The 142,953-nt window shown below is 49.7% G+C and overlaps 1 protein-coding gene and 1 pseudogene across 2 annotated transcripts; one reads left to right on the top strand and one right to left on the bottom strand.

Annotated features, from left to right (window-relative positions):
• Window positions 1-24,747: 24,747 nt before the first annotated feature.
• LOC119938588 lies at window positions 24,748-33,022 on the bottom strand (annotated as a pseudogene).
• On the top strand, window positions 28,113-141,732 carry PAX2 (paired box 2). Of its 2 annotated transcripts, none has more exons than XM_038758462.1 (11): window positions 28,113-28,175; window positions 41,691-41,801; window positions 45,670-45,838; window positions 47,545-47,742; window positions 88,176-88,261; window positions 89,921-90,040; window positions 114,519-114,694; window positions 116,820-116,946; window positions 135,056-135,157; window positions 137,889-137,975; window positions 139,267-141,732. In XM_038758462.1, the coding sequence occupies exons 1-11, from the start codon at window positions 28,151-28,153 to the stop codon at window positions 139,386-139,388; spliced, it is 1,323 nt and encodes a 440-aa protein (XP_038614390.1). In that variant the 5' UTR covers window positions 28,113-28,150; the 3' UTR covers window positions 139,389-141,732. The 2 variants fall into 2 exon arrangements, with proteins under 2 accessions (XP_038614390.1, XP_038614391.1); XM_038758463.1 differs by having other exon boundaries at window positions 139,248-141,732.
• The last annotated feature ends 1,221 nt before the right edge of the window (window positions 141,733-142,953 follow it).

Below are 142,953 nucleotides of genomic sequence, written 5' to 3'. Positions count from 1 at the left end.
AGTTGACTTCCCCAGCAACCAGAGCCCAATCTGTACCAATCAATCGATCGATCAATGGTATTTACTGAGTGCTTACCTTGTACAAAGCACTGTACTAAATGCTTGAAACCAGCTGAGGAACCAAGCAGGTTTGGACCAGTGTTGGAATAGGAACCTGTGTAGGGGCCTGGAGGTCTGGATGAGATTTGAGTGATCTTTCCAAATTCTCTCCCAGCTCCATGACATTATGAAGGTTCATTCATTCATTCATTCAATCGTATTTATTGAGCACTTACTGTGTGCAGAGCACTGTATTAAGCACTTGGGAAGTACAAGTTGGCAACATATAAAAATGGTCCCTACCCAACAACAGGCTCACAGTCTAGAATGGGGAGGCAACAACAAAACAAAACATGTAGACAGGTGTCAAATTGTCAGAACAAATAGAATTAAAGCTCTATGTACATAATTAACAAAATAAATAGAATAGTAAATATGTACAAGTAAAATAAATAGAGCAATGAATCTGTACAAATATGTACAAGTGCTGTGGGGAGGGGAAAAAGGTAGTGTCGGGGGGATGGGGAAGAGGAGAGGAGAAAGGGAGCTCAGTGTGGGAAGGCCTCCTGGAGGAAGTGAGTTCTCAGTAGGGCTTTGAAGGGAGGAAGAGAGCTAGCTTGGTGGATGTGTGGAGGGAGGGCATTCCAGGTCAGGGGAAGGACGTGGGCCGGGGGTCAATGGCGGGACAGGCGAGAATGAGCTCCTGGGCAGCCCAGGGGTAGAGGAGAAAAGCCTGGGGCAAAGGCTTTGTTTTGTTTTGTTGTCTGTCTCCCCCTTCTAGACTGTGAGCCCGTTGTTGGGTAGGGACTGCCTCTATATGTTGCCGGCTTGTACTTCCCAAGCGCTTAGTACAATGCTGTGCACACAGTAAGTGCTCAATAAATACGATTGAATGAATGAATGAATGAAAAGGCACATGGCTGCTCTTCCCAAGGCTTAGGATCCCCAGTCAACTCCCCAGGGAACAGTTTCTTGGACTTCTGAGCTTCTCCTGATCTTTTTCTGCTAGGCCCAAATGCTTCTCAGGCCTTCAGACCTCCTTCCTGAGTTCAGGGGACCATTCTTCCCTTTCTCCCTCTCTCCTTACTGGGTTCACTCCTCAGTTTTCCACTCATCTTTCCCCGGAGCCCCCACTGGTCTGGCCCAGATGTTAAAATCAATCAATCATTGGAATTTATTGAGCAACAACTGAGTGCCAAGTACTAAACAGTGGTAGAGTACAAGAGCAGCGAAGGGCACAGTCCCTACCCTCTGGGAGTTTACAATCTAAAACCAACCCAAGGCTGGTGTTCTGTGTTTGGTAATGTGAGAACAAGCTGAGGGTGTTTCCCCTGCTCTGGTCGTGTGCCCACCTGACCCACCAAACCTCCCCAGGGCTCCTGTCCAAGTAGGCTGGTTTCTGACCTGACTATTCAACTAAATTCAAAATCATCCAGCTGGGATGGGGTAGAGACTGGGGGCCAGGTCTCACCCTAGACAGAGGCTAGGGCTGAGGTGGGAGTAGGCCTGGGGTTATATGATGCAGCGTCACATTGACCAGGACACAGAAGCACAGACCTATGAGCCACTCTCACCAAAATACACAGCCATAGAAACATGCAGAAGCACAATTTCAGACATCTCAGGTATACAGAGGCATAAACAAGTGTCCCACTGACTCTCTCTCTCTCTCTCTCTCTCTGTCTCTCTCTCTGTCTCTCTGTCTCTCTTTCTGTCTCTCTCTCTGTCTCTGTCTGTCTGTCTGTCTGTCTGTCTGTCTGTCTGTCTCTCTCTCTCTCTCTCTCTCTCTCTCTCTCTCTGTCTCTCTCTAAGAGGGAAATACCCTGCTCCTCATCTTTCCCCAAACCTCTTCCCTGTGCTTTAGCTACCTTATTGGTAAAATGGAGATTAAATCCTACTCCCTCCTACTTGGGCTCCGAGCCCCATGTGGGACAGGGAACTACGTCCAACCTGATTAACTAGTATGTACCCCAGGTCTTAGAACAGAGTTTGGCACATGGTAAGTTCTTAACAAGTACCATTATTATTATCATAATTATTGTTATTATTGTTGGCAGACCCCTCCTTTCCCCACACATAAAAGCACTTGACTTCTCTCCCCAGGAATCCTATTCTTCTCCCCTGAAGTTCCTGTGGGAGGTGTATCCTGAGTTCCTGGGACTGGCAGTTTGAATTTTGATTCTGCACCTGCTCTGAGTGTCCGCCTCACCCCAGGCAGACAAGAGAGGATAGGGGTAAAGCATACAGTCCAGTGGCTGGCCAAGTTTGGGAGAATTAGCTGTTGCCACATGCTGTGGGAGAAAGCAGAGTGAGGAGTACTGACAGAGTGGGCCTTACAGACTTTAAGAGCTCCCTGGAGCTTGGGAGGGAGGGGCCAGCAGGAAAGGAGAGCAGGGGATCTCCTGAGGGCACCACCATCACTCCACATTTTGAGAACTGAGTGCTGAGTGATGATCCATCATTCTCTGTGACCCCCTTGGGAGCCATTTGTCTTTCTCTGTGCCCCTCCAGAGCCTTGTCTGTTAGCACAGGGTAGGCTGGGCCCATCTAGTTGCATAGCCTGATTTCCCAAAATGCCCCAATATGGCTCCTTCTTCTCTCATTGCACCTGCGGGTGAGGAGGAGGGGGAGCAGGGTGAGAGCGCAGGGGGCCAAGCAGGGAGGAAGGCCCGTGTGAGGGTGTACATGGGGAAGCATCTCAGGAGAGGGAATGGAAAATCTCTGATTTCTCTGGGCCTTCCCTGCACGAACCTCTGAGCCCTTTGGTGCTACCCTCATGTCTCCTACTCCCTCTCCCTTCTGTGTCATTCTTGCACTTGGACCCGTATCTTTTAAGCCCTCAATATTCACCCCACCCTCAGCCCTGCAGCATTTATGTACATATCCATAATTTATTTTAATGTTTGCCTCCCCATCTAGACCATATGCTCTTTGTGGGCAGGGAACGTGTCTACCAATTCTGTTGTATTTTACTCTCCCAAGCGCTTAAGTTCAGTGCATATGGTAAATGCCCAATAAATACAATTGGTTGATTGCCCCAGGTCAGCTACTGAGGAAGGGGCTGCTACTGCTGCTGCTCAGGCCATGCTGTCCCTCCTCATTGGAAGAGAAGCTGGCCGGGGGTGGGTCCGGGGGTGGGTGAGGAACCACAGGTTGATGGGAGCCACTGCTCCCTGTGGGCATGGGAGGGGGAGGAAAGGAGGCAAAAAGGGGTTAGGCCAGGACCTCTGCCTAGAGACAATGTGCATACGCAAACTTCCAACTACAAGCCTCGGGGCAGGCCCGGAGTCCCTTCCACAAGCATTCACCCATGCCCTGGCCCTGGCCCTAGCCCTGAGCTCCATCCAGCCCCAAGGCTGCCCCAGCTGGGTTCACCAGACAGCTCCTGAATGCCACTTCTGCTATCTCCCATGGCTCGTTTCCCAGGGAATGTGCTTAGTACAGTGCTTTGCGCACGGTAAGCATTCAGTAAAGACCATTGATTGAATGAGTGGCTCAGGCGCGGGACCCATCAGGTGGGAGGGGGCCAAGAGGAGGCCTGCTACTGGGGCTTCCCTGGGCTTTCCCAGCCCAGAGCCCAGGCCTACAGAGACACTATCTACCTGCCAGTCGGCTACCTCAGCGGCTGGCGGCTCGGCACGGGGACGGGGAAACGCTGTAAATTAATTAACATCAGACCTCTGGTGGCTGTTCATTTCTGTAAACAAACATTTTAATATGCAGTAATTAATTAAACCTGTCTCGCTGGCCCCCTCCTCCCATTGATCTTTCTTCATCTTTTCTTCCACTCTGCTTTGGCCTCCTTGTGAGGAGGATGCAGAGGGGTGAGAGGAGCAGGAGGGTCCTGGCTGGCACCTCTGGGCTTCCTGAGATAGAAACTTCTGCTCCTCTGCTGCCCTCAGGCTCCCCTCCTTCCCCATCACTCTCCACTCACCTACTCACCTCTCTGCCCACTCCCAGATCTCTCTCTCTCTCACCTCAACCTCAGCTCCACTTCTTTTCTTCTTCCTGCTATCACCACAGATCACCTCCTCACAGCTGAACAAGTCTGACCTTGTAGGCCTGCAGGGTGCTGGTTGGGGAGTGGCAAGATCCTGCCTTGGCAATGTTGGATGCTGGTGAGGGGCAGGGCCTGGATGGGATTCTGGGGTGCAGCCACCCCAGGGGTCCTGCCTGGATGGATTGCTGATCTCCAGCCCCTGAGTGGCTGTCCATATCAGTGACATAAGTTTGTCCCGCAGCCCCAAGGAGGAAGGAAGAGGAAGAGATTTTCCTTTAGGGGTCACACTGGGGACCCGGGTACCTGGGCCACCCTCCTTAGATATTGCTACCCTGGCAGACCTGGGAGGGTGGAGCAGTGGAAGCGGCTCAAGGAAACAATTACACCCTGGATGGGGCTGGAGGCCCTGGGTCCTGTGATCAGGGCCTGCCTTGGCTACCCTGGAGTCCTCTACTTGGCCATGAGCATGTTGGCGCTTTTGTTGTTGATTCCTTTTTTATTATTAATAGTAATAAGTACTTACTCTGTGCCGAGAACTATACTAAGCACTGGGGTAGATACAAGATGATCAGGTCTCACGTGGGGCTCACAGTCTAAGTAGGAGGGAGAACAAATATTGAATCCCCATTTTGCATATGAGAGAACTGAGGCACAGAGAAGTTAAGTGACTTACCCAAGGTCATATAGCAGATGAGCAGCAGAGCCGGGATTAGAACTCTGACTCCCAGGCCCGGGCTAATTCCACTAGACTTCAGTACCTCGCAAAGGTCAAGTTTCACTCACCCACAGGAAACTGGGTGGGAGAGAGTAGGGTCATTCATTCAACAGTATTTATTGAGCACTTACTCTGTGCAGAGCACTATACTAAGCACTTGGGAGAGTACAATATAACAATAAGAAGGCACTTTCTCTGCCCACAAGTTTACAGTCTAGCGGGGTGGTCCAGGAAAGAGTCCAGGTCGGGTCCCTGTGAAGGGGTAGCGACCAGATTAGCCTCAACCTGTACTGCCCCAACCCTGCCCTCACAGCCTGGCCTGGAGCGAGATTCAGAGACTCTGCCTCCTCCCCTCACTAGCTAGGGGTGGGATGGTGAGCCCAGACATGGCTGGTGTAGTGGATAGAGCATGGCTCTGGGAGTCAGAAGGTCATGGGTTCTAATCCCGGTTCTGCCACTTGTCTGCTATATGACCTTGGGCAAGTCACTTCACTTCTCTGTGCCTCAGTGACCTCCTCTGTAAAATGTGGATTGAGACTAGGAGCCCCACGTGAGACAGGGACTGTGTCCAACTCGATTTGCTTATGTCCACCTGAGTGCTTAGTACAGAGCCTGGCACATAGTAAGCACTTAACAAATACCATAATAATAATAATTTATAATATATTATATATTAATAACTGTTATTATTATTGTTATTATTATTATTATTAGCCCAGGGGGACAATCCCTGAATGGAGTTCCCATCTCCACTTCCCACCAGCACATGCCTGGCTGGGTCGCCCCTCTCTGAACCAAGCAAGGCCAGACTGAGCTGAGCCAGACCAAACCAGGCCAGACCAAACAGGGCCAGATTGAGCCAGACCAGAATGAACGGGGCCAAAGAAAGACAGAGCCGGGACAGACCAAGCCAGGACAAACGCAAAGGGACAAGTCCAGTCCAGGCCAGGCCGAACGGGACCAGACGAAGCCAGGCCAGTTCCCTCAGCCATGGTGCCAGGAAAGGAGCAGAATGAAATGCAGATGCAAAACATGCTCGTAAGAATTTCCTCTCTCTTCCCCATCTGCCAGAGCTGAGATTTTAATCTTTAATCCATGAGCAATCAGCGAGCACCAGCGAATTGCACATTACAGATGTTTTACTGTCTCGGGCGCTTGCAGCTTCTGCCTGTCGCTCCGAGCTGCCCCGCCCCACCCCCCCTCCCCACAGCTGACACCATCATCATTTGATAATTACATCCAACCCCCTTCCACGTGCAGAGGGACTGGGGGGAGATGTTGGTGGGTGGGGGGAGGAGGTCATTAACCCTTTCTGGCTGGTTTGCTCCCCACATGGCTCTGGGTGCTGCGAGAGGAGACCCAACTCACTGCTTAGCCTGAAGTGGCCATCCTGAGTCAATCCAGCTGTTCTTCTGCCCCATCCCCCTTCTCCTGTTCTCCATGGGGCTAGACCGGAGGGAGGCAGCCCCTGGACTCCCGCTCCCATGGCCAAGGGGAGCAGAAGGCATGTTGGACTGTTCTCCCATGATCCAAATCCCCTCCCCATCCCCACCTATATCCAGTCTCCACCATCACCCCCACTCTTACCCCAATCCCTACCTCCACCCCTAATTCCCACCCCAAATCTCATCCTTCCTTATCCCTCCTCACCCTCATCTCCATACCGTAGCAAACTTCTCCCTCCCATCCTCATCCCCACTTCCATCCTACTCTCTCTCCATTCCCACCACCTCCCACAAGCTCTTGGAGTTCCTGCGTATCTCTCCTCCCACAGCAAGTTGGTGGGGGTGGAGAATAGGGAAGAGGTCCCTAGGGGTAAGGTCTCTGGGAGTTTGTCCAAGCTGAGGAACAGTTTCCCAGATTTAGGCCACTGCCACTCTCCCTCTTGGGGCCTTGAACACACATCTATCCTCCCTCAACTGGAACTGTAGGGGGTCACAGGCTCTCTAACCCCCCTGAGAGTAGGGTAGGCATGCTTGGAAGCCTGGGGTTGGCAGTCAACCCAGTATGGAGTCAGCATCCCCTCCTTCACCTCTGAATGTCTACCCCACCCCTCCCCACCTCATCCACAGGCATAAGTAGAGAGGCCAGAAGGCATCAGAGACCCCCTCTGAGGCCTGATTCCTTGCAGCTCATGGCATCGAACTCCCTCCTGCCTCCCTTCCCACCTTGCCAGCCTTCCTAAAGAGTCGCCTCCTCCAGGAACCATTCCCCAAGGGACCAATTCCTCTTGTTCCTGGTCCTCCCATCAGCTCCCTTAGCTCTTCTGCTTCTGTACATCCCTTTATTGATTGGTTAGCCATTGATTTAACTGCTCCCTTTTGTCTTCATCATTGCTTTGACGCTCTTATTTTTCTACCTTTTAGTATTTGTGTTTCCCCCTGTAAAGTTCAAACTCCTTGAGGACAGAGACTATGCCTTTTCCTTCTGTTGTTATGTTTCTAGTTCCTAGGCCCTTGGCCTATGGCTTAGTGCAGGGCTCTATTCACAGACAGCCCAAATAAATACTGCTGAGGAAGAGGAGGAGGAAGGAGAGGAGGAAATGGAGGAGAAGGAAGATGAGGACAGTGAGGATGGGGAAGAATGAGGAGGATGAGGCTGCTGAGGATGATGAGGATGAGGAGGACAGTGAGGATGGGGGAGGACAAGGAGGATAAGGGTGGTGAGAAGACTGTTAGGATGAAATAGATGAGGAGGACGATGAGGACCAGGATGATTACAAGTCCATCAGGCGGATTGTCTCCTGCCCCGGGAGCTCATTAGTGAAGTTGGTCCCAGGGACTATGGGGCTGAGGCTCTGTCTTGTGAAGGTGCAGCACTGGAGCTGGAGGTGAGATTCAGCCCCTCCCCTGCAGCCCCTCCCTCCCCTTGCCACCTGCTCTGCTCCTCCCCCTCCGCTCCACCCGCCCGACCCACCCACCCCTCCCGGGCCCGGTCTGCCACTGGCTGTGGATCCAGAGGTACCTAGGCCGAGATGTAGAAGTGACCCCTGCCCACCAGGTGGGTTCCCCCCAATTGTGGGCATCAGGGTAGCCTTCTGGGCCATCCCAGCAACACCCACTTCCCAGATCCTGTCTCGGCTATGGGTGCTAGGGGGACTGAAATAGCCTCCGCACACCAGGCCAGGGAAGGGAGGCTCCAGGAAGCAAAAGAGGGGTCAGCTCTGGCTTCCTCTCCCCCAGACTCAACAGGTGTTTAACCAGGCTGAGGCTGTTGGGTCCCTTTCCCAACACCCTGGAGGGCCAGCAGCACTGGAATCAAACACAATTTTTAAGGTATTTGTTAATTAATTAATTAAATCATTTTTATTGAGCACTTACTGTGTGCAGAGCACTTGGGCTTAGTGCTTGGGAGGGTACAGTATAACAATAAACAGACACATTCCCTGCCCACAGTGAGCTTACAGTTTAGAGGACTGTTAAGCACTTACTATGTGCCAAACACTATTCTAAGCACTGGGGTAGACACAAGGTAATCAGGTTGGACACTGACCATGTCCCACAAGGGGTTCACCTTTTTAAACCCCACTTAACGGATGAGGGAACTGAGGCCCAGAAAAGTGGCAGAGCCGAGATGAGAACCCAGGTCCTCCTAACTCCCAGGCCCAAGCTCTATCCACTAGGCCATGCTGCTTCTCTAAGTCTGATCTGATTATCATATATCTACCAGTGCTTGACATACAGTAATATGCTTAAACACCATAAAAAAGTGTGTCTTTCCCATTATGGACTCCATTACCTCCCAGATCAAATACAAACTTCTGACTGTGGTCTTCAATGATCTTTGCCAATCAATCAGTGGTATTTATTGAGTGCTTACTGTGTGCTGAGCACATTACAAAGAGCTTAGAAGAGTACAACAGAGTTGGTGAACTTGTCCACTGCCCAGGAGGAGCTTACCATCCAGAGGAAACCATCCAGCACCCAGTCCTCCCACATCGTCTCAGCTACAAGCCTTCCTTCCATTCCGGTTTGACTGCTTATAGCTCCTCCAGATTTCCTCCTCCCACTGCTGTCCAACCTGATTTTACCTGCTTCCTCTTTTGACAACGCAGCTCAAGGCCACCTCTTCCAGGAGGTCTTCCATGATTAGCCCATCCTGCCAAATCTATTCAATCCTGGAAATCCCCAAATCGGTTGATGTTAACTGTCTAGGTGTCTTCCGGGTTTCCCTTTTTAGGCTAGGTGCTCTTTGTGGTCAGAGACTGGTCTAGTCTCTTCATGAGTACCAAGGGCAATCAATCAGTCAATCAGTGGTATTTATTGAGCACTTACTGTGTACACTCAATCAATCAATCATATTTATTGAGTGCTTGTTGGGTGCAGAGCACTGTACTAAGTGCTTGAGAAAGTACAGCAGAGTTGATGGACACATCCCCTACCCACAACAAGCTTAGAGTCTAGTGTGCAGGACACTATACTAAGCGCTTGGAAGAGTACAGTTCAATAGAATTGGTGGGATGGCTAAGACAACTAGCCCATCTCTAGACTGAAGCTCATTATGGGCAGAGAACACGTTTATTTAGTGCAGACACTTAGTACAGTGTTCTGCACATAGTAAAAGCCCAATAAATATAATTGATTGATTTGATTGATAGCTGACTGGCCCCTAGGCTCTGCATGCCCTGCTCCCCATCCCTCCTGACAGGGATCAAACTCTAATCTGCACTCTAAACCCAATAGTGATGACAATCCCTGCCCTCTCATGCCCTGCCTATCACAGACTCTCCTATTCAAGGTCATTTCTCTCCAGAGGAGTCTTTTAATAATAACAATTGTGGCATTTTTTGAACACTATGTGCTGAGCACTAGGCTAGACATGATACAATCAGATCAGACACAAATTCTGTCCAACAGGGCATTCACAGTCTAAGGAGGGCAGGTATCGAATCCCCATTTTACAGATGAGGAAACTGAGATGCAGAGAGGTTAAGTGTCTTGACCAAGGTCCCTCAGTAGGCAAGTGGTGGAGCTAGGATTATAATCTAGATCTCCTGACATCCAATCCTGTGCTCTTTCTACTGTCACATCACTTTCACAAGCAGCTGAGACCCTGACTCGAGTACTCTCCATTCTGCATCCAGACTCCAGCCTGTTTCCATGCATCAGACTCTTCCACTTACTACCAAAGCAGAGAAGTGAATTAGAGTAGCAGCATGGCTCAGTGGAAAGAGTACGGGCTTTGGAGTCAGAGGTCATGGGTTCAAATCCTGACTCCACCAACTGTCAGCTGTGTGACTTAGGGCAAGTCACGTCACTTCTCTGTGCCTCAGTTACCTCATCTGTAAAATGGGGATTAAGACTGTGAGCCCCCCGTGGGACAACTTGATCACCTTGTAACTTCCCCAGCACTTAGAACAGTACTTTGCACATAGTAAGTGCTTAATAAATGCCATTATTATTATTATTATTACCGGTATTTACTGAGGATCTACTGAGTGCAGGGCACTGTCCTAGGTGCTTGGGAGCATATAATAAAGATAGAACATATTGTCCCTGCCCTCAAGGAGCTTATCTTCTAATGGGGGTGGAGGGGAAGAACAGGCAGACACAAAAATAAGAGGAAATAAAGAACTCCATATTTGTAAGCTCCAGCTCTTATCTTTTTAACACTTTCCCACCCCTAGTTTGTTCACCCTGCAGCTGGGAGATATCCCCAGTGGGGCTCAGGACCTGCCCCCAAACTCCTGCTCTGTCATACTCCCTTCCTCTGCCCAAGTCCTTTCTGAGGCCTCAGGTTTTTCAAGGAAGGAGGGATGAGGTAGAGAGAGAGAGAGAGGCAGAAACAGAGGCAGAGATTGAAACCAAGACTGGCACAGAGAATCCAAGTTGAAATCAGAAACAAAGACAGGCAGGGAAATTGAGAAAGATGCAGTGATAGACACAGGACAGAGAGAGGCACAGAGAGGGAAAGAGAAGAAAGACCAGAGAGGGGGGAAGAGAGAGGAGGAGGAAGAAAGTGAGGAGTGGAAATGGAGAGAAATGAACACGCTGACCCTAGTGCAAGCTAAATCGTCTCCTACCCCTCCTCCTCCCACCTGCCATCGCCTGCCAGTTACAATCCACCCCCACGACCCCCAGCCCACTTCAGCAGGGCTGCAGGGAGGAGAGGCAGTGGCTTCTGAGAAGCTCTCGGCTTTGGAGGGGAGATGAGATGAGAGGCTGCCGGAGCCTTGTGTGTGTTTTTATTATTATTATTTCTGATTAAAGAGGAATTCATCTCGTCTCTGCCTCCTGCCAGCGGCTGAGGTGCCGCCATTGAGGTTAACGGTGCGGAAGAATACAAAAAAATTTCATTGAGGAGGATTATAAAACTTACTAGCTGGAACATTAACAGAAGAGTAACTTGTAAAAAATGCAATATTACAATATTCACAAGGACGGTAGAGCGTGGTAAAGCTATAAAATTCAGCATTAAAATCTTCCACAGCCTAGATAACCTAGTTAACAAACATGGTATTGGAACTACTTTTCTGTGGGGGGTAAGGGATTCAGGGGCCACGGACTGAGCACAGAGGCCAGAGTGGAGGGAGGCCACAGAGGAAGGGAGGGAGAGGGAAGGAGAGAGGTTGTAGGGGAGGAGGCCAGAGGCGGAGGCCCAAGGAAGAGCCTAAGAGGTGAATGGCAGAGAAGTCACAACAGATTTAAAACTCAATACTATGGGGTGGCTGACTCTGTGTGTGTGTCTGTATGAGTATCGTTGGGGATGTGTATGCACATTTGTTCAGGGTGTAGGCGTGTGTGTTGGAGGGGTGGGCGGATATGAGTGTGTGAGAACTTGAATAGTGCATGTGGACATGAAAGTAGGAATGTCTGCATGGGTAAGTATGCGCCAATGTGAGTGTGTGGGGGTGTGTGTGTGAGTAGACACATGAATGCAGGTGAGTTGTGAGTTTGTTCACGGGTGTGTGGGTTTATGCTTGTGTCTGCATGTGAGTTTGAGTGTGTGCATGTTGCTCTGTGTGTGTGAAAGAGTGGAAGTGTGTGTTCAATCTAATCCCGGCTCTGCCACTTGCCTGCTAAGTGATCTTGGACAAGTCACTTCTCTGTGCCTCAGTTACCTCATCTGTAAGATGGGGATTGAGAAAATGAGTCCCACATGGGACAGGGACTGTGTCCAACCTAATTTGCTTGTATCTATCCCAGCGCTTAGTACAGTGCCTGGCACATATTAAGCGCTTAACGAATACCATAATTATTATGATGATTACTATTATGAACAGACAGACGTATACAGGAGTGCTGTGTGGGATTGTTCCCTCCTCAAGCCACCTACATTCCTTGGGGACAAGTCTAAGGACCACGTTAACCAATCAGTAATGGTATTTATTGAGGGCCTACTGTAGCAGTGTATGTATGGAGCAACTGGAATAATTATAATAATTTATAATTATGGTATTTCTTAAGTGTTTACTATATGTCAAGCACCATTCTAAACTACAAGTTAAACAGGTTGGACAGAGTCCTTGTCCCACACGAGGCTCCCAGTCTAAGTAGGAAGAACAGGTAACGAGTACTCACTTCACAGTTGAGGAAACTGAGGCACTGAGACATGGAAGTGACTTTCCCAAGTGGAGGAACCGGGATTAGAGCTCAGGTCTTCTGATCTCCAGTCCCATTCTCTTTTCTACCTGGGCTATGGGGCTTTCCTTGAAAGAGTACAATAAAGTAGACATGATCCTTGCTTTCAAGGAGCTTGCAATCAGAAAACACCTTTAACTGGTGTATGTAGGGCACAGACCCACAGCCATAGTAGGGGAGGAGATGGAAGAGATCCTGCCCAGAGTGCTGCTTAGGGAAGAAGAGGCTTGAGGGCTCGGGTTGACTTCGCTAGATTCTCCCAACCCCTCATTCAACTCTTCTGATCTCCTGTCAGTCCCAACGCCCTGGTCTGCTCTCTCCCTGCCACCCAGGGGGAGGAGTCAGGAGCAGCCAAATAGATGTTGATTGATCAGAAATTCCTGCTGGAGTTCCTGATAACCATCTTTAATAATAATAATAATGACATTTATTAAGCGCTTACTATGTGCAAAGCCCTGTTCTAAGCACTGGAGAAGTTGCAAGGTGATCAGATTGTCCCACGGGGGGCTCACAGTCTTAATCTCCATTTTACAGATGAGGTAACTGAGGCACAGAGAAGTTAAGTGACTTGCCCAAAGTCACCCAGCTGACAATTGGCGGAGCTGGGATTTGAACCCATGACCTCTAACTCCAAAGCCCGTGCTCTTTCCACTGAGCCACACTGCTTCTCCTTAATGATAAGTGGGGCCCTTCTCTGCCTCCCTACAATGGATGGTATTAGTCAATCATCAATCAATCAATCAGCAAACATTTATCAACTGCCCCCACACTCAGTGCAGCCTACTAAGTGCTGGCCAGAACTAAGAAGGAAAAAGCTGTGGTCAGCCTGCCTCAAGGGGCTGACAATCTAATCAATAGCAGATGACACAAATGCCATAAGAAAAATCACACATTGTTTTCCAGGTGTAAAAACAGGCTGTCACTGTTTTTCTGGATTCCTACCCCCACCGCTGTGGGATTATTCCTTTCTCTAGCAATAGGAGTTTGAGGGGATGTGAAAAGGGTTGGAGATAGGGAGGAAGCAGAATAGAAAAGACTAAAGTGAGAGACCTCTCACTGCAACTGGTATCTCCTGCTTAGGAGTCAGAGAACCTGGGTTCTAATCCCGCTCTGCCACTTGCCTGCTGTGTGACCTCGAGAGAGTCACTTAACATCTCTATGCCTCAAGTCCCTCATCTACAAAATGGAGATTCGATACCTGTTCTGCCTCTTACTTAAGCTGTGAACCCTATATGGGACCTGACTATCTTGAATCTGCCCCAGCGTTTAATACAGTGCTGCCACATAGTAAGCACTCAACAAATACCACAAGTATCACTGGAGTTTGGGTGGAGGGAAGGAGACTTTGGGAAAATAGCAAGTTGCTTCCCACATCAACACAACTTAGCCTCTGGCAATCAGGTGAGGTCACTAAAAGTTGAAGTTCTCAGTCAATCAATCAATGGTATTTGTTGAGGATTTTCTGTGTGCCAAGCACTGTATTAAGAACTTGGGAAAGTACAATACAATAGAGTTTGTAGATGTGATCCCCGCTCACAAGGAATTTACAGTCTACGGGGAGAGGCAGGCAGGAAAACAAATTGGGGATAGGAGAAATGCTTACTAAGGTAGTAATAGTAACTTAGTGTGTGCTCCCTGGGTTCTATGCACTTTATGAAACACTTGGCAAAGTATAGCAGAAACACAATGAATGTTCCCTGCTCACAAGAATCTTACACTTTCATGGGAGAGACAGACTTACAATTATTTACAACTAATGGAATTGAGATAAAAACACGGAATGTACCATTGAAAGGCTGGCTACAGATACAGAGAGGCCTGGACTGAAGAAAGAAATGTGCAGAGGTGGGGAAGGTGCTCTTTGATGGGGGAGGTTTGGGGGAGTTTAAGTTGAGAGTAAGGGTCCTGGTACTTTTTCCATCCTATTCGAGCCCTAGGGAGGGAGGGCAATGCAAGATGATAGGACTCTTTCTGTAGAGAATGTCACCTTCTCATGTCATGTCACAATGCATTCTTTGTGTCACCAAACAGTGTCATTCATCCAGCATCACAAGTGCAATGTCACCCAGTGACTCCCACTCCACTTAGCATCCCAGCCTGTGTCACACACTTATATACTCCCAGCGTCATACTGCCCCCAGCATTCTCCATTAGACATCTGAAGAAGATGCCACAGCACACAGTAAGCACTCAATAAATCCCACTGATGAGAAGGATGATGATGATGCTGATGGCATTGAAATTCACCCGTGAGCAAGTGTGCACCTGAAATGGCTAATGTGGGACCCACAGTGCTAGCCACATGGTACCTGCAAAAAAGTTGTCCCTTGTTGTGTTGTCATGTTTGATGTTGGCAGTGCCTGGCATTTTCTCTTTTGCCTCCTCATCTATTATCCAGTTGATGTCATGAATAAATTGCACTGATACACTTGCAATGCCCAACACAATCAGTGTCACCAACTCCTTGTAGTGAAGAGATAGAGAGGAGGGAAATGGTTGTGGTTATGGTTACCTGCTAGCCAACAAATTCTGGGCATCCTCCCCCTTGCACTCTGACCCAAGCCCATCCTGAAGAGATGGAACCTGATGCTGTCTTGGGGAATCTAAATAAATGTGAGTGTATGCATGTGTGTGTGTGTGTGTGTGTGTGTGTGTGCCAGTATGCACATGTGTGTTTCTGAGTTCCCAAGGCCTAGGTGTCTAAGGCCTAGGAGAAGAGTGACAAGATGGAGTGAAGATGAGTGGACTGAAAGGCTGCCCATTCTTCCCTGCCTTGACAGGGAGTCAAGAGATGATTGTCCACATATTTGTGGGTGTGTGAAAACCCCATTACTGTAATATGTGGTTAGGACTGAGTATTTATCATCACACTATGCAGCTTGAAAAGTCTCTGTTTTATCATAATATCAGTGAGGTGCCTATCCATGGATGTGTCCAATATAGTTAAGAATAGGTATACAGATGTGCACATTATGTACACTCTGTTCCTCCCAGAATTCTTTTGTACCTCTGTTAGAGTTGGACTCAGTTCTGAAAGGACCACTGTTTGGGCCCAATCCAGCGTCCCTTACGTTCTTGTGCGTGGCTTTGTGCATGTATGAGTAAGCATGTACAGACTCATGACTGTAAGCTCATCATGGACAAGGAATGTGTCTATTACACTGTTGTGTTTTACCCTCCCAAGTGTTTAATACAGTGCCCTGCACACAGTAAGCACTCAATAAATACAATTGATTGATATGGTCATTTTAGCTTATTGAGAATGTTTGCTTCCATTTGCTAGCTATCAAAGCGTGTATGTGTCCATATATTCTATAGGGGAGGGCTTCTCGGGAGAATACTAAGTAATGAAAATACATTCGGATGTGATAGTAATGAAATAGATCGGTGGATTAGGCGTGTGCACGTGTGCGTGTGCTCCTTGCCCAGTGGTCCGGGAACACGGGCCAAATAGAAAGGAGCAGAAAGGCCGGTAAGCAGAAGAGGCACTGTCAGGAACTGGGACTAAATTGGGGGTGGGAGGGCACCCCCGGGCCCTCGGGGGGAGCGAAGGGGCAAGGAGGGTATGCTTGGCAGTTCTTTTGTTTTCTTTTCGAGTCCCCTCCATGCCACCTCTCCCCCTGGGGTGAGGCTCTGGGTCCCCAACTCTCTCTCGCACCATCCAGCTCTTTGCACAATAGCCGCCAGGAGCAAAGGATGCCCCGCGAGGAGACTGGGGAGACGGGCAGAGATGGCCAGAGACGAACAGAGAAGGGGACAGCGGCAGAGGCGGCGGCAGAGGCGGAGAGGCAAAGAAGGAAGAATTGCCGTGAGCCGCTCTGGAGCCTCGGAGCGGGCCCCTCTCCCCGGGGAGTTGGCAGACAGTTTGCGGAGATGCTCCTCCGGAGTTGGAGACGATGATAAATATGATAATTTGTATAAAATCTGAATGGTTCTTGTTTTCAGGGAGAGTGCCTCCGATGATGAATGGGCCTGGTTCTCAGATAGATGGCTGATAAAAAGTGTATTGGATTGTTGAGAGCGATTTTAATTTTAATTCTCTACCTGCAGATGTCTGCTAATAACGCCGTCTCCCCCATAAAGCCGGAGGTGGCGGCGGTGGCGGCGCTCGGCGCTCCGGCTCTGGCTCCGGACGCCCACGGTACCTCTCTAATTACAGAGTTATTAATTTTCAGAAAAGGGTGAGCGGGGGGTTTATGATTATTAATAGAGCCCAAGGCTCAGGCCGAAATGACTGCTGGGCCTGGGATTGGGGCGGAGGGCCGAGGACACCCCCCGGCCTCGGAGAATTTGAATTATCCCGGAATCGGGACCGGTCTCGGAGCTCCTGAATCATCCGAAAATCGGGCCCGGTTTCCGTACTCCTGAATTATCCGGGAATCGGGCCCGGCCTCTGTTCTCCTGGATTATGTGGGAATCCCTGGGAAACTGGGAAGGGGATCCCTCCCGGATCGTCCTTTCCCCCGAGTCCCTCAGCCTGGAAAGTGCCTTTTCTTCTGGTCCCACGCGTCTCGATAGAGACCCGGGTCTGGAGAAGGGAAAGCTCAACTCAGGGACTATTCCCCACTGACTCCTTACCCCCAGGGCATGGAGTATGATCTCCAGCCAGCTCCCTCTGTCCCCCTTCTTCCTCCTCTCCCCCCTCTCCCGCCTTCTCTCTCTCTCCTTGTCTTTCTGTCTCTGCCTCTCCCTCTCTGCCTCTCTGTGTCTCCTCTCGGTCTTTCCCCTCGCCCTCTCTGTCTCTCCTCTCGGTGTTTTTCTTCTCCTTCTCTGCCTGTGTGGGCTTCTCTCTCCCACATGAACTTACTGTCGCCTTGACACGCACCCTCATTAGTACACACACGGACAGACACTCCCACACTCCCTCCTCGCCACCGACACCTATTTGCCGATTTGAAAGCAAGAAATTGTATTTTTGTCAACACCGAATCCCGGTGTGAAACGCGGGGATGAGGGAAAGGACGAGGGGAAAGAATTGAGAGTGTCTGGGCAGTGTGGTCTAGTGGTTAGAGCACGGGCCCGGGAGTCAGAAGGACCTGGGTTCTCATCCCGGCTCCGCCCTTTGTCTGCTGTGTGACCTTGGACAAGTCATTTAACTTCTCTGTGCTTCAGTTCCCTCATCTACAAAATGGGGATTAAGACTGCGAGCCCCACGTGGGACAGAGACTGTGTCTAACCTGGTTAGCTTGTTTCTACCCCAGCGTTTAGTACGATGCTTGGCACATAGTAAGCATTTAACATGAGAAGCAGCATGGCCTAGTGGAAAGAGCACAGATCCGGATGTCAGGGGACCTGGGTTCTAATCCTGGATCCGCCGCTTGTCTGCTGAGTGACCTCGCTCAGGACATTTCACTTCTCTGTGCCTCAGTTCTCCTGTTCTCCCTCCTACTTAGACGGTGAGTCCCATGCGGGGCAGGGACTGTGTCCAACATAATTCACTTAAATTTACCCCAGCGCTTAGAACGTTGTTTGGCACATGGAAGCAGCGTGGCTTAGTGGAAAGAACCCAGGCTTGGGAGTCATAGGTCATGGGTTCTAATTCCGGCTCCGCCGCTGACCCGCTGTGTGACTTTGGGCAAGTCACTTAACTTCTCTGTGCCTCAGTTACCTCATCTGTAAAATGAGGATTAAGATTGTGAGCCCCACGTGGGACAACCTGATTATCTTGTATCTACCCCAGCGCTTAGAACAGTACTCGGTACATAGTAAGCGCTTAACAAATGCCATCATTATTTTTATTATTATAGTAAGCGCTTAACGAATACCATAAAAAATAGAAGTGGGGAGGGGGCTTGCGAGAGGGAAGGACCACAGAGGTGGGGCCGGCCCAGGGCGGAGGGGCAAAAAGGAGTCCCCAGAGCGGGCAGGGCTGGACGGGAGTTTCATAGACGAAGGTGCAGGGGGGTGACGAGGGGGAAAAAGGGAGAGGCTTCGGCGGACCTGCCCCTCTCCGCCACCCCCCCCCCCGAAAAAAAATCTCACCCCAGGCGGGAAAGATAGAAAAACGGAGACTAAAGACAAGATCGTCCCTTAGTAGATAGGCAGGCAAAGTTGATAACTGATGACACTGACAGGGCAGGAGTTTTTAGTGCTCTTTTTTTGCCTCCATCTTTTAGAAAAAGGTCAACTGTCATCAGATAACAGAGCGTGTGCCACTTGGGATGGAAAGGGAAAAAAATGGTTGAAGATTACTTAAAAAAGCTGGGTGTGTTCAAACCGGCAGGACCCGATGACAGGCAGATGTCACGGTCGAGCCATTAGCTGTTATTTTTGAGGACCCCGGGGTCTAGACACTAGAGAAAGGCTAATACAGTGCCCATATTTTCAAAGGGGGGAATAGCCCAATCAGCTTAACTTTGCCACTTGGGAACATACTGGAACAAATCATCAAACTATTGACTTGCAAACATCGAGAAGGACTCCAGGTACCAAGCTGGCTTTATTAGCAATCATGCCAGGCCAATTTAACTTCCTTCGGTGAAAGTGACAACGTTTGTAGAGAAAGGAGAAACGGGAGACGGTAAAACTGCATTTGGCTAAGACTATGTATTCCTTCGCATCCGACACTTTCTCAGGCAGGTAAGGGTCACTCAGTGTGAACATAGACTGACAGGTTTATTGTTTGAGTGCGCGAGAGGCGGGAGGATCTCTCCCAAATCAGGGGCTCAGCTCTACCTGTGGTGGACACGGAGTGCGTCGACCTGGTTGTGGAACACAGAGCGTGGCGTCCAATGGGTCTCCCTGGGTTTGGTGTCACTATTTCTGTCAATGATTTGGGCGGTATTTAACCAGTTTAAGGGTTGACACCCCCTCCCCCACCAACCCCCAACACAGCCCAAGTCGAGCCAACTTGCTATCCCTTTAGTTTCGAAAATAGAAACAGAGTTCAAAATCTTCTCGATGGTCTGGAGAAAACGTGCGGTAAGGAAAAGGCGAAGATGACTAAATTGAAAAAAAGCGGAAGAGGGAAAAGCGAGCGACCCGGGCATCCGGTGGGGGTAAGGATGGAGTCAGCACAAGAACGGCAGGAAAGGAAATGAGACTAATTTTTAAAGCACTTCATGCTGTTTAACACAGTGCCACATAGGATAGAGGCTTGTGTTAACAGGTGAGTGGGATCAAAAAATGGCATTAAGAAGCAGCGTGGCCCGGTAGAAAGAACACGGGACCTGGGAGTCGGAGGTCTTGGGTTCTAATCTCCAGTCTGCCTCTTGTCTGTTCTGTGATTTTACGTAAATCACTTAGCTTCTCCTTACCTCATCTGTAAAATGGGGATTAGGACTATGAGCCCTATGTGGGTCAGGGACTGTGTCCAACCTAATTATCTTGTACTTATCCCAGCGCTTAATACAGTGTTAAGTAATTGCTTAACAAAAACCATTTTAAAAATAGGTAAGAGCCTTTACAGAGGACTCTATTTTCTCCCTCGTTTAAGGGAAAAAAAATTAAAGTGTCCAGGGAAGATTAACGGAAACTCTTAAAGACATGGAAAGTGGGACTATAAGGGGAAATGAATTGGGGTTGTTTAGTCTGAAGGAAAAGACATAAACTGAGTAAATAAGTTCTGCCTTCGGGAGTATGAAAGGTCTTTTTAAAGGAGACCCTCCCTCTCCCCCCATCCCCACCCCTTGGAGGTTAGCAAGAAAGATTTAGATTAGAGATGAAGAAGAACTTCTCTGACGCTGTGAAACTCTGGAGCAGAAGTTACGGATTCTTCAATTCCGACGATCTATATAAGAGGGTTCACACCTAGAGGAGCAGAGCAAGTGAGTATTTGAGGTTTCTTCCAGAGAGGACATAAAGAGAGGATAAGTTTGGTTGTGTGTGAGGGAGGAGGAGAGTGGGAGGTCTTCCCTCTGGATTCTGCAGTTCCCAAGAACGGAAAACCGCCCACCCCACAGAAATAGGCCGGAATGTGTGGGACATGGACTGTATCCAACCTGATAACTTATATCTACCCCAGCGCTTAGAACAGTGCCTGGCACATACTAAGCGCTTAAAAAATATCATTTTAAAAAGTCCTCAGCTCCACTACCTGCGCGGTCCCGCCCAGGGATGGTGCTGGAACAGAGGTATCTCTGCCACCCTGTCTCTAACACCACTGCAGCCTCGTGGAGCTTATTTTATCAGGGGGTGACCCCAGGCAGTCTGGGTCAACCTCTGGCCGCAGAGGAGGCAGAGACTCGGCTCAAGGCACCGCTGCCGGGGGAAAGGGCATCGCTTTTTCTGAGCTGCCCGGATAGTAATAATTATAATAATTACGGTATTTGTGAAGCGTTTACCAAGTACTGTTCTAAGCGCTGGGGTAGATACAAGGTAATCGGGATGTCCCGCGTGGGGCTCAGAGTCTTAATCCCCATTTACAGATAAGGTAACTGAGGCACAGAGAAGTTAAGCGGCTTGCCCAGGGTCACATAGCGGGGAAGTGGCGGAGCGGGGATTAGAACCCACGCCCTCTGACTCCCAAGCCCGGGCTCTTTCCACTAAGGTACGCTGCTGGTGGAGTTCTCCCCTCTTCTCCCTTCTTCCCTCCTCCCTCTCTTCTTCTCCCTTCTCGATTTTCCGGCCTTCCCTTTCTTCCCTCTTCCTCCCGCCTCTAGGGGGTGTGTGGCGGGGAGAAGGGCCTGGCGCTGCGCCCCCCTCTGGTCTAGGGGAGGACCTGCCGGTGCCCGTCCGTGCCCACGTTTCCCCGACTCTGCCCAGGCTCCGAGGGTCCGGAGGGTCCCGGGCTGCCCTCGCTCTGGAAGCCAAAGGGGAGGAACCAAGGGAGGAATCGCAGAGGGGGTGTGTGTGTTTGTGTGTGTGAGTGTGTGTTGGGGGGAGGGCGGGGTTAAAAGTTCCTCATTTGTTTCTTTAGGGAGGGGGAAGGGAGGCAATTGTTCAAGTTGCCCTGCTGAGCGACCCGGTTAATGATCCCCAGACTGGAGACAAGGCCCCCGCCCAGGCCCCGCTCCCGGCCTCCCGCCCTGTCCCCGCCCCCTCCTCTCTCGGCCTCTCTGTAGCAGAGACTTAGCGCCTAGTACAGAGTGAGCGCTCAGGGAAGTGCTACTGGTAACGACGGGCGACGAGGCGCTGCCCTCCCTCGGGATCCAGTCCGACCCCGCCCCAACTTCCCACCTCCACCTTCGCTCCCTCCTCTTTGGCCAGTCCTGGGCCCAAGCAGGTCCTGGATTCCCGCTCTTCTCAGTGGCCCCCGGCTCCTTTCTCGATTCCAAAGGCCGAAGCTCGATCCCAGCCCCGGGCCCAGCCCCCGCCCAGCCCCAGCCCCAGCCCCAGCCCCAGCAAGATGAACTCGCAGTTAGTCGGACCACAGTGGGGCGCGCTTTCTCCGTCGCTCCGGGGAAGAAGAAATGACCGTACTTGGGAATCTCCCAAGCGTTTTCTTTCTCCTTCTCTCCCTTCCTTTTTGCTCTCTCTGACTCCCTGTTTCTCCTTCTTTTCTAGCGTTTTCCCTCCTCTTCCCTCCCTTCCGTTCCAGCTTTCGTTGTATTTTTTTTTTTAATTTTTTCCCTTTCTTTATCCCGGGGCTCCTCTTCTTGTCTCTCCTCCTCTTGTCTTTTGTCTCGCGGTTGGTTTTGTTGGGCCCCTCAGTTTACTTTATTCGTTCTTCTCCCTCGGTCTGGCTCTGTGCAGCGTCGTGTCTGTGATTTATTCCGTTCACTGAGCGGAGTCAGGTGCTGAGCCCGATTCCAAAACGAGGGAGCGGATTGCTTTGGGGGGCTGGCGGGGGAGATGGTCTCAATTCAGCTAATCCCCGGGCCCATTCCCCCGCAACCCCGTACCCTTGATCCCCACATTGGGCCAAGCGCCTGACCAGGACAGCGCGGGAGTGAGGCGCAAGGAAACTGAGTCCCGCGGGTCCCAGACGTTAGCCTTCCTGCTTTGCCCGGCTGTTTTTTTTTTTTTCTGGGAACTTTCCCTTCTGAGTTAACTATTAACCGCTGGCGAGAGGCAATTTTCTTCGGAATTTAAACGATTTCCTTTGCGCGGTGGAAGCAAATTAGAATGCAAATGACGAGATTCTCTGGATCTGTCCCGGCTTTTGCGGGATCTCCCAGGGTGGAAACTGGCATCTCCCAGGGTGGAAGCATTGGAAGTGTCCTCCCGCCTCTCTGCTCTTTAGCGCTTGCCCCGTGCCCGCGCCTCGGCCCACACCTCCACCCGAGATGTATGGGCGGAAGGAGCCGCGGAAATGGGGGTGCACACGGTTTTGCGGGGGGCTGCTGAAGGGGCTTAAGCCCCGACTCTGACTCCACCCGCCCGCTGGGTTTTATTTTATCAATTATTTTATTTATTTTATTAATGATGTGCATATTAGCTATAATTCTATTTATTCTAACGGTTCTGACACCTGTCTACGTGTTTTGTTTTGTTGTCTGTCTCCCCCTTCTAGACTGTGGGCCCGTTGTTGGGTAGGGACCGTCCCTATATGTTGCCGACTTGTACTTCCTAAGCGCTTAGTACAGTGCTCTGCACACAGTAAGCGCTCAATGAATGAAAGAGTGAAAGAATGCTGGCATAGACCCCTCGACGGGTAGGCAAACTCGCAGCAAACTTCACCAAACTAAAGTTATTTACCCCACCCCGCCCAAGTTTTTTTCCTCTCTTTTCTTTTTGTTTTCATCCTTCTTTGGACCCCCTCGCTGGGTAAAAACAAAGTCCCTCTCCTGACCACCGAAGAAAATGTTAAATCCCAAACACCAGGAGAAGGGATTGGGTTTGGCAAGTGTCACCGTGGGCTCCCTTTATCTCCGCCCCCTCGCCCTCCCCCCCCTTCCTAATTAAACGATCCGCGTTATCATTAAGACGAAGGAGGATTTGTTCGCTCTGCTTTGAGCAGCCGAGCGCCACCGGCTCTCCCGGACGGGCATCCGCCGTCCGTTGCGGCCTCGGGATCGCCGGTCCACCTCACTCTCGGGGCCGGAGGCTCTCGCCCGTTCTCGCCCCGGACGCCTCGGCTGCAGAGGCGGGGTGGTGGCGACCAAGACTTCAACCTCGGCTAGCTGGGCCCGAGCTGACCGCTGCTAAGTCAGGGGGGCCCTTGTCCACCCGTAGACTCTCTCCTCCTTTTGTTTCCTCTCGTTTTCCTACTTTTCGGTGCCATTCCCGGCCCCCTCTCGGCCCTCTCCCTCTCTTTTCCTCGTTTAAAAAAAAAAACAAATCTCTCCATCCCTCTCCGTCTTCTTTCCGTTTTCCGTCTCTTTGTCTCTACCGTCTCTCCGTGTCTCTCTGTGTCTCCCTCCCTCTGCCTCTTTCTCTTGTTTGTTTGTTCCGACGCCTGGACACTGATTGCGGTTTATGAAGTTCTAACTGGTTTTCTGTCAGGGAGATCTTTCTCGCTGCTGCCCAGCCTGGCGTGACGGATTAAACATCAACTAGTTAAATAAAAATTAATATCAACTGCCTCCTAACTTCTAATGTCATGTTGTTTATAACTAATGAACTGATTAGGGGATAAACACATCAGGCAGACATTTCTGCTTCCCTGCTCTTTCTCGAGATTTTTCCGATCGGAAGTAAATCCCTCAGCGGCCGCTTTACCCCAGCACGTTCCTTTGGGGGGCTTCTACGGGGGCGAGGGGCGTCTCTGAGGACGCAAGAGGAGGCTCGCTTTCCCCCCTCCCCAATTTAAATTCTTTCTCTGGGCGTGACCTGACCTCCCTTGCTTCTTCCTTCCTCTCGCCCTCCCTCCCTGCCTCCCGCGACCCGGTTTAATTATTATCACGAAGAGCTGGGAGTTTTGCCTTTTCCCAATCCTGTTTTGCTGCTTGATCCAATCCACGATTCCTTCTCTCTTTGAAACACCGCAGAGGAGGCGATTCGGAGGGAGCAGGGAGCGAGATTAAGAAGGTCAAAAGGAGGAATCCGTGCCTTCAATCTTCCCTTCTGTCCGAGTCCTGGCTAATAGAGGAAACGAAAATTGTTTTCTAAACTTTTTAATATCTTTCTCTTTCTCGCTCTGGGATAGAATTAATGTTTTAATATGATTTACGAAGAGGAGGAAAAGGAGCGAATCATTTAAAACAGTTTGAAATAAAATACTCAATCCCACCCACCCTCCTACAGAGCTGTCTGCCTCTGACGACCGCCTTCATCTCCACCTTTCCCTAAGAATTCTTTAACCAAATAACCAGCATAATAATGACAACAATAACCCACGGGTAATAATAATAACAGCAGTGCGCTGTGTGCCGATTTTAATTTTTTTATTTTTTCAGTCTCCACACCTAAACTCTGTTTGCCCAGGACCTTCGGGTCTGACAAGACAATAACAAGAGGGAAAAAAAGCTTTTAAACCAATTTAGCAACGCATAAATGTAATTTTAATGAAGAATCAATAGGATAACGGATCATTTTTCTTGGGACTCCTTGGAGAAGCTGAGAGAGACTTTCAATCAATGGGAGCGAGGGGACTAGAATGAAAAGAAAGTGTGGGGGCAAAGCATGGGGGCGACAGAGACAACTGCAGGTAGACAATGAAGAGATAAAGAGACATATAGAGACGCTGTGAGAGAGAGAAAAAAAACCTCCGGGACAGAATGTGGGGCTCTGAACGTGTGGATACTTTCCCATTTCCTCGGATTCTGTGGTCCGCCAGACGGCGGACCAGTGTGTGTGAGTTGGGTGTTGGTGGGCGTGAGTGTGAGTTTGTGGTAGTTTGGTCCGAAGGGTCACAAGCTTTGAAAACATGTGTCCCCTATCCAGGCTCTGAGCTCTCAGAAGGGATCGGCGGCGGTATTGTTCACTCCTTCAAGGGTTTGGAGCTGCGGATGTATGCAATCGTCTCATCTTTCTTGTTGAAAATGAAAAATTTAAGATTATTTCATCTCTTGATCTTACAAATATTGGCGCAATAGCAATGTTCCCCAAATATCCTAAATGTTAAAAATTTCGGTCGAAGTGTTGAAGTAAAAAATTTCAACCTGCAAAACTCAAATCAGCGATGTCTCCTTACATTCCCGGGGTCCTCTGCTCCCCGGCTCGGGGTTTCTCCCTTTTATCCCGGGTGTCCTACTGCACACTTCAGGAGTCCCTCCCCTCCAAAACCCGAAGTCTTCCCCGTTCACTTCGGTGTCTCCCCCTCCAAGCCGGGGTTCCCCAAAGCACACCCCGAGAATCTCCCCCTCCCATTTGTGGAGCTCTCCATTCTCACACTAGCCAAGATCTCTTCCCTCCGTCCCGGGAGTTTCCCCTCCCCTGGAGTCTCCCCTATCCCATCCCAGGGTTTCTTCCTTCCTAGCTGTGATTTTCCTCTTCTGACATTAACACCCCCCCGCCGCAACACACACACACACACACACACACACACGGAGTTTTCCCTCCTCTTAGCCGAGGTTTCTCCCCTCCAAGTCCTCTCACTCTCTCACTTCTTGCGCCCCCTTTCCCCCTTAAACTCCAGGGTCTTCTTCCCTCGCACACCCCCCATTGCCCCTTCTCCACCACTCCCTCCCGCTCCCAAATGGGAAGTGTCAGGCCCACAATTTTTTTCTCGTTTGTGCTATTTCCGGTAAGTCCCCCACCGCCTCCGGAGTTGTTTAGGGGGATGGAGGGACGGGAGGAGATTTTGGGAGGCGGGGTCTTGAGGAGGTGTGGGTGTGGGGGTGTGTGAGTGTGTATGCGCTTGTCTTTGCTGGGTTGTAGAGGCAGGAAGGTGAAAGGGAGAAAAGAGAGGAGTTTTTTCCCGGCGGGGTGGAGAGGGCCCTGAGGCGGTGACTGAATTTTGGTGGAAGTCACATCCGTCAGGGATTCCAGGATCCCTTCAGAAGGGAACGGCAGAAATTGGTTCTTGAATGTTCATGGATCCGTTTCCAGTTTCCCCCTGTACCCCCAGTCCCCTACCTCCATGATGAGAGGGGCAGGGTTTGTGAAGGAGTAACCGAAATTGGCCGAGTTTATAAGTGTTCGTGAACCTGAGCTGTCAGTGTATCAGAGGGTTGTTGCATTACTGAATGTGAATGAAGTGTAGGAAAGGGTGTTCATATGTGAGCTCACATGTGTGACTATCTCAGTGTATGCAGGTTTATGTGGCTGAGACTGTAGGTGGATGCAATGTGAGTGTTTCAGGACATTTGTGTTTGAAAGTGTGGCTGTATGCCTATGTATGTGTTTCAGAATGATAATCTATTTCTCTATGTGTCAAAGTGGATGTAAATTGAGTTTTTGTGTCTCTGGATATGTGGGGAAGTGTATCATTGTGCGTAGGTCTAAGACTAGTAGTTATAACATTTATTATTTTTAATAATAATAATTTTGGTGTTTGTTAAGCGCTTACTATGTGCAAAGCATTGTTCTAAGCGCTGGGAAGGATACAAGGTGATTAGGTTGTCCCATGTGGTGCTCACAATCTTAATCCCCATTTTACAGATAAGCTAACTGAGGCGCAGAGAAGTGAAGTGATTTGCCCAAAGTCACACAGCTGACAAGAGGCGGAGCCGGGATTTGAACCCATGACCTCTGACTCTAAAGCCCAGGCTCTTTCCACTGAGCCACGCTGCCGACACGGCAGGAGACCCTGTATTAAGTACTGGGGAGAGATACTGGAACAATGATTCAAACACAGCCCTGGGCACACAATATAGAGTCAGCTGTGAGTGTGCATAGCAACTGAAAATATAAGTGAATGAGAGATTTTTATCTGGTGTGTGTGTGTGTGTGTGTATGTGTGTGTATGTGTGTGTGTGTGTCTATGCAGGAGTCCAGACAAGTCTTGGCATGTTTTTGAGAGACGGATTAGTAGGGAGTAAAAATGACTAGGTTTTCATTTCAGGAGGTGAGTGTGTGGAAGTATATTTACAAGTGTGCCCTCCATTTGTCAGAGTTGGACTCTCCCATATTTTGTAGGGTGTTTAAATTCAGATCCTCGAGGTTATATGGGACCAATATATTGTAAAGTAGGCCAGAATAGTAGCTAATTGTGTTTGCTTTAGGTAGTCCCTCAGGTCCGAGTTTCTCCATCATTTAAAATATACAGTGAGATATAATATCAGTAATATTTCACTAAATGAAATTGGGCTCTGTGTTATGAATGTTGTTTGCCATATATGTTGGAAAGAGTAGGTCTCACTTTTGGTGGTGCAAGGCGGAGGAAACTGGTAGCCGGTAGTGTTTTGGGGAAGATGGGATGGTTGAGAAGGGAATTCTTATTGTTTCTTTCTCGATCAATCAGTAGTCAATCAATCAAATGAATTTATTGAACGCTTACTGTGCTCTCCTTCCCTCTTCAACCTCCTATTAAATTTTCAACCCCATTTTATAAAGGGAGTCAGGGATTTTTTTCCTCTTCTTTTTTAATTAAAAAAAACTCTAGAGAGTGTGAGCGTTTATGCGTGGATATCTGTGTGAGTGAATGCACGCATATGTGCTTACATGGATGTGATGGATGATGGGCAAAAGTGTTTATGGCGGAGAATGCTTGTATGTGTGTGCAAAGCCTCATTCTTTGGCTGAAACAGCCTTGAAGGATACAGCTATCTCTCAGGTTGTAGCCGTGCATCACGGAGTCAGTGTGACTGTATTGGTGCCTCTGTGTGTGTCCCTGTGTGTGTGTTGGGGGGGAGGGCTGTGCATCTCTATGAGTGTGTGTGTGGCTGTCTCCTTGTGGTGTTGAGAGAAAGAGAGAGAGAAAGCGTTTGCTCTGGTTATCTGAGCCGGTTAGTTTTGGGTGGTTGCTCCCAGATCTCCGCGAGCCGGCGGGGGGAGGCGAGACGCCCACTCGGGAAGGGGGGGGGGGGGGAGAGAGAGAGAGAGAGAGAGAGAGAGAGAGAGCAGAAGGCCGGATTGAGCCGCCTCGGAACCAGGACCGAGCGGCCGAGGAAGATGGCACAGGACGCTGGACGAGCAGGTAAGGAGTCGGGGCTGGGGACCGCTGGAGAGAGGATCCCGGCCCCCAGGGGGTGGAACAAGATCTGGGCCCCGCCGCTGCTCCCTAATTCTGGCCGTTTTCCCGTCTTTCCTCTCGGAGCGCCCGACGGGAGCTCTGAGAATCTCTCAGTCGGGACAAGGGGAGGGGGAGAGGGAGAGGACCCCCGGGAGGGCCTGGGGGAAGCCGAGAAGGTGGGTGGACGGCCTCTGTTCTGTGTGGAGGGGCTGCGGGGCAGAGGGCAGAGGGGAAGGATGGCCGAGGCTCCTGTCGCCGTCCCGGGGGTTGCCCGCAGCCGGAGGCTCGGTCGCGGTCCCCTTTGCCTGCTATTCGTCCCGCTTCGCGCCTCTTCCCGTGACTCCGGCAAAGCTGCCACCGCGAACTTTTCTTCGAAGCAGTGTGAGTTTCTCAAGTTCCACTGGTCCCCGGGGAACCCTGCCTTCTTTCCTCTCTCGTCTTTTCCGTGTCTCCTTCTCCTTCCATCACCCCACCCTTCCCCTTTTTATTTTTTTTGGTTTCGTTTGTCTTAACACTTTCGATAGGTTAATGGGCTCCAGCAAACTTGGGGGAACTGGGGAGTGTGTTGCGGGGGGGAGGGAAGTGGGAACGTGGCGGTGAGTTAGCGTGGCTGTGTACGTGTTTGTGTGTGAAGGCGGGGGGCGGGGGGGTGTTGTGTGGGCCTGGGGCCCCTACATGCTGAGGTGCGTTATGTGGCTGCGTGTACTGTGGGAGTGTCCGGTCTGTGTAGCTGACCACGAGTGGGCTGAGCCAGGGGCGGGGCGGGAGCGGGGCGTAGTGCTTGGGGACTCTGGGGCCAGAAAGAAGGTGAGAGAGAGAGGAGAGGTGAAAGAAGGAAGGATGGAGGGAGGGAGCTAGAGAGAGAGGAGAGAGGACGGGTATTCTGAGAGTTGTGGTTTCAGGGCAATAGAGAGACAAGTCCAGCCGTGGACGTTCGCCTAGGCCCTGCTCTCCCTCCCCGGACCCCGTTCCCCGGACCCCCCTCCCCGCCCTCGGATTTGCGCTTTGTTTGAAGTGATCTGCTGCTGAATCCTGCTGGAACTCGGCGTCCCGGGCCTAGATCTGGGAGATGACGGGGTGGGGCTTAGGGGAGCCCTGCGAAGCCGCCCGGAGTCCCGGCCAGAAATCAGGAGATCATCCTCTCCCAAGCCCTTAGTACGATGCCCCGCACACAGAAAGCGCCCCCAAATCACCTCTGATCGAATGATCGATTGATTAAGAGAGATCACAGCCTGAGTGGCTCCCCTCACCCCTTCGGCTCCTGCTTTTTTCGTCTTCGATTCTCTGTATCCTACCGCAGGGAGCTCCGAGCCTCACTTCTCCCTACAACAAAACGTCCCCCATTCGGAAATGAAGCCCCCTCCTCTCCCGCCCCCACGAGTGGCGAACGGGAGAGTTGAGACTCGACTCCCGGACTTCCGAGCTCGGGCGACTCCCTGCGCCCTCCCGGGCTTTTCGGGATCTGGGGAACCCTCTCCTGTGCGCCAGGAGTTTTAGCAGGGAGATCAATAGCAAACAGTTGTAATGATCTAATTAATTATGGCAAAATTAAAGGCGAGTAGAAAATCAATCTCTGATCGTGTTGAAGACGGAATTAAATTGATAGTCCATCTGTGTACCTCCTAGACCGTATAAATATGCAACCCAAGGACAGAGCTAATGGGTTTGGAATTCTTGGGAATGTCTCTCTCTCTCTCTCTCTCTCTCTCTCTCTCTCTCTCTCTCGCTCTCCTTCCCTACTCCCTCCTCTCCTTCCTCCCGGTCTCCGTTTCGGTCTCTCCTCCCTCTTCGTCTTCACCTCTTTCCCCCATCCTCTCCTCTCTCCGTTCCTCCTCCTTCTGTCCCGTTTCCAAGCAGTTCGGCTCCCTCATAGCCCGGGCCGCAGATCTCCTGGGTTTCTTCTTCCCTTCTCGCTGGAAACGAACCGACCCAGTCCAGACCCCCTCAAAGAGCCCCCACTCCGCCCCTTTGGGGTCAACTTTTTTCAGCAGGCTTCCCCCCACCCCGGGTCCCCACCCGTGTGGTGTGTCTGTGAGAGGGGGTCGGCGTGGGTGTGGGGAACTCAGAACTAATTCAGGGGCCGGGTCGGCCAGCTAGCGGGCCCGGGGGGCGAGTGGCTACTTCAGCTCCGTTCGGCCGGACCAGGCAGTGTCTGGGGCCCTAGGGGCCTAGGACCCCGCCGGCCAGCTACCTCCTCCCCGAGTGGTTTAGGGGCTTTGTCGTCCTTCTCCTCCTGAAGTTTCTCGGAGGCTCCGCCGGGCTCCCGGGCCGCAGAGAGCAGCAGGCCGGGTCAGCGAAGGACCGGGCGGCCGTCAACGCCCCTGCCCCCCGCCCCCGGGGTGCAGACCCCTCCCCTACGCCCCCTCCTTCTCTCCCTCCGCCCCCCGCCCGCGCCTACCTGCTCCTGCCCCCCGCTCGGCCGGCCAGCCGGCTCCCGGACCTCTGTAGACTTGGAGGAGACGGGAGCGGGGGCGGGAGGGGGAATGCGGGAGCCGGGGAAGCCCGCCCCTCCCCGCACAGCACCGCGCTCCCCGCCGCCGCCGCCCGCCCGCCCTCGGCGGTGGGGAAGGCAGAGACGGGGAGAAGGGTCGGGGTTAAAACGGAGAAGGAGCCAGCTTCCCTCCTCGGCCGGCCGGCGGGGGACGGGAGCCGGGCTAGTCCTGCGGCCGGGCGGGGGGCCGGGCGGACCCCTCGGTTGGGCCCCGCGTCCACCTTCGGCGGAGCGGGTGCGTTGCGACAAAGATACACGCAAGCCAACGCCGCTCGGCTGAGCCCCGGCGCTGCTGTCCAAGAAGGGTTTCCGAAAGACGCGGGATTCATTTTGCGTCTCCCTGAGCTCGGCGCAAACCTCAGTGAAAGGAGGGAGAGACGAGGTGGGGTGTCGTGGGGGAGTGGGGGAGATCCTGCTTCGCCAATCGCAGGCTCCGGCCCCCTCTGCTCTCTCTCCCATAATCATCGAAGATTGTAATATTTATTATTCGGTATTTATTCTACTCCCCTCCCTCTCCTCTCTTCCCCTCCCTTTCCGTTCTCTCCCTTTCTTTCCCCCCTCCCCTTCGTCCCTTGTCCCTCGCCCTGTTTTTCGGTCCCTTCTTCTTCTCCCTCTTCCTTTCTCTCCCCTCCCCGCTTTGCTCCCCCTTCTTCTGTCCCCTCCCTTCCCCTCCCGCTCTCCCTCCCCCTCCTTCTCCCCTCCTGTTCCGTCTCTCTTTCTTCCTCTTCTCCTCAAACCTGACTAGGAGCTGCCGTGGCTGGGTTCCTTGGACTCTGAAAGGAGAGAAGGAGAAGGAGGAAAAGTAGGAGAGGCGAGGAGAAGGAAGAGGAGGAGGACGAGGCATAGGCCCCCTAGCCCCGTGGCCCTTGCCCCGCCTCCCCCCTCCCCAGGCCTGTGGCCTCACCTTTGGCCTGGTTATTAATTGATTTATGGACCAAAAGGAGTAGTGACCGCCGCCGCCTATGTAAATGGCAGCTTTTCTGCTCCCTCTTACTTTCCAGGGAGAGAAGAGAGATGTGCCTTCTCTTAGTCCCCACCCCGGGTCGCCTCGCGTTTCTTAACCCACTCCCACCTCCGCACAGAGACCCGGACGGACACAGACACGCCGCATTCAGCCCTAATTTAATTAGAAATGGAAAAGCGCTTCGGCTCCGCTTCCGTCCGTTTCTGCCATGGGTCTTAGCCCTGGGGATAGATCTTTCCGCCGCGCCTCCCGAAAACTTGCCTGGGGTCCCGGGGGCCGAGGCGGCCGGCTGCTCCGAGATACGATCCGCATCTTTCCTCTTCTAGGCAAAACCGAGAGTTGGGAATCAGGCCGGTGAGGGGGGTTGCGGAAGAACCTTCATTTTTTGGCCAAGAATGAGTCGGCCAAAGAGCGGTCCCTACCTGGCCCGGGCGGAATTCGTTTTTGATCTTTTTGTTTCAACTGTGCGTCTGGGGCAAGATTCGAATTTAGAAGAGCGCAGGGCAGGGCCGGCACGCAGGGGGGCTCAGCCTCCCCCCGCCCCCTCCCCTCACCCCTACCCCCACTTCTTCGGGCAGTATCCCAAAGACACCACCCCGCCACTTCCAACACAACACCACACTCGGGGCTCCAACGCCAACGAGCGCACGCCACCAACCAGAAACCCCACGACAAAACAGGAGCACACGCACGCAAAACAACGCACACCCAGCATCACTGATAGACATCACACAAAGCAACCGCCCAGGCTAACAACAGCCACACGCGCGCATACAGTCACACACTCGAGCTGTGACGTTCGATGGCAACCTCAGGAGATAGGCAAAGAGGTAAAAGGAGGGGCAAATGGCTAAAGGCGCCAGGGGTTTCCCCCTTCTCTTCAGCGTTCATTCGTTCTCTCTTTTTCTTTCCTTGTGTCTCTGTGCCTTTGTCTACGTCCTTCTCTTTCTTTGGCTCGGTTTCTCTCTGTCCTTCTTCCTCCGCCCTCCCACCCTTCTCCCTCCTTTATTCCAACTTCTTCGGGAGGCAGAGCTGCTGGGAAAGAGGAGGGGTCGGGGAAGGAGAAGGAAGACGTGGTACCTGCTCTCCCAGCTCACGGAGAAAACTCTTGTCCAGCTGACTTCCTCTTATCAACTACCTCGCTCTCTCCCCCTCGCTCCTTCTCTCCCCGTGTTCACCTTCTTGCTTTTGTTCTTCCCCTTCCTCTTCTTCCCCTTTGAACCTGTCCACATGACTCTTTTCTCGCCTTCTGTTGTTCAAACTCCCTTTCCAGCTCTCTCGCTCTCCTTCTCCCTCCTCTTCGGGCCAGTGGGCTTCGGTCCGAGTCCGCGACGTCCCCGCTCTCCCCTCCCCCGCTTCCCCACGTGGAGCTCCGGGCCGAAGGCTGGGGTGGACAGAGGGGACAGTTAATCATTACATCTCCACAAACATCCCCAGTCGTCGCGACTCCCTGAGCCCCTGTCTCTCCCGACAGGAAAAGTTTCCAGGGTGGACTGAGAGCTGGGCCCAGATTGGGAGACTCTCCCAATCCTTTCTCCCGTTCCTCCCTATCCCCTTTCTCCTCTTCGTGTCCCGCTCCGTCCACCCCCCTCCTCCCGGCCTTTTCGCGGCCGCTCCCGGCGCCGCCTCACCTGAACTCACCTGAGCCGCCATCCTTGAGGCGGATTGGGCTGTCGGCCCTTTGGGAGAGCCCCTTCTTTTGTTTGGAGGTATCCCAGAACGAGGTGGGGCTGGACAGAAACGGAAGGGCCGGAGGGCTGGGATCCTCTCCCCAACCCTCCTCATCCTCCCCCCGCCCGCCCTCCTTCCCACCCCCGCCCCCACCAAATGACCATCACCAGACGCGAACACTGGGCTGAATGACCCTGGAAGGGTCCAACGCCAAGGGCCACAATTAACCCGGCTTCTGAGAGGGCGGGGGGCGGGGGAGGACGGCGGGAGGGGAGAGGAGATGGGAGACGGGAGGGTGGAGAAGGGGGGGGGGCGGCGTGATTGAATAATTCCCGGGCACCTGCGCTCTATGGGGGAGGGGGCAGACCTAGAGAGAATCCAGAACAAGAAATCGGAAGAGAGGACGAGGATAGGAGGAAAGAGAGAAAAGAAAATCGGGACTGGGGAAATGAGACGAGAGGGTGGGAAGAAGGAAGTTGCTGGGAAATATATGAGGATCCCGGTTAACTCCTCCTTACCGCCCGGGAGCATTCCAGGAACTTCCCCCATCCTCCCCGAGGCATCCCCCCCGCTCCCGTCCATGTCCAAGATTGCGGGCCCAAAAAATCCTGACGGTCAGAAAATTCTGGTCGTTGCGTGACCTCGGGCCTGCTCTGGCCTGCCCCACCTCCGGAGCGGTATAGTGACCGCGACCGTCCAGCTCCAGGCAGCAGCTCCCTGGCTGGGCCTACCACCTCCCAACTGTCCGAGAGCTGCCCGGGAGCTGCCCGAGAGCTCAGAGCACGGGGTACACGGCCACAGGGTGCTCGGTCTGCTACTTCATCTGCCCAGGAGCAAAGCCCTGTGGCCCCGGTGGGAGTGCAAGAATCAGCCCGTGGGTGGGTCTATGAGGGAGTAGGTGGGATCTAGGTGTGTGTGTGTGTGTGTGTGTGTGTTTGTAGAGGAGGCCCATGCGCGCACACGGGTGGGAGTGAATGGGTGTGCGTGAGTTTGGACAGGGCACGCGTGACAGTGGGGCTACTTCTTGCCTCTCAGGTCCCGGAGGGCTCACTTGTCCCCTCGTCTAGCGAAGGACGGGGGGATCCCGGTGGGCTTTGGCTGCTACCGACCCACGCCAGCCCCAGAGCCGCCCCCCGCGCCCTCGGTTCGCGGCCCCGCGCAAGGTGCCAGCTGCACAGGCCGCCCTCTAGCTCCGTGCCCGCCGTCCTTGAGCGCGCTCGGGGCCTGGGCCCAGTTCGGCCCGGCCCAGACCGGCACGAGGGCCGCAGCCCGCCCGGGCCCGTGCCGCTGAGAGGCCGCTTTGTTGGCCAAGTGGCTCCCATTGTGGCCGTTCCTCAAGGAGGGCCCGGCGGGTGGCGCCGCGGGGCCGAGGCCTCTTGTGAAGGGGAGCGCGGGGTTAAAGGCGGGGGTAGGATAAAGGGCCGCGCACGTGCGCCGCCAGGCCCGGCCCGGGCCCACAGCAGCGAGCGAGGGCGAGCGAGGGGCGAGCCAGGGGCGAGCGAGGGCGAGCCAGGGGCGAGGAGGGCGGAGGGCAGGGGAGGGGGGCGGGCGGGCGGGCGGGCAGAAGGACGGGCCTCCCCCGGCCTCGCGCCGGGAACTCAAATATTGGGCACAAAAGGAGGAAGAGGCTAGAGGGAGCGCGAGGGAGGGAGCGAGGGAAGCAGAAATTAGGGGGTCTTAGATGAAAAAAAAACCAACCCACAAAGTCGCTTTAGGGGGAATGTGCTGTGGAGTGTGAAATTGCAGCCCATGGTGCTCCATATTGTACCAGAAGCTCTTCCAAAAAACCCATCCTCCAACGTGACCAGAGGGCTGGGGAGGGGGAGAGGTGGGGGGAGAGAAGAGCAGGCAGAGAAGGGCGGGGGGGGGGGGGGGAGACGGAATAGGAGAGGGAAAGCGGCCCTGGGCTGACACGGGGAGGGTCGGGAGGGTGGGCAGCGAGTGTTTGGGTGTGTGTAAAGCAGTGTCTTTCCAATAGCACACGCGCGTGCTAGGCAGCCTGTGTGTAGCCCGGTGTGTGTGCCTGTGTCTGCGCTGGTGTGCTTGTGTGGTGGTCAGTTGTGTGAGGCCGTACCCTGTTTGTGGGTGTGCCTGCATATTTCTTTATGTATATGTATGTATGTATGTGTATGTTTGCGCGTGCGCGCGTACCCGAGGGGCTGTCTCTAAGTGGGCGCTCTTATCTTTTTCTCAACTAACTTTTTTTATATTTTCGGAATCCTTCCCCTTTTGCGAGCTAGGTAGAGAAGAGACCCGCGCGCTAGGTCCCCGGCTCTTTCTCTGTCGCGACCTCCGTCCCTATTTCCCTTCTCTTCTCTTTCCCTTTCTCCTCCTTTCTCTCTCTCCTTTTTTTCCCCCTTGGACGAGGATTTTTTTTCCCTCCCCTTGGATCTAAACAGCTTTTTCTGAACTTTAATGCGTTTAATTTGGTCCGCGCTGTGGGGAGCATTTCCTGGGGAGATACATTTAATTTCGGATTCTCTAATCCCCTCCCCCCCAGATCCCCAGCCCTGGTTCCCCTTGCGGCTCTCCGGGAGGCGGAAAGAAAGAGGAGGGGGCGGTGCGGATGGGGCGGGGGGCAGGGAGGACGGGGGAGAGATTCGCTTACATTGTGTAGGGGACTTAGTTGCGCGATCAGGCCAGATTCCCCCACCGACCCGAACACTTTCAGCCTCCAGAGGGATGCATCTCCCACGACCCCTCCATGGACCCGAGGCGCTGGGACTGTATTTGAGAAAGTCGGAGTAACCTTCCAATACCCACTCCCCCGCCCCAACGACCTGGTCCTCTCCAGAGTTTGCTGTGCTCCCCTCCACACACACATTTTTCTCCTTCCTCTCCCCCCACAAACTCTCTCGTCCTTAAGGCTCGGAAAAATGGTCAGAGCAGTGGGCTAGAAGTCCAGGCGCGTTCGGGCCAGCCAAGGGGCTCTGGACCAGACTGGACGAGAGGAGAGAAGGGCAGGGGTCGATGCTCCTGGCCTCACACAAGCATCCGGATCCGTGGGCTAAGGTGCCGGGATCCTTTTCCACGAGAGCTCTCAGGCAGCGCGCAAACACGAGGGCGAAGGTGAGGGGAGGCGACAAGGCGGCTGTATTGTATGTGAGTTCGCACAAACCGGCACCGCTGGATTTGGCTCAAGTGGACAAACATCAAATGGATCAGGTATCCTTGCACAAACGCATAGGTTGAACACACCTGCGTTCGTCCTTGTTCAGTACATTTCATGCACCCTCATCGAAACCCACACGCTCGCACACTCAAGCGCACAAGCACGTACATGCTCACACAGAGTTGGTACTTGGGCCAAGCTGAGAGAGCCCAACCAGGTTGAGGGGTTACGGGGTGGGATGCTCCGGGGGAGAGAAGGGGGACGAGGTGCAAAGGAGATGAAGGGGACCCCATCCACCAAAAGCACGACCTGAGAGGACGGGGCGAGGGGAAGGAGAAAGAGCCGAGATCCACAAGGAAGATTTATTGGGCAGATCAGATGCAGAGAGGCGGATAATGAACCAAATCCCGAGATCGGTATCAGCGCAACTCCCCAAAAGTTTATTTTCCTTTAAATTTCCGCAGGGAGGCCGGCGCCCTTTTTGAAGTGTAAATGGCCCTAGGTTGGGGGGTGGAGGGCTCGCTTTGAAAACACCAGAGAGAAAAGGTTCATTTAGAGGCGGTCGGGAAAAGCAACCAACCCTGACAGGTCGGAGCCCAGGCTGTGTTTGGGGTTGGGCTGTTCTCCCCCCCTTTTTTCCCCCTTTGCCTTTTCTTCCCCTACAACTAGGCTGAAAAGAGAAAGAAGAAAGAAGGCAGGAGAGGAGAGGAGAGAGGAGGAGAGGGCTGCTACCCGGGAGGGGTCCTTTCTGCTTGGGAAGGGCAGAGCCAATCCAAACTGGGTCCAGAATCATTATGGGTATTTTCCTGTTTGATTTTCTAGACTAGTGGAATCAGTCCAGGGCCCGGGAGTTTCGGAGAAAGCAGCATTGTCCAGAAAGCTGACTGATTTGGTTGGGAATGGGGGGGGGGGGGGGACGTGGGAGGAGGAGGGGAGGTGCAATACAGGTTAGGGAGAGGGAAGGAGGAAGCAATGAGGAGAGACCCAGACAGGGAGTGTGTGTTTGTGTCAAGTATGTCTGGTTGGCGGGATACGAGCATTCTATAGTTGTGTGTGAGACTGGTGTGTTTCAGTAGATGTCTGGGGTATGGGGGTGGAGTGTGAATAGGAGAGTGTGTGTGTGTTTCTGTGTGTGTGTGTTTGCGTGGGTCCACATATGCGTGCCTAGATGAGTATTATGTGTTGTATTTATACCTGCATGTGTATGATTGATGTGTGTACAAATCACGTGAGCATATATTGTCACTTGTGCCTCTGATAATATATTCGCGAATCTGTCTAGTGGTGTACCCATGGGTAAGTCTCTGAATGCGAGTTGGTTTTCTCCGGGGGCCGGGCTATTTTTCATTCGTTCATTCGAACGTATTTATTGAGCGCTTACTCTGTGCAGACCACTGGACTAAGCGCTTGGAAAGTACAATGCAGCAATGAAGAGAGACAGTCCCTGCCCACGACGGGCTTACAATCTAGCGGGGCGGCCTTCGGCGGAGTTGTCCGGAGAGCGGGTGGCCCAGAGAACGAGAGAGAGAGACACAGAGCTCCCTCACTGCCCGGGTTAGAGCGGGGAGAGAAGGGACAGGGATGTCAAAGGGAGGAGAAGAGGGCCAGGATTCGCCCTTCTCTCCAGTGGAAAGCTCCAGCCAAAGCCATCCCGGCTCCCCTCCTCCCTCGCCCTGCCCTACCACGAGAAGCAGCGTGGCTCAGTGGAAAGAGCCTGGGCTTTGGAGTCAGAGGTCATGGGTTCAAATCCCGACTCCGCCACTTGTCAGCTGTGTGACTTTGGGCAAGTCACTTCACTCCTCCGGGCCTCAGTTACCTTTTTTTAAAATAGTATTTGTTAAGCGCTTACTATGTGCAAAGCACTGTTCTAAGCGCTGGGGAGGTTACAAGGTGATCAGGTTGTCCCATGTGGGGCTCACAGTTTCAAACCCCATTTTACAGATGAGGCGACTGAGGCCCAGAGAACTCATCTGTAAAATGGGGATTGAGACTGTGAGCCCCACGTGGGACAACCTGATCACCTTGTATTCTCCCCAGCGCTTAGAACAGTGCTTTGCACACAGTAAGCGCTTAATAAATGCCATTACTATTATTATTATTATCCTGAGCCGAGGGGCTCCGAGCCCCTTCGCCTCCCGCAGGCCGAGATGGGGGTTGGGGTGGGGGGCGGGCAGCTCCCCTCGGTGACTCGAAAACTTGGACTCCGTTTGCCCGGGACCCGGTGGCCACTCGGATCCGAGCCCCAAAGCAAACCGTGGGGCGCCATCTGCAGGCGGTCCTGGGAAAGGGATGGACCCCCAGCCGGCCCCCGAGGGATCGCGGTGGGCCAGGGGGGAAAGTTCCCCTTCCCCTCCGCTCCCGAGCCCGCGGAGACGGAGGCCGGAGGCGGGGGACACCCAAGGGAGGCCTTCCTTTTTTCCCCCCACCTGGACGGAGGGTGGAAGAGGGGGCAGCCCTCTGGGGGAGGGGAGATGAAAGACCGGCTGGGCCCTCCTTCGTGCGCATCGTTCGGCTTGAGAAGGCCGAGACCCACTCCCTCCTCCCCATCACCACCGTGGGGGGAGGAAGCCAGGCCAGTCCGGCCGGGCCTGTTGGGTACAGCGTGGCTTAGTGGAAAGAGCCCGGGCTTGGGAGTCTAATCCCGGCTCCGCCACTTGTCTGCTGCGTGAACTTGAACAAGCCACTTAACTTCTCTGCGCCTCTTTTACCTCATCTGTAGAATGGGGATTAAAACTGTGAGTCCTACATGGGACAACCTGATTACCTTGTAACTACCGCCGCGCTTTGAACAGTGCTGGGCACATAGTAAGCGCTTAACAAATACCACAATTATTATTATTATTGGGAAGGGCTACCTGTCGGCTCGGAGCCGAGCCCGGACAAAAAGGCTGAGAGCGGGGTTCAGGCCTCAGCGTCCCACAGGGTGACAGAGAGCGACCCCTGGGTCACTCGGGGCCTGGAGAAGGGGTGTGTGTGTGTGTGTGTGTGTGTGTGTGTGTGTGTGTGTGTGTGTGTGTAATAGGGGGTGGGGGGCGTCTCTTGGCAGGTTCCAGGGCCGAGAGCAAGGCGGTCCCGGCCCGGCCCCGAATTCCGGCCCCGGCTCCGCATCCCGTCGACGAGACGAGGTGGAAAGAGCCCCGCGCAGCCCCCGCCAGACGCTGCCCTTTCGGAGACCCAGGGAAGGAGGTGGGGGGGGAGGGGGGAGGGAGAGAGAGAGAGTTAAAACATCAGCTGAAGTGCCAAGATGATTTATGAGACGGGGGAAAATATTTCATAAAGATATCCGGGATATTCTGTACTTAACCAGTTCGGAGACAAAGGGGCCGCTCCAGCCTCGAACGAGCGTGGCGGATGCGGGGATGGGGCGGGCCGGCGAGATCGGGAGAGCCGGTGGAGCCTGAGGTCGATCCGATTTTCTCCTCCCGGCTCCCGACAGGCAGGACCCCGGGAGAGGAGAGGCGCCAAGGCCCGCTTTTGCAGGATAGTTCTCTCCAGCCGGAGAGAAATTTTAGTTCCCCGGGTCAAAGCCGCTCCCTGGGCCTCTCTGGTGCTCCCGGACCCCGAAATTTCCAAGGATAAGAGGGAAACGCACCGCCTCATCCCTTCTTTTGACTCTAGCTTTGGTCGGCAGCGGGGCCAGGTCTTCCCCCTCCGAAGGCAGTGGCTCCTGGGCGGATCTGCGCGGAGCGCTCCGGCCCCGCCAGTTGAGCGCTCCCAGAGCAGGATCATCAATAACGATAACAACGCTCCCCGCACGGGCGAGAGGAGGGGGCCCAAGCCCGGCGTCAGCCTGAAACGGGCCTTCGAGGAAAGGGAGGGCGAGGGAATGCCCGGCCAAGAGCCCGCTGGCTTTTCCCCGCGGGGCTCCGATTCGATGCTTGTGAAGCCCCTTCCGTGGGGCAAGGATGGGGGAGAGGGGAGGGAGAGAAAGGGAAAGAGAGATAGAGAGACACCCCCAGAGAGAGAGAGGCGCAGAGTGAGAGACAGGGAGAGACAGAGACGCTGAAAGTGAAAAGAAAGGAACGAAGAGGGTGGAAATGGGGAAGAGGGGCTCTGCCAGTCGAGGCAGGGGGCTGCGGAGGCGGGAAGGGCGAGGGGGAAGGGGGCCGAAACGGCCCACTTTCGGGGAACTGCCCTTCGGGACGTTCGGAATCTGGAGAGGGAAGAATCCAGTGCCAGGGAGAGGAGCGGACGGCGCTCGGCGGCCCCTCCGCCGCTCGCCTGAATATTCATTAGCCCCTTCCTCTCTTTATCCTTATCTAACGTTTATCTTATCGGTGAGTTTCGTCTCTGTAGTTTTAATCCCGGGTCCCCCCTGTCCTCCTCCCTCCCCCGCCCCTGTCTCTCTGTGTCTCTCTGTGTCTCTCTGTGTCTGTCTCTGTATGTGTGTGTCTCTGTGGCTATCTCGCTCCCCTCCCCGCCGTCGGAGTGACAGGCGCGGGGCCCTCCTCGCCCAGGCTCCCGGCTCCGGCGCTGGCGAATCACAGAGTGGTGGAATCTATTGCCTTTGTCTGACAAGTCATCCATCTCCCGGCGCGGGGAGGGGGAGGGGGAGGGGGGTCTGGAGGGGGCTTTGCAGCTTTTAGAGAGACACACACGGAGAGCGGAGGCTCCAGTCTCCGGCCGAGCCTCTTCGCAGCCGCACCCCACCCGGTGACAGCGCTCCCACTCCCGCTCCCGCACCCGAGCCTCCACTGCAGGAGCCCGCTTTGATTCCGGGGGGCGGGGGGCCGGGGTCTCCCTCCCTCCCTCCTTCCCTCCCTCCCTGTCTCTCCCCGCCGGCGCTCGGACACCCCGGGGATTGCTACTTCTCTGCCAACTTCGCCAACTCGCTGGGACTTGAAGCGGCCGCGCTCTGTCTCTCCGGCCGCCGCCGCCGCCTCCTCCGCCTGGATGACCGGGGTCCCGGGGATCTGAGCGTGCGCCCCCCCCCCGCCCCCTCCCCACCCCTCGCCCCCTTCCCCAGCCGCCGCCGCGCCCGCCATGCACCCCCTCTGTCCCCCGGCCGTCCCCCAGACCCGGCGGGGGATCCGCTGACCGGATCCGTCCCGCCCCCGCGACGGCCGGCTCTGCCCTCCGGAAAGTTGCTGCTCCCGCCGGGCTCGGACCGAGGGCAGCTCCCCAGACCCTCCCCCGCCAGAGAGACGCCTCCCCGGCCGTAGCCGTCCCCCCAAAGTCCGGCTCTTCTCCCCACTCCGATCCTCTCCCCTCCCACCCCATCCCCCCCTTTTTTTTCTCAAGTCCTGAAGTTGAGTTTGCGAGGCGACACGGCGGCGGCGGCCGCGCTGCTCCCTCTCCTCTGCCTCCCCATGGATATGCACTGCAAAGCAGACCCTTTCTCCGCGATGCACCGTGAGTACCGGCCCGGCTTCTCAGCCCAGCAATCCCCCGCCCCGACCCTCTTCCATGTCCTCTCTCATCTCTGACGCTTTCCAATCTTCCTTCTTCCCTTTCAGTTTTTCTTCATTTTTTTCTCCTCTTTTCTCTCTCCCCTGTCCCTCCCCCCAGCATATTCTCCCCTATCCTCTATTCCCTCTTCTTCATTTTTCTCTCCTCTCATCTCTCTCCGGCCGTCGTCTTCCTCTTTCTCTCTCAAACCGTCCCTTTCCCCTTTCTGTCCCCCTCCTGTCTCTGTCCCCGCTTTCCGACCCTCATTTCCCTTTCGGCGATGCCCTCCCTGTCAGACCTCTTTCCACCTGCTCGCTCCCGCGGCGGGTCGGTAGACCTCAGCTCCTTTTGCTTCAGCCCGGCTCCCGTTCTCTGAGCCCGGACTGTTGCCCGGTCCCTTCTTCCTCACCCGGCCCCGTCCCCTTTTGCTTTTGCGGCCGATTTAGCGGGTCTCCTTCCTCTCTTCCTCCCGCTGGGGAGTTCCGGACACTAGGGAGAATCTCCTAGAGACCAGGGGCAGCAATGGCAGGGACGGCCGAACCCAAGGAGAAATCGGTCTGCGCGTATCTCGACAGGTCCTTCTCCTACCCGTGCTCCGGCTCTGGGATCCCCCTCTTCCAGCCCGAACCTTCGAGATACATTGCTTTTGATAATCCTCCCTTTTCCTTCATTTTCCATCCCATCTCTCCCCGAGGTGTGTATGTGTGTGGGGGGGTTCTCTTCCCTTCTCATCCTTCACCTTCCCTTCTCTTCACTTCCTTTCCTCTCCTCTCCGTTCCCTGCTCTTGCTTTCCCTTGCCATTCCTCCCCATTCCCCTCTCTTTTTTCCCCTTTCCTTTCCGTTTCCTTATCTTACTTTCCCTTGCCATTTCTTTCCTTCCCTTCTCGCCATTCCTTCCCTTCCCATTCATCCCCTTCCATTTCTTCCCTTCCCTTTCCATTTCTTCCCTTCCCTTGCCATTCTTTCCCTTCTTTCCCTTCCCTCCCCTTCCCTTCCCTCCACTTTCCCTTGATTTCTTTTCTTTTCCTTTCCCTCGTCTTCCCTTCTTTCTCCCGTTCCCGGAGGTGGGAATGGCGTACTAAATCCCCCGCAGGGAGCAGCTCTAAAAACAAAAGGAGTTTCTAAAGGGAACTCCGGGCCGGTATTGAAAAGAGTGGGGGTCCCCTGCCTCTCAACGGGACCGCTTTAGCCGAGTTCCCCTCTCCGACGTCTCCGAGAGACCCCAGACCGGAAAGAGAGAGGCAAAGTCAGGGGCCCGAGAAGGGATGGAAAACGAGAGAGAAAAACAAGCGTGGAAAATGAAAAGGAGAGAAATAAAGACGTAAAAACTGGACCTGAAGGAAACGAAAGAAAATGGAAAGCTAGAGACAAGAGAGAGAAGGAAAATGAAGGAAAAAAACAGGAGAAAAATCACGAAAATTATTGTAAGGAAATTCTCATTTATGTAAACCCGTTTCTGCCCGGTAAACTGCTGAGATTTTCCTTGTGATGCTGTTATCGTTTTTTTTTAATTTTCATTTTTTAAAAGGAAATAGTGTTCCACTAGGAAAACACACCTCGTCAGGAGGCAAATAAATAAGGACGAATTGTAACTTCTCACGGGGGAACTTTTTAGACTCTCTCGGTCCTAATTCTCCGGACCCGAGGACCCGAGGACATGGCAGGCAGGGGTTGCACATTAGCTGTAGAACGTTTTGAAAATTATTATTTACATCTACATGAATATGTACATGAATATGTACGGCAGAGACGGAGAGAGAGAGAGGAGGAGGAAGAATCTTTTTTAGAGGCGAGAAAATAAAATGCCTTTTCCCTCCAAGCAACCCCAGATCCCTTTCGGCAGCGAGAACCAGAGACCAGCCGTTCGGAGAAGCCCTCCCCGCCGGGAGGCTCGCATTTCGGGTTATCCCGAATCCCGGCCCGCAGCCCGCAACCGGCAACCCGCAACCGGCAGCCGGGGCTCGGGTTTCGCCCTTGTCGCTCTCGCCGCGGGCGCAAGCGGGATCGAGGGGACTGCGCCAACCCCAGGAAGGGAATACGGAGAAACGGGCAGAGGTAGGAGAAAAACCGCAGGCGGAGTGCGCGGCCCGGAATCTCTCGGCCCCCCACGCGGTGTTTCCCCGCGCCGAGGCCCGGGCGAGGATCGTTTTGAACCCGGGGCGCCCCATTTCGGACCTTTCCCTCTCCCCCCCGCTCCGCCTCCCGGGGAAGAAGGGCCGGGCCGGGAGCCCAGAGAAGCTGAATTATTCATCTCTAATCTGCCCGCAGATGCCGCCTTTTCATACGCGTAACGCGAGTTCTTTCAGGGCCTGAATTATTGATGGCCGGGGTGCGGTCGGCCTAGGCGAGGTGTGGGGGCCGCTCAGGTAGGATGAGAGGGGTCTCCCCCTTCCAGGGTCCATAGATGGGGAGTTCCCCCCTCTCCCCAAAAGCCCCTGCCCTGGTTTACCTGGACACAGGTAGCCCGACGCGGCAAGACCCGAGGTAGTATAAGGCTGCCCGTGGGACTCGGGCTGCTTTACTGCGAGCGGTCGGGTTGTTCTCCCCGAAAGACTTTTGTCGATCGAAGGCAGCGAGATCTCCCAAATCCCAAATCGATCAACCAGGGTCCGAGATGCCAGGGAAATCTTAGCTCCGGGACAGCCTTGATCCGGGGTGTAGGTGTGATTTTATTTTTCCTCTTCCCAGTAGAAAAATGCAGAGAAAAGCTCAAAGCTCCCCTCATACCCCCAAAATCCCACATATCTGCCCAGCCTCCGCGAGAAAAGACATCGAGGCACCCGGGATCCGAATCCCTCCGAGGAGGGGAAAGTCCTTTTTAACGTTCCCCGCATCCTTCCATCGGGCCCCGCCGGCAGGCCATCTCTATCTATCCCTACCGGGCTTCCCCTGGCGCGGGCTTTTCAGCGGGTCATGTCCGGGCTTCCTCCTGCCAGGAGCTCCGAGAGCGGAGCAGGTGGCTGGGGCCTGCCTGCCTCATCCCTTTTCTACCACCGTTTTTGCTCTGGGTATCCCTCAGTTTTATCTCCCCGGGAGCAAATGGGAAAAGGAAGCAGGACTGATAAAGGGAAGAAAAAACGCAGTAGAAAAAGCAGGGACCCACGGGCGAGGGTTGGAGCAGCCGCTGAGGAAAGGGTTCGACTGAAACAAGCGCCTGGGCTCAATTCCTCTTACTATCGCCCACTGCCCACGGCTGGTGCCGTGCCCTGCCTGCCGCCTTGGGCCCGCTACCTTGCCAGGCCCCGCTCTCGGCCAGGGAGGGGAATTTAGCCCCTTCCGCCCTTTTCGGTGGGGTCTTTCAGCTCATTTCCTCCTCCCGCCTTCCCCCCGTGTCTCCTGCTCCCTTTTCCGGTTCCCTTCACCTCTTTCCTTTGTCATTTCTGCATTTCTCTGGGCTTCCCCCTGTCTTTCTCTTGTGCTCCTTCTTTCCCTACCTTTCCTCTCGCCTCTCCGTTCCACTTCACCTCCGTCTTTCTCTTACATTTTTCTTTCTCTCCATTCGTCCCCTCCCCGTGTTTCCTTCTTTCTCTTTTCTTCTCTTCATACGGCTTCTCCCTCCTTTGGCCCTTTTTTCCTCTCCCTGTTTCTACTCCTTCCCTCTGTCTCCCTCCCATTGCCCCCCTTCCCTCCTCCTTTCGCAGACACCCCCCCCCCCCGGCCCACCGTTCCCGTGAAGAAGTCGTTCCCATCCCCTTCCCTAGCGGGTGCCCGCGCCGCTGACTGCCCCCGACTAACCGCCCGCCTCTGCTCTGTGTGTGTGTGTGTGCGTGTTTGTGTGTGTGTATGTGTGTGTGCGTGTGGGCTGTTGTGTTTTCTCTTCTCTCTCCCCAGCAGGGCACGGGGGGGTGAACCAGCTCGGGGGGGTATTTGTGAACGGGCGGCCTTTGCCCGACGTGGTGAGGCAGCGCATCGTTGAGCTGGCCCACCAGGGCGTCCGTCCCTGCGACATCTCCCGGCAGCTGCGGGTCAGCCACGGCTGCGTCAGCAAGATCCTGGGAAGGTAAGGGGCGAGCCGGGCTGGGGTGGGCCTCCCCCGCTCCCTGACCCCCAGAGCCATCTCTCGGGGGCTTCCCCTCCTCCCTTGAAGTGCAAGTTTCCTGGAGCCCGGGCGAGGTGGTCGTGAGACTCCACGAAACGCGCCCAGGGGCGCGGGGGAGGAAGGGGGCCAAGAGACCTCCTCCAACCCCACAGGAAAAGCCTATTCGATCAGGCCGGGCAAGGAGGGCAGAGCGGGAGGGGGCTCGTGGCAGAGCTCACGCTCCAGGGAACACTCCCGGCCCAGCTTTCGAGAGCCTCTTCCTCGGACGGGAGAACCGCGGCCGAGCAGGGCATTGGAGGATGGAACGGAGGAAAGGAAAGCGGGTCCCCCAGAGAAGAGCGGCGGGGGTCTCCCAGAGGAGAGTGGCAGGTTATTTGGATCCCCGAAAGGAGACTGACAGGGTCCCCCAGAGGAGAGCGTCAGAGATACCCTGATTCCCCGGGTCCTCCAGAGGAGAGCATCAGAGATACCCTGATCCCCCAGTGACGAGCGGCAGGGCACTTGGGTCCCCGAGAGGTCAGGGGCAGGCTACTCGGATCCCCGAGAGGAGAGTGGCAGTGATATCTGGATCCCCCAGAGAAGAGTGGCAGGACACCCTGCTCCTCCGGAGGAGAGAGGTAGGGCTATCCGGAGCTCCCCAGAGGAGATCGGTGGGGATATAGTAGTAATAATAATAATAATGGCATTTATTAAGCGCTTACTATGTGCAAAGCACTGTTCTAAGCGCCGGGGAGGTTACAAGGTGATCAGGTTGTCCCACGTGGGGCTCACAGTCTTAATCCCTATTTTGCAGATGAGGTAACTGAGGCACAGAGAAGTGAAGTGACTTGCCCGAGGTCACAAAGCAAACAGCTGGTGGAGGCTGGATTAGAGCCCATGATCTTCTTACTCCCAAGCCCAGGCTCTATCCACTACACCGTGGGCTATCCGGAGCTCCCCAGAGGAGAGTGGCAGGATATTCGGATCTACCAGAGAAGAGCAACAGGGCTATCCGAAGCACCTCAGAAGAAAGTGGCAGGGTCCCTGGGTCCCCCAGAGGGTAGTGGCAGGGAGGAAGAAAGTTCGGTCAAGGCGTTCCGGCTTTGCCAGCCCTCGGTCACTTCCGAGGGAGGTGGGACAGGGGATTGAAAGGGAGATTATAGGCAGCACCCGGGTTCCACAGTAGCCGCGTCCTAAATCCCCCGGGGAGTCGAATATTGAGCTCCCGACCCGAGAATAGTGGCCTCGGACCCAGGGGAAATCGAGGCCAGCGCTTCTGAGCCCGGACGTCCTGAAACGCGGGACTTCCGAGGCCGGTCCTGTCCGTTGAGGTTGGGGTTGCGTCCTCTGTGTCCCCCCCGTCCCCGCCAAAGCAGATCTCTCTCCCCGAGCCTTCTTGGGCCAACTCCGGGGCCCGAGGAGGTTGGGTCCCAGCATCTAAGTGGTGCGGACACCTCGAATCTGTTTTGTTCTTCGCGCCTCCTCCACCCCCAGCCAATTCGTAGAGCCAGGGGGGAGAAAATTGACTGTGTGTGTGTGCGTGTGAGAGAGAGTTTGTGTGTGTTTATGGTGGGGAGGGTCGCGGGTGAGACCTCACACCCCCAGAGCTGGAGGAGGCGGGAGCGGCCCCCGGGGTTCTCCCTGCGCCCTCAGCCCGAGCTGACCGATGCGGGGGCTCCCATCGGCAGATACTACGAGACGGGCAGCATCAAGCCCGGGGTGATCGGCGGCTCCAAGCCCAAGGTGGCCACTCCGAAAGTGGTGGACAAGATCGCTGAGTACAAACGGCAAAACCCCACCATGTTCGCCTGGGAAATTCGGGATCGACTCTTGGCGGAGGGGATCTGCGACAACGACACGGTGCCCAGCGTCTCCTCCATTAACAGGTGAGGGTCTTCCGCGCCCCTTCCTCCCGAGTACGGCCCTGGCCCTCGGGCTTCCCGTCCTGCGCCTCCGGGATCGGTGACCGTCGGCGGGGAGCGGCCGGGGAGGGGGACGGGGGTCTCCCCGCCCCCGGTTTCACCGCCCCGGGCCCGGCCGGTCTCTCGAGCCGCCGTCTAGGAAACGAATCCAAGTGTTTGCGGTAATTAAGGCTTCCGAGATTACGCGCCTCCGTATCTAGAGACAATCATCGCCCGCGCCCCGGAGCCTTTAAAACGGCCAGTGTCTATTGAGCGTTTCCTTCCAAATAGACTTCCCTTTCTAAGGGAGCGGTGTCTCTCCCAGGGGAAGTCCCCCGCTGCTCCCTGCCCTTTCCTCCCCTCCCCTCGCCCAACAAAGCGCTACAAAGCCCGACTCCCGAGCTGCTTTGCATCTCCCAGCTCCGGCCAAACTTTCGGCTCTTAGCGGCTGAGAAAAACAAACAACAAACCAACCGGCCAGCCGGCCCACCGGCCGCCCCCCGCCCCCAGCCTTAAAGCACTTAACCGACGGTGCCCGAGGGGACGTGAGGGGCGGGGTGGGGTTGGGAGAACCACTGTCTGGAGCGGGTGATGACCAAATCTCGAAAATTGCTCCTTATTTCAACCCACCGAAAATCAACCCCTCCACCCTACTTCAAACCCCTTGCCCAATTCAGGCCCGATGAAATAACCAAAAGAATGTCGGTAGGCAACGCTCGAATCTGTCCGACTGAGCACGGAAACCGCCTTGAACCAAAGCGCTTCGTTCCGTCCTCCCCTTCCCGGTACTATTAGGCGTAAATACTGTAGCAGGAACCGGGTAATTTCAGATCCCCGTCCCCACCAGACAAACAAGGAATCCCCCTTTGGGTGGAAGTACTTTCCTTCCATGTACAGACAACATTCACTCCCCTCACCTCCCCGCCCAAAATTGAGACAAACACCCAAATTGCCCAAGCCCCGCTTGGTAAGATCTCCGCAAACGTTAAACGGGCCCCAGAAACAGGGCTTTAGCGCCGTTACACAAATGTAGGCGGGTGAGCATTTACACCCCACGCACACTGGGCACAAGAACAAACGCACATCTTTTCCTAGCTCTACCGAAGCTGTCAACAGTGCTAGCCAACATTTGGAAAAATCTCCCATCCCAGCAGAAAACGAAACAAAATATAAAAAGAGTTCGGGGGGAGGGGGTGGGGTGGAGGCTGGGTGCTCTTCACAGAAAATTGATCGAAATCCTTCTAATAATTCAGACGGTGCTTATTCCTGTAACTGGCACCGCATATAAATGGTTTTTAATATTTTGCAAATGATATGGAATTATCCCAAATCATCCTGAAAACAGCAGGTAGAATTAACTGGTCGAATGTACCTTGGCTAAAGAAGATTCCCTGAGACACACTCTCTCTGTAATATACTGCTGGGCTACCCCAGGAAATTATCCCTGTGTGTGCCATCTGTATTAAAATGGTTATTAAGTTATGAACAGGGTAACATAATACTGATCAGCTAATTATACACCCTCCTAAAAACCTCCAGGTCCCTGCTCCTGTCTCAGTCAGGTACTGAAATAATAACAGTTTGACATTCAGGCACCTTAGGAAGGAGCCGGGGAAGGGCAACGGAGAATTCCTGAGAGGAATGAGTCCAGCCAGTGCCTCCGAAGTCTTAGGGAAGGATGACTGGGCTGGGCTCGGGAGGTGGAGTGGAGTTTTTAGGGAAAGAGCTAGACTCAGTCCCCTTGCCTTTCTCCCCCTCTCTGACTGCGGTCCCTCATGAACTCCTGAGGGGGATTGGGGTGGGGGGAGAGGACTGTGCCAAGCGCTTAGTACAGTGCTCTGCCCACAGTAAGCGCTCAATAAATACGATTGAATGAATTAATGAATGTGCCGGAGGTGAAATGGGGGGAGTGGGCTGTGGCCTTTCCAATGGGGAGAGACGCTGGCAGGGCTTGCCGGCTGCTGGTGTCTGTGTGAACTCTTGGGAGGATCTGCATATCCCAGGATGTGATCGTGTACCAAGTCAAGGCTTCTAGCGGGTCGAGGAGGAACCTTACAAAAACTGTTTAAGCAGCTTGGCTTCTAGCCGGGGTCCGAGGTGGCTAAGGGAGGGCGGACCGGAGGAGGGTCTTCCTTCCTCATATGGGATATGGGTCCTCCAACTAATGGGACTATTTAAAAACTGAGGTTCTAATGGTCCCCCCTTTTCAGATACCAGGATCCTGGAGGGGCGGGGGGCCCTAATCTTTTGGGAAAAACAATACCCTGAAAGGTCACGGGCAGCGGTGGGGGAAAGAATGTTTCCAGTCCAGTTTCGGGAACAGGCCTGGGAACTGCTGGGGAGCTGTAGAGGTAGAGAGAAGCCTGGAAGGGTGAAGAGGGAACTGAGGGGGAAAAAAAGTAACTGTGCCTAAGCAGAAGGGAAAGTCAGGGACCATACACAGGTATAAAACCTGTAGAGGTGGAGCCTTTTTTCATCGTGTAAAAAATGCCCATAATGTGACAGTAAGCAGGTTGTTTGATAGCAGCATCAAGTAAACAAGGCTGGCTATGGAATGTTACTGGGAACACAACTGCAGGATAGTGGCTTGAGCCCTTTGAGTCCCAATTGAGTATCAGTGACCTGCCTTTACCTGTCGAGTTCTGCAGGGACAGTTGGGGAGTAGAAAAGTCCCGTCTGAATGTACATTTTTAGGAGGCAGTGGGGAGATGGACTGGATGATGGGAGGGGAAAAGATCGTCCATTTTCCCATTCCCATTTGCTTCTGTTTCATAGTCCAGAAAAAAAACAAAACACCCTGACGGGTATCCCAGGCAGTCAAGGCTGATGCCACCACCAGGTTGTTTCCTAAAACTCAGGTCTGTGCCTCGCCTTGTGTTCCCTTGATAAAAATGGAGCCTCACTGCCGCTGATACATTTTGGGCAAAGACGAGTTATGACTAAAGCCTCCCGAAGGCAGGAGTCTTCAGGCTCCCTGTGGTTGCCTGAGAAGGCAGTTAGACTCTGGGTTGGGCTGAGGAAATTTCCACTCATGGTTTTTAGGTCTCACTGAGGGTGACAAGCCGGAAGATTTCTTATCGGAAGTGTGGAATTAGGGACCAGACGGTCATGAGTCTAGTGTTTACTCTTTGTGCTGTAAGAGTTTTGTAACTTGTATGGGGCTGTGTGGGATGTGGCGGGGGAACAGATATGTTAAAAGCATTTTCAAAGAACGGAGTTATACAAATGTTCACCTACTGTAGATGATTCTCAAGGTTTCCGTCCCCTCCACAAATGACACTGTCATTTGCACTTCTTGAAATATGCTGTTGTGTTTGCAAAATGAAAGGCCTCACGGGCCCTAAAATTGTCTTACGAGTCTTAGAGATTCACTCATTTAATTGTATTTACTGAGCGCTTATTGTGTGCAAAGCACTGTACTAAGCTCTTGGAAAGTACAATTCGGCAATAGATAGAGACAATACCTACCCAACAACGGGCTCACAGTCTAAAGGACTTTTGCCACTCTGAGTGGCAAAAATTCCCGTTAGAATTCCCTTTTTCGTAAATGTGTTTGGACAGCTTATTGAAGGGAAATAAGCATCACATATGGCCTGTAGGAAGAAATCACTTTTCATGCAAGTCAATCATTGTTTTATTTTTTACAGTACACATGGATTTCATTGGAATTGTTTTGAAAATTGGGCATATGAGATGCCGAAAGAGCGTTTGTAGTATTTACAGCTTACACATACACTTGGATAGATAGCTTTTTGAGATGGGCATTTTTAGATCAAAATCTGCAGGGCGAATCTCAGAACTAAATGTGGAGTGGGGAGAGGGGAAAATTTATATTATTATTATTATTACTACTACTACAACTATTATATTTGCTAAGCACTTACTGTGTGTCAAGCATTGTTCTATGTGCCGGGAAAGATACGCGTTAATCAGGCCAGACACAGTCCCTGTCTCTCATGGGGCTCACAGTTTAAGAAGGAGAAAGGACAGGCTTTGAATTCCCATTTTAGAGATGGTGAAACTGAGGCACAGAGACGCTAACTGACTTGTTCAAGGTCACACAGCTAGCAACGGACAGAGCTGGGATTAGAACCCAGATCCTTTGATTCCCTGGCCTATGTTCTTTCCACTAGGTCAAACTTTCCTATCTAAATCACCAAAATATTGAGTAGAAAGGGAAATCTTTTTTTTAAAATTAGACCAGAACGTTTTTGGTTATGCAATTATTTTGGTCAGGGTGCCCAAGTTGAGAGAAATATGTTCCTTTTGACTGGTGCCTCGTTAAAAACCTGAGGCCAGTTTCAGGAACATGGGATTCACCTTCCTATAAAGTGGAAGCTGGCTGTGAGTGTCTTTCGCCACATTCTGCAACAGGGGCTGCTTTCAGAGGAACCTGGTCTCTGGGCCTGCTAAAGGGACCCCGGCTCAGTCACTTCCCCTTACAAGATGTGTCCCAAATCTCTTTTTACACCTGACTCAATCTGAGTTGTCTCACTTTTATGACTGGGAATGATTTGCACTGGAAAGGTCGGCCTGACTGTGATTTCATTAAGGAAATAAATCTCGCCTCATGAATACTTCCCAAACCACCAGGTGTCTTGCCTCTTGTGCAGAGGGTCTGACAGGTGGGGGTCTGGGTGAGGGCTAGCTGCCCAGGAGGCCTGTGGCCTGGGGGAGGAGGAGGCTATTCAGAGAAGTGTAGGGGAAGGAGGGAGGGGAAATTGCGGGGGGGAGCTGGGTAGGTCTTGGAGTTGTGAAGCTGGCACAGGGTACACTGAGTTCTTATCAGTTTTTGCCACGTAAAGCAACTTGACTTTTGGCTATACCCGGAGATGATTCTGCAGTTTAGGCACCGCCATTTAGTGACCTTGTGTTCATTTGATGAGCAGAGGGTTGATTTTAGACCTCCAAGTTGCACCCTGAAGCAGGATTCGCTTTGGCTTTGTGAGAGGAGGGAGTGAATTTTCCAGAAGGGAAAGTTAACCCCCCAGGAACTTGATGACACACCTCTAGGGAGGGAATAGCTTTGACTTGGACACTGGCTTTGAGAAGCAGCGTGGCTTAGTGGAAAGAGCTCGGGTTTGGCAGCCAGAGGATGTGGGTTCTAATCCTAGCTCCGCCATTTGTCTGCTGTGTGACCTCGGGCAAGTCATTTAACTTCTCTGTGCCTCAGTTACCTCATCTGCAAAATGGGGATTAAAAGTGTGAGCCCCACGTGAGACAACCTGATTACCTTGTATCTACTCCAGTCCTTAGAACAGTGATTGGCACATAGGAAGTTGGCACATATATGTTGCCAACTTGTACTTCCCAAGCACTTAGTACAGTGCTCTGCACACAGTAAGCACTCAATAAATACGATTGAATGAATGAATGAATAAGTGCTTAACAAATACCATAATTATTGTTATTATTATTATTACTTCAAGGGTGGTGGGCTGAGCAGAGACAATGTCAATCTATAAATAGTCTCAGAATAATAATAGTAATTATAATAACAATAATTGTATGATGATAGAATTGTTAATGTATTTCACAAGTGCTTACAATCTGCTAAGCATTGCACTAAGCACTAGAGTAGACACAAGATAATCAGGACCAATACAGCCCTTGCCCCAAATGGCACTCACAGTCTAACGGGGAGGGAGAATGAGTACTGAATCCCCATTTTTCAGATGAGGAAACTGAGGCACAGAGCAGTTAAGTGATTTGCTCAAGGTCACATAGCAGGCCTCCAAAAAGAAAAAACCAGACAGGAACAGATTGAGTCCGGATGCCCTCCTGTCCAAGTTTAGACAGGCCTGGAAGGTGTCTGCAAATCCTGTCATCTCTCTCTTTCTCTGAGCTCCAGTCTTTCCATTTGTAAAGTGGTGATATGGCAGAGTGGAGGCAGTGTGCTAGTTAGGGCTAGTAGGAGGATCAATGGGGATTGTTATTAATAAGGATTTTGGTTTCCTTAGTTGTTTGAGAAACAGCTTCCTGACCTCCTGGCCCTCCAATCTCCCTTTGGACCATACACTTCATACCAATCAGACATAAATATCCTCCTGCCTTTATTTGGCCTGCCATCAGGGCTGAACCAAAACTGAGTTATCTCAGCCCTGGAGAGAGATGGGGGTTGGCTTACTGGGCCAGCAGCCAGCTGGAGAGCAGGACAGGGCAAGAAGGAGGCCCCTCTGGTCCCTTTCCCCAAAGTGGGCCTCTGAGAAAGCATCAGGAGAGTTCTAGAGAGTGACCCACCCCCCGAAAAAGGAGAGAAAAAAATCATAAATAAATAAATAAATTGTGTCCCAACTGCTCTGAGAACTCAATAAAACAATCACATCAAATATGAGGAGGTATAAATCTCTCGTCTGCACAGGTAACCCACTCGATTGCTTTTAATACCACTCAGGCTGGCTCCATTTATTACCGTCCAGAGCTTGGGTGAAGGATACCGCGAGGAGGGTGGTCCCTGGTGCAATCCTACACTCGGAGCTGCAACAATCAGCTCATACAGAAGGGGATCTCGATGGGAGCCCAGGATGGACCCATCTGTCTGCGGGAAAACCAATCAATAACTCTGTAACCAGACTCCTTGTCACCGGGAAATGGACAACACAACAGTTCAATATTGGGGCCATGGGGGGAATTAACTATGCGGAGACAGGGGAAAGAGAGGAGATGGCACACAGAAGGAGGAAGGTGTGATTAGTGTGTGAGTGTGCGTATGGTGGGGCATTGGGGAGGACGTGTATCTGGGTGAGTGTGTGTGCACAAAGGAGAAAGAGTATGTGTGTGCTTGTGTGTATAAATGTGTTGTAATAGAATTTGGCTGAGATAAAGAGTTAGGGAGGTGAATGTATGGGAAGGTGAGGGAAGAGGACTTGTGCGTGTTTGGAGAGCAGATGGAGAAGGTCTAATTGTCTAAAATATGTGTATTTGCCTATGGGCAATTCATTCATATGTGCTTATGCTAAGGAAGAGTGGATGTAGGATGAAGGGGAACAACCTTCCTCTTTCTTGTTAAACCTTATTAAACTGCCAACCATATAACTATGGTAAATCACAGGGATCTGAAGGTAAGAGGCTTGGGCTTTCTTCACTAGCTGGTCAATCACATTGGATCCTGGAATTATGGAACTGTCCCCAAATCGAGGTAACTATTCCCATGCCCTTTTTCCTTCCCTCAGCCAATGTTCACTTGCTGCTGCCCATAAAGCCTCTCTAAAACTTGGCCCAAATCCTCAGTATTGTTCCCAATCCCTAGAAGGGAAATGGTCTTTTCTTCCTGGGCCAAAGTCCCCTGATCCACTAAGAGCAAAACAAATAGCTCCTTGTGGACAGGGATTGCATCTGTCAACTCTATTATATTGTACTTTCCCAAGTGCTTAGTTCAGTGCTCTGCACACAGAAGACACTCAATAAATAAGATTGATTGATTGATTGAATTAAGCCACCAAACACCATTTGCTGGAAATAAGCTCTTTTCTCAGGTTTTTGTCCTTTAAAAGAATTCCGTGACCCATCCTGTCCACTTGATAATGCAGTGAATACTCCTTGCCTTGCCCACCCTGGCTCCAGGCTCCCACTGCTCCAGATATGAGAGGCTCAGTATTGGGTGATCTCTGTGTGGACAGAAAAATAGCAGGCTCGCCTATATGTGTGTGTTCTCATAGGGGCCGGAGTGCAAGTGAGAAGTCCTGAGATTGCTTCTCTCAGGATTCATTCATTCTTATAACTCTGCTGAACTCTCCTGGGTGTTTAGTACATTGCTCTGCCCAGAGTAAGTGCTTAATAAGTACTACTGATTGATTGATTGATTGATTGGAGGAAAAGAAATACCCATTTTAAGAGAAATAGCCAATATGGGATGTATTGGTGAGGGGATCAGAAGGCTGTGGATAGGTGCGACTGCATATGGATTTTTGTGTCTACCAGGTGAGGGTCAGATGTTTCTTTGGTGGAGGGATGACAGAGCCCAGGTGGGAGGAGAAGGTCAGACACAAAACCTAAGGTATTTTTGTCTCTCTGGGGGTCACTGAGGCAAATAGTCCCTGTCACCAGTCCCACCCCCTGCTTAAAGCACTGGGGTGGGCCGGACATCCTGTGGCAGTTGGGAACAGGAGGTTGTAGAGCTGGAAGGAGGGAGTCTCAGGGGAGGAGGAGAAATGCTAGAGCAGCACAGAGAGGGGAAGTACTGGGAAGTAGGTGGAGACCCTCAGCTGGGACTTAGAAGCAGCTAGTGGTGACCCCTGAACAGTCACTATCTTGCTACCAGAGTGAAGAATTTATAGCCCTTACATGGAAAATAATTGAGTCCACCACAAGATAATCAGATTTCTAATTCTAATCCACACATCTTGCAAACTAAACACATTTTAAGGGAGTCTGGATCAAATGTCATCACATTAAAACCAAAAACTGAGACCCTCCCAAAACAAATTTGTGATGTAGCCAAAAGAAAAAAAAATCTAAAAAGCTGCACTGTAGTATAGTGTACATTCCCCAATTTTTTTCCAAATAGAATAGCACTCACACAACTAGCAACTCTGGTCAGAGATAAACCGCATGAGCAGCAGAGGAGAAGCTCTGTTTGGCTTCTCTCCCTTTTGTCTCCTCATGCCCAATAGCGACGCAATGCGGAGGCCTGCCCAACCATCAGGGCCATGCTGGAAGCTGGAGAACCGATGTATTCTCATTGGTGGAGAGTTCACTCAAGGCGCTCCCATCTGTGCCCAACAAATTCATCATTTTTGTGGGCGTCAAAGCCATCACTGAAAATAGGAAGGTTAGAGGGGGATAAGAAATTGGGGAAGGCTTAGGCAGGCAGAGAACGGTGGAATGATTTGGGAAGGGAAACAGGTGAAGAGAGAAACAATTAGGAAGGAATGAGGCATGGAGAGGCCAATGGTGTCATGGGACTCTATAGTGAGAGAAGAGAAATGAAGTCAAATGAGAGGAAAAAGAGGTAGGTAAAATGGCAGGAGCCCAAGAGAGATTACAGAGCTCTTGCCACAAGGGAGTGAGAGGGAAGGAAAGGGGGAATTAGTGAAATTGACCATCCCAGCAATAGATCCCTCTCTATTAAATAACAATGATAATATCCGTGGCATCACTGGACCAATATTTTGGAGCTATTCTCTGTGTATCAGTATGTATCTCATGCACATGTATTAGTGAGTGTGTAAGTGAATTGGAGAGGGAAAAGTTTACTGAGCTTGTGAGTTTTAGGAATTTGGAGTCACAGGGTTTGAAGAGGAGGGCATTTGGAAGGTGTTGGGGAGGAAATATGTGTGGAGCAATGAAGGACAATCAGTACTGAGTAGAGAACAAAAATGTCTGCTTCATTTTCCTTCAGGGTGAGATTTAGGAGGAGATGAGAGAAGGAGAGATCTGGAGAAGGGTTGGGGGCATAAAGAGTTGTGAAATGGCTTTACAAAGATGTCTTGAGTGGAAAATGAAAAGAAAGAAACAACAGGGCAGAGGTAAGATCCTGAGGTGATCTATTGGGAGAAATGCAGGGAGCTCTAGGAACCCAAAAGTGTTTAGCTCTGAAGGAAAAGTGGCATATGTGGTGGGAGCAGTATGTTAAGGGAGTGTTTATGTACTTGTAATTTTGAAGTAAGCATGAAAATGGACAGCTAGTAGTCTGCTGACCAGATCTGAGGTCCTCCCAGTACCCCCAGTTTTTGAAAGATTGCGTGTGAGAGCCCCCTGAAGCAACAAAAATGAGGCAGTGGAAAGTGAGCCTGAGAGATGCCTTGGGATCAAATGGAGGAACAAAAGGCAGAGGAAAAGGGGAAAAAAAGAAAGCTGTGAGAGGAAAATAATTTATCCAAAGAAGGAAAATGAATGCAGAGGAACTCTCAGAAGCGAAATGAGAATGAGGCTGAGAAGATGGAAATACATCATGGCTGGTGAAGCTTGGTGAAATTCTGGGAAGGGAGCCAGGAGAGCAGGGCAGTGTCAGGACTGGGTTCTAGCTCAGCCTGCCTAGCTCACAGGGAAGTCCAACCTGTCAAACACACCCGCACTGGGAAAGGGGCAGCAGAAGGGTCAATTTTCCAAGCAACTGCAGCCACCCATGGTTTTAGTTTTCCCCAGAGCAGCCATGCACCACCCCAGCTGGTAGCTCTTCCCCTCAGCTGATTTCTCATCTTCCCACCCAACTCCCCGACCTGTCTTGTTAGCCCTTGAGAGCTACCTAAGCACCTAAGAACTCACAACCCTTTGCAGCACTTGTATTCAAAATTTATTCTCTGTTTCTTTCTTTGAGAAATTTTAAGCTCCTGGATGGCAGGGATGATTTCTACTAACTAGTGAACTGCTCCAAACGTTTAGAATAGTGCTTGCATATAGTAGGTGATCAATAGCTATTGATTGATTGATTGATAGAGAAGGGAGATGATGACTTCCCCGTGTGTCTGACCACCTGAAATCCCTCCTCCTAACTCTTCTCTTCCCTTTCAATGAAATCCCACCTACCTCCTGCCTGATATAAGCTCTGCCAGCAAAACTGCAGGCACAGTTTTCTTTGCTGTAGGGATCCAGGAGCTGGAGAAATCCAAGGGGCTAGGGGTAAGAGGAGAGCAACAGAAAGAAGGAAATAACTCATGTTGTGGGGAGAAGAAGGGAGTTGAGAATGGAGAAAAGTAAAGGGGAATAGTGGAATGGAGTGAGGAAGAAGGATAAAATGGAGGAGGGGGACAAGATTTGAGAAAACAATCACCAAGTTTCCTTTGATTTCAAACTGTTGTCCTTGTTGTGCTAGTTAGTTTGCATTTTACAGTAGGCACTTACTATGTGCCAAGCCCTGTGCTAAACATTGGGGTAGATACAAGATAATCAGATCAGATATTATCCCTGTCCCACACAGGACTCATAATCTAAGAGATAAGTACTTTTATTTTAATGATCATATTTTTTAGGCACTAGTCAGTTATGTCAATAAATGCACTAGTTGGGGGTAGATCTAAGCATACCAACCCAGACACAGTCTCTGTCTCACAATCTGAAAGGTAAGGGGAGCTGGTATATTGCAATATATGTGCCTTGGAAGTTAATTGCATGAGTAGGGTGAGATGCTTGGATAGATATTGAGGTACTTAGGTCACAATAATTCAGTAACAACTTGCATTCACAAAATGTCTTACATGGGAAAATCTACATGCATTTGGCTGATATTCTTTTCTACACAAAGAGGTTGAGCAACTTAACCATTTGGTCAAAAGTCAGGCAATGGAATCAATTAGTCAATGGTATTTATTGAGCACTTACTATGTGTGCAGAGCACTGTACAAAGTGTATAGGGGAGTACAATGTAACAGTTGGTAGACATGTTTCCTGCCCACAAGGAATAGAGCCAGGAATAGAAGCCATATTCACTTGACTTATAAAACCAGGGCTTATTCATTATATATTTTTGTAAATGTGTCTTTTGGAAAACAAGGATTTTCTAGGATTTGTGGGCATAACATAGATTGGAAAGACAGTAGGGAATGGTAAGTCAATCTGTGCTCCAGATGTTTGGGAAAATTGTGTGCTTAAGATGGTGAAAGAGTGTTTTTCCGTATAAGGTGAGTATCAGGGCAAACTATGTGGTGTGGTTGAAGAGCTAAGACTCCTATGTCCCCTGGGGTTTCTAACATATCCTAAAACTCTTAGAGGGGCTCCCCATTAAGTAGGAAATCTGTGGTAAAAGACAAAGTTCCTGGCAGTAGTTTCTCTAAAACAAACAGCAAAAACCCCAATCACCTATTTTGCTGGAGCTGCAAATTCAACTTTTTGTAGTTATATTTTTGTGAATTGAGCATAGCTGTGTGGGTTACTGAAATATTGTGTACCCATTTGTGGAAACGAAGGCTTCTGCTGTATCTGTGGAAAAAGACATATAAGATGGGCATGGCAGCAGTGCACATTTGTTTCTGACTTGATGGTTCCAAACATATGCTGTGTGAAGATTGGATATGTAATACAGTGTGTTCAGTTGTGTGTGTGTGTGTGTGTGTGTGTGTGTGTGTGTGTGTGTGCACGTGCGTGCGCTTATGGGAAGGGGTGGGGATGTGCCTGATTTTGTTTGAGCTGGAAGGGACTGCTTGGTTTTAGTGAAGGTCAGGGTTCGGGATGGACATTGAAAACATTTATCTTTTTTATGATCTGCATAGCTTGCTATATCAGATACTCTTCCCCTACCCCATTCCTCTCCTTACCCTCCTCCTCATTACCCAGGTTATCTTGTTTGGGTTAAGAGGCCAATCTCAATAGACTATAATTGAAGAGCAAAGAGAATTTGATAAGATAAGAAAGGGACATCATTCCTCCAGGGACCAATAGAGGTTTCATGTTCCCCCACTCCCCTGCTGTGTCCCTAACTAGCTAACTCTCACTGAGTCCATCCCCAGCCCCGGTTTAATAGCTCTGCCTATCTAAAAGCCTAAGGGAGAGAACAGCAGGGTGAAAGCATTGGGAAAAATCTTTTTCCTTTATATCAGATAGAACCAAGGTACCAAGGAAGAAATAGCAAAAAGGTCAGTCTGTCTGTGGTGTTAAACAGGAAGGTGTTAGGAAGCCCTCCAAAGTTTCTGCAGGATTTAGGGGGTACAAATATTTTGTTCTTTGGATTTCATAGCTCCACCAACTTGTCTGCTGTGTGGCCTCAGGCATGGCACTTCTCTGTGCCTGTTACCTCATCTGTAAAATGGGGATTAATACTGTGAGCCCCATGAGGGACATGGACTGGGTCCGACCTGATTACCTTGTATTTACCCCAGTGCTTAATACAGTAAGCACTTGAAGCCAAAACAAAACAAAACAAAAAAAACTGCATGTGTTAGGTGTTCCCTTCTGAGCCATATTGAGGCCTGGGAACTGTCATCATGGGGTTTACCTCTAGGAGACATGCCAGGTGCACCCATGGGCAAAAGGGGCCAAAAAGAGGGTGTGGGGGTGCTTGGAATGGTCCAGCCTGAAAGGAACCGAACATAGGGAAAAGGGCAAATCTGCCTGCATCTCAGCTGTGCTGTGACTCTTGTCCCCTTGGCCTCTCTTTCTGTGAGCAACATTTGCAGTCTTCAGAATCCACCTCACTGGGATTCCCTCCTTACAAAACAGAGCCCTGGTTTCGTGGTTTGGTCAGTCCCCACCTTTTCCCCGCCCCCGAACCAATCCCTCCCATCCCCCACAGCCACCTTGAACTTTGCTCTGAAGACTAGGTGGCTTCTGTGCCCCAGGGAGTGTGTTCACTGAACCGGCTCGCAGGAGACAGTCTCGTGCGCACGCACAAAAAAGTTGAAAGGAATTCATTTCATGGCCAGTGGCTGCTTAGAAAAGGCGATTCCAGCATATGTATGTGATAAATGTTAACTGAGCATTAATCGCATTAAAGAGGGCCCTATAAACTTTTCATTTCTAATTAAATTCCGTCCGGTGATGCTGCCAGAGCCAGCACATTCTGGGCCTTTGTTTATGTGGAAAATTAAAATGCAAATACAATGGAATTTATTTCCATTACTGGAGTGATCTGCTGGGCTCTTCTGGTTAACAGCCTCCAATTATTTTAAAACAGGGTCCCCCCTTTTTTCGAGGGGCTACTGCCTTTTGGAGTGTGAGTCAACGTGGGAAGGAGGAGCTTCGGGTGAGGTCCCAAACTCAAGGTCAGATGCAGTTTGAAATAGCTTAGAGAAAAAGAGGTGGAGAGAGGTGATGGGGGGAAAAAGGTGCAGAGAGGTGGTGGGAAGAGAGGGAGAAAGAGATGGAGAAGGAATTAATGGAAAAAGAGAGGAAGAGATTGAGAAAAAGAGGTGGAGAGAGAGGTGATGAAAAGAGAGGGAGAGAGAAAGGGAAAGCAGCAGAGGCAACCCAAGGACAGAACTAATCTGGGGAGGAGTGCCCTCAGAGAACCCTCCGTGGAGAATATTAACCAAACTTACTTGCCTGCTAATAACACAATCACAACAACACCTCAGAATAATCACATGGATAATTAGAATAAGGACAGGCCTTCCCATGTTTATGGGCCTGCTCCTGAAGAGAATGCCTAGGCTCCGGGGTGAGGGAGCAGAGCCGAGATTTGTCTCATGCAGTTTCAAGAGTCATCTCCTGTCAACGTAATGATTTCACTGGGATATTCCTGCCAATATGAAACTAAATTGACACAGGGCAATGGACCACATCGGCACAAAACTGAGAGGACATTGCCCATACACGCACGCATGCAAAAACACACACACACACACACACACACACACACACAAACAAGCACACTTGTAGGCATCAATGGGCTACATATAGATTTTAAACACACATATACAAAAGTATCTTCTAAGGGGAATTTATCTCAGATACTATCTTTGATATACATTTTGTTGCCTCATGGTTTGGGGTGGAATTATCAAAAAAGTACAAGGCAAATTTGGGTGGGATTTGAGAATGAAGGTGATGCAGTCAAAGCCAAAAGTGCCTGGAGACTTTTCCAAATAGTAAAGGAGGAGAAGGTTCTGATTCTGTAGTGCCCAAAGTGGGAGGTCTTTTAGGCTACACGATTGAGGACTGGATTAGAGACAGATGGGAAAGGCTGCTACATAGTCAGGGGTTAGGCTTAAATAGAAGCATGGCAATTCCTGATCCAGTTATGTGTGGAGTACCTATGGTGTTAGCCAAGGATGAATGTGAGATGAAGGAATGTAGGCACATGTTCACTACCCACGCTGTAATCTGGGGAATTGTGGAAGCAGCAAAGTGAGGAGCTCTAACTAAGGTGAAAGGGACAGAGGTGTGGGAGAAGGTGTGAAGAATACCAGGTTGATGGAGATATGTAGACCAGCAGAGTTGGTAGATGATGGAGAGGAGACAGTCAAAGTCAAGGAGGTGACCAAACTGGGGAAAGGGAGGCCGAGAGCCTGAGCTGAGTTGGAAGGGGGAGAGGATGTCTCGGCTGGGGGACTCTCCCCTTATCTTCCATGGGGCTTTTGAGTTCTAAATTTAGGGGAAGGAAATTATAGCAAACTTATAAACTTAGTGGATGTGAGCAGAGAGTGGAGGAGGAAGAGACATTAGAGTTGCTGAAAGAAAGGAAACAGAGTGGCCTAATGGATAAAGCACAGACCTGGGAGCCAGAGGACCTGGATTCTTACCACAGCTCTGCCACTTGCCTGCTGTGTGACCTTTTTCCTCAACTGTAATATGAGGATTAAATATCTGTTTTCCCTTTATTTGACTGTGAACCCATGTAGAACGAGGCCCGTGCCTGGCCTGATTAACTTATACCTACTCCAGTGCTTAGAAGAGTGTTTGATACATAGTAAGAGCTTAATAAATACTATTGAAAAAAGAAAAAAAAGATACATGCCAAAGACCATCACAGGGAATTGTAAGTAATTATTAAAGGTAGAGCAGCAAGGAAAAGAAGAAAAAGGGAAGATATATATCTACATCTGCATTTGCACAATTTATATTTCAGGCAGAGAACATCCCTGAGGATAATGCATGAAAATATCCAGTTGACTATACATATATATACACCCTAGTAGATAAGGCTTAGTGGTTAATCTAGATTCAGTACCGTTGAGTGTCAGAAAACTTGGGTGTTAATCTCTATTACTCAAGTGTCTTTAACAAGGATTTTCCCCTGCAAATGTCTTGTTTTTGTTTTTTCCCCTGATTGATTACTGGGGAAGGGCAAACCGGGTTCTAATTTCCCTATCCCTCATGTCAGTCCCATTTCTTAGCTCCCACTTATATCTGTTTGCACAGAAAAACAAATCCCTAGCAATCATTTAATTGTATTTATTGAGCACTTACTGTGTGCAGAGCACTGTACTAAGCACTTGGGAATGTATGGCATAACAACAAAAAAAAACCCCAAAATTTTTTTGCCCCAGTTCCAACCTTGGTGTTACTTTTGTGCAATACCACAAGTTCTTTAGTTGAAACAAATGATCCATAGATTCAATGGTCGATGATGACAATCCCAAATTTAAGGCATGCTACAGAGTTTCCTAATCACAGAATTGGAGAGGAATACCTATTTCTACCTCTGGGTCCAGACAGGATCATGGCTTCCTCTTTGTAATATTCCTAGTTAGTCCATCAATCTGATATTTATTGAGAACTTAGTATGTATAGAGCACCTTACTAAGCGCTTGGGAGAGTACAGTGCAACAGAATTATCAACACATTCCCTTCCCATAAAAAGCTTATGGTCTAGAGGGGAATCAATCCCTCACCTTGGTTTTAGCTATCTAAAATGAGAGGCTTTCCCTGTCTTCCCCTGTAGAGATGAATCCATGTGTTACAATAGGTTTCAAGGTGAGGACATTTTTTCTGGAGCAAAGCCTAGTAATAGTAGTGGAGGTATTTATTGAATGCCTACTGGGTTCAAATGCACCATACTAAGCACTTTGGAAAGTACAAGAGAAGTGTGAGATGTTCCCTGTCCACAAGTAGCTTACATAGAGGGAAATTGTATATAAATTTTTATGTCTTTCAAAATAAAGAAATAGACTGTACAATCAATCCTAAATATATACGTCAATCAATCAATGGTATTTATTATTTACTGCAGGAAGGGCACTTAATAAGCACTTGGAAAGTACAATACAATAGAGTTGGTAGACATGATCCCTGCTTACAAGGAGCTTGCAGTCTATTTGTACTTATAGATACATAAATATATGCATGGATGGTATAAATATATACATAAACATGGTTAGAGGTGAGTGAGTGTCTTTTTCTCTGCTTTTCTGGTTGAACTGAGCTTTCTGTCAGGGAAAAGTAAGGGAGAGAGGGGAGGGAAAAAGAAAATAAGGTGAGAGAAGGGGGGAGGAAAGAGCAGCAGAAGAGGAAAGGAGTAAAGATAGGGGAGCAAGGAGGACTAACCTTTAACTAGATTTTAAGCCTGTCACTTCCCATGCAGCAGACTCATTCACACTCATCTATACATTACTTGAGTTCAGTTCGAATTTTTCTCTGTCCTCTTAGAAATGCCCAGAGGTAGTAAGAGGAATGAGAAGCAAATGGGAGCTTTGACCCTAAGACAATTGATGAATTGGGCTCTACGGGCTCACTCTACAAATTAGTGAGTTCTTTTTTTTTTCTTTAACCACATATGGTCAGAAAGGAATTTTGGATCTTAATAACTTTGTTAGAGCTAAAGCAGCTTTTTTTTTTTTCAAATTTACTCAACGGTTAGGGCCAAATTCTAAATTTTTCTTTAATGGTGTTTGTTAAGCACTTACTATGTACTAAGCATTGGGTAGATACTAGCTAATCAGGTTGGACAGTCTATATCCTACGTGGGGCTCACAGTCTCAAGCCCCATTTTTACAGGAGCGGTAACTGAGACTCGGGGAAATTGTGACTTGCCCAAGGTCACACGGCAGACAAGTGTTGGAGATGGAATTAGAACCAGGTCCTCTGACTCCCATGCTCTTCCTACTAGGCCATCATGCTTCTCAAAAAGTTGCATAACTCTGTGGGAAATTTTTTCTTGAATTATAAGGAATGAGATTTTATCCGGCTGTGTTATTTAGGACTATCTGCCTTGGGGCAATTCTTTTTCATGCACCTGTTGGCTGTAAAAAAAAAAAAAAAGAAAAAGACATACTTGTGGAAAATAGAAAAGAAAAATTGAATACATCTTTGAGTTTTGATAGTTCAATCATTTCCCTTGTGCCATAACAATGGCAATTAAAAAAATAGAAAAATATGGCAGTTTACGTTGTGACAACCTAAAGTGGCTGTTTGAATTTTCCTCAAGTTTTCTTTTCAACCAAGCTGAAACTTCAAAAATTTCATCTCAAAGGCAGAATTTTCTATTATTTGGGATTATATTGGAACCCTAATGGAAGGGTTATATTGGAGTATTTTGTTAGGTTAAGCATGCTATACATGATTTTAAGTGCTTTAGTATATGGGTATGGTAATTCAAATGCTGCAGGGTATTTACATAAGCTCCTAGTAGCAAATCAAGCACATATGGCAAATAAATATACATATTAGTAAATAGATTAGAATGATATTTTGCATTTAAAGAGTTCTGAAGCAATGCATTATGGCTCTTCCACCAGCAGCACTAAGGAAGCTGTCAGGAACTGGGGAAGGAAATCTCGATAAAAAACAGAGAATGTGGGATGTGCGAAGATGAGCAAGGACCCCTTCCCCCAACTCCCCTGCTGACCCCGGGGCTCCACCCAGGTCCTAGAAGTCACGTTACCAGATGTAAAGGCAATGAGCAACTGGGTTCATGGCCCTCATATTTCTAATTTGTAACTTCTTAGAGTACATTCCACTAAACTATGTGGCCAAACCCCCAGTCTCATAGGCACTGACACATCAATACAGGCTCACGGAAAGGTGTGGATATAAGGTATCTGTATTTCTAAAAGCATACCAACAGGCAGGAGATTCTAAAAATGATGGCATTTGTTAAGTGCTTACTATGTGCAAAGCACTGTTCTAAGTGCTGGGGAGGATACCAGGTGACCAGATTGTCCCATGTGTGGCTTACATCCCCATTTTACAGATGAGGTAACTGAGGCACAGATAAGTTAAGTGACTTGCCCAAAGTCACACAGTGGACAATTGGAGGAGCTGGAATTTGAATCCATGACCTCTGACTCTCAAGCCCGGGCTCTTTCCATTGAGCCATGCTGTTTCTCTAACATTCTATACAGCTATATAAACAATGCATACATAGGTAAATGGAGCCTGCTTTGATACAGATATGCATGTCTAGGCAATCCTTATATCCACATTTCCTCCAAATGGACCAGGAACTTGGGCTTTTATAAATATACAAGAACACTTTAAGTATACATGCGCTCAGGGAAATACAATGGATGTGTGAACTTATTTCTAAACCACACAAACCTATTTTAGCTTAACAAGGAGCTAGCTATTGCTAAAGCTACCCAGAATGGAGATGATGATTTTAACATTTAACATTAGCACTCCTACTACTAACAGCAATAGTAATAATGAAAAAAAAAACCTACTGATCAACCAGATTCTAAGCCCTATGGAGAACATGTCGTTCGGCCCAGACTCCACCCAGAAGATTGACAATAATAATAACGATGCTTATTAAATTTCTTACTATTTGTCAGACACTGTACTAAGCACTAGGGTAGATACCAGAGAATTAGCTCAGACACTGTTCCACATGGGACTCAGTCTAAGAAGAAGGGAGAACAAGTATTGAAATCTTATTTTACAGATGAGGAATCTGAGGCCCCAAGAAAGTTATGTGACTTGCCCAAGATCACACAACAGGCAAGTGATGGAGCTGGGATTAGGTCTGCTGATTCCCAGGCCAGTATATTTTCTAGACAACGCTGCTTCCCTATTTAAATTAGGCCGACATGGAGCTGGAGAAGATGCCAAGCAGTGTTTTTCTCGAGGGGGAACTGGGTGATGGTGTATTGCAAAGGTCTGGAATATTTTGTATTGTGTTCAACCCATCAAAGGTGGTTCAGGATAAGCCTCCAGGAAGCAATGCAAATACAGCTCCTTGAACTTTCTCCTGAAATGGTGCAATGTAAATTATCCAAGCCCAGCCCAGGCATAAACACGGAAAGATAGGCACTCTTAAACATAATGTCAAAGAGACAATTAAGGCAATTATTGAATCACAAAAACACCACAAAAAACCATCATTATTCAATTCAGTTCACCAAGGAGGCAACCATTAACCTAATCTCTGAGACCCAGATTACAAAATAAAAAGATACTGATAGGATCAATGAACACACAATGATTCAATGCAGAAACATACACTTTATATCAAACAATACTCAAATTCCTCCAACTCGGTGTTACATAGAGTGCAGACATTCCAAAACGGAGTGGCAAACCCTAACATAGCTGCTGAAATGCACTAACACAATGCAGTGTACATGAACGCAAAATACAATTAATGTAGATTCCCCACAGTCACACCCATAAACAAACACGATAATTCAGGCACAGTAACAATAACACTAATCAACAGAGCAATACCAAATATTTACCAAATGAATAAGAGTAATATTAAGCACGAACACGTTCTTGTTAAAGCATAGTAATGCCAACATTGGTTGACACGTAGTAAAAAATAGGCGTGAGAGCAGAACTGCTTTAAAAAAAAATAACTCCATGTCAAAACCCTACTGTAGCTTCTCTTATAAACAACATCACAATCCCATAACATGAAGCCATCAGGTAGACCAGCACAATTATGCTCAAGGAAGCCCCGGAGACTTTCACTGCTAGTGAAGGAGAAAACTGTCCCCTAAGCCTGTTTCTGGAGACAGGGTATATCAGCCTTAACCAGTTTGTGTGTATAATAAGAATTTGCTCTTATTGAAAATGATAGAGCGTGTATGGAGTGAAGAGGAGGTGCTAGCCAGGCTGTGCAGGAATTCCCCTAACCCTACCAAACCTTTCTGTGTGTAGCCATTAAAGAGCTGGAGTCCTCATGCTGGGTGTTCAGTGAGTATTGATTCAGTCTGCAAGCAATTTTAATATTTCTTCAGGGACTTTCCAGCAACAGCACAAGTCATTAATTCACCCTCCCAAATTGCTTATTCAATAGCAGGAACATGGCTCCTGAATAAAGTCCCAGAATTTATGTGACTCACATGAGTCAGGAGGTCAAACAACTGTTATGGAGTGAAGTTAAAAATCCAAATAAAATATTGACACTTTTTTGGGAAAGGGGAGGGGGAAGCAAAGGTATTTAAAATAGGTTTTTGTTGCAATGCCCCCAGGATAAAGAATGGAAGGAGACTTAAGACAAGTTGGAGTTTGTAAAATCAATGGAATTTATTGCATATCTGCTTGGCATTTCATAATTCTTTCATTTCCACCTCCCCCTACACTAGACATAAGCAAAGATATCCCTGTATGTATAGAAATACATTCCCAAGCACACATTATCTCTGGGAAATGAGCAAATACACAAACGTAACAACAGATTCGTAAGTGCAATCAGCTATAAACAGTGTGACTAGTTCAAATTGCAGTTATTGCTGTCAATTGAGGCAGATCCAAGCTGAAATGGATAAGCATGATTGGATGCAAGTATTCATCCTGATCTAGATTAAACATGTAAATACAAAGTCTTAGGAACCACTGACAGAAGCACACAATTTCACATCCATATTTAGAGGAAACTGATCAATAAATACCCTTACAATATGCTATACACATGCACATACAGAGTAAAATCCCCATATACCAGCATGTTGATATTTAGAAACTTCCCTTTCTTCAGAAGGGCAAGCTCATGGTGGCCACTATTTTGCCTTTTTCTCCTGGAAATGCTGTCTCCGTGCCTAGAGCCGAATGAATAGCACCCACAGCTTTCCAGAAAATCTCCCAGACCAAGGGAAATGTCTCAAGAAGGGACCTGTAGCTTCCAGGTCTTCAGTTGAGTTCTATTTCCCTGAAATAGGGCTTGGTCCAGACCCTTTCTGATTTAATGGAATTTTTTGGCATTTGCACATATGAATCTGAAAAATAGTCCCCAAAATATACAAAGAGTACCCTCTGAATCAACAACAAAGCAGCTACAAATTTACACTCATGCATATATACAGAAAATTCCCACTGCTCATTAGTAACTAAAAAGATGGAGAATCACAATGTATGGTGTATGTCATTCCATACTCACAATGTAGGTGTAGATTCATGAATCAGTGTGCTTAAGTCACAGGCATGATAAAGTACAGAATCAGACATTAAAAATTACCATTACTGAAAAGATAAACACTGCAAAATACTAACATAAAGTGAGAAGATGTGAACTTTCAAGCAAAGATTTACTCCCACACATGTAGACACAGTCACAGGCACAGTAGAGTCTCACATTTCTGACTTATAGAACCTCCACCATGGCGATACACAGAATTCAGTCCTTCTGTTTGTCCAAAGACTGTACTGCCTCTCCCAGGCTTCGGCTCACTTGTTTCTCACAGCCAGACCTCTCCAAACTCTCAGGTCCATCATTCCATCCCTCAGACACGTCAGGATGGCCAGGGTTTAGAGAAGAGTTCACGCCAACACTCTGCTCAGATTTAGCAAAATAAAACTGTGTCATCATGGGTCAGTGGCTTCAGACAAACAAGCAAACATCCAACTCCCCTCTCCCCCTTTTCCCTCCCTGAAATTGTGTATTCCCATTCTGCCAGGAGGCTCCGGGCATTGCAGATTCTTTCTAGTTCAGAAGGAATGGCAGGAAAAGCTCAGCGGTTTTCCCTTCAGAGTTTTGTCAGTACAAATTTGAGCAAAAGCAGGGTTGGCACTTTTTCTTTATTCAAGTGGGCAGAGATTTTGCAAAAACCAGAGCCCTGTGCCTCAGACCATCTCCTGACCCTGCCTCCCCCATAAAGTTTCTGGTACCCCAAAACAGCAACAGTGGGGGCTGACCACAATTCTTTCTTCTATGGGTGAAACAGAGCCTAACTTAAACCAGGAGGGTCTTCTGACAGGAAGGAAATGCAGGAGTGTAGTTTCAAGCTGGCCTGATCTCACCATGAACAGAGCTTGAGAAGCAGCATTGCTTAGTGGATAGAGACCAGGCCTGGGACTCAGGAGGGCCGGGATTCTAATTCTGGCTCTGCCACTTGCCTGCTGGGTGACCTTGGGCAAATCACTTGACATTTCTGAGCCTCAGTTACTTCATCTGTAAAATGGGGAATAAGACTGTGAGCCCCACTTGGGACATGGATTGTGTCTAAATTGATTAGTTTGTATCTAACCCCAGCACTTAGAATAATGCCTGGCACATAGTAAGCACTTAACAAATACCACAAAAATAAAAAGAGATTGGCAAGCCCCTCAAACCGGTTTCCAAACAATTTGTTAAAAGCATTTACCCTTAATTTCTAAGCCTATGAGTATCTTAAAGGAAAATCAATCTGTATGTTACCAATGCATTCAGCCTTGGCTCCTGGGGAGGGCTGCTTGGTTAAGGGTTGATGCAATCTGATTCATTTCTTGCATCCTTTTTGACTTGATGAGTGAAGAACCTGGGTCGCTGTTATAGGTGATAGCATGGGACAGAAGGGGATCAAGGCCTTCTGTCATATGCAGGATAGTGGCTTATTCTGGCTCCTTTCAAACTCATGGCAAACTGGATCGCAGCTTAAACAAACTAAGCACTGTACTGACACTCACTGATAGACCTCTATGTTCCTAGCCTGAGACCACTAGCTGGCTGACTATAGTCAACTAAAGAGAAATGGAGTTGCTCCCTGTTTTAGCTGCCAACACCCTGGTCTGGTTTTGGGTAGAAGAAAAAAACCACTTTTTTTTAAGGCAGTTAGGTTCAAAATAAACAAAAGGAAATTCTTCTTAACCCAACAGATGGTAAACGTAGGGAATTTGTTAACGCAAGAAGTTGGGTAGGCTGAAAACAATAGTAACTTCAAGAGAATTTTGGATAAATGCTTGGTCCACAAGTTCATAATATATTTCCAGAGGCAGAATTAGGGATGTTAGAACCTCCCTGGTCTGTGGGATGAACACCAAGGAGAGCAACTATCAACTCTTTCTTCAACCATCTTATTGCCACTGATGGAGGCAGAATATCAGGCTGGATGGACTAATGGTGGCACCCAGTGATGGCATTGCTCTTATTCTTACATTCTTTTGACCCTAACTACATCCCTTAACTACCTAGCCTCCTTAGCCAGCTTTTCTTTCTTCCAAGCCACTAAACTTAAGGAGCTTGATCAGTTGCCACCCTCCAGGGCAGCTGATCAAACCTGACCTGTCATGTGCCTTTTCATTTCATTCAAAGGGAGATCCCCTCTCTTATTCATTTCTCTTCCCTCCTTTTCTTTCTTTCTCTGACATTTTCATTTAAGCTCGTCCTCTAGGTCTTGTCCGAGGAAAGACTTCCTCTCCATTTCAGGTTAATATTAACAAGCATGAGGAGCTCTTACATTCTTTCTCAGGACCCAGGAATAATCCATTCCCTGCTACGCATAGCTTAAAGACGTCCAACTCTATGTTTTCAGTAGTCTTCTTGGCATCATCTTTTATGGCTCTCTTTCCTCTACTTGCAGTCTATCGGTGCCTCCTCCAGAATATTATTCAGATCTGCCCTTTCCTCTCCATTTCCTTTTCACAACACTTGTCACAGCCCTAACTCCTCATGCCTCAGGTCACGTGCCTGAAACAGTCTCCAGAGTAGCCTTTTTGCCCCTCCTGAGTCTTGCCCCTCCTGAGTCTTGCCCCTCCAGTCCTGCACACAGTAGCAGAAATTATTTTCTTTGAATATCAGTTTGATCTTACCGTTCCTCTTCTCATAAATCTGCCCCCAAAAACTCCCAGTTGCACTAATAATTATGGTATTTGTTAAGCCCTTACTATTTGCCAAGCACTTTTCTAAGTGCTGGGGTAGTTACACAGTTCCTTTCCAGCACTGGGCTCACAGTCTAAATAGGAGGGAGTGGGATTTAATCCTCATTTTACAGATGAAGAAACTGAAACACAGAGAAGGTAACTGACTTATCCAAGGTCCCACAGCAGACAAATGGTGGAACTGGGATTAGAACCCAGGCCAGTGCTCTTTCCACTAGGCCACACTGCATTGTAAATCATTAAAACTCAGAATCACTCCAACACTCTTCTGCTGTGTGACCTTGGGCAAGTCACCTAACTTTTCTCTGCCTCAGTTTTCCCATTTGTAAAATCTCTGTTCTCCCTTCCCTTAAGACTGTAAGACAGGGCTGTGTCCAACCTAATTATCTTGAATTTACCCCAGCAGTTACTACAGTGCTTGGCACGTAAGTGCTTAACAAATAACAAAATTATTATTATAATTATTATCATCATCAAAACCTTTAACTGGCCTTCCCTTATCTTTCTGGTCTGACTCCTGCCACATTCCTGCTCTTGTTCTCTGCTTCAGCTAAGCTAAACAGTTACAGACCCATGTATAGAGCTCACATTCTACAATCTCTCCTTTTGTACACTCCTTTACCTCTCAGAATATCCCTCCTCTTCCCTCTTCACATCCTTCCCTCCCTTCAAAAGGCTGCTCAAGCCTCACCTGCTTCATGAAACCTTCCCAAACTCAGCTAGACCGGCTCCAGGCACCTATGATTCCAGCAGTCTCTTTTCTGAGCACTTGTGTTGGTCCCTGTACAGATGTTAGTTATCAAATAATCCATCTACAGTATTTATTGAGCAGTTACTCTGTTTAGAGCACTGTACTAAGTACTTGGGAGAGTACAATAGAATGAGTAGCCACAATCCCTACCCTCAAGGCACTTACAGTCTGGCAGGGCGGGCAGTCAGTGAATTACAGGTAGAGGGGAAGCAACAGGGTTTGAAGATATGTATGCATTTAAGTACTACATAGTGCCTGTTTTTGCTGTTCGTGTCCATATCACCATCATCAATGATATTTGAGTGCTTTCTACATGCAGAGCACTGTACTAAGTGCGTGGGGGAGTACATTACACACCTGTATCCCTCCTCACAGTACCTGTATATATGTTTGTACAGATTTATTACTGTATTTATTTTACTTGTACATACTTACTCTTCTATTTATTTTGTTAATGATGTGCATCTAGCTTTATTTCTATTTATTCTGATGACTTGACACCTGTCTACATCTGTTGTTTTGTTGTCTGTCTCCCCCTTCTAGACTGTGACCCGTTGTTGGGTAGGGACTGTCTCTATATGTTCCCAACTTGTACTTCCCAAGCACTTAGTACAGTGCTCTGCATACAGTAAACGCTCAATAAATACGATTGAATGACTGAATGAATTACAACAGAATTTGCAGACACATTCCCTGCCAACTGTCTATATGTCCAGAAGATTCAATCATATTTATTGATCACTGTCCTAAACGCTTAGGAGAGTAAATATAACAATAAACAGACCCAATTCCTGCCCACAGCAGCTTACTGTCTAGAGGGGGAAATAGAGCATCTCTTATTTAGATTAAAAATTCCTCCAGGGCAGAAATCATGCCTCTTCCTTCCTCTCTAATTGCCCCAAGTACCTAGAACACTGCATGAAAGGGGAGCCCAGCACCCCCTTCTAAATATTTTTAGACTGATTGACTGACTTGACTGCATGATTAGAAGACTGCCTTCTCTACATGTTGTGACTGTCCATAGCTGGGTGTTAACCTTTTCACTTTTGCTGTTGGTGGGGCACTATTCCACAGTGTGCATACACACCACAACCAAGAGGCATAAACACACACTAATTAAGCGGTGATCTCCAGCAGGGTGTGCATTACTGGGCTATCAATGTGTCCCCGGGGTGCATTGTGAGGGATAAAGGCCGAAGGCTTTGTGACTTTAACCACCCAAGAAGTGCTTTAATAGCCCAGTAATGCACACCCCGGGGCCCAGGAATGCTGGGATAATAGGGATCCTTATTGTTCCAAAAGGCATTCTTAAAAAATGAAATTGAAAAATGAGTTTCCGTGCTTTTAGTGACACTCTCCTTCCACTCGGAAGGGAAGGTCAAAGAGCCAGGGAATGGTGCAGTAGAAAAAACTAGAGGTGATGAGGGGGATGAATGGGCTTCCAGAAAGTAAGAATCTTTAGGATGTTGAGGCATTCTTCTGGCTCTTTCAGGCCTTCTTAACCCATGCCCTTCCCTTTACTAAAAGCACTCCAGTTTTCTCCTTCAGCACTAACGGAGCTCCCCCTGTAGACTGTAAGTTTCTGTGGACAGGAAACATGTCTACCAACTCTGTAATACTGTACTTTAAGAGCATGGGCCTGAGGGTCAGAACACCTGGGTACTAATGAAAGCTCACCTCCTCCAGGAGGCCTTCCCAGACTGAGCCCCTTCCTTCCTCTCCCCCTCGCCCCCTTCTCCATCCCCCCATCTTACCTCCTTCCCTTCCCCACAGCACCTGTATATATGTATATATGTTTGTACATATTTATTACTCTATTTATTTATTTATTTTATTTGTACATATCTATTCTATTTATTTTATTTTGTTAGTATGTTTGGTTTTGTTCTCTGTCTCCCCCTTTTAGACTGTGAGCCCACTGTTGGGCAGGGACTGTCTCTATATGTTGCCAATTTGTACTTCCCAAGCACTTAGTACAGTGCTCTGCACATAGTAAGCGCTCAATAAATGCGATTGATGATGATGATGATGATGAAAGCTCTGCCACACCTTTCGTGTGACCTTGGTCGTATCAGTTACCTTCTCTGGGCCTCAGTAACCTCATCGGTAAAATGGGGATTAAATCCTCCTCCTCCCTCCAATTTATACTGTGAGCCCCATGTGGGACAGGGACTGTGTCCAACCTGATGAACTTTTATCTATCCCAGCACTTAGAACAGTGCTTAACATGTAAGTGCTTAACATGAGAAGCAGCATGGCTCAGTGGAAAGAGCCCAGGCTTTGGAATCAGGGGTCATGGGTTCGAATCCCGGCGCTGCCAATTGTCAGCTGGGTGACTTTGGGCAAGTCACTTCACTTCACTGGGCCTCAGTTCCCTCATCTGGAAAATGGGGATGAAGACTGTGAGCCCCCCGTGGGCCAACCTGATCTCCTTGTAACCTCCCCAGTGCTTAGAACAGTGCTTTGCACAGAGTAAGCGCTTAATAAATGCCATCATTATTATTATTAACATGTACCATAAAAGGTATGTTTGCATTTAAGTACTAATTTATTTGATTATAATAATAATTGTGGTGTTTGTTCAGTGCTTACTTTGTGCGAGGCACTGTACTAAGTGCAGGGGTAGATATAAACTAATCAGGTTGGACACAGTCCATGTCAGCGTGGCTCAGTGGAAAGAGCATGGGCTTGGGAGTCAGAGGGCACGGGTTCAAATCCTGACTCTGCCACCTGTCAGCTGTATGACTTTGGGCAAGTCACTTCACTTCTCTGGGCCTCAGTTACCTCATCTGTAAAATGGGGATGAAGACTGTGAGCCCCACGTGGGATAACCTGATCACCTTGTATCCTCCCCAGTGCTTAGAACAGTGTTTGGCACGTAGTAAGCACTTAAGAAATACCAACATTATTATTATGTCCCACATGGGGTTCACAGTCTTAATCCCCATTTTACAGATGAGGTAACTAGGGCACAAAGAAGTAAAATGACTTTCCTAAAGTCACACAGCAAACAAGTGGCAGAGCCAGGCTGAGAATCTAGACCCTTCTGACACCCAGGCCCGTGCTCTAGGCATTAGGCCATGCTACTACATAAGTGTATATTAAGTGGGTGTGCTTGCCTGTTTTTGTCATTTGTTAATTAATTTAGTCTAAAATCAGGGACTCCATAGCAAGTCCAAAGAAGGGGGCTTCCACTAACAGAGGCTGATATTTGAATAAGCATCCTCTCACCTCCTCCCACTGCAAGGACACTGTTGTACTGAGTACCCTGAAATATTCTGAAATAAAGTCCTGAAATGCAGACAGTGTGGGAAAGCCTCTTCTTTAGAAGCCTCCCCTTCTTTTACTTCTGGGCTGCTTGGGAAGATATTTGCTGGTAGGGTACTGAGCTTTCTTGGAGGGCACCCCGACTCTTTGGCAGAGCTCTCAAAAAAGGCCACATCCCCACTAGGTCTAAGTTACTGGGGACAATAATAGGCGATAACAGGTTTCCAACAGGCTTCCAATCAGCTCCCGCCCTTCTGTGGGGGATTAACCCAATTCACACTGGAACCCAAATTTGAACATTCATCTCTCTCTCCATGATCCATGGAGTATTTCAAATACAACTTGACAATGTGATATTACTGACAAGCACTGAACATGTGCATTTCTAGGACCCCCTGCTTGAGGGTAATTCTTGGTGTTCACCGGGTGTTAGGGCCAACCGAATCAGAGAACCTGAAGTGGAAACACCTAGGGTTCAGTTTCCCGGCTGGTCGTTGAGGGTGATGATATTTACCTGTCTCACAGAGAAGGGGTGGAAATTAATCAGCCATCTAGAAGAGACTTTAAAGCCAGACTGCTTTGTTGTAAGTGTGAGATGTCTGGTGTTCCAGAGGGTCTTATTAGTACACAGCCTTGTTTTTCTGGGGGATGTTACATCCTGCAATGATGAATTGGCCCTAGACATGATGTCAAACTTGAGAATCTGATTTGAAGAATCTCCCACATTTTCTCATGCTCAGATTTTGTCCTTCTCTGTGCAGATATTTGGATTGGCTCTGGACCAGAATTTCATAAAAAGATTGGTATTTGTTAAGCACTTAATGTGCCAAGCACTGTAATAATAGTTATTATTATTATTAATAATACGTGTTAAGTGCATACTATGTGCCAAGTATAACAGTAATAACAACAATAATCACTGTAATATTTGTTAAGCGACCACTATGTGCCAAGCACTGTATTAAACACTGGGATGGATACAAGAAAATCAGATAGAATACAATCTCTGACCCACATGAAGTTCAGTTTAAAAGGGATGGAGAACATGTACTTCATCCCCATTTTATAGATGAAGAACCTGAGGCAAAAGAGCAGATAAGTGACCTGCCCCAGGTCACACAGCAGGCAAGTGGCAAAGCCAGGAATAGAAACCAGCTCCACTGATTTCACTGGGCCATGCTCTTTTATAGTTGGAACAGTGAATTCCAGTCATGTTCCTTATGGACACAGCTAGAATTCCCCACTCTGATAGCACAGTCTGTTTTTGGGTTTGTGCCTAAGAGGCTTTGCTGTCTGGTGCTGGGCTTAGGGATACATCCGCATTAAGTGCTTAATAAATACTATTACTAATACTACTACTATTACTACTACTACTGAAAGAGCATAGGTCTGGGAGTCAAAGGTCCTGGGTTCTAATTCCAGCTCTGCCATGTGCCCGCTGTGTGACCTTGGGCAAGTTCCTTGACTTCCCTGTGCCTCAGTTTCCTCATCTGCAAATAGGGATTCAATACCTATTTTCCCTCCTACTTAGTCAGTGAGCCCCATGACCTGCCTATCTTGTATTTACCCAGGTTTTTAATACAGTACATGGCACATAGTGCTGAACGTATATTCTTATTCTTATTTTTCTTCTTATTACTATTATTATTGTTACATGAGAGCAGATGTCAAGGAGAGGAACCAACAGCACATCATTCCCTCAAACAACCCTGTGGCACTGTCAGAGGCAGTATACTGGGTTGGAAGGACTTCTGTTTTGGCCAGTTTGAAGTTTCTTACGTTCTTTGGGCAGTCACTGTGTAAGCCGGCCAAATGAAGCGGAGAGTTGAGGTAATGATTCATACTGCTGTCACAGAGGGAAAAAGATTATGCTATCCCAACTACCCATCTTATTTATCTACTTAGATTAAAAAAAAACCCTCCCTGAATGGTCTTGCTTCCGCTGTACTCCTCTGTCTCCTCCTCCTCTGTCTTCTCCTCCTCAACAGTATTTATTGAGAACTTCCGCTGGGCAAAGCACCACACTGCTAAGAGGTATGTGGTTTCGGCAAATCAGAAATTACATTCCAAGGTGGAGAGAATGGCTTAGGCTGTTGGCAAGAGAGCCAAGCATAGGGAGCAACGAGGAGGTTTGCTTGCTTGCTAGTGGATAGCAGCCTTGGAGTTAGAAGGGTTCTAATCCCAGCTCTGCCACTTTCTGTTGTGTTACCTTGGGCAAGTCACTTAACTTCTCTGTGCCTCAGTTCCCTCAACTGTAAAATGGGAATTAAGACCATGAGCGCTGGGGAGACATGGCCTGTGTCCAACCTGCTTAGCTTGTATCTACCCCACCACTTAGTACGATGTCTGGCACATAGCGCTTAACAAATACAAATAATAAAAAAAGGAGAAGAGAGCATGATTTTCAGCATAGCAGGAGAAGGAGACCGGTAGGCTTGAGGAAGGTAGCCAGTGAAGAGTCTTGAAGGCTGTCGGCCAATAATTCTAGCTTGATATGAGAGACAACTCACAGCTTCTCATAAGATGTATTTGCCCCAGAACTCCAGAACTCCCATTGGGCCTCTACATTGGAATGATGCTGATGTCACCTCATCACACACAGCACTCTCTGATGTCACGTCAGTGTTAATAGACCTTTTGTTGTCCTCTCCTTGGAGGGAGTTTTCAGAATCCATTTATTATACTAAAATATAATGCAATATACTATCATACATAACACAATATAATATGATGGGTAGGTTAACTTGGAAACCCTAAGGCAGACTTGGGATGGATGGATAGATGAATAGATACATTTGTACTAAGTATACATACATTATATCACTCTATTGATTTAAAAAAAGTTCCAGGTCTGCCTAGCTGTAATGAGATTTTTGAACTTTGCGTGGCGATCAATGAGAGGAATATTATTGGCCCGGAGAATTGATATACCTGCTCTTTGTGGCTTGTTCTGCTCCCGGGCTGCTCCTGCCCCCTAGGTGTACGATTCCATCAGACACTTAACCTTTTTTACAGTGTCATCAGGCTAAAAGGAATCTAATAGTGACACAGGACTTGTGCTCAGCACTCTGGCACTATTGCTTTCCTGTCACAAATAATTTATAGCTTTCTATTTCCATCCCTTCGCTTGCACCCCATCCCTACTTTCTGCTCTCCCTGGGTTGGGTGGAATCAATAAACTCACACAACCAAAGTGGCACTTCAGGGTGAGGAGGGAGCAGAGAAAGAGAAGGACAGAGGGAGCGAGAGGGAATGGGGGAGAGATGCTATGAGGGGGAAGAAGAGAAACCAAGACAGAAAGAGAAGTGAAAAAATATCCCTCCCTAATGCCAGGCAGCTGAGTACTTTCCTATTTCGGTTCCTCCCTGCTTTTTTAAAGCAATTGTTATCGGCCAGGTTTCACAGCTTTTTTTCAATACCAACCGGAAGTAAAAAATGAAGCCGTCTGGGTCCCAACCCTGGTGATCTCTGCCTGTCTCGGGGTGTTGCCCAGTCTGCCCTTTCACCATCTCTTTACGTTCAAAGCCTCCCTTGGCTCATAGGCTCCGTGCGAAAATAGCTGCGTCTTCATCCCCTGCCCTGACTTAGCTGCTCTGGCAGGCTCCCCCGGGAAGTGTTGTAAGCGTTCAATCAGTATAATAACACCACTCCCGGCAACCGCCAAAACCTCTCCCTCTCTGGGAACACTTCTCAGCCTCAGGGCTTATACTACTTGCCCTTTTGATGTTTTGTCACACTCCTGGCTTGCCATCCTTACCAACTGAATTAATGGATCCTGGTTCCACCTTCTCTTACCATGCTCATTCCCAAGGCACCCTGCCCACCCTCTTTTCCTTGGGATAGGTAATAGTCATAAATAACAATTATGACATTTATTAAGCACTTACTTTTTGCTTAGCTCTGGGGTCAATTCAAGGTTATCAGGTGTGACCCAATCCCTGTCCCACAGGAGACTCACAATCTATTTTACCCCCATTTCACGGATCAGTCTCCTACTTAGATTGGATCACCATGTGGGACGGGGACTGTGTCTAACCTGATTATCTTGTATCTATTCCAGAGCTTAATACAGTGCTTGGCACACAGTAAGCGCTTTTCAAGTACCATAATAATACTAAGGATGCCATAAAAGGGCACCTCGAAGAGGAATCTGGGAATAAGAAAAGCTTCAAACTGTCTGCACGGGCAGAGGGGCACTGGAGAGAAGAACTAGGGCCCGAAACCCCCAGAGGGTGACTTCGACTGCCAGAGCCAAACCTATGGTTTCACTGACTACCTGTTATGATCTTCCTTGTGATTCCAAACATTCTATTAGATTAACTGGATGCTGGTCAATTTTTTTTATTGTATTTGTTAAGCACTTACTGTGTCAAACCCTCTTCTAAACATTGGGTGGCTGGTAGTATGCTGGTAGTATCTACAATCTACCCAGGTTGTACACAGTCCATATCCCTCATGGGGTTCACAGCATGGCTCAGTGGAAAGAGCACGGGCTTTGGAGTCAGAGGTCATGGGTTCAAACCCCGGCTCTGCCAATTGTCAGCTGTGTGACTTTGGGCAAGTCACTTAACTTCTCTGGCCCTCAGTTACCTCATCTGTAAAATGGGGATTAAGACTGTGAGCCCCCCGTGGGACAACCTGATCACCTTGTAACCTCCCCAGTGCTTAGAACAGTGTTTTGCACATAGTAAGCACTTAATAAATGCCATCATTATTATTATTATTAATTCCCATTTTACGGATAAGGTAACTGAAGCACAGGGAAGTTAAGAGACTTGCCCAAGGTCACAAAGCAAGCAAGTGGCAGAAAAGGGATTAGAATCCAGGTCCTTCTGATTCCCAGGCCAATGCTCTATCCATTAGACCACACTGCTTCTCTTCACCCACTGAAGATGGAGTTCCCAGTCAGAGACCATAATCAGAAACCATGGGTGAGCCTCAGTTCAGGCCTGAGAACTGGGGTGGAGGAATTGATTATCAGGCCAGTGGCTTGTGCAATGCCACTCACACTTTCTCTTCCTTACAGTCATGTTTGTGCTGGGGCACAGAGTGCCACAAGCCAAAAGGAAGGCAGGGCTGCAGCACATGGCCAAGCAGATGTGAGGTCTTGGCTTCTGTTAGCCAGCTACTGACAGAACTGGGTTTAGAACCCAAAGGGGTCTTGTAGGCACCCGGCCTTGTCTTTCCTTGTAATGTAGCTCTATTGTTGGTCTTGTGTTCTTATTATTATTATAAGAATACAGCTTTGGGTGTTAGAATACTGGTTCTTTTTGGCATAATTCAGTAAGGTAGAACTGAAAAGTGTTAGCATGGGGTAGTGGACACAGGATAGTCTTTCCATAACATTGTATCCTTGTTTGTTTCTGATTGATGTGGGTTTCCGCATGATTGACAGCTGCTGCCTTGTGGGTGCTGGGGGCTCTAAAGTGCCCTTCTACCCCTGCTGCTGAACTGGCCTTTAGAAATTGCCATGAAGTTTCCCTTCAGAGTGTGTGGTGACCTCCAAGTGCCCTCTGCCAATCAACAGAGCACAGTGATATTGGGGCTCCCAGTGTGAACTGAGAGACTGGCCTAGCTCCAAAGTTATGAATCCAGTCTGAATAATTCTCTACTTATATCAGGACTGCCCCACACAGATTCAAACACAGAGTGGAATTATATTCAGGAAAAATTTCTTCAAAAAATACTCCTGCTTGGAGCAGGCATGGTCAGAGTTCCATTAGATTTGAGAGCTGTCAGGAGTGGAGCTTGGCTCTTTGGCCCCATGTAAGTGCTTGATAGGATCTGAGTGTGTTGTTGTAAGATGGGCAAATCAGAGACCAAGGTGACACCCCCGTAACCAGTTTCTTTTGCAGAAAACCAGTCCTGAAGATGGTACCCATGTTGAGGGTCAGATACTGAGAGGAGACGATCACTGTGGAAGTGGGTCAGAGCTGAACATGGAGAGATTCTGTGACAGCAGTATATGTAAGCTCCTTGTAGGCAGGGAGCACATATAACAGCACTTACAACAGTGCTTCGCACATAGTAAGCACTTTATAAATGCCATTATTATTATGATGATGATGATTATATACCATTTCTGTTGTATTTTCCCAAGGGCTTTATAAAGTCAGTAAGTGCTCAATAAATTGATTGATTGATAGGAATGAAAAGGGTTCCTGAGGGCTAAGGCTTGGCAGGAAGCCTGAGATCTTAATTGGAGTCAAAGAAGCAGGGGTAGAAGGGATGGATTGACCCTTGACTTGGAGCCTTGCATAGAGGCTGGGGAAGCAGTGTCCCCTGGCTTACCATTTCACCCAGCCTGCTTAGTCAAACAGGAGTGCAGGTAAAACTTCAAAAGCAAGTGGTGGGCTCCAACCAAAGGAGGAAACACAAGCTGCTGAAATGTTCCTCCACCCTTTCTTTACCAGCTGGTGGTCAGGGTGAGATTGTCATTTTGCTTCATGGCACTTGGACAATTCTTTCCTCTCAGGGGTGCCCTCTCTGTCCAGAGATCTATTTTAGAATGCTGCTATCTAAAATTCATGGAGGGGTGTGGGGAGAGAATGTGTGCAGAGACAGAGGCACTTTTATGCATTAGCACTATGGGATGAAATTAGAGTCTTATCCTCTTAGCCTGTGGACCTTGAGGTAAGAGTCTCTCCCCAATCAGCCCTTGGAGCTGGGGTCTGTGCAGAATTGAATCAGAGGAATGGCATGGGCCCCCTCCTATTAGGTGAATTGTGTCAGTGGACTGGAGGTGGGGGGTTATCATTGACCTCACCAAATGTTGTGGGAAAATATCACCAATGGGATTTATTGAGCACTTACTGTATGCAGAGCACTGTACTAAGCACCTGGGAGAGTATAAAACAGAGTTGGTAGACAGGATCCCTGGCCACTGAGCAAAATAAGAGCTCAGGGATGGCCCCAGGGACCATTGGTTTTGGGGCTCAGTTGCTGGGTCCTGGCATCAGGCTCTTCAGCTTCTCACTGCAATCTGTTTACATTTTGGTGGGACTCTGGACTCAGCTCTTTGACTTTGGGCATTCTTGACCCTTGTGCTGGGACTAGAGGGAAATAGATGACCTCCAGTGGTGAGGGGAAGCTGAATGCTCCCAGCCCCATCACTTTGTTAATTCCCCTCCAAGAACACCAATGGGGAAAGTGCCCCCTGTGCCGGTGGCATGGACATTAGAACCATTAGGAACCAAGCAGGCGTCCTAACCAACTCATTCCCACGCACCACCACCCTGCTGTCAGAGAGTAGTGATTTTCCATCACTTTGAGCCTGGGCTAAATCTGAACCAGTGACATGGAGGTCAAAGGCTCCATGTAACAAAGACAGCAGCACTGAACAGGCAAGAGCCAGATTATCTGGCTTCTGGTTTTCTGCTGTTTCATTTACACAGCCTCAGTACTTCCTGTTTAGGTTTGCCCATAGCCCAGTCAAAACAGCCCTGCCCCGGCGTGGGGCTAAATGCCCATGGCACCTTCATTGCAAACCTTGGGGATACTTTCAGAGCCTACAGTTCATAGCTTCCTGTCCATCTCAGGAAATCCCATGGTTCCTCAGCATTTAGGAACTACTGGTTTTAACTATGTCACCAATTGCTGGGACCGCACGTTCTTTGGGAAGGCACCATGTGACTATTTAGTTGCAGTCCCACTGGGGATGGCTCATTGCCCAAAGTGATTATTCACTCAGTTCTTCTATAACGCATGGTCCATGGAACAAGTTGGATAGGACACGATGGGAGAATAAGGCAGAATCCTCCCCATGACAGGAGTCTGTTCTAACACGATCCCTAAATTGGTGCAGGTAGATTCGGTGGAGAAAGAAATAGTTGCAAGCATGTGTGTGGAGTCCATCAAGGCCTGGTCAGCAGTTTGGCCAATGTGAGGCAGGAAACAACATGCCTCCCCTGCCCTAGGGTGGCCATTCCAGTGTCCGTGATGCTCTGCCCATTTTGCTGGACTTGCCACATCGTGAAATGTGTCATGTGGAACATTTTTCAGACATCTGAAGAAGAAGCAGACTGGCCTCATGGAAAAAGAGTGGGTCTGGGAGTTGGAAGGACCTGGTTAATCTAATCCCAGCTCAGCCACTTGTCTGCTGTTACCTTGGGCAAGTTACTTAACTTCTCTGAGAGATAGGAGGGTAACCAGGAGAGGACAGTGTTAGTGAAGCCAAGGTTGGATAATGTTTCCAGGAGAAGGGGTGGGTGGCAGTGTCAAAGCCAGCTGAGAGGTCCAGGAGGATTAGTATGGAGTAGAGGCTGTTGGATTTGGCAAGGAGATGATTTGTGACCTTTGAGAGGGTGGTTTCCTGTGGAGCGAAGGGGATGGAAGCCACGTTGGAAGGGGTTGAGGAGAGGAACTTGAGACAGTGGGTGTAGATAACTCACTCAAGGAGTTTGGAGAAGCAAAGTAGAAGGGAGATAAGATGATAACTGAAGGGAACTGTGGGGTCAAGGGAAGATTTTTTTTAAGATAGAGGAAACTTGGGCATGTTTGAAAACAGTTGGGGAGAAGCCATTGGAGAGCTAACGGTTGAAGATGGAGGATAGGGAAGGGGGAAAAGGGAAGGGGCAAGTGTTTTGATAAGGTGCAAAGGAATGGGGTCGGATGCACAGGTGAAGGGGGTGGATTTTGAGAGAAGGAAGAAGATCTCTTGAAATGCTCCTGGGACAGATGGGAGAGTTGAAGGATGGGTAGGAGGAGAGAGGGACTAGGGAAGGGCAGGGGAGATTTTTGAGGGATCATGCCTGATAGTTTCAATTTTCTCAATTAAGTAGGTGGCCTGGTCATTAGGAGCAAGAGATGTGGGAGGCGGGGGGATAGGAGGTTTGAGAGGGGAGTTAAACTTCTGGAACAACTGGTTAGGACAATGGGCATAAATGTCAAAAAGATGGAGAAATAATTATGCTGGGCAGAAGCAAGGCCAGAATTAAAGCATGTAAGGATAAACTTGAAGTGGATGTGGTTGGCCCGATATTTAGATTTCCACCAGCAGTGCTCTGCAGCTAGTGCACAAGAGCGAAGGAAACAGACTCTGGAGGTGATCCAGGGTGTCAGGACTATCATGCCCACAGCAAGCTTATAGTCTAGAGAGGCCACAGGCCTCAGCGCTGGACTGTCCTCAGAGTTGGCAGATGACTTTCAAAGCCCTACTGAAGGCTCACCTCCTCCAGGAGGTCATCCCAGACTAAGCCCTCCTTTTCCTCTGCTCCTCCTCCCCTCCCTGTTGCCCCGACTCCATCTCTTTGCTCTACCTGCCTCCCCCTGCCTCCGCAGCACTTGTGTATATATGTATGTCTTCCGAATTCTATTTATTTATATTAATGATGTGTAGCAGTGTGGCCCAGTGGAAAGAGCACGGGCTTGGGAGTCAGAGATCATGGGTTCTAATCCCGGCTTCACCACTTGTCTGCTGTGTGACCTTGGGCAAGTCACTTCACTTCTCTGTTCCTCAGTTACCTCATTTGTATAATGGGGATGAAGACTGTGAGCCCCATGTGGGACAACCTGATGACCTTGTATTCCCCCCCCCCAGAACAATGTTTGGCACATAGTAAGTGCTTAACAAATACCATCATCATCAGTGCTTTGCACATAGTAAGTGCTTAATAAATGCTATTATTATTATTATTATCATCATTATAATTCTATTTATTTATATTGATGCTATTGATGCATGTTTACTCATTTTGATGCCTGTCTCCCCCCTTCTAGACTGTGAGCCCATTGTGGGCAGGGATTGTCTCTACTTGTTGCTGAATTGTACTTTCCAAGCACTTAGTACAGTGCTCTGCACACAGCGCTCAATAAATATGATTGAATGAATGAATGAGTAAAGACAAAGGATAAGAGCCATCCACCGATAATTCTGATCTCAAAATTAACCAATCTCAAAATTGTCATGGTTCAGTAGTTCTGAATGTAAATTCTCATGGAGTGATGAGGATGCCCTGCTGCCCCATCTTTCACTGCCATTCATTCATTCATTCATTCAATCATCATCATAATAATAATGATGGCATTTATTAAGCGCTTACTATGTGCAAGCACTGTTCTAAGCGCTGGGGAGGTTACAACGTGATCAGATTGTCCCACAGGGGGCTCACAGTCTTAATCCCCATTTTACAGATGAGGGAACTGAGGCACAGGGAAGTTAAGTGACTTGCCCAAAGTCACACAGCTGACAATTGGCAGAGCTGGGATTTGAACCCATGACCGCTGACTCCAAAGCCCGTGCTCTTTCCACTGAGCCATGCTGCTTTTCCATATTTACTGAGTGCTTACTGTGTGCAGAGCACTGTACTAAGCACCTGGGAAGTACAAATTGGCAACATATAGAGGTAGTCCCTACTCAACAATGGGCTCACAGTTACCCACTGCCCTCTCTGGGCACCCTGAGGTGGGTGTCTTCTTGCTTACCATCCAAAGCCAGCCCTAGGCATAAAGCTGCTACAGTTCCCAGCCTCTGACCAAGATCAGCACGCATCTATCCCAGTGCTTCATACAATGCCTGGCACGTACTAAGCACTTAACAAATATCGTTAAAAAAAGGCTCCCAGTGCTTCAATGGGCAATACTTTATCTGTTTACAACTTTGCGGAACTTAATGCAGTAAAATGATGGTGTGATGTAAGGGGCTATGGCATTCTGCCAGTGGTCAGAACTTGGAATTGGAAATAGGAAAGAGGAATTTGTTTCCAATAATGTCAGTCATGACATAGCTTTGAATTGTACCCCATTAATTCCTTGTGAATCAAATGTTACTATAAGATGATTTCCCCATAAGATGAGGTTCTTCAAACACAATGAGAAAATGAAAAATGCAGTCTTGGTGTTAAGACCCTAAAAGTAACAATAACTGTGGTATATAAGGGCTCACTATGTGCCAAGCACTGTACTAGGTATTGGGGTAGCTATGAGATAATCAGGTCAGACATAGTTCCTGTCCCCACATGGGGTTTGCAGTCTAAACAGGAGGAAGAACAAGTAGTTCATCCCCATTTTAGAGATGAGAAAATTGAGGTCCAGAGAAGTGAAATGACTTGCTCACGACCATACAGCAGGCAAGTGGCAGAGCTGAGATGAGAACCTGGGTCCTCTGACTCCTAGGCATATGATCTTTCAACTAGGCCACCTGGGTAAAGGCATAAAAAAAACCCTCAAGAAATTTCCATAGAAGTGTGATATCCAATTGAGAAGACCATCTCAACCTCAAGGCAAGGCATGTAAAAAAATAATTAAAATATGATAGTGTAAATAAATACCCTCCCCCCCGCTCAAGCAACTGTCATTATTCAAGCCAAAAACCAGAACTTGGCTGAAAAAGGAGTTAATTTACATGTACAGATCTTTCCAGGTCCTATTCCCATATGGTGAAAAGCAGGGCACTGTGTTAACCCAGATGTCTTGTCAAAAATCATGGGGGTGCCCAGGCACCCCTCCTTTCACCATTTCCTTTCCTTTATCATCCAGGGTCCCTGGGAACACCCTCCATCCAGTGTTCTGCTCATTTATATGCATTTGTATGTCCTACTGTTCTGCATAATGTAAAACATTCCTGAAAATGCCACTGTGATGTGCTCCATTTATTATTCCTTGGTAATTCTAGATCAAGTAGGCCTTGTTTAGAAGGGGGGTGGGGAGGGAGAGAGAGAGAAAGAGAGAGAGAGAGCGAGAGAGAGAGCGAGAGAGAGAGCGAGAGAGAGAGAGAAGATTGTACTGCTGAAGCTGCAAACTCTACCTGGGATCTGAAAATGCAGCTGTGCTCTGCCTGCCTCTTCCATTCTTGCTGCTGAAATTGAGCTGCAATTTGGATGATGCACGGGGCAGAACAGAATGCAGATTGCTCTCACGTAGCTACACTAGATCGGATCCGCAGAGCCACCAGGAAAAACTTGTTCCTTGAGGCAGTCGAGGCTCGAGGATCAGGAAGCGTATCCGCTCAGAGGGAGCAGAGGAGTCGGGGAGGGCTGGGTCTGGCCAAGGGCCACTGGCAGCGCTTTGGCTTCAGGAAGACTTGGAGGGAGGAAAGAGTGTGGCATTCTGACCCGGGCTCGCTCTCTTTCTGCAGGATCATCCGAACCAAAGTTCAACAACCTTTCCACCCAACACCAGATGGGACTGGGACAGGAGTGGCTGCCCCAGGCCACACCATAGGTAAGGAGGTTTGGGCAGGGCCAGTGGGGATGGAGTGGATGAGGGGGAAATATAGATTTGGGAGAAGATGTTGAGGGGTCTAAAACAAGTGAGGCGATGACACCCAGAGTCGGGGGAAAGAGCTATGCAGTGAGAGGCACAGAAGGGTAGAATACCACAGTAACAGCAAGTAGGAGAGAGTGTCAGAGCAGAGAATGTCAGAGCCCTGGGGCAGGCCGCAGACCTCTCCAGCTCTCTCCCCTCCCCATTTTCCCCTTTCCCTCTTAATCCTTTTTCCCCACCCCTTCACTCCCACTCTCTCTCTAAATAAATTATTTTCTTCCTCTAAGTCTGGCATTCCTTCTTTCTCTTCCCCTTCCTCCAATCCACCTCTCTGTTTCGCTATCTTCCTCTTGACTCAGTCCCTCTCATTCAATCTCCCTCACTGTCCTGGCTTTCTCTGGCTCTTGTAGACAGTTTCTCAGAAAGGAGATTACCACTGCAGAGCACTGAGGGAAAGGCAGAACCAAGCCAACAACGTCCTCCTCCCTGCTTACTCCAGGGAAATCAGTAAGAGCTGAACAAATACAAGTGATTGAATGATTGATATTTTCTCACTGCTTCTGGTTGGGGAGAACATCGCTGCTGTTGCTCCTGATGTTGGGGCTGGGGATTCTGGGCTGGTCCCCCCTCCACAGACCTGAGGAGGATTCTGCTGACAGGCAGTGAGGAATTGTGGAGGCTCTTTGAACACTCTCAACAGCTCCTAATGTTAACTGCTAAGGCGAGTGCTCTCTGCTGCCCAGCTGGTCTCATGGGAAACAGAAATAACTGTCTTAACCAGTGTTGGCCAGCCCTCTGGTTTCCTCTGGATGTCTGCTTCTGTGAGCGATGGCGTGCTAGAAGGCTTTGGCCAATCTAAACAGGATCACCAATGGTTGGTTGTGTGGGCCTAGGAAGCCAGGAAAAAAGCTCAGTGGGTGTTCACTGTGTGCAGCGCCCTGTCCTAGACCCTGTGGTACAGCCCCTCTCTTCAAGGAGCCGCAAGTCTAATGTGCCTGCACATTATCCTGGGAATGATGTGGGGAGAAGGCGAGCCTGTTTCCGGTGTGGCACTCTGACATTTAGGCTATGGGAGTTATTGAGCAGGACAGGGAGTGTATTGGAATCATTTCTGTCTCTACTGAGGTAGCTGGGGCCTCTCCTAGGATACAATAAAGGATGCATTGGGATGGATAGAAAAGTTAATATGAGATAGAGATGTTAAGAGGCTCTTTAGTTAGAGTGGGCTGCAGAGGTTATACCTATCCACCTAGGAAAGAAACTGGGAATATTGCACTCCAGGAGAATGGCCTGGGAGAAAGCCCCTGGGAGAATTTGTTGGAAGCATGTTGAGTCCTGTTGAAACATGTTTGTAACTCTAGAGTCACGTTTCAAATTGCTGGGAAGTTCAGGGTAGAAATGCTGGGAGAAGCCAGTTTCTGCCCCAGATAGGGTTGGAAATCCATCATGTCAAGGAAGGCAATATGGGGGAGAATCAAAGGGATTGAAACTCAGCAACAGTCATGGAGAATCGTGGGGAGGAAGTGGGGCATCACTCCCCAGATGCACACTTGGGGACCAGGCTGGTCACTGAGAGCAACTCTCCTAACAACACTTGTTCCCTTTCCATCTGTCCAGTTCCCAGTACGGCGTCCCCTCCCGTCTCCAGTGCCTCCAACGATCCAGTGGGCTCTTACTCCATTAACGGGATCCTGGGGATTCCTCGGTCCAATGGCGAGAAGAGGAAACGTGATGAAGGTAGGGAGGAGGGAATGGACTCGTCCTCCCCTATTCATTCTTTTCCCTCTGTGCTTCAGGCTCCGGTTTCAGGCCAGGCCTCGCAGCTGCTCTTGGGTTAGATCAGTTTTAGCAGCGGCGACTGGTGACCACACTGGCCTGCTGGCCCAGGGAGTTTCCTCTTCTGGGGTTGTTGGGGACAGGCTGCGCCCCAAGACATCTGCTGGGCGGAGGGGCCGATCGTTCCCAGCCCTGGGGCCCGTTCCTTCCCATTCAGTTCTGTGGGGAGCTGGAACCAAACTCCTCTGGGGCCAGCCGGCTCCCGAGCTGGGCTCTAAAGCCAAACCCAACAGTTTTCCTCCTCCTCCGACCTGACCCCAAGTCAAAGCATCTCCAGTGGCCAGGAGGAGCTCCCCTCCCCCACCCCAATCCCCACAGTTGCCGCAGTTATTTTTCTGTTCAGTGCATCACAAACTACATTGAGGGGACTCACTGTAGGGAGCTGACAATCTCCCATCCCCATCGTCTTCCTCCTCTCTCCCTCAGCAGATGGAGGCAGTGCAGAGACTTCCCTCTTGCAGCTTCTGTTTCCACAGAACCTTCTTGAGGATATGCTGAGAGAGTTCACTGTCCAGGGGGAGTGGTGTGGGGTTAGGAGAAGGAGCGGAAGCCCCCTCCCTGGACCCGAAGAAGTGGTTGATGTCCGGGAGCCTCGAAGCCCCTCCTGGCTGCAGGGTCCTCACACAGTTTTAGGGGTGCAGGAGCCAACGCTTGCCGGTCCAGGTGGGGCAATTTGCAGTGAGAAGCCTTGGCTCTCCAAGCCAGTGGTGGCGGTGACCTGGAGCCAGCCCTCCTCCAGGTGCCGTTATGGCACGAAACAGCTTGCCTGGCTCCACTTCTCCTTCTTTGGAAATATCTAAACCCGTTTGGCTGGCACTGGGTGTACCACTCACTAAATTTCAGTTCAGTAGTGTTGGCGGCAGAGCCGAGGGTCAGGGGTGGAGAGTGGAAAGGCCCCCAGGCCCCGGAACCCATCCCTTTCTTAGAGACTTTGCTTTTTTTCCCTTTTCCACAATTTCTGGGTGCCTAGTAGGCTGGGGGCTTTAGAAGAGTCTTGTACATAAACCTAGAAACAGATCAACTCTGCAGCAACTTTGATTCTTTCTAGAGAAGATGTCTCATGTCCTGAGGGCAGAGGAGCATGGAAGGAAAAGGTCCAGTGAACCAAGAGGGCCCACCCTCTTGGCCTCGTGGAACAAATCTGCCCTGGATTACTGGGCCTGCTTGGCTTCCCCTGGTCTCGGCTGGAGATAGGAGGAAAGGGGAGAGGGACAAGAGAGCTGCTTGGAACTGGGCTGAGACAAGGGCTTCCTCTTTAAGGGCTATAAGATGAAGGACTGGGCTATAAGATGAAGGACCAGGCTATAAGATGAAGTACAATTTGGAGCACATCTCCTGGATTTCTGGCCTCATGGAACCCTGGGTTTGGGGTGGGGAGGGTGTCTTGGATCTATCCCAGCCTTCCAAGTGTCCCCAAGCCTGGAATTATCCTGTCCCAGAGGGGATCCTCCCTTAAGGAAACTCCAGGTTTCCCCCAACCACTTTGGACCTAAACCACATCCCCGGAATAGCTCCAGTGCACCCTGAAGCCACTTCAGGACTCAGGGAGATCCATCCCCTGTGAGCCAGGTAGTGAATATGCTTGTGGGCCCACAGATCCACCAGCTGGGACTTGGGTAATTTTAGCTTATAGACAATCATAGCCTATGTGCTGAGGGAATGCTTCTAACATACCTCTGCAGGGAGTTAGACATTTTCTCTCCTTCCCGGTCCAGCTTTCCTCTTCCGAACTGTTCTCCCCACCCCCCAGGATCAGAGCATATGACTTGGTTAATATTCCTTAGGCTACTTGCTCTGATTCGGTTCCCTCTTCTGGAAGCCTCCCCTGCCCTGATCAGGTCTTTCCCCCTAAGTAGGGAAAGCCCAACTGGTCCTGCCTCACATGTGATGGACAGGCTAGGTTGGGGGTCAAAGCCTCAGAGAAGTAGCCATTCAGGGTCAACGCCCCAGGCTCCCTCCCCATGTCCAGGACCGAATTGAACCTCAGGAGTTGTGGAGGCAGTGTGGGGAGTCAGTAAGAGGGAGCAGAGTCTCTCTCTTTCTCTCAGCCCTCCTCCCACTCTGCCTCCCTGTAACTGGCGCCTGCATTAGGCAGCCACACAGATGATTAAGAAGAGTGGAGATAATTATGTGTCAAGATGATGTAGCCGAACTCCCCAGTCGGGCAAAGGTAGCCAGACGGATGCGCCAGGCGGATTCAGGGAGGAATGCTAAGACAACCAGGTGACTCTTTTAGTGTTCAGGGCAGGGGTGGATGAGACGCAGGAAAGTCTATTGGTGTATGGGAAGGAAAGCGGACGGGAGAGTCAAGGGCGGGGGAGCAACTGGAAAGGTGACGAGAATCTGGAGGGGAAGTGGTTTGGGACTCTTCGCATGACCTCAGAGGCAAATTCAGCCCCCTTCCTTCCTCTGGGAGAGGCCAAGGCGCAGGGCCAAGAGGATCCTTGGGATCCGCTGGAAGAAACCAGACCCCGGGCATCCAGAAAGGTCCTGCCCCGTGGGACTGGCTTGGGGCTGGCACCAGCATGAGTTTATGAAGGGCAGCTTGGTTATCCAAAGCACATCAGATACGAGGATGAGGTGCGGCCGGTTTTCTTTATCGAGGTGACTTCATTTCTGCCTCACGCTACAGCCATGATCATTCTTCAGCCATAACAATGTTAGGGTTATCAGTGTTAGCGAGGACAAAATCCACAGTATTTGCCGGCATTACTGGAAATAATGTGCACCGTATTTATTGGTGTTAGCAGCAATAATACCCTTGCCATTATCGGTATTGGCAGCCATAATACGGACAGTATTATTAGTATCCACTGCAATAATATCCACGGAGTTATTAGTATCATCTTTGGCTCTACAGTACAGGAAGGAAGCAGAGCGAGTGTTAACATAACAAGCAACAAGGCCATCCGGTGCCATTAGCTTGAGTGGTAACTCCTTGTGGACAGGGAACTTGTCTACCAACTCTGTTGTAGTTTCCCAAGCAATTAGTACAGTATTCTGCATACAGTAAGCTCTCAGTAAACACCATTAATTGATGGGTAAAGTGATCTCTTTCCCTACTTGTCCCCAGAGAAGTGGGGGAGGAAGTGAGCAGGAACCCTGCTGGTATTTCTCTTTAGGAAAGATTCTGGTCACCCCATCAGAGAAAAGGGTTGAGGCCCCGCCACATATAAGCCAAAGAGCTTTCGGATTACAGGTGGACAAACAGTGCTCTTTTTGGTAGCGAGGGAACGGCATGGAAGGTTACATTGTAGGCCTTGTGTCGGTCGTACCAATGCTGGTGTGGGTAGGGGGAAAGTGCGGTGGTCATGGAAGGCTGGGTGCCTGAGTTACTGCCCCTCTGGAATGCTGGCTCTGGCAGGCCGCGGTAGCATTGAACTGCAAACAGGTGTGTTTAGACTGATCCTGCTTGGAGAGAGTCCCAGAGAAGTGACGTGATCATTGCCTGCTCTGGGGTGGTGATGTCAAAGGGCAGTCGACATGTCGGCCCACAATAGTAACAGAAAGCCTTCGTGTTTATCGTTTCTCCGTGGGGACCTCAAAGCATTGTATGGAGCGCAATTTGCAGGGAAGGAGGTTGAGGCACACAGGACAGGGGAAGTCACATGAGTTGGGAGGACGTGTGTTCGTGTCCTCTGGCAAGCTCACATTGTTTCAGAAGGGTATGTTTTGCATTAATTAATTAGGCCTACAATTACGGCAAGCTGGATTGTGTAGCCAAGTGATGTCAGCCAGGTGCATTTGTGCTTTTGCAGGAAGGGCTGGTTGCAGAACTGCAAATGGCAGAGTTGTGGCAGCTTGGTTAATAGCTCCCTTAAGCTTTGGATGAAGCTGGAGCTTGAAGAAGCAGTTTATTTTCTCAGCAAGATTTACTCTGAAAAGTCCCTGCAGATGTGATGAGGGTTAAACTCCCAGCAGTGAGATTAGGGTGAATAAATGAGGGACACTTGTCAGTCACCCCTCTCCCCTCAGAGCAAACTGAATGGAGAGGGGAAGAAAGGTGTCAGCATGGAGAACAGGAGAAAAAGATTTCCAGAGGAAGGGAATAATAGCATAAGGGACAAAACCAAGTAAGAAAGGATTGGGAGCAGCATGGTCTATTGGAAAGAGCATGGGCTGGGAGTCAGAGGACCTGGGTTCTAATCCCTGCTCTGCCAGGTGTCTGCTGTATGGCCTTGGGTAAGTCATTTTCCTTCTCTGTGCCTCAGTTTCCTCCACTGTAAAATGGGGATTCAATACCTGTTCTCCCTCCTATTTAAATTGTCAGCCTCATGTGGGACAGGGACTGTGTCCAACCGGATCAGCTCATATCTGCCCCAGTGCTTGATGTATAGTAAGTGTTTAACAAATACCATAAATAATAATAAAATGATATATTAATCTGTTCCCCCTTTGACTTTACAGCAGTGTGTTATGTAGTGTGTGTGTGTTTGGGGTGGGGTGGTTGTTGATTATTACATAGTCTCCATGGAGACAGGAGGAAAGAGGGGTTGGAATTCAAAAGGAGTAATCAGCAGGACTGGAGAAGAGGGGGAGAGTGAAGTCATGTAGCATTGAAGCTGATTGGGCATAACTCGGCCAACATTTGAGCTGGCTCTTAATTTGTTATGGTTACCTGACATTTAAGGGTGGTTACCACTTATGGCCCCAAAGCGTAAGGACCTGGGGACTTATTGGGCATCTTGGTTTGATTGCATCTATGAATGCATTCCTTAGATATTGTGATATGTTAGATGTGGATAACTGGATGGTATATGGTGAATTTCAGGGGGACTGGAGATCTTTAAATGTGAAAGTACATTCTCAAAAATTTATGAGGTTGATTCCAGGCTCTAAATAACAAGAAAGAATGCTGCATATTTCTGTACATATGTATCTGGAAATATAAATTTGTGTTCATGTATATTTGTAAGGGTATCTTTGTGTGTGTGTGTGTGTGTGCTGATGTTTGCCAAGGTTTGGAGATCTCTGGACGAAAGAGTCTCTATAGGAATAGAAAGCATTTATTTATAAAAATAAATATATGTTTATCTGAAGGTATGTCTGGAAAAATACACTACCTGAGTGATATGTATGTGCAGGCTTCTCTGAGTGGTGGGAATGATTCATGCAGGAATGTGGTTGTATGTGGGGGCCTGTAGGTGTTTGTGGTCCAACTGTTGTTTCCTAAAATTTGCCCAGATTAACCCTTACAAGTGACAGTTCTTAATTCCGGTGAGTTTGTGTGGAGTGTTTTCTCTGGAGGCTGCATCTCAGGTGGTGTTGTGTGGTTTGTCTGAGGACACGGTGGTGGTCCCCAGGGGGGAGTGGGACACTTAGAAGGAAGTATCTCTAGGTCCCCTCTGTGTGTGGGGGGGTGTTAGGGACACCCTAACATCTGGAGTCCACCATTTAAATTCTCATGCAGTCCTCTGAAATGGTCTTTTTTAAATGGTATTTAAGTGCTTACTATGTGTCAGGCGCTGTACTAAGTGCTGGGTTAGATACAAGCTAATCAGTTTGGACACAGTCCACATCCCATTTGGGGTTCACAGTCTTAATCTCCGTTTTCCAGATGAGGTAACTGAGGCACGGAGAAGTGACTTGCCACAGGTTACACAGCAGACAAGTGGCAGAGGCAGGACTAGAACCCATGTCCCCTGACTCCCAGGCCTGGGCTCTATCCATTAGGCCACTCTGCTTCTCTGCCTTGAGGCCTGCCTCTCGGGATGTCAGTGTCTCTCTCGCTGGGTCTATCTGTCTGTCTTCCTTTCTGGATCTCTCAGTGTCTGTCTGTCTGTCTCTCATTTGCTCTAGTTGAGGTATACACTGATCCTGTCCACATTAGAGGAGGTGGAGGTTTTCATCTGTTCTGGACTTTAAGAGGTATGGAAGTCAGGGGGATCACGGTGGTGGGGCTCAGGGCCGATTGAGAGGGTGGGGAGTGGTGAGGATCAGGGTCAGACAGTATGGAGGGTCGGCTTGTCTCTGGGGAGAGGAGCTAGCAAATACTCCTCAGAGGCTAGTGGGGGTCCGACGTTGGGACTGGGTGGGTGGGTGGGTGGATGAGGGGGTCCCGGAAAAAAGCAGCGCTGAGGGACCGAGTGATGGGGTGCTGGAGGTCAGGGCTAGCCCGATGAGGAGGTGGGAGTGGAGACACTGTGCCAGCCCTTGGAAAAACAAAGAGCAGAGCGGGCAGTAAAACAAAAACAAAGGAGACTTGGAAGCACCTGACAGCCCTAATTCATCACGGTCCAAGTTTTTTCCCCGTGTTCCCATTATATTTGTTTGTAAAAGTGGAAATCAATTTTGAAGGTAATTTTCTGGAAAGAATGGAAGGGAGGTGGGAGGGCCGGATAAGGCAGAGATGGTAAAAGGAAAAATTTAGGCCAGGCACAGCCCAGGGGCAGCTCTTGGCAAGGTGAAAGAAAATTGCATATTCAATCTCCATCCATGAATCTCCCTCACTGCTGCCCGCCCCCTGCTTGAAAACAATGAAGGCTTTTTCCCCACGCTGCGGTGCAGGGCCAGAGTGAGTATCAGTGCTCACTTTAACTTCAGGGTCATTAATTCGCCTGATTATTAAAGGAGACGAGAGGGTTGCAGCATCGTCAATTCCAAAGAGCCATCTCCCGCCCCTCCCTTTCCCCCCCAAAATACGATCAAACTCCGCCTGGCTGGGGCAGGGAGAGTGTATGTGTATAATAGGGGAGTCAGCAGCTAAGATAATGTGGTTTTGGGGACGAAACTGTACATGTTTGGAAGCGGGCGGGGGTGAGGGGGGCGGTGCATAGGAGAAAGGACTGGATTGGAAGTGGGGGCACAGAAGAGGGAGGAAGGTTGGAAGGCAGTCATTACTGCATACCTCTGTTGTGTTGTTATTGCAAATTAAAAGTAGCATGTTCCACTCCACAGCTATCTTTCAGGGAGGGGCGCTGAGGGAGGTGGGGGGGGGGGGGAATCTTATCATTGCTTCTTCAGCAGACCAGCCTGGTGTCACCGTGTGAGGTGACATTTGAATTTACAATTCCGCTGAGAAAAGCCATTAATTCACAAATTAACATTTCTCCCTCTCTCTCTCTAACTCTCTCTCTCTCTCTCTCTCTCTCTCTCTCTCACACACACACACACACACACACACACACACACGGATGTGCAAGCAATTGAAAAGACAAAGGAAATAGCCTTAAGGAAGAGACTTTACTGCTAGTCTGTCTGAGCAGAGATTGCTACCCCTGCTTCTAGATAGATAAACCAATTACCTGAGCAGCTCTGTTCAAGGCAGCCTGCTATTACTTCCTTTTGTAGCGCCGAATCCACCGGCTGGATTACACTCTGTGTATCTCATTAACGTAAACCAGGAACGCACTGGTCACTGGCCCCTCTTCTCCTCGTGGGAGACCAGGCTGTGGAGCAAGAAAAAGATGCTGAAATATGGGTCTTCTCGGTAATAATAATACTTGTGGAATTGTTAAGCACTTACTATGTGCCAGGCACTGTACTTAGCGCTGAGGCGGATACAAGCAAATCGGGTTGGAAGCCAGGTGGGGCTTCCCTTGCAGCCCCAGCCCGGAGTGGGGAGCAGTGATGGGAGAACAGAGGGGCGCTGGAAGATTAGTGGGATGAGCAACTAAGTCCACCATCTTTGAAAGGGAAATCTGGGAAATCAGCTTGGGAGTTGAGGAAGTTGAGAAGTTCCCCTGTTCAGTAAAAGTTGGATGGAGCCTCTTCTCTTGGGGATAATAACTAGCCTTGGGCAAGTGGTTGGAGAGGAAGTTCTAGGGAAGTGTACATAAAGAAAAACAGTAGTGAATTATACAGACCAAAGAACAGGACGACTGTGCAGTTCCGTTCACTCCCTTAATGCCCCAAACATCCTCTTCTGAACAGGCAACAGAGATCTGAATCTGCAAAAGTATAGGCAAGAATTTATATCTGTAACACAGACACATGTAACTATTCAAATCCACGCTTCTAGCTATATGATCATGTGCATATACATAATATGTCTCTATGATTTTGGTGCATGGTATTTATGGCTATGAAACATATAACCATCTGATATATCCTCACCCTCCTATACATTCATTGGATTCTCTTAATAGCAAATCCTCTTTATAGCAAACACACCTAGAGTGAAATCATTCATAGAGGGAGAGGATGCCGAAGGGGAAGTCCAAGAGGCTTAATGTGGTTTTCAGGCAGGTAAAGAGGAAAATCTCTCTCTCTACTATATCGACAATCTTTTTCCCTGCTCCTTGGTCGTCTTTATAAGAAGGTTTCCTTGTCATTTGTTTATTGCACCAAAGTATGATCCATCTTCCAATATGTAAATATACTGAGCTTTTATAAGGAAAAATGCTCAGTAATGATTGCAGTTCTATTATCCTATATCACGATGTGCTATGCCACATATGACATATCCAGTGCATGGCATACTTTGAGCATTAAAGAGGAAAGCTACTACATAAATCCAGTAAACACAAATGCAAGTATATATTTTGTTCTGCAGCTCTATGTTGGACTGCATACATAGATGAGGTGCATATATTCAAATGGCTAGATGTATGGTATAGGTATAAAATATAGACATAAAAACGTGGGTTTTTAACATCAGCATCTATCAGTATTTATTAAGTGCCTGCTGTGGTATGGCGCACACATGCACACATGTTTGAACATACAACAGAAGCCTGCTTTTGCTCAGTATCCTCAAGAAGGAGGAGGGAAAAGAGGAGGAGGGAGAATGAGAAAGAAAAGGAGGATCTGCCAGTGAGTGACCTTGGACACTTCAATACTTCAATTTCTCCATTGTAACATGCAGATACAAATATTTGATTGTGTTTTTCCATATAGCATGAGATCTATGATCAAGGGCCTTATAGAAGGGCAAAATAGCAGTCAAAGGTATCTTGGTGCAGAGCTCTATTTATTCACAGAAGACATAGAATAGCTAGGGGAACAGAAGTATACACTGAAGTTGTATTCAATGAGCACTTGAGAAAAACTGTATGGAGGTAGATTTGCCTATTCTTATATTTCTTAAAAAGGATTTCAGCACAGAACAGACCTGGCTAGACCTGTGGTGGTACCCAGATGGTATGGGTGGTATCCAGCTGTGATGGGTGGACCCACTTTTTTGCACTAGTGCACTAGTGGCGCAGGTGTGTGGACACCCTCACTCACACGGATTTCCCCTGTCCATGGGCATTTTGTAGTTACTTCACTCCTACCTCGAAAGTCCCTTCCATCATGTACCGATAAGCAACTCATCCCCTTCCCCCCACTCTGCAAAGGCACCAATGTAGAAATATGCTGCATCAGCTCTAACCTTTCTGCCCCATGCTCACATGTGTACAGACTGTGTACAGTTGTACAATAGGCGGTGAAGCCCAAGGACACGGAGAATGCACCCCACAAGCATGTGAATGTAGGCCCCAGGAAGGTCCTTCCCTCTTTATCTTAGGTTGGGGTTCCCAGCCTGTTCCAGAAGAGAACCCTGCAGGCCCAAGTCTGCAATTGAATTCCATGGAGGGGAAAGAGCGGGAAGGGTTGAGGGAGAACAATAGAAAAGGTATTTGGGAGGACCCCGTGTCCCCTTCCACCAGCTCTCCATCCATCCGGATAATGGCACTGTGAGGGGGACCTCCTTGGCCTAGTCTCTGAATCTTCCCCAGATTCTTTCTTGCCTTTCATGGTGACTGTCCTGGCTGCTTCCAGCAGGCTTCCTGCTTGGGGATGGGGGTGGGAAGGCGGAACTAGTCGTTCCCAGTGGCTCGAAGACAGATCACAAACAGTGGCGGAATCGGCAGGCAGAGCCAGTAATTCAAACCATCCTGACCGTTCGCTGAACCCGAACCTGCTGACCTTGACAGCACTAGACAACGGAGGCCTCAGAAAACCCAACCTGCATGGAGGCATGGCTAAGGCCGGGGCTCAAGTTCCTGCCCCCCAAATCCCCCACCCGCCACCCCTCAGGAGTGTTGGGTCCAGTCAGTAAACCCCTGAAACCATCCAATTAGCTTCTCTTTTGGCCCTCTCTTAGCCTCTGCTCTATGGTGGAGATGTTGTCATGCTCCATGTTACCAGCTCCTCACCAGGGACTCTGCCCTTACAGAATACATCTCTGGAGAAAGAAAGCTGGGAACCATTGGGTTACCATCTTGGGGTGAACCCTTACCTGCCCAGAGTGGACTGAGCACTGCTGCCCTCCCGTAGCCAACAAGGGGTGTAGCCTGGCCAAAGGGGAAGACTTCTGTGTTCAGATTTTGCTTTTCCATGCAACCTTTAGAGAAGGGCCAGAATTGGGGAGCCAGAGTGTGGAAGAGAAGGGTGAGGAGATGAGGAGGAGCAGAGAGAGTGAGACAGCTGGTGGAGGAGGGAGGGGGAGGATGGAGGATGATCTTGATGGCTGTAGCCCCAGGAACTCGTATTAAAGTAAATGCAGTTTATGAAGTTTCAGGTCTCCTCCCAGGGAGTGCTTGGATCGCCTCCAATGGCCTGTCTCTGGCTGCCAAACACCTCCTGAAGCAGAAAGTCTACATGCATGAAAGAAAGCAAGGCACATGAAAGAGGATACACATGCCTGCACACATGGACATGCACACACACATACATATAGGTGCACACTCCTTGATTTAACCAGCCTGGTGAGGCTGAGAGGTGCTCACAGAGGCTGCCTTTATCTAGAAGCTTCCTTCCACTCTCCCCACCCCTTTGGTCTATGGCTATGAATTGAAGGTACTTGGCTTCTCAAAACAATGTTTACAAGAAACAAGCCTGATAATGGCACTATTGGGCGGCTGTTGTTGGTGAGGCTGGGAGTGACCTTGACAAGTCACTTAACCTCCTCTGTGCCTCAGTTATCTCATCTGTAAAATGGGGATTAAATCCTACCCCCTCCTACTTAAATTGCAAGCCCCATGTGGGTCAGAGAATGTGTTGAACCTGTTAAACTTGTATCTCTCCTTGTGCTAAGTACAGTGTTTGGCACACAGTAAGCACTTACTATCATAGAAGAAAGAAGAGGTGTCAATCAATGGTATTTATTGTGTGCCAAGCACTGTACTAAGGGTTTAGGAGAGTGCAGTATAACAGAACTGGTAGACATGTTCCCTGCCCACAACGAGCTTACAGTCTAATTGGAGAGACAGTAAAGAAGCACAATCCTGAGAGAAGCAGATAATAATGTTGATATTTGTTAAGTGCTTACTACTTGCCAAGGACTGCCTAAGCACTGTGGGGGATACAAGGTAATCAACGTTGTCCTATATGGGGCTCACAGTCTCAATCCCCATTTTACAGATGAGGGAACTGAGGCACAGAGAAGTGAAGTGACTAGCCCAAAGCCACATAGCTGACAAATGGTGGAGTCGGGATTAGAACCCATGACCTCTGACTCCCCAAACTGTGCTCTTTCCACTGAGCCACGCTGCTTCTCTAGGTAATAAATCTCCAACATTAGATGGTCTTTTTGCCATAGCCTAGCCCCGGATGATGCCTTTTGACTAGGCCAATGGCTCTACCTGGGTAGGATGGGTGGGTCAGGTGGGCTTGTGGTGGTCTGCTACTAGAATAGTCTCTAGGAGAGTTTAATGAAACACAAATAGAGTGGCAGCCAGGAGTTTAGAATGAGATAGGGTTTCTTTGGCGGGGGCGGGGAGGGTTCAGATCAATCATATTTATTGATCATTTACTGTTTGCAGAGCACTGCACTTAGCCCTTAGAGAGTACGGTACAACAGAGTTGGTAGACACATTCCCTGCCCACAACAAGCTTACAGTCTAGAGGCTCAAACATCTCTACCCTCTAGGATCATTTAATTCTGGGGTGTAGGTTGTATGTGTGGTTGTGGGTGTAAGTAGATGGGGGCATCTGGCCCTAGAAAGGTAATGGAGGGATTAAAATCTAAACTTGAGGGCAGAGGAGGAGAAACCTTTTACTTCTTCTGTAAATTCCCTACATGCTTAGTACAGTGCTGAGCACATAGCAGTGTGCTCAGGAAATGCTGTTGATGATAATGTCAATGATGGAAATACGTTAAAGGCCACTTTGTAAAAAGAAGTATCCTGGCAGAGGCAGGCAATGGGGAGAAAGCAACCGAGAGACAGGGAGAGAAAATGTGCTGGTCTTTGTGTGGGTCCGAGTCAAGGTGGGGAGTTAAGAGTGGGCTTGTAGGGAGAAGAGAAATTTGTGATGGTGGGGTTGAAAGAAAGATGAGAAATCTGAAGATGGAGGAAGAGGGTTTTAGCAGCCACTGACCAGGTGAGGCTGTGGTCTCTCCTTTCTGGGAAGTGTGGGATTGTTAAGCTGATGAGGCAGAGTTGCTTAGGGATGGTTACCGGGGCTTCCAAGCCCCCTCTCCTCCCTCCCCCATCTTCCTCTCCCTTCTTTCTTCCCTTCCTCTTTCCCTCCCCACATCTTTAGTGGTTCCGGTAATGGTGTTGATTTGCATGTCAGGCAAAGCACAGCTACACACAAAGAGAGAGATAGGGAGGGGAAGAGAGAGAAAGGGAGTAAAAAAAAGAAAGAAAAAAAGAAAAAAAACCCTGGCAGTGTGGCAGTGTCAGCTCTCGCCGTTGTTCGACAGTGTAAAATTAAATTAATAAAGCCCCCAACACAGGAAAACATAACAGGAAATTAATGGCCTTTACTGTCGTTCTGATGCAGTCATTTGCAACCCTGCTTTCCGCACCAAAGACTTCATAAATGCAAGCAGTTTCTCTAAACAAGCATAGTTAGGGCTGCATGCTATGTAATTTTTCGCCTTGCTTGTGTCCTTTGAGCTAACAAAGCCACCATTTGTTACTGGCTCCCTAGGGGTTTCTAACGGGGCCGGTTCCCCGGCGGGTGGGTGTGGCATCCAAGGGGAGGAAGTCCGGGCATGGGGCAAGGTCAGAAAGCCTAGCGGGCTGGGAAAGGTAGAGGGAAGGGACCCAGACCCGGACCCTGGCCCTGGCCTCACCCTCATCAGGCTCTGAGAGCATGCTGTGCATGCATTAGTGAGGTCTTGGTCCCGTCCTGGCCAGGGCACAGGCGGCCGCTGCCATGTTTGCCAGGGAGCAGTGGTAGAGTGCACAAGTCTGCACCGCGTGGGAATGGGGCCTGGCTGGATACTCGTGGATGGCTGCAGGAAGAGGTCAAATCCAGCAGGATGAAAGAAGGGCAACTAATAAACTCCAGTAATGCCCACTGTGCCTCGAGGCAGAATCCAATATGTAGACATGAGAGACAGCCACCCTCACCTGCTCACAAACACCTGGACCTTCCCTTTCTCCAACCTTCCTTTGCATGCATGCACATGCACAAGCTGTGCCCTCCACCCCCCACCCCTGCCAAGTACAAACACACACTTTCACACATACTTGCCCTAATTTATTAGCTGACTTCAGTACCTAGGTGTCCTGTCTGCTCTTGTGCCCTCCCCCTCCAATTCTCTGGAGCCAACCTGTCCAGGTTCCCAGGTCCCTTCTTTCATTCATTCAATCGTATTTATTGAGTGCTTACTGTGGGCAGGGCACTGTACTAAGCGCTTGGGAAGTACAAGTTGGCAACATATAGAGACGGTCCCTACCCAACAGCGGGCTCACAGTCTAGAGGACTGTGCACTCACATCCATGACCATGCCTTCACATTTGCTCCCAGGCTTGTTTTCATTGACTACCCATTTGTACATCGCCATGCATGAAATGAACCAGGGGCTTTGTTCTGCCCAGTGCATTTTTGGGGGCTCTCTCAGATCCTCTCATTAAGAGAGGTTTACGTGCAACCAAAAGCAGCAAGGTCTAGTGAATAGAGCATAGGCCTAGGAGTCAGAAGGGCTTGGGTTTTAATCCTGGCTCTGCCACTTGTTTGCTGTGTGATCTTGGGCATGCCACTTCTCTCTTTCTGTTAAAATAGGGATAATATCTGTAAAATAGGGATTAAGACTGTGACAGGGACTGTATCCAACCCGATTACCTTGTACTTACCCAGTGCTGAGTATAGTGCCTGGAACATATTAAGTGCTTAACAAATACCATAAAAAACAAACAAACCCAGTATTACCCACAGGTCTTAAGACTCATCCATTTCCCACCAAGACTTAACCCAATTTCCCTCAACTGCCAGGCTCCAACAGACTATTGATAGAGACTCCCAAGGCTGGATAGAATCTCCCAAAGCCCACTGGTCTTGGGAACTGATGGAGCTGGGATGAAAACCCAAGTTCTCTGATTCCCAGGCCCATGCTCTTTCCACTAGACCATGCTGCTTCTCATGCCGCTATTGGTAGCAGACACCCATGTCATTCATGTGTTTGCATGGAAAATGAAAATCGAATGGGTTTAAGATGCATTCAGAGTCAAGGTTGATTTCTGCCCAGTTTGTAGCTTTGGAATACACTGGATGGCACCAATTTGGGCCAAATTTCCCACAGACTTCTCTCTCCCTAGTTCTTCCCTAATTGCCCTCACAGAGCTGGTGGGCTCATCTGTTGGGCCAGCCACAGAAAGGATAACTGCTTGGGCAAACACTGAATGGCACACACCAATTGGCACGACCTTATGCAGCTGCCCATGTGCACATGTAGATCCAGGGGTTCGTGGGCACCAACCGAGTAGCCGGTTTTATGAATGCAATTAGGTGGCTAAAAATAAGTATTTGATTTCACAGGCTGAAACATGTGGCATTTTGTCCCTCCTCACCTCCATCCTCCCTTCCCGTAATATCTTGGCATCTTTAAAAGAACTTTCTCACCCCCAACACTGCCATGCCACCTGACAATCCAATCCTGGATCCTGGCACCCCTCCTTGTCTTCTAGTAGCAGATGTTGCCCCTGCTGCTCCTTTCTTTCTCCTTGTCCTCATCCCTGAGCCATTACTTGATGCCCTGACTTCCTGGGCTTCCCTATATCACAATTCCGTTTATTTGGGCTCCATCTTTGGCAAGGAAGCCCTGCTCTCCTTCCAGAATGCCACCTCTGGCTTGCAATCCATACCAAACCCTACAAGCTGCCTTTGGCCAACTGGAACCTCACTTTCCTGTGACACATTGTTGGGGAGAAGGAGCGGAGGGAGAAGAGAATCAGGCTTATTTTCAGAAACCACAGATTTGTTCCACTCTGCCTTAGGGCCTCAGAAGGCGAGGCACACTAGCTGGTTCTAAGAGGATTTGTGGTTGTGAGGATAGTATTTGTAATAATAATTGTGAAATACGTTAAGTGCTCACTACGTGCCAAACACTGTACTAAACACTGGGTAGATTCAAGATAATCAGGTCGGACATGGTTCCTGTGTCACGTGGGACTCCCAGCCTAAGTAGGAAGAAGTATTGGTATCAAATCCCAGTTTTACAAAGGAGAAAACTGAGGCCCAGAGAAATGAAGTGACTTGCCCGAGGTCTCACAGCAGGCAAGTGAAGGCGCCAGGTTTAGAACTCAGGTCCTCTGACTCCCAAGAAGGTGCTCTTGGGACTCTTGGGAGTCCTAGCTCTGCAGCAACCCAACCCCAGCTGGGCTTCTGGCTGAGCCCTGCAGAATGGCAGTGTTTAGAGCTTGGAGGGGGTACAGGAGGCGGGGGTGGGGGGGAGAGGCAGGAAGCAGGGAGGGGGCTGAGAAGGGTTGGCTGCCCTGAATGACAAGCGGGGATATTGATCGCATTCTGAAGTCGGCCCAGCCGATAGAAGGTAATTAATGACTCCATTTGCCTCAGTACCGAGGAGAACAATTGAGTTTGAAACTGCAACAACTGGCAGGGCCGTGAAAGGCCCCCAGGGGGAAGTCCAGAGAAGGAGCCTGACAGGGCCGGGTTGCACTGGGGACACATCAGAAGGGGAAATGGGCACCAGGAGGGATGAGGAGGAAGAAGCCAGGGAAATGCAGTTGGTGGGCAAGTGGGCACAAGGAGAACCAGCGTCAGGAACTGGGATCTAGCCTGGCCCTGCTCCGGTGAGCTGGGGCCTCAGGAGCAGAAAGAAAATGAGAAACATTTCCTTGCTCAGTTGACAACAACAGGGGACACTCTTCTGACTGTCAAGGAAAGCTCCTATTCCCCAGTGAGCAATGATATTTAATCCCTAATGGGCAGGTTTTTCCATAGTTTTGAGACTGGTTTTGGTGCCAGGCATTGGGATCCTCCCTTAGGGTTGTTCTTATAGACGTTGGTGTCCTTGGAAATTGGAGACCTGGAGGCAGCTGTTTTTGGGGTGGAGCTGGAAGAGGTGTGATACCTCCCGCCACACTTGGGCAGTCTGCCCTGTGGTCCAGACTCCTAGTGACTGCTTCTGCAGGGCCTGTTGCTGTTTGGGACTTGGTTCCTTTGCCTCACGCTCAGGGCAGCGTTGATTCTTAGTGCCTCTATGCTGCAGTTTCTGCTGGCATTTGCAGTGGATTTCAAACCTCTTTAGCTCAAGGTTCACTGCATTCCTGATGTCGTTTTTCTATCCATTTGAGTGAAGCTGCCCATCTCCAGCAGGCCCTAGAGTGTCGCCTCTGGCTCCCCCCTTCACCAATCAGACATCCTCCTCACCTGACCTGCCCAGCTGAGAAGCTATCAAGCCAGTTGCTTGGGGCATCTGCCTGTTTTCACACCTGCCCTGCAACCTGCTTCCTCAGCAGGGGAGGAAGTGAAGGGTTTAGAGTCCCTGGAGAAGATTTTCTCAGTGGCAGCCACGTTGCAAATTTAAAATTTGAGAACTGAAAAGAACCTCTAGGGATGGGGCCTAAGCCTCCAACAGATGAATGCCTAAGCCATCGAGGACAATAGGATCTCTCTTGTTTCTTAAAGATGGGAAGCAGCATGGTCTAGTGGAAAGAGCATGGGCTTGGAGTTAGAGGACCTGGGTTTTAATCTCAGCCCTGCCACATCTGCTGTTCAACCTTGAGCATGTTGCTTAACTTCTCTGTGACTCAATTACCTCATCTATAAAATGGGGATTAAGACTGGGAGCCCCATGTGGGATATGAACTGTGTGCATCTGATGAGCTTTATCTATCCCAATGCTTAGTACAGTGCCTGGCATATAGTAAGTTCTTAAAGCCATTCAAAAGAAAATCCAGAGGTGGAAATTTCACGACTAGCCTGGGTAGCCTATTTCAGGGTCAAATCATTTTCAGAGTCAAACCCAACCTCTTATGGCTACCCCAAATTTCTCTGTAATCTAAACCCATTTCTTCTTGATTATTCCTCTGTGGACAGGGAGACCAGTGGGTTAGGCTCCTTCTCATCACAGCCCTACATATTCTTTAAAGATAGTCATTAAGTCACCCACTAGTCTTCTCTTTTTCAAGCTAAACCACTTAAATTCCTTTAACCTTTCCTAGCCAGTGCCCATTTTCTAGGATTTTAATCATTTTATTCCTTTCTCTGCATGCTTTCTAATTTCTCCACTTACTGTTTCAGTGCTGTAATCAAAACTGGACATTACAATCTTAAATAAGAGTCTGACCCATACAAAATTCAGAGATAAAATTTCTTCCTAGCTCTTGAATACCACAATCCCATTCATCCTGGAATTGCTTTGACTTTCTAATAACACTGCATTGCCGACTCCTCTTCAGCTTGTGGTCTGCTCTGCCTCCCAAGCCTTTTTTGGCCATTCTGACTTCTAACCCGTCTTCATTAATTGCTCACTGGTGATGGTTTCCACCCTCCACCCCTGACATATTACCTTGCTTTTATCCAATTGAGTTTTGTTCTGTTTCTCTTTCTGTCTTACACCAATATTACAGCCCCAGCTGGGATATTCATTCATTCAGTCATATTTATTGAATACTTACTGTGTACAGAGCACTGTACTAAGCGCTTGGGAGAGTACAACAATAAATAGACACATTCCCTGCCCACAACGAGCTTACAGTCTAGAGGACGAGCTTACAGTCTAGAGGGTATCCAAGTGCCAGGAAAGTATAGGTTTCCAGGGCCCCTCAGAATTCCCTTTGCCAATGTATTCTTTAGTGGGAACTCTTATGATCCTTGTATGGCTTTGCCAGTGTCATTCACCCAAGGATGACTGTGTATCCATTTTCCTACACTTCAAAGGAGCAATGGAGAAGTCTCCTAGGTGGGGCTTCAATAGAGCTCTCTTGAGAAGAAATGAAATAATTCTTTGTCATATTTACTGAGCACTTACTGTGCGCAAATCACTGTACTAAGTGCTTGAGGAACTACAGTATAACAATAAACAGATATATTCCCTGCCCACAATGAGCTTACAGTCTAGAGGATGAGCTTATGACACTGGCTCTCCAGATATTCAACAGTGCAGATTGGCATACAAGGTGAGATCTGACTGGCTGCTCAGAGGATATAAGGTGGCTCTTTTTCATGTCTAGCTGGGATGGCTTTGTGACCCTTTCTACCTTGTCAACTGGTTCTGAGAGCTTTTGGGCCTCTCATTTAATTCACTTATGTCCTAGTGGATTCTATGGGCAGTCAAGCTTCAGCTATGTTTGCTTCTGTTCTTTAAGGTTGCAATCATGAAAGCTGTTTTCCCTGCTATTCCAAAGTCACTCCTGAGGAAATACCAGATCCAGTTCCCAGAGAAATTTTGAATCCAGTTTTGAGCAACCTCCCCTAGTATTCCCCAGGTGTCCACCTGTTCCAGAAGCGAGGCATGGCAGAGGAGAAGATGGGGCCCATGGTCTCTAGGGAGGATCAATTGCTTGAATGGATGCACATCTCTTCAGGAAGCAGCATGGCCTGGTGGACAAAATAAGGGCTAAGAAGTCAGAAGACCTGGATTTTAATCCCACCTCTGCCACCTACCTTCTGTGTGACCTTCAGCAAGTCACTTTACATCTTTGGACCTCAGTTTCCTCATCTGTAAAATGGAGATTCTATACCTGTTCTCCCTCCTGCTTAGTGAACCTGATGAGGGACAGGAATTCCATCCAACCTGATTTTCTTTTATCTATTCCAGCTCTTAGTACAGTGCTTGACACATACTAAGTGCATAACATGCCACTATTATTATTGCTATTATTATTATTATTACTCTAACAGTCCTCTCTCTCTTGGTCTCTACATTTCTTCCTTCCCTGGGGCATTAGCTTCCACACCTGCTCATCTCCCCATCACTTTTTTTTATGGTATTTAAGCATTCACTATGTACCAGGCACTGTACAAGCATTGGGATAAATACAAGCTGATCAAGTTGGACACAACCCATGTCCCACATGAGGCTCACAATCAATCCCCTTTTTACAGATGAAGGCAACAGAGACACAGAAAATTCAAGTTACTTGTTCAAGGTCACAAAGCAGACAAGTGGGGGAGTGGGGATTAGAACCCAGGCCCTTCTGACTCTCAGGCCCAAGATTTATCCACTAGGCCATGCTGCTTCTCTGCTTACTTCTTGTTTTGCATTTTGTTTTCCACCAGGGGGGTCATGGCCATTTCCATTTGGTCCTTGCTTAAGGAGAAAGATTTTGAGGTGAAATTTTTGGCCTCAGAGGTCCTGGGAGCTTTGTAATGTAGCAGCCTGGTGTCTTGGACTCTGCCACTTTTCCACCCCGGCAGAGATCAGCAAGGCCTGGTGGAAGGAGCGTAATCTCTTTCCCCATCCCACTCAGCTCAATCAGCTCATTCCCCAAGACATGATCATACTGGTGAAATCAACTCTTGCTCTTTTTAATTCTCCCAAACCCCAAACTAGCCTTTCCCCTGACAGCATCCCTCCTGTTAGCATTCATTCATTCAATCTATTTATTGAGCACCTATTGTGCACAGAGCACTGTCCAAGCGCTTGGGAGGGTACAGTACATCAGTAAACAGACACATTCCCTGTGCTGCTTCTTCCTCAAAGCCCTTGCTTTCTTTGACCTTCCTCTAGAAACCTCTCTACTCTGCAATATCCCTTCTCAGCACCTACTCCCCAGCACAGAACCTTCCTCCCACAAGCCTTCTCCCTCTGTCTCCCTCTCCCTCTCTCTCCCTCTCCCTCCATCTCCCTCTCCCTCTCTTCCTTCCTCTTCCTCCCTCTCCCTCTCTCTCCCTCTGTCTCTCTCTCCTTCTCTTTTTTCCCCTCCCTCTCTCTCCCTTTCTCTCCTCTTCATAGGCTTTTCCCTAGGTAGGGGCTGGGAAGAGAGGAGAAGTTTTCTACTGAGAGTAGGTGAGGCCTAACATCAGGTGCAGTAGGATGCCAACTCCCCCTTCACCTCTGTCTAAGGACTCAAGCATTTCTTCCTTTCAGACCCTCTTCCTATGCAACTCATGCTGGTGGCACCCCAGCCCTCTTTTCCATAGTCGCCTCCAAAATTAATCAATCAATGGTATTTATTGAGAGTTTACTGTGTGTTCAGAGCACTGGAATAAGTGTTTGAGGGAGTAAAGTACAAGAGTTAGTAGGCATGATCCCTGCCGGCAAGGAGCTTACAATCTGGTGAGAGGAGCGGAAAACAACCTGACAGTGATCCTCCTTCCTTCTTCCCTCTCATTTGCCATTTCCCATTCCTCTCTTTGGGAATTTTTTTCCCATCTCAAGGTCCTCCTGGCTCCTTCTGTTTCTGCCTGGTCTGTTCCCACCTGAGCCATCTCCCCACTCCTTATTTTTCTGTTTCCCTCGGTCCAGTTTGATTCTTACTGTCTCTCCTTCCCCTTCCTCTCCCCTACATCCTGCTTTCCATTCTGGTGGCTCTCTAGCCCCTGTTTCATCACCGGGTCCCGAGTTTACAAAAAAATAAATAAATAAAAAGGTCAGCGAGCAGAGCAGCAATAACCCCTAAAACAGTACTATCAGTGGAACATGATTGATCAATTGAATTCCATAGCGGCTGAAAAATGTGGGATTAAGTAGTGTATTATACGCACAATGAGTTGAGGCATGATGTTCATTTCAAGTTCATTTCGCCGGCCCTCTGCCACCAGATCAGGCAATCAATAGGGGCAGCAGATATCATATATCACCTCTCTCCGGGCTGGGGAGAGAGCACCATAATCTCTCGCAAATTTAGAGTGACAGATTTGTCAAGATCTGAAAGGCCCCTGAATAAATGAAGGAAAAGAGACTCCTGCAATGACCTGGGAAAAAAGCCACGGTTTCGGCCCCTTCACACAAAGGCACTGCAGACCTACACATGCAAGCTGATGCACATTTACACACATGTTCACAGGTATGTAATGCTTGCATCAAGGTATACAGAGGCCCAGGAAACAGCTCCACAGGCACGCCCATATGTAGAAACGAGGAGATGTGTGTATGTGAATGGACAAGTTGAAGGAGGAAGTAGGCATAAAAAAATGTGTCTGTGGAGAGTAAGAATCAAGCCTGAGAGTGTGGCTGCAGCCCAGAAAGCATCCCACATGCCTGCATACGATAGCAAAGCTCAATAAGGAGTCAGATGCTCACTCTTATCTAGAAATGTTTCCCTGGGCAGGATTCTTAGACCCCTACAACCCTAAATAGGCCTGTAAAAATGTATATGGTCCTAGAACCCCTCTTGAACTTTCCTGACTGTATTCTTTCAGGTGAACACAGCCACTACTCCAATTGACAGATACAACATATGAGGGTGACTATATATAGACCCATAGTTTAACATTAACCTAGAAATTAATTCATATTCTCTCTCTCGCTCTCTCTCTCACACACACACACGTATATATATATAAACGTTTATATATATATAAATATATATTATATATATATATAGTATATATATATATTTACCCCTGCCTTAAAATCCTTCCCCTTCTGCAACTGGGAACTAGAATGGAAGTAAAGAGGGAATGTATATGGCTAGAAAAAAGGATCCTATGCTTCAGCCTAGGAAAGGGAAGCAAGAAGGCAGCTAAAAGAAGAAGGTTGCAGTTGGAGGCTAATCAATATGTAATATTTTATATGGTCTTACGAATGATACTGTACTCTGTTACTGTATATAATGCAATATTGATTATATCATATCGTATAATCACCTATAAACTGATATATATAACAGTCAGAATGTAATATCTGTGGACCCTGCTAGATGCCAAAAGGAATTAGGGGTATTTGCTGTGTTTTTAGGGCCAGCAGTGAGCCTGGCTGGCAAGGGGCAGTGAATTCTGCCAACCCCACCATGGTTTTGAGGATGCAGGAAGATCCAAGAAGCAGGGCAGAGCTGGACGGTCTTGGTCTCAGCCAGAAGACATTCACTGAGGAGAAAGGAGAAAAGGCAAGAGGCAAAAAATGTAGAGGTGGTTCTCTGAAAACCCGGGTACTTTGTCCCCTGAAAAACTTGGATATCATGAAGGCCCCAACTCCTAAAGTAAAAGGAGAGGAAAAACTGACTTTTAGGGTGGACCTAGATGAGTACAAAAGTTAGTGCAGGGACAACTTGATACCAGACTGGGGCCAAGAGAGGGTACGTGAGACGTAGCTGAAGAGCAGGGCAGTGAAGTAAGTGGGTGGAACTGAGGAGGTTGTTAAAAGAGATGTTCAGATCAGAGGGGTGTGGTCCTTCCCATTTCCAAGTTTTTTTTGTACACCGGCCTGGGGGTGAGGTTCTGGGAGAGATGTCAATTCAAGATCCCACATCACTTCTGAAAAAGTCTGCGGGCCTCTTGGATAGAGTCATGGTCTCACCTGTTTCCCCAAGAGGAGTCGCCGGGGGGGTCACAACAAGGGCAGGAAGTGCCCAATGGGGAGGAGACTGGATGAGGAAATAGGCAGGCTTATGATGGGCGTGCGTGCCTCAGTGGAAACAGCCCGGGCTTTGGAGTCAGAGGTCAGGGGTTCAAATGCCAGCTCCGCCAATTGTCAGCTGTGTGACTTTAGGCAAGTCACTTCACTTCTCTGTGCCTGTTACCTCATCTGTAAAATGGGGATTAAGACTGTGAGCCCCCCGAGGGACAACCTGATCACCTTGTAACCTCCCCAGCGCTTAGAACAGTGCTTTGCAGATAGTAAGCTCTTAATAAATGCCAATAAAAAAAAGGGATGGTGAGGCCTAAGAGGTAGCTGCAGCCTTGCCCACCCTAGGGCCAGAGAGAAGCCCAGCCCTCTGTCCTTTTGGATTGGGTTCCCACCTGCAGGGCTTCAAACGCTGCTTCCCTTTTAATGTGCCCCGAAAGACTCCCAAAGCACCTTTGTGGTGGAGCTAATCGTTTCACTCTGCTCCTGTTTTACACTCTGCGATGGAGATTTGGAGATTTTCAACACTGAGAATCGGTGGAACTGAAACGCATCTATGAGTCAAGCTTGATGCTTAACAGACTCAGAAGTGTCAGTCCTGGCCAGCTTCAGCCTCACACTCAGGGCAACTTCAGGTGCAGAGACTCTACCTTCTCCATCCCTGTCCCCCAAAGCTGCTTTGTCTTTCAGGACCACCCCCACCCCCAACATCATCCCTTCTGAGAATCAGTCTCAGAGCTTCGATCCTGTCCCAGACTACTGTCTGCCCAGGGACTGATCCTGCTGTTAAGTTCCCATTGGCAACAGGGAACTCTTGTCGATCCTCTGTTTTGAGAGGAGGGTCCCACCCCAAGCAGCTAGAGAGTGAGAGGATCAAAGCAGAGGGCTCATTTCTCTGGTTGGCCTTTCCCTCCGTTGGGAGCACTTAAGTTCAGTGCTCAGCTCCCAGTAACCCAATGAGAAGCAGCGTGGCCCAGAGGATAAAGCACAGGCCTAGTAGACAGAAGGACCTTGGTGCTAATCCCAGTTCTGCCACTTGTCTGCCATGTGACCTTGGGACACTTAACTTTTTGGTGCCTCAGTTCCCTCATCTGTAAAATGGGGATTAAGACTGTGAACCCCATGTGGGACTTGGACTGTGGCCAATCTGATTAGCTTGTATCTACCCAGCCTTTAGTGTATGCCTGGCACATAGTAAGCGCTTTACAAATACCATTAAAAAATAAATGTTCAATAAATACCACTGGCTGATGCTGAAAGAAGCAGCAAAGAATGTCCCGAGGTCAGAACTGGCTCAGTTCCGGGTAGCAGAACGCCCTGTCCCTTTGCTAAGCTGGGGGTGGAAAGGCATTATGTTCGGCTCTCCTATAACTCCAGGGTCACGTTCCTGACCAAACCATCATTCAGAGAAATGCACATTACACCACATGTGCCTCGACAAAGGCCATGTACAAATACAGAACCGTTTCTTTAAACCTCACAGTGCACTCTACCCAGATAGATGCACACAGTTGGAACACTTGTTCTTCATTTCTAAACAGTGTACTCCTCAGCACTCGGGTAGGAATTTGATGGAACTAGGTTTTTTAACCACTCTAGTGGTAAATATTTTTCTCTTTGTCTCCCTCCATTAGCTCCTTATGGGCAGAGAGGGGGTCACTTTGTTCCCAGGCACCTAATACTGTGCACTGCGGGCCCTCAATAAATGCTACAACTACCACCAGTACTACTTTACTACTACTGCAGACTGAAAACACACATGATGGAAGAACTGAGTGAACCCTCTCTTGTGTGCTCTCTTTCTTCCAGATGTATCGGAGGGCTCCGTCCCCAATGGAGACTCCCAAAGTGGTGTGGACAGTTTGCGGAAGCACCTGCGTGCTGACACTTTCACTCAGCAGCAGCTGGAAGCTTTAGATCGGGTGTTTGAGCGTCCTTCCTACCCAGACGTATTCCAGACATCAGAACACATCAAATCTGAACAGGTGAGGTGACGCCTGGCCACAGTACTCCTGGGGCCAGGCAGGTGGGCAGCCCCTGGGGCTAGGTGGGGCAGGGGCAGAGTCCCTGGGGCAGAGCTGGTGGAGGGCCACTGGGGCCAGGTGGGAGAGGGGAAAACCCAAACCAGAAAGGGACATCTGCACAGAGGGTGATCCCCAGGGGTGCCCAGGAGCAGCCAAGAGTCTTCATTCACCCAATGAACCGCCCGCATACATTCACAAACACTGGCACACACCCATACATGTGCACATATACCCCACTGAAGGAAGAAAGACACTTACACCCAAGTCACATTCCGATGGGAAAACCTTACCTCATCTTCTGTTAGTTCCTTTTCCCACTGGGCTCCCCTTAGGGAGCCCCTACTCAGGCTCCCAAGACCCTTTTCCCAATCCCAAGATTCCCTTTTTCCCAGCTGCCTGCAAATCTCTGGGATAGCAGCAACCTGGGGCCCCGTAGTCCTGCTGCTGAGGACAACTGCGGCATTGGCAGGGACTTCCCCTCAGCCTCGGGCCTTTTAACGATCCGGCTGCCTCTCCCCCAGCTCCTTCCCAAGGTGACCCGGGATGGCTTGAGTGGCTACTCCAGCACCGCGGGCTTCTTCCGGGGAGAGAAGGGGGCCGGGCCCAGAGCCCACCCCAGCAGCACACACGCTCCTCTGCAGCTCCCGCGGCTCCTCCGGCCTCCTGCCTTCTCTCCGCCCGTCCTTTTATCCCAGAAGCTGTTTGTCTTCATAAAACAAAAATCAAAAGTCTTTTTCAGGTTCCCCGAGTCATAAACCAACAAAGGAGGAGAAGGTTCTCTCCAAGCAAGCTCCTTTATCCCCGAGTCCCTGGCTGTATTACAATGAATAACCTTTATTTACTTTCATTAGACTATTAAACACCAGCACAGTCATTTTTCCCCCTGAAACTCTGAGCAGGGCCCATAAAGCAAATCCGAAGCCTAATTGAGTTCATTTTAATTTCTCTCCGATCACAGCGAATTACTCTGGTGATAAATCAGGGGGCAGCCTCACCCCCAGTAGAAGGCCTAATTTGCAGCTAATTACAAAACTGATTTCTACAGGAAGATCAATACGAGAAGGAATTGGAAATGACTAGGCAATCACGTCCAGCCACGGAGGGGAGGGGGCCGGCTGGGGGGGTCGGGAAGCGGAAGGGAGAAAAAGGGACCAGAAAGAGCAGAAAATCAGCTTTAATTTAACGTAATATTAATCAGAGCAACTTTTCCTGCTTTTTGTCGTCTCCCCGCTTTCCCCAGCCCCTGTGTCTGGTTTGGAGGCCACTGCAATAAAAAGGCAATTACCCGAGTGTTTCGGGCAGGACACCCTTTCAAATTCAATGGCTCTCCCCCTCCCACCCTTCTGGTAGCCATGTGGCCTCTCCCCCTCCCCAATTTCATACCCCAATGCACAGGGAGAGTGAGAGCGAGCCCAGGGATGAGGCTTCTTTGTTTGTTTTTAAAGAAGGGGGAGAGCCCCTCGGCAAGCCAAGCTGTGACAGGAGGGAATGGGACAACCCCCAGCCCCACTGGCTGGTCACAGATGCATCCAGGAGTCCCACCTCACCCCACAGGCTGCCATTCCCATCAGTGTCCCTCTCCCCTCCCACCCCTCACTCCTGCGCTTATCTACTTCAGGGAGGCCCCAAGGACACCCCCCCCCCCCCCATCCATCTGAAAAAGGCAGCTGAACCTGGGCTCAGCTCCCCTCCGCTCCCCCTCTTCTTCCTCCTTGCCCACCTCAGTTGTGGAGGAGCAGCTTTTCCGAATCCACGGATAAGCTGTGAGACTTAGGGAAAAACCTTCATCTTCAGGTCCCCATCTCTCACCATGGCCCCGGTGGTTACCGAGGACAGACAGGCCCTGCTCTGACAGAGGCTGCTGGCCACCTTGCTCAGGGCAAACTCAAGCCTCTCATCCGAGACCTTCTCCCCATCTTGTTCTTCTTCAACTCTCTGTTGGATCTCCTTCTGTTCCCTGTCCCCCACTCCCAGCTCAGTGTGGGAGCTTGTCAGCTCTCCTCCCACTTCTCTCCCATCTGCAGGTCATTCTCTTTCTCTCTTGGTGCGTCAATCGTGAGCTGTCGCTTTTCTCTCTCCTCCCCAGGGCAATGAGTACTCCCTGCCAGCCCTGACCCCCGGTCTTGATGAAGTCAAGTCAAGCCTATCTGCCTCCGCTAACCCAGACCTGGGGACCAATGTGTCAGGGACCCAGACATACCCTGTGGTGACCGGTAAGCCATCCACTTCACTGGGGGGGTTGGAGCAGGGATTTGGATTGTTCTCCTTTGTCTTTGCCCATTTTGGGTCTGGGTGGCCAAGCGGAAATGCGGCATATGGTCTCGTCCCCCGGTGGTCAGAGTTTCCTGCCCAGGTGAGTGCAGGTAGGATAGGTGGTAAAGAAGAGGTTTGCCATCTTTTTGGACCTGAGGATTGAAAGGGGCAGTAGTAATAATGATGATGATGATGATAATGATAATTGTGATATTTGTGGTATTTTATGTTATTTGCTTACTACTGTTCTAAGTGCTGGGGTAGATACATGGTTATCAGGTTGGACACAGTCCATACCCCACATGGAGTTCACAGTCTTAGTCCCCATTTTATAAATGAGGCAACTGAGGCACAGAGAAGTGAAGTGACCTGCTGAAGGTCACACATCAAGTAGCAGATCCAGGATTCGAACCCAGGTCCTCCTGACTCACAGGCCCACGCTTCAACCACTGGGGTATGCAATTTAGTGGGCTAGATAGTTTAGCCCTTACTCTGTGCCAGGCATTGTACTAGTTGTTGAAAGAGTAATAGTATAATAAGGTTGGATACACTCCCTGTCCCACATGGAACTCACAGTCTAAGAGACAGTTCCCCTTCTTTGCAGCCCTGTCTGTGGCCCAAGATCAACTCAGCCTAGTCCATTTTTCCCCTCCACATTTCATCCTGGCTAGCCTAGAATGAATATGAGTGAGAAGTAGGTGGACCTAGGAAACAAGAGGAAGTGGAGGAGGGGAAGGGCAGAAGCAAAGTCAAGCTCTGTAGAGAGCATAGGGAAGTTGGAAAAAGGCGTCTTGGCGGCAGGGGGCTGTCCGGGGTGTCCCACTAGATTGTAAACTCTTTGAGGCCAGGTGTCAGATCTACCTACTCTACTATACTCTCTCAAGCACTCTGTCCAGGGCTCTGAACAAGTAAAAACATTCAATACATGCCATTGGTTGATTGATCAATTGATCCAGGGACTGCCCACAGTTGTGCCTTGGTTTCTATTCGGAGCCCAAACCCAGACAGAGCCCCATCCTCATTTCCTCCAGAGCCTAGAGGAAGACCTGTTTATGGGTCTGGTTGCCCTCTCACTCTGCTCTGCAGCCCTGGACTCGGGGTGGCCGAGCTGAAAGGTGGCATGGGTGTATGTGGCATTGGGGGCTTGGAAGGAACTAGTCGGTAGTCCATGGGTTGGCTCTGTTGATGACTCTGAAGTCAAGCAGACTCAGTTCTTTCCTTGCAGAGAGATAAGAACAAAAATGTCCCAGGACTCTCTGCGTCCTTCCCCAGCCCTCCAGGCATTGCCCAAGTAGTGCAATAAATTGAATCAACTTTTATTCCTGACCCATCCCGGGTCATTACTGACCTCAGGCAAGCTGTTTTCTGCAAGACTGGCTCATGACCAGCCCACCGGCAGAACGAAGAAGTTCCAGGTGTAGAGCTGGGGAAGCAGGATCAGAGACCTCCTCTTCTCACAGAGATTCTATGGGGAAGGGGAGGCTGACCCAGCAGCTTAATTAATAGTAATTTTGGTTTTCATTAAGCGCTTACTATGTCCTGAGCACTGTAATAAGCACTGGGGTAGCTAGAAGATACTGAGGTCCCACATGGGACTCACAGTCTAAGAAGGAGGGAGAACAGGTTTGAATCCCCATTTTGCAGATGAGGCACAGAGAAGTTAAGTGACTTACCCAAGGTCACCAAGCAGTCAAGTGGTGGGGCCTAGATTAGGTCTAGGGTCCTCTGGCTCCTAGGCCTGTGCTCTTTCCATTAGGCCATGCCTGAGCTGATTGCTGGGCTAATCCCCTGGGGCAACACTGAGTGCTAGGGGGGCCCAGATGAGTGAGAGCTTTGGAAGAGAAGAAACTCCCAAGAAAGAAGCTTGGCACTGGGGAAGGCTTTCCAGGCCAGAGAATGTGCCCGAGTGTAAGAGAGGCACATTGAGGTGTTATTAAAATGCACCTAATTATTCTGGAGACACTAAAGCAAATGTGCCGTTCACTGGGAGACAGGATGATTGAAAATGTGAGCAGTGGGGATTGGAAGATACTGAGGCGTTACATGACTAGAGAGGAACAGAGGCGGCACGGGGAGCTAGTGGGCCACGGGCACAGAGCACCAGAACAAGCCGCAGTAGCAGCAGAGTGGTAGTCCGAGTCGGGGCTCCTGCCTCCCCGGTGAATCGATCCCCGCCCCCTCAGACCCATCTGGGAGAGGTCTCATGACACGGAGGACTAGGATATCCAGCCAGATGGATCGATGCAGTTCTAGTTCAACAGGAAGGACCCCATCGGCATGGAGAGGGGAATTGAAGGAGTGAGTAGCCACACTTTCATTCTTCTCTTCCAGACAATAATTGTGGCACCTGTTAAACACTTGCTTGAAGCCGAACATGGTACTAAGCACTGGTGGAGTTACAAGATAATCAGGCGGGACACAGACCCTGTCCCACTTGAGTTCCATGGTCAGTTTCACTCTGTCCTCCACCAGATCACCCCTGCTGTTGTGGCTCTCCCTTCCGTGGAAGAAAAGACAGTTCCATAAGTTTCAAGTTTACTATATGGATTCCTCAAGTCCAAGGAAGAACTGTTGACCTTAGGGCTCTGGAAGATTTCCTTTAGGGACTTCTGGGGTTTGGTTCTGAAAGGACCTCAAGTGTCAGGGAAGAGTTTGGCCTAAGATCAGACCTCTTCCATTGGACTGACCAGTGACCTTAGTCATTAATAACCCAGCTTTAGAGTCCTCTAAGGACTATTAGGAGATGCAGGAGGAGAGCAGAAGCCAGTGACCTAGGCCCTCTTTTCTCCTGCTGCCATAAAAACAGCAGTGAGAGATGAGATCATTCCCTGGACCTGCTGTCTAGGCAAACTGCTGTTTAGGGGAGGCCAGGTAGGTTTCTGGTGTCCTCATCTTTAGCAAGAAAGACCTCACTGCCGTGGGCCCAGAAGCTGAGAATTAGTCACATTCCCCACCCCCACCCCCGCACACACACACACACACACACATCCAAGTGTGAGTAAATCAAAAGTGTGACCAAGGGTAGCCTTATTTCCAGCCTTTGAAGGAGCTCATCCCCTCTTTCTGGCTGGAGAGAAGGGTGTGGGGAACATGGGGAGTAGGGGATGAGGCCTTCATCTCAGGTGCTGAGTGTTAGGAAGGTCAGGGTGCTGCCCAGGCCTGGGATGTGGTCCTGGGGGAGAGAGGCACTTGGCTGAGGCAGAAAACTGCCTCTACCGTTCCCCGACACCAAAGACGCCCCCTCCCTCCCTCATGGCCCTGGAACGGTCCCAGCTCAGCCTGGGAACATCTCCGGCTGATCCATCTGGATCCAAGTGTGAGAAAAGTTCATTTCAGACCCAGCTTGACATTCCCAGGTGGCAACTTAGCACTAACATCTCAATCTGTATGCGACATTTCAATCAAGCGAGGAGTAACAAAAGCAGAACTATTAACATTCGGAGCTGTTCACCAATGGTAATGACGGGGAAACTTGGAAACTGGAAATTACAAAAAAGAGAAGTGTGTGTGGGGGTGGGGGCCAGAGGGAGAGGAGGGCGGGGGAATTATTTTTCTACACTTAGGCCAGGATCCAATGTTTGGATTAATGGTGCCATTACCCGAGAAAGGGCTGCAGATTACGCTCATTCTTAAAATGTTTTTGCTGGCAATTAAACGGCTGCAGTTATTGATCTTTGTTGATTTTATGTCCCCCTGATTTGCATAATCTATTAAAGATGAATGATTCATGATGTGTTTATTATGGGGATGAGCAGAGTTTCTGGAGGTGCTGTCAAGGTGAGAAACTGGGCCCTTCTCCTGAGTCGCCATTGGCCGGGGCAGCCCAACTAAGTCCATTTAAATGGACTTTAAGTCCATCCCAGAGAAGCAGCATGGCTTAGTGGAAAGAACACAGGCTTGGGAGTCAGAGCTCACAGGTTCAAATCCCGGCTCCGCCACTTGTCAACTGTGTGACTTTGGGCAAGTCACTTAACTTCTCTGTACCTCAGTTACCTCATTTGAAAAATGGGGATGAAGACTGTGAGCCCCACGTGGCACAACCTGATCACCTTGTATCCCCCCAGTGCTTAGAACAGTGCTTGGCACATTGTAAGCACTTAACAAATGCCATCATCATCATTTAAATCCATTTTACTACCTGCTGGGGCAGACTGAGTCAGGGAGACATTCTAACTGGAAGGAGCAGCTTTTTAGATAACTTAGTGGAACTGGAGCAAGGCAAGCCAATTAACAGAGTAGGGTCTTTGGCTAAGCCCTGTTCCCCAATGTCAATCAGTCAGGGGTATTTATTGAGCACTTACTGTATTCAGAGCACTGTACTAAGCACTTGGGAGAGTACCCAAGGGTAAGTAGACATGATCCCTACCCTCAGGGAACTCACAAGCTAACGGCCTAGAGGAAGCTGAAGGAAGCCAGCTGGGAGTCATTCAAGCTGGGTGTTTGGGCAGTAGCAGGAACAGTGGCATTGTGTATCACAAAAAGCTGACACTGAGGCTCTGAATAGGGTCTTTACATCTCCCATTAAAAGATTCCAGAGAGTCATGGAGGTTTACTAGGAGAAGAGTGAGCGGTAAAGTCAATGATGATCAGGTGTTTCCTGGGGTTGGTGGGCAGACTTCTTCTGGTTGCCCATCTGGGCCCTGAGATTTGAGCAGGGGATGTCTGGGAGAAAAATGAGCTCGGGTTAACAATAATAATTGTGGTATTTGTTAAGCACTGACCGTGTGCCAGGCATTGTACTAAGCACTGGGGTGGTTACAAGCAAATCGGGTTGAACACAGTCCCTGTCCCACATGGGTCTCCCAATCTCGATCCCCATTTTACAGATGAGGTAACTGAGGCACCGAGAAGTGAAGTGACTTGCCCAGGGTCACGCAGAAGACAAGTGGTGGAGCTAGGATTAGAATCCATGACCTTCTGACCCCCAAGCCTGTGCTCTATCCAAACTGGAAGGGCCATCCGTAAAGCAGCATTTTTGAAGGCGCTCATGAAAGTCAGCATAATATGGAGGGGCAGAGCAGCCTCAGGCTGGTGGTCTCCACTTGCCTGGTGAATAGGGCACTACAAGAAGATCACATCAGGACAGAATTTTCCCACCACTTCCCACCATGTGAGAAGTCAGCATGATTGCTGGTCCCAACAACTCAGGAGAAAAAGGGAGGACTTCAAACTTCACCAGCTAAGTGATTCAGCGATTCCACAAGGGTCGGTAGTGAGAGGAGAGGGCAATCTGAGAGCATATTGTCTGATGATGAAAGTGAGATTTGTTGGGCAAAACCATCCCCTACCTCAGTCTCATCACCAACAAGAGTGGCCAGCAAGAAGCCAGACTCCCATGGTCTCCTAAACCAGCCCCCTCAGAAGCTCAGGGTCAAGCAATGATAATCAATTTTTTCTTTGGAGTTTTAAAAGTTCTGCGGAGATTTTCATTTCATTGCACAATGCAGCAAGCTGCTAGGTCAGGCCGGTTATTTAAATTTATCACTCGCTCTTTCCTTCCAATGGTGGGCTGATCTAGCTCGGCAGCATCTCCTCTCTCCAGCCCAGTGCTCTAGGCTGCTGGTCTGGAACCAAGCCCAGACTCCTAAGTAATAAGAAAAAAAAAAAGGAACAGTCACAGGAGTAACTCAGCTCAACGCAGCACGATGGGTCTAAGTTTCACCAGCTCTGCAGCCATCTCTGGTTCACCAGCGAGAGTTGAAGGTGAAAGGAAGCATACAAATCTAGACTTTCTGCTGCTAAGGCTCTCTGTTTCCTGGACCTTGCCCACCGGAGAAGCATAACTAAATGAGTCTGCTGGCAGTGGCATCAGCTGAATACATTTGCCCCCTTTTCTTCTTCCTTCCATGACCACCATCTTCATAATAATAATAATAATAATGGTATTTGTTAAGCACTTACTATGTGCCAAGCACTGTTCTAAGCGCTAGGGTAGATACAAGGTAATCAGGTTGTCCCACATGGGGCTCACAGTCTTAATCCCCATTTTCCAGATGAAGTCACTGAGGCATAGAGAAGTGAAGTGACTTGCCCAAGGTCACACAGCTGACAAGTGGTGGAGCCAGGATTAGAACCCAGGACCTCTGACTCCCAAGCCCGGGCTCTTTCCACTAAGCCACGCTGCTTCATCTGTACATTCTCCAGTGGCCTCTTCCCCACTGCTTTCAAACATGTTCATGTATCCCCTAACCTAAAAGAATTCCTCCCTTGACCCCACGACTCCCTCCAGTTTGATTGATTGAATAAATCCCAGAGGCCCAGCAACAGGACTACAAGTTACAAGTTAGAATTGGGTTCTCTCTGCCTAGCCCAGTGTTGTCATGGTGGCAGGGGACTTTTTTTAGCCTTTGCAAGTGCCAGCTGAAAGAAGGGGAGGTCTTTGACTCTGAAACCCTAAGAAGAAGGGAGGAGTCAGGGCCATCCTTAGACTTGAGGAAGAGTGAATTGTAGGAAGGGGAGTGGGATGTAAGAAAAAGCAGCATTTCTCAAGCCATCCACTTCAAGCTAGAGCCTTTTAAAATAGTTGTGGAGTTTGCTTAGCACTTACTACATGCCAAGCACTATACTAAGCACTGGGGTAGATACAAGATACTCAGGTCTGACATGAGGCTCACAGTTTAAGTAGGAGGGAAAACAGGCATTGTATCCCCATTTTGCAAACGAAGAAACTGAGGTACAGACAAGTTGCGTGATTTAACCAAGGTCATGCAACAGTTAACTGGTGGAGCCAGTATAAGAACCCAGGTCCTCTGACTCCTAGGCCTGTGCTCTTTCCACTAGGCCATGCTGCTTCTCATGAACTTTGTACAGAGCCTTGTACCAAGCACTTGGAAGAGAACAATACAGTTGGTAGACACCATCCTTCCCTTTAAGGAAGTTGCAGTCTAGCAGGGGAGACAGACCTTCAAATGGATTACAGGTATGGGAAGTAACCAAGTATAAGGAAATATAGCATAAGTGCTATGGGGGTAGGTGTGAGATCCTACGTTCTTATGGGGAAGGACTAAGTGCATGGGTGAGGCAGGAAGAAGCAGAAAATAGAGTTGGGAGGAATGAGAGCTTAGTCAGGGAAGGCTTCCTAATGGAGATATGATTTCAGTAGGGCTGTATGTGGTTTGAGGCCATCGTCCCTGAGAAATCATGAGTTGGGGAGGCTAGTTTCTATGGAACCTCTGAAGCTACCTTGGAGATATCCAACTTTCACTCACCTAATTTCAATCCCCAGGTCAATATGAAAGGCCAGAGGGATAGCAGGAAGCTTACCTTGAGGGGAGATGGAAGGATGATTCTTCCAGAAACATCCACAGGGCCCGCTCAAGATGAAGTTTGAGATTCTGGAGGGTAAAGAAGGAAGAAACCCCTTCAAATAGTTTTGAGCTCCAAGGGGATTGGCCTTGCGATGGCAGATGGAAAGCTGCATGAGCTGCTAAATGAAGTTGTAATGTTGGGGAAAGTACTTTCTGTTTGCAAAGTGCTTGGTAATCATTTATTACCCTGCCCTGGGGAGTCATCAGTTTCTTCACTCGTAAAATGGGGTGGGAGACCTGGGTTCTGGACCTGCTGTTTTCTGAGAATCTTGGAGATGGAGACAGCTCTGCCTCCCTCCTCCTCCTCCTCCTTTCTTCCCCTCCAAACCCCAGAGCGGGCACCAAAACTGAAGCAAGAAATTGTCTCTTCTCCTTGAAGAAGAAGGGTTGCTTTCAGAGCTGGCACAAGAGAGCTCAAAAAATGTTATTATTTTCCCACCCCTGCTTCTCTAGGCCTTTGGGGCCAACAGCAAGGGAAACTGGGGAGCTAGATTCTGTTTCCCTATCACTAGAGAGAGAATCAGGACATGCTGGAATGATCTCCATTAGATAACTCCAATAGCAGCAGCATGACAATGGAAAGAGCATAGGCCTGGGTTCTAATCCTTACTCTGCCACACACCTGCTAGATGACCTTAGGCAAGACACCTAACTTCTCTACACCTCAATTCCCTCATTTGCAAAATGGGGATTCAATACCTCTTCTCCCTCCTACTCAGACTATGAGCCTCTTGTGGAACCTGATTATCTATACCAGCACTTAGTAGAGTGCTTGGCACATAGTAAACACTTAACAAATACCTCAATTATTATGATTATTATAACTCAGGCCTAAGCTCTGGGAGAGACTGCAAAGGCCAGGTCACATGGCAACTATCAGTTCATCACCAGGAACCCCTGTGAGATGAGGAGGCTCAAGGGCTCAAGAGGAGCCGATAAATGGGTGACTGAGTGCAGACTTTGGAAGCTCGGAAACCAGTAAGATCCACAAGCTTGCTCTCTCCAGATCTAAAGCTGCCTTTCCCCTCACCCTTAGCCTGGCATATGAGCATTTCTTTTGATGGGCAAGAAATTTGAAGGAGCATCCGTGATGAAGGAAGAACCTCTTAGAAGACATTGAGTGTGAGCTACTGACTCCTGTGTGGGAAGAGGGGTTGAGCCAGAGGCAAACCTAAACTTGGAGGTTTGTAGCAACCCAGTGTAGAAGTTTCACTGACCTTCTGACCCGTGGTGGGAAGTCCTAAGGGTCTTGGGGCATTCGGGCTCTGATTTCTACAGAAGAGCAGCAAAGGCTGGCCTCTAACTGGAACAGCCCCTCCACACTGAAGCCAACCAGCCCCCACCCTCCCAGCTTTGAGGAACTCCTTCTGACAGTCAAATCAGCAACTAAAAATAATCTTAAGTCCCTAGGACTGAAGACCACGGGAATCTCCCGGCTGCTGTGCTGGAGAAAAGGCACTAAGAGTGACTCAGAGAAAGGGGGGAATCTGCCTGGCCCCCCCGCCAAGCTTGGTGTGGAACTGTCTGGAGATGGGATCCAGCCTGATTGGGCTCTGATACCATTTACTACCTCTGCAGGCCCCAGGAACTCCTAATGGGGAATCTCTGTCTCAGGAACTCTCCCCTGTTTACTTGGCATTTAACACCCAACTCGGATGCAGCCAAATTTCCCTCCATAAAACCCACAGCTTAACCTTCTGCCCAGCCCCTGCTCCCTCTCCCTGAGCAGAGGGCAATAAAAGCTCAGACGAGTCTCACAAGGAGCCTGAGGCTGTGAATCTTACGTTTTTTTTTCTGTCTGGTCGAAATCCCCTGATTCACTGGAGGAATTTAGGGAGGAGAGCACCAATTTTCCCCCCTCCACTTGATGAAGAGAGAGAGAGAGTCAGGAGGGAAGAGGAGAGCCATAACTCAAGGGGTGCTGCAAGCAAGGAAACATCAGAAGAGTGTGAGACCTTTGACCTGTGCCTGCAAAGTAACACCCTGGGCCAGGAACTCTTTTCCAGGCCCCCACTTTTGTGAGGGTCCTTGTGCCTAATGGCAGGGCCTCGCTGTCACCCGACCTAGGGTGCCATTCAGGAAAAATGAACCCGTCTGCAATGGGAAAGGGCCAAAACCCAACGCATTTCTGATTTCATTACGGGGGCATTTCCATAGCAATAGGACATTGACAAATAACACCGTGGTCTCCTAACACAATCAGGCCCTGGGACTTCCCTCCTGGTGGATGGGAGCCAAGACGATATAAACAACTAGGCCGCAAACCCGCAGCCCGCCAGCTCGGGAGTCGAGGTGGAGCTGTCCCTTTCCTCCCTTCCCACCTGGGACTGCCTAACTGATGATGCCAGAGAATGAAAGATGAGGGGGAAGAAAGAAGGTGGAAAAACTCAAAGGCTCTCACTGCTTACCTGTCTGACATCACAGCTTCTGGGACTGTTCTTGATTGCCTAATGGGCACAAACAGGGAGGCTTGGGCTTGGTTGGGCCAGACTCTACCTAGTCTGGCTGAAGCCTCAGGATGAACATGTATCCAGTTAGATTCAGGCCGGGTCTCCATGTCTACCCAGGGCTGTGTCACCACCAAACTTTCCTCTTCACCTCCATCCTTCCACACATACTGCCCGCCCCCAGCCACTGTCCCCCACCTCCAGAACGATGAGGTGTGAGGGATTTTCTCTTCCTAAGCCTGAGGTGTGTGTGAAGGGGAGGGAGGAGCCAGAGGGAGGCTGACAGTAATATTCTTAGTGCATTAGCAACCTCGGAAAGGGGACAAACAGCTTCTGGTCTCTTAACCCTCGGCTTTGCAAGGCAAGGCCTAGCGCTATTGTTACCTCCATGAGGGCTTTACTGAGTCTTTCAGGCTGAAATCCTCTCTGTAGCAGCTGGGCAGAGAGGAAATCCAGGGGCTGGATCAGAGCCTGGCCTAATGCTGCAGCAGCTTAAGCGGCCCGTTTTACCAGAGATTATGGTTTCACTTACACAGAGCGCCTGAAAAATGCCGTGGTTTAGGAAGGATTAGAGCTGAAAATTCAATGCTCTCAGAGAAGAAATAAAGCCAGAGAGGAACTGGAAAACCTGGAGTATCTAGAGGCTGTACAAATAGGATTAACCTCTCCCCACTCAGCCCCTCGCTGCTGCCCACCCAGCATGCTTTCCCCTGCTTACGGGTGACAACCCTGGGGCTGCCGTGTAGACGATCCTGGTTGCCAGATAGATGGCCCGGGCCAGGCTGCCATTCTGTGCTTGGTAGGGCCCTGGGTCTGGGAGAGCATCCACCTGCCCTGTCCTGTTGGGGTGAGGGGCCAAACCCCTGCAGGGTTGTCAGCTCCATTTGGAAATCCGCATTTACGGCTTGCTGATTGCACCAGGGTTTCCCTGCCTTTCTGGCTCCATTCCCGCTCTTCCAACCAGACTCCCCAAGCTCCTGATTGCTCTGTCTGCTCCAAGTGAAGTGAAGGTGATTCTCAGTCACTGGAGGTCAGCGGGAGAGAGGAGAAGCAGCGTGGCCTAGTGGATAGGGCATGGGCCTAGGAATAAGAAGGATTTGAGTTCAAATCCCAATTTGGCTATTCACCTGCTGAATGACCTGGGGCAAGTCTCTGTGCCTCAGTTATCTCATCTGTAAAATGGGGATTAAGATGGTGAGCCCCATAATAATAATAATGGCATTTATTAAGCGCTTACTATGTGCAAAGCACTGTTCTAAGCGCTGGGGAGGTTACAAGGTGATCAGGTTGTCCCACACGGGGCTCACAGTCTTAATCCCCATTTTACAGACAAGGTAACTGAGGCACAGAGAAGTTAAGTGACTGGCCCAAAGTCACACAGCTGACAAGTGGCAGAGCAGGAATTTGAACCCATGACCTCTGACTCCAAAGCCCCTGCTCTTTCCACTAAGCCTTAAGGGACATGGACTGTGTACAACCTGATTAGCTTGTATCTACCCCAGCGTTTAGTCAGTGCCTGTCACATAGTAGGTGCTTAACAAATTTCATGGAAGAAAAAAGACGAGTGTGTTTCTAGCTGGACTGTCCAGGCATAATAGACCCTCCCGGAGCCAGACAACCTGGCCCGGGCCTCCTCTGCCCCACTCCTCTGCTCTTCAGAGAGGCAGGAGAGCCCTGATGCTGGGATCGGGGGTGGGGATCTGCCTCTCTACCCAGAGAGGAAGTAGTGAATTATGAAACGATTTTCGCATAGCAGCAAAGGACACTATCCGGCAAAGAGCGCGGTGGCAGGCAAGCGACCCAGGGGTGTAGCAGCAGCAGCAAGTGCAGCACGAGCTGCTGCAGGAGCCTGCGGGGAGGCCGGGCATTGTGATGCAGATGAGACTGGTTGGCTGGTCACAGTGCCACATGCCGCAGCATACAGCAGGTGGACCCCATATTGGGATGCACGTCACACTGGTGATGCAAGTTAATTGCCTGGTTACCAGGCTACAGCCCAGCACCTTCCAGCAGAGTGACACTGTGCCAACCAGCTACATTTCCCACTTCACCATTAAACTCATCCAATTCGCTTCTGCCCCCGGAGCACGTGAGGATGCTGGGGGCGGGTCGGCCGGGGGGCGAGAGGGGTCAACAGTGGGGTCTTACCTGATCCCGGGAAGGGGGCAGGGACAGATCAATTGTCTCCTGCACTCTCCAGTTTCAGTCAGGGGTGAAGGCAGTTGGGGAAGGGTGGTAACTGCAGCTTCCAGGGTTTTTTGGTTTCTAAATTCGAAGTTAATGTGCAGGGATTTTCCCAGTTAGGGTCAGTTTCTTCTCCAGGCGCAGAGCTTTCCTGGGTGAAAATTCCCAAGAATTAACTTCAGACTGATGAGCGGAACCCAGAAGGCCAAGGTTCCCCCTGCCACCTTCCCCCAGAACCCAGGCTGCTGCTCCGGGAATGATTCATTCATTCAATCGTATTTATTGAGCAATTACTGGGTGCAGAGCACTGTACTAAGCACTTGGGAGAGTACAATACAATAAACAGACACATTCCTTGCCCAGAACAAGCTTACAGTCTAGCGATTGGGGCGCATCAGCCTTAAAAAGAGCAGTGATAGTAGTAGTGGTGGTATTTAGGAAGTTCTTACTGTGTGAAAAGCACTGTACTAAGCACTGGGAAAGAATACATTGGGGAAAATGAGACAAGGTCCCTGGCCTTAACGGACCCACCACAAAAGGTCGGAGGGGACAGAGAGGTGGTTGGAAAGATCAGCGTTCCTTTTGCTCCCCTACAGAGCTGGGGGATCCTGTGATCTGACCATCTCTGTCCCTTGCTCTACCCAGCTGATTTCCTGTCCCCCGAGTCCTGGTCTAGCAGGAGGGGGACAGTCTATGAGATGAGAAGCAACAGAATCTAACCCCATAATTAGGGACTTTGTAGACGTCACCCCAAGTCAACAAACCCCGGGTTAGAGAAAATTGGTTCTGGCCCGTAGGCATGTGCAATACCTTTCCTTCAGACTCCTCAGTGCCTTCTATCTAGGTGGATGCGCACTGATGGATCGCTCCCCAGTCCTTATGGAGTTCTGGCCAAAAGGTGGGGGGAAAATGTGTGTAGGAGGGAAGAACCAAGTGAAGCAGAGTTCCGTTATGAGGTAAAGCCCGGCTATCTTGGCACCTGCAAAACCTCAGGCGGTTCTGCTGCCTTATCTCAGTGGGGGCACAGTAGAAGCGGAGATGAGGGCAACCAAAATGATGAGGATGTGAAGTAGCATGGCCTAGTGGAAAGAGCACAGGCTTGGGAGTCAGTGGACCTAGGTTCTAATCCCGCTCTGCCACTTGTCTGCTGGTTGATGTTGAGTGAATCACTTAACTTCTCTGTGCCTCAGTTCCCTTATCTGCAAAATGGGGATTCAATACCTGTTCTCCCTCCTACTTAGACTGTGAGCCCCATGTAGGACCTTATCATCTTATATCTATCCCAGTGCTTAGTATAGTGCTTGACATGTAATAAGTGCTTAAATACCACAATTATTATTATTATTATTACTATGTACAATGTTGAGCTCAGGGGTGCTTGGCAAATGTATAGATCTAGATGTGCTTCATAACTGAAGAAGGTACTGGTATCTGAAGAAGATACCAGTGCCAGTACAGCTCACCTGGGAGTGTGTCTGGGTGACTGAAAAGGCCACAGTCCCAGTCATATTTTGCATATTTTTTCCCTTATTGCATTGTCAAGCATTGTCACGTTGTCTCCTTGTCTCTCTACCTATATTAAGCTTTTGCTCAAAAACCAATCAGTCATATTTATTGAGTGCTTACTGTGTCCAAGGCACTGTTCAAAATACTTGGGAAAGTACAATCCAGTAATGTTGGTAGACCCAATCCCTCCCCTCAAGGAGCTCATATTTAGTGAGGAAAACAGACATTAAAATAATTTACAGCTAGGTGAAGCAGCCGAGTATAAGGATATGTACAGAAGTGTTGTCGTGAGGGGGGGGTGTTGAATATCTAAATGCTTTTGGGTTCAGATCCAATTGAATAGGCAACACAGAAGGGAGGGTGAATAGTGCGAAAAGAGGCACTCCTTTCTTGATTGTGGTACATCGTGCTTATCTATCTGTACTGTATTTTCCCAAGCACATAATAAAGTGCCTTGCACACAGTAAGAGCTCAATAAATACCATCAATTGACCTATCCTCAGCAGTTGATTCCCAGTTTTCAGCTGGGTACACCATTATCTGAGGCTTCGTTTTACCGAGTCCTTGCTTTCAGTTACCAGGTTTCAGCTTTTCCATTCAGCAGTTGTTCGGGTACCCTGCTGTCACTCATTCACATATCCCACTCAACGAAGCTGTGTTAAGAAGAGCGTAGCTTTGATGTTAGGAGACTGCCTACATTCGAGCACTTCATTATTCATGCTCAGTAAATACCGCTACCATTACTGCTATAGAACAGCTTCCCTATGAGGGAACAATACTGAAGTTTACAAAATCACGTAGCTTGTGGGCAGGGAGAGCCTGAAATTGTTGCTCCCAAATCCCTCACCAACAGGGCTCGGTGAAACTGATTATCTGGTATCTTTCCCAGTGGTTGACCTATAGTAGGTGTTTAGCATATGCCATTTATCAATCAGTGGTCAGTATAATGGTATTTGTTAAGCACTTACTATGTGTCAAATACTGTTCTAAGTGCTGGGGTAGATATAAGATGATCAAGTCCCATGTGGGACCCACAGTTTAAAAGAATAGGTATCGAATCCCCATTTTTCAGATGAGGGAACTGAGGCACAGAGAAGTGAAGTGACTTGCCCAAGGTCTCACAGCAGGCAAGTCACAATTCCAGAATTAGAACCCAGACCCCTGACTCTCAGTCCCATTCTTTCGGGTTTGGGAGCCAGAGGTCATGGGTTCTAATCCCACCTCGACCACTTAGCTGTGTTTCTTTGAGCAAGTCACTTAACTTCTCTGGGCCTCAGTTACCTCATCTGTAAAATGGGGATTAAGACTGTGAGCCCCTCTTGGGACAACCTGATCACCTTGTACCTCCCCCCAGCACTTAGAACAGTGCTTGGCACATAGTAAGCGCTTAACAAATACCATCATTATTATTATGTAATAGTAATAATAATTATTATAATTATAACCATTACAAAAGGCCTCCTTTCAAGAATGGGCCTGAAAAAAGAGTGGGGACAGTGTCCCAAAGGTGGCAGCACCCTGACCAAAGATGCAGCCCAAAACCTGCTCTCCTAAAATCTGGCTTCTCCCCAGCCCTCACCTTGCTCCCTCTCAGAGTCCACAGCCTCCTGCACCTGTATTCTGCTTCTCTGAGCCCCACCTCTCTCCCTCCTAGCTCATTCACTTGGGTCCTCACCCAATACCAAACACCAAAACCCATTTCCCCTCCTCCTATTCTCTTACCCACCTACCCCAATGCCTCTTCTGCCCCCTCCCAATCAGCAACCCCTGATTCCTTGTCTTCTCACATCCCCAACTCAGTGCACCAATGTGGGCGGACTTGTCTTCAAACCAGCTCTGAGTGTGATCTGGGCTGGGGTAGCCCTTGGCTGGCTATTTTTCTTGCACCACTCTTATCCTCTCCGTTGTCTCATCTTCAATAGAATGATGTGGTTTTTCAACTTTTTTAAGAAAATATTCCATTTTCATTCATCTACAGTATTTTTTTCCATCTCCCCAGACCCAAACCCCACCTGCTTTTCTAACCAGCCAGCCCTACCACATCATAGACCTTCTCCACGCCACTCAACATCAAATAGGTTTTTTTGAAACATTTCTTCTCCTCTGACTCTCTTCCTCACCCTCTAAGCTGGGTCCTTCACCATGCAGGCAATCCTTTTAGTTTCGGTAGTAGAAATGGAAGTGATAATAGTATTTACTGAGCACCTTTTGTGTGTGGTGCACTTCACTGTGTACGGAAAGTACAAAACAGAAGTGACACATTCCCTGCCTATAAGGGAACACTCTTCCTTTCTCTACCTCCTTCATTTCTCTCCCAGACTCTTTTGAATTCTGTTTTGAGCCTCCTTCTGTCATCCACCTTGCTGTCCTCCTCCTCACCATCCTCCTCCTCCTTCTTGTCCTCTTCCTTCATGTCCTGCTTCTCATTGTCCTTCTTATACTTATTCTCCTCATCCTCCTCCTCCTCATCATCCTCTTTCTCCTCCTTCTTATCCCCTTCCTCCTCCTCCTATCAGTCAATCAATCAATTGTATTTACTGAATGCTTCCTAGTAGGGTGTCAGGGAAAGTCCAGGCTCACTACCAATGAAGGCTGATTTATCAGGCTCCACCTTGGTCTTCAAATGCAGTCACCTCCCCAAGACACTGTGCCAGCTTAACTAGTGAGCCAAGCTCTTAAGTAGTCCAGTGAGCATGTTCCCTAAGCCAAGATGGCAGCTCCACTTGCCAACTTACCTCACTCAAAGGTGGCCCAGGATTTGGTGTTGGGATCAGTGGAGAACAAGTCCCTATTTCCACAGTCCAGTCTGGCCACACATGTTTCTACATTGGCCAGGGCCCCTCTGGCCCATCCTATTACAAAGCCATGTCCAGGGAGGGAGGGGGAGGAGGTAATTTGGTCTCCATGGCCAGTTCCATCCTTGGTCTCAGTGGAGGCAGGAAGGGGGCCAATTAGCTCCAGCTGCTTTTATGAAGTGACTTCAGAATGAGCCACAGACATCCATCAGGAGCTAACAGAGCTTAGCCACTGGCTAAACTCTCTGGGCCAGCCCCACATTTGTGACCCTAAAGGGAAACTCCCCAGAAGGAAGGAAAGCCTTAATCACAGAGGGATTGGAGAAGAGGAGAAGAGTGGGGAGCAGCAGAGAAGTAGGGTGTTTTGCTGGCAGCCCAGAGCTGTGTCGGGGAGGAGGGGAGAGAGACGGAGAGGGTCCAGAGCTTGAAACATCCCAGGAAGAACACCTCATTCCAGGAATGTGTCTACTAACTCTGTTGCATTGTACTCTTATTTTATGGTACTTCAGTGCTTACTGTACTAAGCTCGGGGGTAGATACAAGCTTATCAGGTTGAACACAGTCTATGTCCCACACAAGGCTCAGTCTTAATCCCCATTTTATGGATGAGGTAATTGAGGCACAGAGAAGTTAAGTGACTTGCTCAAGGTTACACAGAAGATAAGTGACAGAGCTGGGGTTAAAGTCCAAGTCCTTCTGACTTTAAGGCAAGCGCTTAGTACAGTGCTCTGCACGCTGTAAGCACTCAATAAATACCACTGAAGGTGATGATTTCCAGGCTCTGCCAGTCCCAGGTTGAATTTTTGTAAGTCCCATGCCCTCCTGGAGCAGAATTTGGGTTCCACCATGATACAAATTCTACAAGCAGACCCTAAACTTTGGGCCTTTCATCTAAGACCCCAGTAGCTGGGGGTGGGGTCTCAGATTAAGCCCATCTAAACTGTATTTTTTCCCCTTTTTGCTGTTGGCACAACATTTCCCCACAGCTTCTAGGATGATTTTAGTCCATTCAAATGCAATTAAACAGCAACAGCAAAATGCCCGGCTCAGTGGTTTACACTCCACTCTGCCAGGGCATACTATAAACAAGCTTGGATGCCAACTGTGGCACCTGCAGCCCAGCTCGGAGAGTGGAAAAACCAGGAGTTGACCCCCTCCAGCAGGCTCCATCCCAGTGTTCCCTCTGCCTGGTGGGAGGGGGAGGGAGCAAGACCCATGCTGGAGGCTGGCAGTCAATGGAAAGCAGAGAAATGACCCAGGTAAGGGCAACTCCTTGCTTCTACTCAGCTCCAGTCTCAACTGTATCCCACCCACCAGAAATGGGGAGAGGGGCCAGTGGGCCAGCCCTACCCAAGGACTTCCAGAGATGAAATGGGTGGGTCCAGAGTATTGACTCTGTCCCAGCCCCTTCACAGCCTTCTTCAGTAGAATAATGATGGTATTTGTTAAGCGCTTACTATGTGCCAGGCACTGTACTAAGTGCTGGAGTGGTTACAAGCAAACCGAGTTGGACACAGTACCTGTCCCATGTGGGGCTCACAGTCTCAATCCCCATTTTACAGATGAAGTAACTGAGACACAGAGAAGTGGACACACAGCAGTGCGTGTCACAAGATCACACAGCAGACAACTGGGGGAGCTGGGATTAGAACCCATGACCTTCTGACTCCCGGGCTCTATCTACTATGCCATGCTGCTTCTCTAACCCCACCCTCACTACCCAGCTGGGAGGGTCTCAGGAGTTTTGCAGGGGTTTGAGGGGAGAGCACCAAGAGGGTGTGTTGTCTGCTGATCAAAACACCTCATTGTTCCCTTTGCGTCTCTCTACAGGTCGTGACATGGCAAGCACCACCCTGCCTGGCTACCCACCCCATGTTCCCCCAACTGGACAGGGCAGCTACCCCACCTCAACTCTCGCGGGAATGGTACCTGGTAAGTCACACTTCAGCCAGGATTGGCTCGGGGTAGTCAACCACATTGCCACGATAGCACTTTGCACTGCCACCCAGGGGAGCAGGGGACCCCCCTCCCCGAGAGTTGACCCCTCCCCCAAAGCCTGAGCCCCGCACCCCAACCCAAGGATATCCCTCTCTAATGGACCCTTCTCTGGTTCCTTATCATCATCCACTCAGCAGAGCCTGGCTTCCAATCACGGTGCTCAGCGGCCTCCATCTAAGGGGATTAGGCCACTGTGGGGTCAGATCAACTGCCCAGAAGTGGCCAGCTTGGGTGGCCTGGGTTGTATCCTTGTGCTGAGTCGGCTCCTCCCCCTTCCAGGTGCCAGAAAGACAATCCTCAAAGCAAGCACCCAGTGGGGACCCCTGAACTCCAAGGGACACACCATTCACAGCACCAAATTCCACTGTCTTGGGGCAAGCTGCCCGTGACTTACCCTGCTCTAACCCTGCAGCCAACAGCCATTTCCAGTTGGGCCCTGCATGGAACATGACTCCAGCCAAGCAGCACTCTGACCATCTCAGTGGAGGCCACCCACCTTTCTCTAGGGGTCATTTGATGGGCAAGACATTCCCCCTCCCCCCTCCAGCAGCCCCCCAGCCCCAGGGAGGTCTGACCTTCTCAGCAACAGAAATGCCTCCCACAAGCCAGGGGAAATCAGGGGACTCCATGAGGACATCTACCAAGTGCTGTCCATTCTCCAGGACAAGGAGTGACTGCAGCAGGCTTTGGGAGTGGCTGCCCTGAGTCTCCAGCGTCAGGACCCCTGCCCCCCCCATCCCCACCCCCCGAAGGAAGAACTCCTTGGCTCCCTTCCCTCGTCACAGGGAGCCTGGGCCGAGCAGAAGGGCCGGTTCTGAGACACAACACACACGGGTGCTCGAGTCTCGAGCTGCAGAGGGCTGGCGGTGGCAAAGGAGGGGGGGAGTCGTTAAACAGAATCCGATGCTGATGAGGAAATTACACTTGTTTCATTAGCGATCGGGGAAGGAGATAGCTCAGTTCCTCTTGGTCACAGTTGAGCTCAAAAGCTCATTATCCCGCTGCATGCATGCTTTCACTCCTCGTCAATAAACAGTGTTTCCAGTGGCTGCTGCCCTCCTCCCCAGCTCCCCACGGCTGCTCCGGAGAGGGGCTCTTTCTCCTCTACTTAACCTGTGGTTCAGGATCACTGTAAGCAGTTTAGGGTCACAACACAGAGGGGAGAGAGAGACAGAGACACAGAGAGAGACACAGAGAAACCACAGGGGAGAAATCAGAACTTTTCTTTCCCCAGGAGAACCCCAGAGAAACGTCTACCCCGTCCCTTTGGAGACCTCGCTTTGATTCCTTCTCCCCCTTCTTAGGCTCGCCCCCATCTTTATGGACCTACTCAGCCTGCCCCCCGCCCCTCTCTGGTTTTTCTCTCTTTTTATCCTTCCCAATTGTCTTAGTGTTTCTTCTCTAGCAGCAGGAGTGGGAAAGAAATGTCAGAGGGGAGAGTTCCCTTCCCAAGCTTCCTCCCTATAGGCTGCTGGCAGCGTGATATCCCGGGAGCCCTGGGCAGAGGTGGCACCCAATTCCCTCCTCCCCTTCCCTAGCTGGCTCAGTCACTGTTCAGCCCTCCCGGGACAGTGAGAAAGTGGCGAGCGGTACATGGGAAAGGGAAGGCCCTTCCTGCAACCTGGTCCCATTGGCTCTTAGCTCTCAGAAGCCAACTGAGAAGTTGTTATTGGAATTTATAGACCAGGGGCGACACATGATGGCGTGAGGTTTTCCCCTGCTGCTTGCTCTGCTTTCAGTGTCATTAGAACACGTCTTTCAGGCTTTCTTCTCACCCTCCCCAGCTCCCCTTGCTCCCTTTCTCAGCCTGGCTGCTGGATCTGAGCGTCATCAGAACCAGCAAAGTGGCTCTGTGAAAATAGGACCGCTTTCCCTCCACCTCCCTCTCCCAGGGCCCCGCCGGCTCCCTCTCTGACAAAAAGAGGTTTTTGCTCCCATTCGCCCTGCAGAGTCAATATCACTCTGGGAGCTCGACCTGGATTCTGCTCTGCCTCACGCCCCATTGACAAAATGGTCTGCTCCGGCCCAGTGACGGGCCCTCCATCACCGGCCATGATGTCAGAAGCAGACCAGGCACAGCTGGGCAGGCAGACTCCGGGTGGCATTGGCAGCAGGGGGAAAAGTCATCTCTGCCCTTGCACATGGTGTATGTCGGAAGCTGGGGGCTCCAGAACCTGGATGGGCGGGGAACCCCTACGGTGTCAGTCGGGTGGTCCCTTCCCATACTTGAGCCACACTCCCGAGGAAAATGGCAGGGGGAGGAGGAAAGTGATTCTGGGTCTCTCTTCCCTGTGGGTCCTCCTAGTAGTATGCAACATCCCCATTCCCAGTAGGTGGAGGGGAGGGGGACTCCAGGCCTCTGTCCAGCCACTCTCTCCCTGCTCTCTGCCCTCAAGCCTCCTGCCCTGGACCAAGTCTTCTGTGGGCACTCACCACTTGGTCCCTATTGGTGAGTGGTAATGACAATCAGTTCCAGGGCACCATCTCTTTCCCCAAACAGGACAGACCCGAGTCTGTCCGCAGTGAACCTGCTCCAGGCAGAAGGCCAAAGGGAAAGGGCGGCAGAGGAGTCAGAATCAATCAGTCGTATTTATTGAGAGCTTACTATGGGTAGAGCCCTGCCTCTGTGTTCACCTGACCACCTCTCATCCTTTGTTTCCTGCAGGGAGTGAGTTTTCAGGGAATCCCTACAGCCACCCTCAGTACACAACCTACAACGAGGCCTGGAGATTCAGCAATCCTGCGTTACTAAGTGAGTATCATCTGCTCCTGCCGTGCCTTCCCCAGTACCCCGTGCTGTCTGTTTGTCCGTCTGCCTGTCCGTCTCTGTTATCTCCTTGATTTGTGTCGAGATTTGTGTTGGCTTTGGATGGCTCCCCGCAGCGAAGCAGCCCCCTGCCCTGGGGCCTGGCCTGGATTTTTGCTGTTGGCAACCTAGAGTGGTTACTTTGGCTAAATGCTTGGAGTGGGTGGCACCTGGTGCCTAATCATATTGTCCCTGCAGGTCTGGCCAGGGACCCGGTACCCAGCTAGGGGGCAGGGACTGTCCAGCCCTCCCTTTCTCCCAGCCCACTAGGTGGGCAGGAAGCTCTTGGCCAGCTCCTCCCCGGGCTGAGGAAGAAGGCAGGAGGCTGGCCCGTGGGGAATGGAGGGACTGTTGTTACGAACTGTATTTACCGAAGTTTAACAAATGGGTAATGGATATGCGTTTTATTCCATCGTTGTTAAACCTTGTAAATGTGATCTTAATAATCAATTGCTATTTAACTCCCTTCCAATAACCATCCCGAAAGGCTTTGTTGCAAATGTGACCGACATCTCAAGCAATAGAACCCAATGTTTTCCTCCTCTTCTCCTCACACCACCTTCCCCTGACCCCCCCCACCTCACAAAGAGACTCTACAGCTCGAGGAAGCCCCAAAACCCTTCTGGGTATGATGGAGGGAATTGAGGGGAGAGTGTCTGGGGGCCCTCCTGACTTCTAACAGTCCCTTCTAGACTGTGAGCCTGCTGTTGGGTAGGGACTGTCTCTATATGTTGCCAACTTGTACTTCCCAAGCGCTTAGTACAGTGCTCTGCACACAGTAAGTGCTCAATAAATACGATTGATTGATTGATTGATTGTACCCTCTTTACAGCCTTTGAGGGCTCCTTTCCTCCTCCCCAGCTGCTCCCTCCCAGAATCAATCAATCAATGGTATTTATTGAGCACTACTGTGTGCTCAGTACAAGCACTATACCAAGCACTTGGGAGAGCATAATACAACAGAGTTAGTAGCCCCTTTCCCTGTCCACAACAAGCTTACAGTCTAAAGGGGGAAACAAAGAGCCACCCGGCTTCTCCCTCCCTGCTCCCGGCTTCTCTACCAACGGGGTGCCTCTGGGGGACTCACCACCCCCGCCGTACCCTTCCAGTCACCCCCCCAGAGAGCCCCGCAAGTTATATCCTTTGATTTTATTTTTCCTTTTTTTTTTCCTGTTTGTCCTTTCAACCAGTCCATTCTTCTCCTGTGTTAACTTTCAGGTTCCCCTTATTATTATAGTGCCACATCCCGGGGCTCCGCACCTCCCACTGCTGCCACTGCCTATGACCGCCACTAGTTACCACGGAAACCACATGAAACTGCAGGGCGACACCTTAGGCCTCCACATTGTACCTGTCTGACCACCTTTCTCTACTGCGGCGACGGCAGGAGGACCGAGAGGACTTCTCCACGGCCCTGCCCTTAGTCTCCCTCCCCCACCTCCCCTCATACTGGGACCACGTGACCCTGCCCAACCCAATGCCCTCGACCGACTGACGGCGCCCACGGGCAGGGTCAAGGATGGACTCTCAGACACCCCGGCCCCAGGCCCCCCCCGCAGCCGTCCACCCCATTCTCTGGGCCGTCCGCCAAGCGAGGCCTGGCCAGCGGCTGCCCCGCTGAGAGGATGGAGCCTCAGGAAGGACCCACAGCCAGCTCCACCTCAGCCCTCTTGTCCGGGGAACGTGAAGGAGGACCTGAGAGCAAGGGAAGAGGCACCTGTGGTCTCCCCATTCCACCCCCGTCCCAGCCGGCCACCTCTCCAGGGCAGAGGACCACGGCATCGAGATCAACAGCCACCCTTACCCAGAGGCCCTACTCCAACACCCGGAAGGACCGAGTCCAGTGGATCTCACCCGCCCAGACGCCGGTGTGGTGAGGTGCCCTGGGCCATCTCCGCCCCCCACCCCGGGAAGGGAGGGGGTCCCACCCCCACCCTTGGTACTCCTTGCACTTCACCCGACCACCTCTGCTCAACCAGCTCCAGACTGGGTTTCCAGCCAGTTTGATTGGGGTGTCGCACATGTGGTACACTGGGGCCGTGGTTCGCTGGTGGGGCCGAGCTCCCCCTGCACCCTCTGAGGAGCGAGGGGCCTGGGGGAGGCTGGGGGCAGACACCTGTGTTTTCTGTGACACGCAATCAGCTGAGGCAGGGGCCGGGAGTGCGGGGTGCACAGCGTCAGCCACCCGGCCCACTGAGATGAAGAAATATATAAATAGAGATATAACAGAGACTGTGTTTTTATGCTTTGTCATGAGGTCTGGGGAAAAAACAACCACCTGTAAACAATTTTATAAAAGAACCCACCCACCCTCACCAAAATCCCCCCAAAGCTCCAAATCTCTGTCCTGCTCCCCGCCCTCCAGACCCTCCCCAACTCTCCAAATTACAGACAAGTGGTCCCGCACAGCCTAGGTGGGCCCGGGCCCTTTTCCTTTCTGTTTTGCACTATGTCGAGAGGGTGGGATTGATTGGAGTGGGGGTTTCCTTTCTCCACCCACGGCTCCCCAGGGAGCAAGGCGGATGGCTCAATGGGCCAGGCAGACCTGACCCCAGGCCACCTTCTGGGCCAGGCAGATGGGGTGTAGGCAGATAGGTGGGGGCAGCCAGGGTCCATTTTGGCCACTGAGGCAGGGGATGGGCCCAAAGGGAGACTGTGGAGTCCTACAGGCCCGGGCGGGCTCCTTCCAGTCAACTTGGATGGAGATGGCCGAATGCAGGATTAACCAAGGTAACTGCCGGGGATTTCTCCCAACCCGCTGCTCCCCCTGGCCCCATTCACCCCTCCTCCCCCCGGCCTGTAAGACCTCTTATGGAACCAGCCCCCTGGACCTCCGCCCCAGGCACCCCCTGTAACCACACATGCAAGCCCACTTGCCCCTTCCCCGCCTTCCTCCTTGGCCTCAGCTGGACTCAGGGCTGGGAGCTTTGCCCACTGCTAACAGTCTCTGAGGGACAGGATGGTGGATCGCCCACTGCTTCCGTCAACCCCATCCCCGACAAGTAACAGACTCCCTTGTCCTCCCTGACCTTCCCGGAGCCCCGACTCATGACCACAGCCTCCCTGCAGGGACCCAGTCACCCCTCAGCCCAGGCAGCTGCTCCCTAAAAGGAGAGGTCCGGATGCCCCCATGAGCAGGAAGGAGAGGGACAAGGAAGATTAACCTGGCACAGATTGTGGGGACAGGAAAGGAGGCATAGGGCTGGTTCCAGGGCAGAAAAGTGAAACCAGAAAGCCCAAGCAGGGAGTGAGAGAAGAGGCAAGTGTCACCCACAAAGCGACTCTGCCCAGTGCCTCCTGCCAGCCCCTCCCCAGAACCTCGGCAAATGCGTGACTGCATTGACCCCAAGAGGTTCCGGGGTCAATCGTTTGACATTCTGGCCAGTGGCCTCCTAGCTAGGGACATCCTAACTGGGGTCTGACTGTGGGGGGGACTGATGTGGTGGTCGGCTGAAGAAAACTACTGCCGTGCAACTAGATTCCAACAGGCCGGACAAGGCATAAGCTAAGCGGAAATGCTACCATTTAATATTATGTTCCTTGCAAAAAAAAAAAAAAAACAACCCAGAAAACAAACGCATTTGCTGCTCTGTAGAAAGATAATATGTGTGATGTGAAGGCAAATCCACTTGTATATAAGTTCATTTCCATCCTCATCTCGGTAGTTATTAAAGCCGGCTCGCCTCATCCTGTAGATAAGGAACATGCTGTCTGTGCTGTGAAAGTTTCGTCATGCTCATTGGGAGGGGGGTGGGGGTGGGAGAACAAAAGCTATTTGTCCAATAAAGCACAGCTCGGCTCAGTCCCCGGAGTCTAGCAGCTTCGGCCAGCCCTATGGCAGCCAGGGGCAGAGGGGAGGTAACTATTTTTATGTGACAAAAAAAGTTTGAAAGGAAAAAAAATCACTATGCAAAATGAAAATGGTTCGGTGGGCTCCTCTTCCTCCTCTTCTGTGATGTCTCTTTCTTCTGATACTGCTCTCTCTTTTCCTCCTGTCCCCTTTTCTCCCCCCCTCACCCCCCACCCCCGTTGGCCTCTCTCTGCTCCTTCTCCTTCCCTTCCCTCTGCACATCTATTGGGCTGGATTTCAGTTCTTAACCTCACACCAGATGAGGTTCCAATGACAAAGTTTCCTGGCACAAGCCCTGTGGCCCCCCACCCCCTAGCTCTGTCCCTGTCTGTCTCTCTCTGGGTCTGGGACCCCTTGTCTCTCCCACCGCAAGGAGGTTGTGTGAGACCAGGGCAGGGGGTGATGGGCTCTGGACCCAGCAGCCTCTTGGACCCTGAAGTTGTCTTTATTTGAGTGACAATGTGTCCCACTCGGTGTGTGACGGGGTCCGTCTGCATGCTTTCCTCCCCCATGGATAGTGACGATCCAAATAACAGAAATGAATATTAAATGAAAAAAAAGAAAAAAAGGCTTAAAAAGGCTTCAGAGCTTATTCCCCACTTGATGGTGGAAAGACTTTCAAAAACTGGCGCGGACTGAACTGCAGTTGGACGAATTTCCTCTCGAGTCGTTTGCGGGTTTTCTTTTTTTTTAACCAAAATGTTGGAAACAAAAAGACCAGCCCCCCAGCCCCCTGCCCCTCAGTGGTCCCCTTGGCCCCCCAGGGATCAGGCAGCAAGGCCAAACCTTGGGCTCAGGCTGGGAATGATGGGAGTTTCCGAGCACCTGGGCAGATTTGGCCCCTGACTCACCGAGGGGTCTGGGAACAGGACACCAGACAAGGTGGGAAAAGGGACCAAACAAACACCAGTGACGAGAGAATTTTATAAAATAATCCAACCTGGAAATGGAGGGGTGGCGGCTGGGGGTGGAGGAGGGACTGGGAACTGTGGAGCCTGGGGTGGGGGGCTGGGCTCGCGGTTGCTGCAGCCACTCTTGGCTTTTTCCTCATCGCTTCAGTTCTGTTTGATTCTT

The sequence above is a fragment of the Tachyglossus aculeatus genome, chromosome 16 (genome assembly GCF_015852505.1).
Source record: "Tachyglossus aculeatus isolate mTacAcu1 chromosome 16, mTacAcu1.pri, whole genome shotgun sequence".
Classification (NCBI taxonomy): Eukaryota; Metazoa; Chordata; class Mammalia; order Monotremata; family Tachyglossidae; genus Tachyglossus; species Tachyglossus aculeatus.
Note: the sequence above shows the minus strand (reverse complement) of the source record. Positions and strands in the feature narration are given on the sequence as shown.

Bases quoted from the DNA above. Each gene is read 5' to 3' on its own strand.
- PAX2 (XM_038758462.1), top strand. From the start codon at position 28,151: ATGGCACAGGACGCTGGACGAGCAG. The intron at 45,839-47,544 runs GTAAGGGGCGAG...TCCCATCGGCAG, and splicing joins GTCAGCAAGATCCTGGGAAG to ATACTACGAGACGGGCAGCA. The intron at 47,743-88,175 runs GTGAGGGTCTTC...CTCTTTCTGCAG, and splicing joins AGCGTCTCCTCCATTAACAG to GATCATCCGAACCAAAGTTC.